The 144,179-nt window shown below is 40.1% G+C and overlaps 5 protein-coding genes and 2 long non-coding RNA genes across 21 annotated transcripts; 2 read left to right on the top strand and 5 right to left on the bottom strand.

Moving 5' to 3' along the window:
* Positions 1-197: 197 nt before the first annotated feature.
* Positions 198-60,332, top strand: LOC101746875 (neurabin-1). Of its 9 annotated transcripts, XM_038014214.2 has the most exons (23): positions 198-983; positions 24,178-24,272; positions 31,659-33,201; positions 38,388-38,614; positions 38,875-39,074; positions 39,684-39,704; positions 40,535-40,645; positions 41,505-41,751; positions 42,221-42,306; positions 42,705-42,883; positions 43,639-43,775; positions 44,375-44,526; positions 45,055-45,178; positions 46,781-46,933; positions 47,184-47,339; positions 49,057-49,168; positions 50,735-51,107; positions 51,983-52,115; positions 52,881-52,967; positions 53,488-53,581; positions 55,350-55,499; positions 56,551-56,678; positions 58,436-60,332. In XM_038014214.2, the coding sequence occupies exons 3-23, from the start codon at positions 31,689-31,691 to the stop codon at positions 58,670-58,672; spliced, it is 4,620 nt and encodes a 1,539-aa protein (XP_037870142.1). In that variant the 5' UTR covers positions 198-983; positions 24,178-24,272; positions 31,659-31,688; the 3' UTR covers positions 58,673-60,332. The 9 variants fall into 9 exon arrangements, with proteins under 9 accessions (XP_037870142.1, XP_021208074.1, XP_021208073.1 ...); XM_021352399.3 differs by lacking the exons at positions 198-983; positions 24,178-24,272 and adding an exon at positions 28,044-28,204 and having other exon boundaries at positions 56,575-56,678; XM_021352398.3 differs by lacking the exons at positions 198-983; positions 24,178-24,272 and adding an exon at positions 28,044-28,204.
* LOC134199723 (thyroglobulin-like) lies at positions 24,751-31,466 on the bottom strand. Its single transcript, XM_062671236.1, has 7 exons — positions 30,642-31,466; positions 28,718-28,817; positions 28,288-28,364; positions 27,710-27,895; positions 26,765-26,936; positions 26,368-26,447; positions 24,751-24,997 (listed from the first exon to the last, which is right to left on the bottom strand). Exons 1-7 carry the CDS (start codon positions 30,892-30,894, stop codon positions 24,810-24,812), a joined length of 1,056 nt encoding a protein of 351 aa, XP_062527220.1. The 5' UTR covers positions 30,895-31,466; the 3' UTR covers positions 24,751-24,809.
* On the bottom strand, positions 56,028-56,603 carry LOC134199728 (uncharacterized). The gene is made up of 2 exons (XR_009974342.1): positions 56,463-56,603; positions 56,028-56,306 (listed from the first exon to the last, which is right to left on the bottom strand). It is a non-coding gene; the product is annotated as an uncharacterized LOC134199728 (long non-coding RNA).
* Positions 60,333-64,073: 3,741 nt separating the features above from the next.
* LOC101746497 (p21-activated protein kinase-interacting protein 1-like) lies at positions 64,074-65,825 on the bottom strand. Its single transcript, XM_004932897.4, has 3 exons — positions 65,547-65,825; positions 65,176-65,467; positions 64,074-64,883 (listed from the first exon to the last, which is right to left on the bottom strand). The coding sequence occupies exons 1-3, from the start codon at positions 65,613-65,615 to the stop codon at positions 64,093-64,095; spliced, it is 1,152 nt and encodes a 383-aa protein (XP_004932954.2). The 5' UTR covers positions 65,616-65,825; the 3' UTR covers positions 64,074-64,092.
* Positions 65,826-66,790: 965 nt separating this feature from the next.
* LOC110386381 (uncharacterized) lies at positions 66,791-77,130 on the top strand. Of its 4 annotated transcripts, XR_009974334.1 has the most exons (10): positions 66,791-66,960; positions 67,066-67,343; positions 68,031-68,193; positions 69,099-69,270; positions 69,702-69,812; positions 70,382-70,601; positions 71,032-71,261; positions 72,166-72,262; positions 72,640-74,283; positions 74,316-77,130. XR_009974334.1 is itself a non-coding variant. In XM_038013957.2 (9 exons), the coding sequence occupies exons 2-9, from the start codon at positions 67,102-67,104 to the stop codon at positions 72,689-72,691; spliced, it is 1,287 nt and encodes a 428-aa protein (XP_037869885.1). In that variant the 5' UTR covers positions 66,791-66,960; positions 67,066-67,101; the 3' UTR covers positions 72,692-77,130. The 4 variants fall into 4 exon arrangements, 3 of the variants coding, with proteins under 3 accessions (XP_037869885.1, XP_021208076.1, XP_037869886.1); XM_038013957.2 differs by having other exon boundaries at positions 72,640-77,130; XM_021352401.3 differs by having other exon boundaries at positions 67,039-67,343; positions 72,640-77,130.
* On the bottom strand, positions 69,389-71,112 carry LOC134199727 (uncharacterized). The gene is made up of 2 exons (XR_009974341.1): positions 70,855-71,112; positions 69,389-69,822 (listed from the first exon to the last, which is right to left on the bottom strand). It is a non-coding gene; the product is annotated as an uncharacterized LOC134199727 (long non-coding RNA).
* A 2,185-nt stretch (positions 77,131-79,315) lies between the features above and the next one.
* Positions 79,316-142,409, bottom strand: LOC101741599 (protein-L-histidine N-pros-methyltransferase). 4 transcript variants are annotated; one of them, XM_062671234.1, is made up of 6 exons: positions 142,237-142,333; positions 139,043-139,237; positions 119,806-119,996; positions 85,592-85,798; positions 84,605-84,780; positions 79,316-83,485 (listed from the first exon to the last, which is right to left on the bottom strand). In XM_062671234.1, the coding sequence occupies exons 1-6, from the start codon at positions 142,276-142,278 to the stop codon at positions 83,262-83,264; spliced, it is 1,035 nt and encodes a 344-aa protein (XP_062527218.1). In that variant the 5' UTR covers positions 142,279-142,333; the 3' UTR covers positions 79,316-83,261. The 4 variants fall into 4 exon arrangements, with proteins under 4 accessions (XP_062527218.1, XP_062527217.1, XP_062527219.1 ...); XM_062671233.1 differs by lacking the exon at positions 142,237-142,333 and adding an exon at positions 140,322-140,471; XM_062671235.1 differs by lacking the exon at positions 139,043-139,237 and having other exon boundaries at positions 142,237-142,409.
* Positions 142,410-144,179: the final 1,770 nt, after the last annotated feature.

Here is a 144,179-nt window from a genome sequence, read left to right as displayed (position 1 = left end):
GGTAACCGTTTTAGAATTATGACCTAATGTGGAAGGTGGTTGCGGCATTTACGTTGTATTTTGCATTTGGTTACCCTTTATGATCCACCGTGAACTTGTCTATACACCTAGTGCAGTAACATAAAATAGTACTACACCAAAGAATACATGTATCTCTCAGATTAAACCAAGAGCGTGTCCGAAAAAAAAGTCTTTGTTTGTAAGAAACGACGTTAGATTCTTTTATTACTTCTTTAACATAAAGAGAGTATGTCGAACAGCTAGCTGCAATTGGGCATGAGTATCGTATAAAATTTTATTCAAACAGAAGATTATTATTCTAATTAAACTACTAACTCGATTTTGAAATTTTAGCTAAGTCATAGCTAAGAACGTATTATTAAAAATAAATCAAATTTCTGCACGAAATGATTGTTATTCGTTCCTTCTTTTAATAAAATTATATTATTTTAATAGCAGGTTTATTAATGTGAGGAAAAGTTGACATTTCCTTTCGGGGAAAACAATCGAATTTCATAGGCTAGATCTAAACAGCAACCCTGCTTGCTCACTTCATTTGTATTTTGTGATTTTGTGACTTGGTCAATGAGTTAGAGACGTGACGGTAGCGTTTGTAGTGATATTCTAACAATATTAATGAATTTGCATACACAATTACAAAAAAAAATGAAAATATAAAATCTAGGATTATAATTCATAAACAAGCCTTGCAGCTTTTGTAAAAGTTAACTAAAAATTTTCACCATCACAGCCGCTTGTCCCGGGTTATTGACGTTTAGGTCTTTGATAGAAATTTACCTTCCGAAAGCTGTTTGTGTATGCTGATTGTGGGCGTGCGTGCAAGTAGGTGGTGAAAAGTAAGATAACACCATACACCGTGAAAAGTGAAATTGTGGCAAATTAGTTTGATATGTATTACAAATTGGTATTGATGTGGCAAACCGGATTGCGCCCAGTAAGAGAAAACGTGACGCTCGGTTAAGGTAAGATTAGTTATTTATTTAGATAACTTTTCACAAATAGCTTAGGAATAGAAACGTATTTTGTATTTTTTTTTCTGAATTAAAACAGCTATGTAAAATATAAATCACAAATGCATCTAAGTTACGAAACGGCCTTCGATTTTGTCTTGGTTTATAATTTTATATTTGTTTGTAAAATTAAATCTAATCAGAAACAGTGTTTCTAAATCAAATAAGATTAACATTTTATATAAGAATCGACTAGGTGTACATACGCCCAGTTTGTAGTTGACCTCGTTAATATTCCTATTATTTAAGATTGAAACCATGGGAAAAACAATCCAGTAATGAAAAAGCAGTACAGTTAAAAATATTTGAATTCTGAACATACATGTTTTGTTTACTCTAAAACACAATTGTTGTGCTTGAGTAAATGTTCAAAGTGTGTATAGTTAGACTGTTAAAAAGTTTTATATTCATAAAAGGGAACAACAAATATATTCCGGACGGCCACCGCTCAGGTTTCGGCCACCACGTGTGATTTTTAGACTTCTTACTCGTTGAAACGTGGTGGCTCGAGTATTGCCGCAGTGGCTGTCGCGGAACGGGTGCTGGGATTGGTTCGAGGAAAATAACGAAGGCTTCAGTATGGCGTTCACACGGTCCTCGTGGCTTGACCGGCGCAGGGCGTAGGAGCGAGTCTTTTCTTGTCGTCGATTGGCTCTCTCCTCTTCTTCTGGAGAGGTCTTGACTCGTCGGCTCGCTGTCTCGAACTGAATTTGCAGCGAGGTAGGCCCCCTATTTATGGTCGCCCACACGCACTCGGCCAGCGCTATTATGAGTCCGAGCACGGTGGGCGTCTATTGTTCTCTCGGCCGCCTCGCTCGCCTATTGTTTGCCTAGTCGCTCTATTAGTCGCCCGTATAGTGACTCGCTCCTGCGTTCCCACGCCAAATTAAAGACCACGAGGACCAATCTTTATTTACAAACAAATATTTACAAATTACTTATTTCTGTTCTCTATTTATGTTAACCTATTTTTAACATATTATCTATTTACGGACATTTATAACTATTTATTCTCTATTTTAACTATTTTCTAACACAACTATTTATTACGGACATTTTCTATAACTATTTTTAACACTATCTATGTCCGTCGCGAACAATATCTATTCTAATCTTATATTTATTCATGTCCGTCGCGAACATCCTCCCGCCGTGCAGCGTCGTTCACGTCGCTGCATCCTCCCTGGTGAGCGGCGGTCATCGTGGGCAGCACGATAATCTTCTTTGCCGGGCGTCGCAATATACCGCCGGCGGTGCGCACGTCGACCACTCGAGTGATGCCGTCGGCCCCCGGGTAAACCTCCTGGATGATCCCACGTGGCCAGGTGTTCCGTGGGAGCGTTCCGTCTGCTATTATCACGACGTCGCCTATCTTCAGGGCGGGCCCGCGGCTGTGGGGCTCCCGCCGGTTCTGCAGGTCGGGCAGGTACTCCCGGAGCCAGCGACTCCAGAACACATCTGCCAGACGTTGAGCTGCGCGCCAGTGTGCGCGCCCTATGAGGTCGGCGTCGTCAAACTTGCCCGGCACGGGGACTCGCGCCGGGCCTCCCAGCAGGAAGTGGTTCGGTGTCAGAGGGTCGGGATCGTCGGCGCTCACCGATACGTGGGTGAGAGGTCGGCTGTTCACTGTGAACTCTGCCTCCGCTAGCAGAGTGTGAAATATTTCGGGCGTCGGGTGCCTCGGCTGCTCCGTGGCCGAGAGCGCGGCCTTTACTGCCCGTACCATTCTTTCCCAGGCGCCGCCCATGAAAGGCGCGCCCGGTGGGATGAAGCGCCATTGGATAATTCTTAAGCTCGCTTCATGCTCAGTCGCCTTGTCCAAAGCTTGGCGCAGCTCCTTGTCGGCACCCCGTAAATTGGTGCCGTTGTCGCTCCATATCTCCGTCGGGGCTCCCCGGCGCGCGATCATGCGCCGGAGTGCCATCACCGCTGAGTCTGTGCTGAGGCTCGCTGCCGGTTCTAAATGTACCGCACGCGTAGTGAGACATGTGAAGATGGCCACGTAGTGCTTCTGGGTGCTTCTGCCGGTGGTAACTTGATAGGGCCCGAAGTAATCGAGGCCCACGTATGTAAATGGTCGCCGATGGTGTGCCAGTCTGCTCGGTGGGTGATCGCCCGTGGCTGGACGCGGTGGTGTGTCCTTGCGGATACGACACGGAAGACAGTTGTGGATTACGCTCCGTGTCACTGGGCGTAGGCGTAAAACCCAGTACGACTGTCGGCACTCGGCGATCGTAGCTTCGGTTCCGGCGTGGTGCATCTTTCTATGGATGAAGTCTATCATCAGTCTCGTTTCGCGTCGGGATCCGTCTAGCACGAGAGGCGAGGTGATGACGTCAGCTCCCTTAATGTTGCCGATGCGTCCGTTTATTCTTAATATCCCGTCCGCGTAGGTTACGGACAAGTTTCGCAGTCGGCTCGCTGGGGATATTTGTTTCCCTCGCTGGAGCGTCAAAATCTCTTCCTCGAAGGCCGCCCGCTGGCTCTGTCGCCAAATGAGCGTCTCGGCGCGTCGAAGCGTGTCGGCGTCTAAAGTCTTCCATTGAATGACTGCTTGCTCTGGCGTCCGCGGTGTGTTCAGCGGGGTCTTCGAAGTCGTCTTCTTTCTATTCTTCTCCCACGTCGGGTCCGAACGCGGGTTCCGTCTGGTCCTCTTGTAATGAGTGCGCTCGCGACTCCTGCGGCATAGGCTGACGAATTGTAGTATTCGCCCCGTTGCACGCAGGTACTTCTCCCACTTGGAGAAGCGTCTTGGGTCCGGGATCGCTTCGCCGAGGCTCTCTCTGCTCACGGCGAGCATTGCGCACTTCTCTTCACCCGTCTCTTCTGCCCTTCTTGCAGTCCGTTGTACGGGCCAATCATCCGGATGCCGTCTTAGGTATTCCGGGCCTATGAACCAGCGGTGGTTTCTTTCAAAGCCGACGGGTAGCTCTCTAGTGGCGTCGTCGGCGACATTTTCCTTCGTGGGGACCCAGCGCCATTCCTCCACAGTGCTGTTCTCTTCTATCGCTGCAATGCGGTGAGCGACGAACGGTCGATACGACCTCGACCCCGTTCGCAGCCAGGTCAATACGGTGGCGCTGTCTGTCCAGAACACTCTTGCGTCTGGTTTTCTGTCGTGTTCCTCTGTGACAGCCGCGGCCATGCGGCTGCCCATCACGGCAGCTTGTAGCTCGAGGCGCGGTATCGAGGTGAGTTTCAAGGGCGCGACTCGGGCTTTGGCGAGTACGAGGGAGGTCCTGATCTCCCCGTCGGGCATTTCGGCGCGCCAGTATAACGCGGCGGCGTAGGCGGACTCACTGGCGTCTACGTATGTGTGGAGCTGGAGGTTGGCGGCGTCTGAGTAGCCGGGATAGCAGCGCGGCACTGAGACGCCGCGCAGGCGTCTTAAGTGGTCGATCCACTCTCTCCACATCGCGCAGAGGTCTTCATCGAGGGGGGAGTCCCACGCCGTCCCTCGGCGCCACGTCTCTTGCAGGATCTTCTTCGCTCCGATAGTGACTGGTGATGCGATGCCTTGGGGATCGTAGACGGACATCATTATTCGCAGAGCCTGTCTCTTCGTAGGCGCGCTGCTCTCCAAGACTTCTTTTGGGATTCGCGCCATGTCCAGATTGAAGGCGAGGACGTCTTCAGCAGGTCTCCACACCAGGCCAAGTACTCGTTCTATTTCCGTTCCATCGGACAGCGTCACACTTGTAGGTGGGGCTTCGTCGGTCATGTGGCACCGTACCTCCTCGTTGTTCGAGGTCCATTTTCGTAACTCGAAATGGCCTTGCCGGTGTACTGCCCTCACCTCATTTGCGATTCTGATCGCGTCTTCGCTTGTCCGGTAACTTCCCAGGTAATCGTCCATATAGTGGTTGCGTACGATTGCGTCGGCGGCGTCCGGGTACTGCAGTCGGTACTTCTCCGCGTTGGCGTTCTTCACGTAGATGGCGGTCGCGGGTGAGCTTGTCGCGCCAAAGATTATAGATTTCATCCGGTACTCTGTAGGCTCCTGTGAAGGGTCCTCCCTCCATAAGTACCGGAGCGCGTCGCGGTCCTCGCTTCGGACGCCTATTTGCATGAACATCTCCGTGATGTCCGCTGAGACGGCGACGGCGTGCTGCCTGAAGCGCATCATCACTCCAGGCAGAGACTGCAGCAGGTCCGGGCCGGTGAGCAGGAAGTCGTTGAGGCTCTTCCCCCTGGTCTTCGCAGCGGCATCGTGCACGATGCGAATCTTGTCCGGCTTCATCGGATGTGTTACGCCGAAGTGCGGCAGGTACCAGGTTCGGTCCTTCGTCCCCGTTGACGGAGCTACTTCGGCGTACCCTTTCGCTACCAGTGCGTCCATTTGTTGCTTGTAGCGCTCTTTCAAATTTGGATCCTTCTCCAGTTTCTTCTCTACGGACGTCAGGCGATTTAGCGCGGCTTCGAAATTGTTGGGCATCTTCAGGCCCTCCTCACGCCACAGCAGTGCGGTCTCGTAGCGGCCGTCGGGTTGCTGATGAGTGGTCTCTCTCAGGATCTTCAGCGCGCGCTCGTCTGGGTCATTCTTTGGCGTCTTGGCGGCGACGGTGAGTCCCTCGATCGCGAAGTAGTGCCTGAGGGCTTCGTCCATGTTCGCGTCGGCCGTCGTCGCGTGTGCCACGAAGTTGACGCGCTGTCTCTTGCCTCCCGGGTGTGCTCCGTGCACGACCCACCCGAGCGGAGTACGAGACGCCACTGGTTGATCGCGTCGTCCCGTCCGCATCTCCTCCGTCACCAGCAGGTGCCAGTTGTCTTGGCCGATCAGGATCTTCGGCGAGGCGTAGCTCGTTTTGAAGTGATGGCGGAGGTCGGTGAGGTGATGGCACGACGCGAGGACTTCGATGTTCAGTCGCTGTGGTGTTAATTTTAAGCCGTTGACTGTCCGTAGATTCAGTTCTTGCGGTTCCCCCGTGCGTCCGCATAGCTTCAGCGGGACGCGTCGTGAGCGTGTTGCGTCTATCTTGTTATTTCCGATGGCAGTGATGAAGAGGGGTTCGATCGGTCCTTTGGCGCCCACTCGTCTCGCGAAGTCTTCGTCAATCAGCGAGATCGTTGACCCGTCGTCCAGCAGGGCCCATGTATCTGCTTCTCCCGCCGGTCCGATAACAGTAATTGGCGCCATCTTTAGGTAGGCTGTCGCACTTCTTGCGGCCCACGTCGAGGTGACCGCCTCTTCTTTTTCCTTCGGCTTCTGCCATGCTGGCTTCTTATGCAACAGCTCGTGGTGCGTGCGTTCACAGCTGTCGACGCCGCACTTCTTCTTTTTACACACGTGTCCCCGGGACCGGAACCGTAGGCACCGGAAACACAAATTTTCGCGCTTCGCCGTATCCCAGCGCTCGCTGACGGCTGCTCTCTTGAATTCGGGACAATCTTGTGGGATGTGCCCCGGCTTCTGACATGCTGCGCATTTCCTCTCTTCCTTCGCTTGCGTGGTGTGCGTCCTCTGAGGCGTATTCACCATCTTCCGCCGACCGCTGGTGTTCTCCACTCTCGTCTCTGGCTCCGGCTGTGCGTATGGGCTGCACAGGTCCGCCTCGCGTTGCAGGAAGCGCGACAGCTTGACGAGGTCCGGTTCTCCCGCCGGTTGAGTCGCTGAGAATTCGAACCAGCGGTGGCGTAGAGTGGACGGCAGCTTCTCTGATGTGATGTTGGTGAGCTCCGGGTTGTACATGTAATGTACGCGGTCGAGGGCCCTCAGAGCGGCGACGACGTTGTTCACCTTATTCGCGAATACGCAGATGTCCCTCGGTGTGTCCGTGCAGCGTGGCAGCGCGCGCAGTCGTTCCAGCTCCGTTGCGGCGATTGCTTCTGGACGTCCGAAGCGCGATTCTAGAGTCCGCATGATCTCGGCGGGCTCGGTGTAATGCAGCAACAAGTTTTCGACCGCTTCTCTTGCTCTTCCTCTCAACGTACGCCGAAGTCTCGCAGTGTTCTCTGCGGCGCTGAAGCTGTCCGCTGATTCGGCGTAGGAGACCTTGAAGGAGAGCCATTCTTGATGCGATCCACTGTACACTGGAAGCTCCCCGTAGTACCGATGCGATGGTCCGGGCCTGGCTTGGCGGGCGGCCGTCGCGATGGCAGCTGCTAGTTCGGCGATGTCGCTCTTCGGTGCGACAGGTGCGGCAATCGGTGCCGCTGCAGGGGCCGGTAGCTTCAGCTGTTCTATTGGTGCGGGAAGTTCCAGTTGCGGTTGCTCGATGGTGGCTGGTGATCCGTGTGTTGGCTGCATTACTCTTTCTTCGACTCCGTGTAGCGCGATCGATCGTTGCTGACTGAGCCATGTGTCGATGCGCTGTGATTGCTCGTTCTCGTCCTCCGTGAGTGTTGTGCGCGCATCTTCCTCCTCTTCAACGAGCGCTTCGGCTTCTAATGTTGAGATGCGGGCGGCGGCGAGCTCTGCTTGGAGTCGGGCTTGTTCTTCCTTGGCGCGAAGATGCTCTTCCTTGAGGCGCGCCATAAGCAACAGCCGTTGTGACTGTTGACTCGACTTTCTTGAAGATCCTCGTACTGGTGGCGCCATCCCGTCGCGGAGTGTGGAGCCTTCTTCTGTCGTCGAGATTTTGGCAGCGGCGTCCGTGATGTGGGACCCGTGTACTATTTGATTGGCCGCGAGCGCTGACTCCTTCTTGTTCTGGCTCGCGGATACGACGCTCTCCGTTGCTGCGTCGCCTGAAGTTGTTGCCGGTGTCGCGGTGCTGGGAGGTCTGACCACTCGACGACAGACCCCGCTGTTCGGTCCCGTTGGCGACGCCGGCGAGTATTGCGTAGGCAATATTTGGCGGGAGGGGGGCATCGCTTGTGAGCCCCGCGGCACTCCCGGACACTTTTCCACTTGGGAGGAGGGTGCCGCCATCGGTGGCGGTCCCTGCGTCACTCCCGAACGCGGCGCGGTTGACTGGGAGGAGGTTGCCGCCATCGGTGGCGGTCCCTGCGTCACTCCCGAACGCGGCGCGGCCGACACAGCTCGTTGCTGTGCGTCTTGCAAAGTTGAGCCCGAGACAGCTTCGTTGCCGGGCCGGTCAAGGCGTGACGACCTCATCTTCTCGGACCGTGTGAGCACCATTTCTTCAATCTTCAATCTTCAATTTTCTTCGATCTTCCTCAAATGAATCCGGCTCTCGAAGGACCAATATTCCGGACGGCCACCGCTCAGGTTTCGGCCACCACGTGTGATTTTTAGACTTCTTACTCGTTGAAACGTGGTGGCTCGAGTATTGCCGCAGTGGCTGTCGCGGAACGGGTGCTGGGATTGGTTCGAGGAAAATAACGAAGGCTTCAGTATGGCGTTCACACGGTCCTCGTGGCTTGACCGGCGCAGGGCGTAGGAGCGAGTCTTTTCTTCTTCGGTTGGCGCTCTCCTCTTCTTTGGAGAGGTCTGGACTCGTCGGCTCGCTGTCTCGAACTGAATTTGCAGCGAGGTAGGCCCCCTATTTATGGTCGCCCACACGCACTCGGCCAGCGCTATTATGAGTCCGAGCACGGTGGGCGTCTATTGTTCTCTCGGCCGCCTCGCTCGCCTATTGTTTGCCTAGTCGCTCTATTAGTCGCCCGTATAGTGACTCGCTCCTGCGTTCCCACGCCAAATTAAAGACCACGAGGACCAATCTTTATTTACAAACAAATATTTACAAATTACTTATTTCTGTTCTCTATTTATGTTAACCTATTTTTAACATATTATCTATTTACGGACATTTATAACTATTTATTCTCTATTTTAACTATTTTCTAACACAACTATTTATTACGGACATTTTCTATAACTATTTTTAACACTATCTATGTCCGTCGCGAACAATATCTATTCTAATCTTATATTTATTCATGTCCGTCGCGAACAAAATAGAAAAAATGATAATGATTCCCTCTTAGTTAATTCATTTGCATAAATAAATTCCAAGTGGACTAATTCATTTCTTATATTTAATAGATATGTATATAGTCGGATTTTTAATTAGACGAAGCCAGCTGACAGTAGCTAATGTCACTTTGTGAAATAATGTTGCTATATTTAAAGTAATAGTGATGCGTTCAGTTCTCATTCAATCACATAAATGAACAATGAGTGTGAAGAGTTAATCATTAGTTTCAAACTATAAAAGAATATTATTTATATTTTACAATAAAATTGTATTAAAGTGATCCAATATAATAATATGTTACTAGTAGTATGTAACTACAATCAGTTTTTTTTATTTTCATTACCTATGTACCTATAATTGTTATATTTTATACATCTATAGTTTCAACTATATGATGCATTGGAAATAGGACAGTCTTACAAGCTTCCTCGCAATGTTTTTCTTAATGTTTAAAACACTCGGTATTCAGTACAGGTAGATACCATAGGAACATAATGTTTCATCGAAAACTCGTTGGTATGTACAAAGCACGGCTAAAATTCGAACCCCGTGCCCGATATCGGCAGTTCGGCACACTAACTATTCACTAGACAATCGAGGCAATTTCATTAATTCAGGAGTTTTTTCAATCGTTCACTTTGTCACAACACTATTTTTATTTCATCAAAAACTGACAACACAGTAAACGTCAGTTTACTTCGTCTAATAAAAAATCCGACTATAGTAAATACTTTGCAGCTTTTATTTGGTTTTGTTTTACGAACATCTTTATGAGCAAAATATATTTATAATTTAAAACACTAACAATATGCAAGAGATACATACATTCAAAAAGTTTTATGTTGTAGGCAGAGGCAACTGTGGCCCTCGAAATGCTGATGTCTTTAAACATTGCTATATACTCACATATGTGATATAGTTGTAGTATATTAAGGTAGTAAAAATAGACCTTCATAAACTTGCCTTAGTGCTTTACACTAAAGTAGATATTCAAATCTTTTTCAAACTAAATACCTAATCTACTGACATTTATTACAAAATGATCCAGAATATAAAAAGTTCTTCAAGAGGCTTTTAATGTGGCCCCGTTTATCACAAAACCAAGGCCTGCCTTAAAAGGGAAATTTTCAACAGTGTAAGGAATTGAATATTTCTTATGTGTCCTTAGCTACAGCTATGGTTTATTTTGAATCAAACCAGTACTGTACATTTTGAAAGGTGTGGTAGACATTATACAGTACAACTGAGACTTGAACCTCATGTTTCAGGGTGGATAGAGGCACTCAAAATGTGAAACCAATGAGCACTGGAAACAACTGACCATTTGACAGACTATAACAAAGATTCTCTCCTAGTATTTCCTCACCCATCCATGTAGACCGGAAAAACAAAATTTAGCGAGAATCACCTGTCAAAAGGTGTTTGAAATATCATTACTTTCCACATTATGAAGCAAAATTGCATGCTTATTTAATAAAGTGTGCTGGTCTGTAGACTACTAAATGTTATTGTGCATTAACAAAATGCAAAAAACACATTGCAAAAGAAAAATACAAAGCTGTGTAGTAAAAAGTAAAAAGTAACAGCACATTAAAAGACGTTTTATGTGTTTGTTAAGATAAAATGCACACTAGATGAGTTTTATAATAGTTAACAGCTCTATTGTCTACAGTTCATCATCTGACTATTGCCTGCGGATTGACAAAGATCGATCAGTATTTTTTGTTAAAAATTAACTAGATTCTAATTTAATCCTTTTTCTAAATTAATTTCTATATTTTTTTATTCTTATGTAATATTGAGGTGTAAGCACACACACAACTTATATGGTAAGGGTGATCTTTCGTTTATATTTATTGTCTTCAGAAGTAACCAAGTGGAACATGTAATTCAATTTATAGATTACAGTAAATTCAAGCAAACTCATAACCAAAATCGATGTTTAAAATAAATATTTGATAGGGTGTATACATACATACATATTTGTGTAAATATTCAACTGAGATTGTTACTCTAAATGGACAAAAAACCTCACTGTTCATGAGAGTAGTTACATATATGTATGCTCACAGTCATAGACATCCCAACTTGAAACTCTGTTTGAGATAAGGGGTCTAAGTCTCAATCATATTGTATAAGGACAATCCTCTTCATAGCTGAACATGTGACTGGTTCGTGACATGCACTAGATGGTAGATCTTTCCTTCTCATTACATGTTAACTTAATAAAAAATTTGAAAAAATTCAAAAACAATTCCAACATAAATTATATTCTAACAATGAGTCGAAACTGCATTATATCAGCGATATTGACTCGCTGTATCAGCGAATTTACGCGTCGCTTGTTTAAGTGCTGTGACGTGTTCAAGTGGCGAAGTCGATTTGAATTTACTCTCATCCAGTCCCCTTTCGGGTTCTTACTACTTCTTATATATAAAAAGAAATATAACAATTTGCATATATACATTTGTGTTAAAAAAACATCGTGGTCGTCACCCATGGATATGAGCAATGTCAAGGGCATAGCCAAGCTGTTGTCTATCACTGGAGACTCATTTCAAACGTCATTTAAAAGATGAAAGCAACCATATATGAGAGTATATTCCAAAACGCAGTCGTCCGAAATAGACGGACTTTACTGTGGTGAAGAATAGTAAGATGGAAGGAACTGGAGGCGTAAAGTCATCTTGAAAAAAAAAAAAACCAGAGTCCCAGTCACATCACAGTCCCAGAAGCTTTAAATGATCCGGGAGATCGGCATAGTTGGCGACCCGACGACCCTATTTTGTATGGAATTCCACGACTCCCTTAGATTTCTTCACGTCTGTCATAAGTTTTGTTCATCACTGCTAAATCACGCTCTGTAAGAAATTGAAAAAATTTTCACCGGAATTTCACGTTTCCCAGATACTATGGGCCGCATAGCATTCCATGCTATTAATGCATATATATCTGTCATTGATATGTGAGTTGAAAAGTGCGGTGGAAAGCTCCGGACCTTGTGAACGACAGCGTAAAAGTAAGGCATCTAAGTAGGACCCAAAAGGGTATTTGTAATGTTCTATACAATACTACTAAAACTCAATCACGCACTGCTGTGACTTTCACAAATTCATGAAAAACATCGAATTCTTACGTCGATGGTAATGTGAGAGAATCATCCTTGAAGTACCAACGACAACTGTATCAAGTTTCATCACAATCGGATGAATGGCTTATGAACGCATAGAGGACAAATATACCAACATTTATTTATATAGATCAGTAAAACCCGATCATACTTCACTGTGACTACTGACTACGCTTATTGTGAAAAAAACATGGAGTCTCCAGTGTGCTTAGTGCTACTTTTTAACGTTCTCGATAGCGTAAAATTTAACTCAAATTTGTATGCAGTTGTAACAGCCCCCTTTGCGGCAAACGTAGGCAAACGTTCCACCTCCATACAAACTTGAGTTAACTTTTACGCTATCGAGAACGTTAAAAAACTCGCACTAAGCAAACTGAACTTACTTGCGCACGACCTATCGTACGTTTATGGTTCTATTACCTTCTCTAGAGTGATAACAACAATTGTACCAAGTATCATCTTATGCGGATGAATAGTTTATAAACGCATAGACGACAAACATACAGAGATGCTAACATCGGTAAATACAAGATTAATAGATGATTTTCTTATATGTTTATGACAAGCGTCGTATTTATAAAATCGTCAAATAGTACACGTAAAATTTAGCTATATGGTCTCTATATCTTTTGTAGTTTCACTGCAGGATGTCGAGTAGGTACATCATGAGTGGTGGTATTCTGAAATATAACCCACATGTGAGAAAATTTATCAATTAATATTAATATTTCAATCTCAAATGGGCGGTGAACGTCGTAACTTAAAAATTCCTATCCATAAGTATTTTTATACTAAACCTATAACTAAATTCTCAAAAGATAATAAAACTTGTGAAGAAAGAAACCGAAATTACTTGGTTATATGCAATATAAGTAGAGTAGAAAAATACCAATATTTTTTTAACTATACAAATAATTATATTGCCATTGTCGAATAGTGTATGGTGCTCGTTATAAAGAAAACTTTAACAATCAATAAAGTGATCGTCAGTTTATTAGTATTTGACTCTAGTCACGTGGGGTGGAAAACAGCTTGTGTGGCAAAAACTAGGACAAAGATCTAATTCTGGACGGGTACTATTGTACTAAATTGTAATTGTACTAAAACTTTATAAATAATCGCGCAACCACGTCAGTTAGTGCATTACCAACAAACTGAAAGTAATTATTACACTGAACTACGTAAACTTTGATGTGGAATCAATATGAGTCCTAAATTTTTTTGCAAATGGAAAATCAAAGTGTGTTTTGTTATGCCTGTGTACTAAAAATAATATAATCACTAATTATTGGTCAATAAATACGTGTCATGAATTCGTACAATTGATCAGATCGAATTATGTAGGTATTTGATATCTTTGTGACAGCAATAACAACGCGCCCGGCCTGACCTTGCCCGAAGGCAGTTTTTTTTTTTTTTTTTTTTTATAAACCTATGCTGATAGCCTTGAGAGGCTATTTCAGCTTCACCCTAACGTTAGTAGGTGAGCTCGCGGGGCTCAACCGGAGAGTTGCTAACACTGACCCTAGCAAGAGCAGTGCTTCGCAGAATCTACCACCGGATCGGAAACGCGACCCACTGAGAAGATCCGGCGAGAAACTCAGTGGGCTGTGTCTATGGGTTAGTTCGCTCGTCGAGCCCTTCGTCGCAAGCGACGGGTTCGACGAGGACGGTGACCGGTGCTTGTGGTGCCTAAAAGCACCGTTAATGGATCAGGAGGATCCGTAATGACGTGCTTTGGGCGACGTCGACGGTTTACCATTCGGTCTACTGGGTCGGGTATGTAATTTCCAGCGGCTACGATGAGAGGGTTCTCATGTCGTGCCGCCTTCTCAAAATGGCGCAGCGATGCCGACTGTAGATACTTACTAAAAGAGTCGAGCTCCAGGTCGTCGTGGAGATCCACATTCCTAAGGAACCAAGGCGCTCCGACGGCTATCCTGCAGAATCGTGATTGAATAACCTGAAGGGATTTCAAGTGGGTGCGGGCTGCGTGAGCGAACACTACGCTTGCATACGTCATGACGGGGCGTATACAAGTTTTGTAGAGAGTTACCTTATTACGGAGGGACAGTTTGCTTCGACTACAAAGCATTGGATAGAGTCGTCCTAGAATAAACGCGGCGCGGTCGCGTACCATTTTTATATGGGGACGGAATGTCATCCCTCTGTCGAGGGTGACGCCTAGATATTTGACCTTCGAGACCCACGGTATGGGCTGGCCAAAGAGAGTGATGGGACTAACGGCGGAGGTGTTTGCGCGCCTACTACGGAGTGGGATGCTCGAAGTGATGTTCGGAGGGCGACCCCTTTTGAAGAGCACCGCTGCGCTTTTCGTGGGGTTAATGTCTATTCGCCACTTCCGGAACCACTGTCCCATGGTGGCTACTGCGATCTGGAGTCGCCGATGAAGCAGCGACATCTTCCTACACGAGTAGTAGATAGCCGTGTCATCGGCGAAGAGCGCTAGATGGGTCTCCGGAGACCGGGGTATATCATTGATATACAAACTAAATAATAACGGGGAGAGCGCGGAGCCTTGCGGGACTCCGGCAGTCAGTTGACGGGGACGAGAACGAGTTCCCTCTACTCGATATCGAAACGAACGGTTCGACAAGAAGTCTCGTATGATGAGCACGAGTCTGTCTGGCACTCCCATGTTGTACAGTTTGTAAATTAAACCGTTGTGCCAGACTTTGTCGAACGCCTTCGCGATGTCGAAGAAGAGGGCGCCGGTCGGGATTTGTTTACGCCTATTTAGCCCTATCAGAATGTGCTCCGTGAGGCGGTGCACTTGTTGTACGCACGAGTGTTTTGAGCGGAATCCGAACTGTTCGTCTATGAGAATTTTGTTCGCGGTAACAAAATCCCAGAGGCGTTTTCTAAGGAGACGTTCGTAAATTTTTCCTATCGTCGAGAGGAGACTAATCGGACGGTAACTAGAAGTTTCGTTTCTCGGTTTGCCCGGCTTATGTATACCGATAACGTCCGCTTCTTTCCACACCGCGGGAAAGATGCAGTGCGTTATAGCGGCATTTAAAATTGTAGCCAACATTGCTATCAGTTGGACTGGCAAAAATTTTAGCGCGCGGTTGTGGATGCCGTCGGAGCCTGGTGCCTTCCTAGGTTGGAGGTTGTGGATCGCGTCTCTAACTTCGTCAGCGGTAATGGGGGGTAACGCGTCCGAGGGCGGCAGGGAAGCTCTGCGCTCGACCTCCCTGTCGACTAACTCGGTGTGTTCGGGGTCCGCGTGTTGAGTGCTGGTGGTGCACTGCTCTTGCAGTGCATCGGCCAGCAGCTCAGCCTTGTCATCGTCATCGAATGCCGGTGGTTGGCCTGAAGGGCGTAAGAGGGGAGGCATAGTAGCGGTAGTTTCGGATTTGAGAGTCCTAGCTAGTCGCCAGTATGCTTGGTGGGAGGGCGCGAGTTGTTCTAAATAACTATGCCAATTATCGTTACGCGCGTCGCTTAAGCGGGAGTGGACTTCGCGTTGTAGACGACGCATCTGAATCCGGTTTGAATGCGTGGGAAGACGATCGTAGGCCCGGATTGCCGCGTTCCTAACTCTTAAGAGATTCCTAAGATCGGGGGACAGTCTGATGCGGTGGAAGCTGTCCTCCACATCGACTTCTTTAGAAGATCTAATGATCGCGGAAGAGATGTGATCGGTAATGATGTTTATGGATTCGACGGTGTCCTCGGGGGATGGATTCGAATCCGGGCCGTAAGGGAGGATTGGCGGAGCGGCGTCGGCTAGGCACGTGCCCAGCTTATTCCAATCCACCATGGTCCTCGTAACAGTGACTGGGTTGTGAGGGCGACCGAGCTGCATAACGACAGGTCGGTGGTCTGAGTCGAGCTCTGACATTGCTTCGATGGAACGCAAGCGCAGAGTTACGTTCCTAAGCAATGCCAGGTCTATAGTGCTTGGACGGAGCGCGATGTTATACGGATAACATGTTGGAGTTGGGGGACCGACTATTTCAAAGGTGAGGTCGTCTATAAACGCGTCGAGACGCCTACCGTTAACGTTTGTTCGATGGCAGTTCCACCTAGTATGGTGGCAATTTAAATCGCCTGCCAGGATGACAGAGTCTCCCATGCCGAACAGTGACTCGATGTCACTGCTCAGAAGGGGCTTGTCCGGGGGGAGATAAACGGATGCGATGACGATCGGCTGGTGTCCCGTCAGCGAGATACGGCACACTGACGCCTCGATATGTGAGAGCGAGGGAGTATCGAGAGGGACAACGTGCAGGGCCCGCCTATAGTAAATGGCAGTCCCGCCTTTGGAGGCGGTGAGTCTGTCATTCCTAACCATGACGTAATTCGCGACTTTCGGGTCGCGACGCGAGGGCTTCAGACAGGTTTCCTGCACTAATAGAATATCTACAAGATTGTCGCGGAGGAATTCAAAAATTTGATCGCGTTGCCGCGCGAGTCCGTTAGCATTGTAGAATGCTAACGTAAGGGAATACGGTTTTTCTCTACCTTTTTGCGCCATTGGTTACCGGTAAAGATTTTATAACGTACGCGACACGGACTCGTAGACGTCCATGTGATCGAATGCGGCCGCGAGCCGCTGTTCGGGGGTTACCGACCTACGTATCGCGTCTGCGAACGATCGCAGACGGTCGAAGTTGACCGCGGTGACGAAGTCACGCACGAGCGCGAAGTCGTTGACGGCAGAGGGTTGCGGGGGACGGAACGCGGGCGCGGGGCGATGTGCGAGCAGGGGCTGGGGCGCGGGGCGTGTCACGAGCGGGGGCGGGGGTGCGGTTTCCGTTCCTGCCTTCGTATACGGCAGCGGCTTTTTCCACGCCGAGACCGTGGGAACTGCAGCCGGCACGAAGGCGGGTTTCGGCACTGAAGGTGCCGAAGTCTTTGGGCCGACGGTTCGCGGAGCCGGGTGGGTTGGACGTTTTCGCGGAGCCCTAGGGCATCCACGGTAGTTCGCGGGGTGCCCTTGCTTAAGGCATAGGACACAGCTGGGAGGTTCGGTCGCGGTTTCCCTATCTCTAACGCAATCTAACGTAGCGTGATCGCCGAGGCATTTCACGCAGCGGGGGCGCGCGTGGCAATTACGCGCCGAGTGGCCATAGAGTTGGCATCTGTAGCACTGCCCGGGAGTGCCACGTTTATGGGGGGCTTCGATCGAGATCCCGGATAGGCCGCAAATTGTCGTGAGACATGCGATCTTCTTTTTGGCCTCCGGGGTGGGTTCTAACGCCACGAGTATCATATTATAGGGCTGTTTGCCCCGCCCGCTGTGCATCCGGTGCACACTAACTATCGGGAGGGCCTGAGCGGTCAGATCCTCCTTAATGTAGTCTATTTCTAGCTCCTTAGGGACTCCGCGTATTACTACGCGGAGCTCGCGGTCCTCCTGAAGAGCATAGGTGTGGAAACCTATGTTCTCCTTTCGGAGGTATGCTGAGAGGGCCCTATGGTCGCCCGGCGTTGCGACCTTGATCTGAATCCCATGCGCGACGTTACGCGCATGGGTGTAGTTAATTTTATTTGCCTGAAGGGCCTGGGACACGCGATTCCACGCTGTCTTCTCTTGAAGTATCAGCGGGGGCGGGGCAACTACTTTGGGAGCGGGCGCGGGCTTGGGACGCGGCGGTGGGGTTACGCGGCGCGCGGAGTCCGACTCCGGTGTAATTACTACTTTCGGTCGAGAGGCGGACGCGGATTTTGTCTGCTTCGTCGTGGAGCTCCGGGACTCCACGGCGCGAGTACGCTTTTTACCGCGCGTTACGGTTTGAAACCCATCCGAAGTTCCAGGCTGAGGGCTTGACGCGGATTCGAAATCCATCTCCGATTCGGTATCGGAGCCTGAACTTGAAACGATCGAGGTCGCGGCGGACGTAGCGCGTGATGACGTAACCGACGCGGGCGCGGGGGTGGGGGTAGCGCTAGGCGCTTCGTGAGTCGCATCGTCGGAACGTGCGCTCGAACTTATCGCGGCGGCGGGGGGCGCGCGGCGTGCCTCCGAGGCACGGTTGAAATACGCGGCGACGGACGCGGGGGGGGAGGGATTGCCACGAGAGGCCCTATAACTGAGATATTCGGCCCTAATTGACGGGTACCTATCCCGGAGGAACCCGACAATGTCACTGACACTTTCACTTTCTTCCATATCTTCTTGCTTCTTGCCCGGGGGGGGCGGCCCCGGGACTTTTGTTGAACTCGCCGAAAGGCGAGGCCCCGGATAGGATTTGTAACCCCCCTGTGCTGCAGGACAGCAAGGAGCAGGGGGGGGGAATGCCTATGCCGTGAAAACGGCAATCGGCGGGGAAAAGGAAAGGAACCCGCTCGGGCTGTATAGTGCTACAGCAGGCAGAATCGCGAGCGGGGGTCTAGTCTTGAAAAAGACTGTTGTTTTGGGAAGGGTTAGGAAATCGCTAGCCTGTGAGTGCCACAGGAAGCCTGATCGTAGCGATTGGTTGCCTTGAAAAAGACAGTTGGTATGAGGTGGGTATTCACGGTCACAACACTATCACGCACAAATGTGTATTCCGATGCGTAGGTCGCAAGCGACCAACGGATTGGAAGGCACGTTCACACACAACCGAGTCGTAAACGAGAATGTATTCACGGTCACTAAACTGTCGAGCACAGCTGTGAGTTCAGAGACGCAGCTCGCAAGCGGGCCACGGATCGGAAAGCACGTCCGCGCACGACCGAGTCGTGAGCGAGAATGAGTCGTGAGCGAGAATGCGACCGAGTCGTGAGTGCTTCAACCGCATCTCGTCTGCTGCCCGAAGGCAGCAGACGAGATGTTTTTTTTTTTTTTTTTCCCTACCTATGCTGATAGCCTTGAGAGGCTATTTCAGCTTCATCCTAACGTTAGTAGGTGAGCTCGCGGGGCTCAACCGGAGAGTTGCTAACACTGACCCTAGCAAGAGCAGTGCTTCGCTGAATCTACCACCGGATCGGAAACGCGACCCACTGAGAAGATCCGGCGAGAAACTCAGTGGGCTGTGTCTATGGGTTAGTTCGCTCGTCGAGCCCTTCGTCGCAAGCGACGGGTTCGACGAGGACGGTGACCGGTGCTTGTGGTGCCTAAAAGCACCGTTAATGGATCAGGAGGATCCGTAATGACGTGCTTTGGGCGACGTCGACGGTTTACCATTCGGTCTACTGGGTCGGGTATGTAATTTCCAGCGGCTACGATGAGAGGGTTCTCATGTCGTGCCGCCTTCTCAAAATGGCGCAGCGATGCCGACTGTAGATACTTACTAAGAGAGTCGAGCTCCAGGTCGTCGTGGAGATCCACATTCCTAAGGAACCAAGGCGCTCCGACGGCTATCCTGCAGAATCGTGATTGAATAACCTGAAGGGATTTCAAGTTGGTGCGGGCTGCGTGAGCGAACACTACGCTTGCATACGTCATGACGGGGCGTATGCAAGTTTTGTAGAGAGTTACCTTATTGCGGAGGGACAGTTTGCTTCGACTACAAAGCATTGGATAGAGTCGTCCTAGAATAAACGCGGCGCGGTCGCGTACCGTTTTTATATGGGGACGGAATGTCATCCCTCTGTCGAGGGTGACGCCTAGATATTTGACCTTCGAGACCCACGGAATGGGCTGGCCAAAGAGAGTGATGGGACTAACGGCGGAGGTGTTTGCGCGCCTACTACGGAGTGGGATGCTCGAAGTGATGTTCGGAGGGCGACCCCTTTTGAAGAGCACCGCTGCGCTTTTCGTGGGGTTGATGTCTATTCGCCACTTCCGGAACCACTGTCCCAGGGTGGCTACTGCGATCTGGAGTCGCCGATGAAGCAGCGACATCTTCCTACACGAGTAGTAGATAGCCGTGTCATCGGCGAAGAGCGCTAGATGGGTCTCCGGAGACCGGGGTATATCATTGATATACAAACTAAATAATAACGGGGAGAGCGCGGAGCCTTGCGGGACTCCGGCGGTCAGTTGACGGGGACGAGAACGAGTTCCCTCTACTCGATATCGAAACGAACGGTTCGACAAGAAGTCTCGTATGATGAGCACGAGTCTGTCTGGCACTCCCATGTTGTATAGTTTATAAATTAAACCGTTGTGCCAGACTTTGTCGAACGCCTTCGCGATGTCGAAGAAGAGGGCGCCGGTCGGGATTTGTTTACGCCTATTTAGTCCTATCAGAATGTGCTCCGTGAGGCGGTGCACTTGTTGTACGCACGAGTGTTTTGAGCGGAATCCGAACTGTTCGTCTATGAGAATTTTGTTCGCGGTAACAAAATTCCAGAGGCGTTTCCTAAGGAGCCGTTCGTAAATTTTTCCTATCGTCGAGAGGAGACTAATCGGACGGTAACTAGAAGTTTCGTTTGTCGGTTTGCCCGGCTTATGTATACCGATAACGTCCGCTTCTTTCCACACCGCGGGAAAGATGCAGTGCGTCATAGCGGCATTTAAAATTGTAGCCAACATTGCTATCAGTTGGACTGGCAAGAGTTTAAGCGCGCGGTTGTGGATGCCGTCGGAGCCGGGTGCCTTCCTAGGTTGTAGGTTGTGGATCGCGTCTCTAACTTCGTCGGTGGTAATGGGGGGTAACGCGTCCGAGGGCGGCAGGGAAGCTCTGCGCTCGACCTCCCTGTCGACTAACTCGGTGTGTTCGGGGTCCGCGTGTTGAGTGCTGGTGGTGCACTGCTCTTGCAGTGCGTCGGCCAGCAGCTCAGCCTTGTCATCGTCATCGAATGCCGGTGGTTGGCCTGAAGGGCGTACGAGTGGAGGCATAGTGGCTATAGTTTCGGATTTGAGAGTCCTAGCTAGTCGCCAGTATGCTTGGTGGGAGGGCGCGAGTTGTTCTAAATAACTATGCCAATTATCGTTACGCGCGTCGCTTAAGCGGGAGTGGACTTCGCGTTGTAGACGACGCATCCGAATCCGGTTTGAATGCGTGGGAAGACGATCGTAGGCCCGGATTGCCGCGTTCCTAACTCTTAAGAGATTCCTAAGATCGGGGGACAGTCTGATGCGGTGGAAGCTGTCCTCCACATCGACTTCTTTAGAAGATCTAATGATCGCGGAAGATATGTGATCGGTAATGATGTTTATGGATTCGACGGTGTCCTCGGGGGATAGATTCGAATCCGGGCCGTAAGGGAGGATTGGCGGAGCGGTGTCGGCTAGGCACGTGCCCAGCTTATTCCAATCCACCATGGTCCTCGTAACAGTGACTGGGTTGTGGGGGCGACCGAGCTGCATAACGACAGGTCGGTGGTCCGAGTCGAGCTCTGACATTGCTTCGATGGAACGCAAGCGCAGAGTTACGTTCCTCAGCAGTGCCAGGTCTATAGTGCTCGGACGGAGCGCGATGTTATACGGATAACATGTTGGAGTTGGGGGACCGACTACTTCAAAGGTAAGGTCGTCTATAAACGCGTCGAGACGCCTACCATTTATGTTTGAACTGTGGCAGTTCCACCTAGTGTGGTGGCAATTTAAATCGCCTGCCAGGATGACGGAGTCTCCCATGCCGAACAGTGACTCGATGTCACTGCTCAGAAGGGGCTTGTCCGGGGGGAGATAAACGGATGCGATGACGATCGGCTGGTGTCCCGTCAGCGAGATACGGCACACTGACGCCTCGATATGTGAGAGCGAGGGAGTATCGAGAGGGACAACGTGCAGGGCCCGCCTATAGTAAATGGCAGTCCCGCCTTTGGAGGCGGTGAGTCTGTCATTCCTAACCATGACGTAATTCGCGACTTTCGGGTCGCGACGCGAGGGCTTCAGACAGGTTTCCTGCACTAATAGAATATCTACAAGATTATCGCGGAGGAATTCGAAAATTTGATCGCGTTGCCGCGCGAGTCCGTTAGCATTGTAGAATGCTAACGTAAGGGAATACGGTTTTTCTCTACCTTTTTGCGCCATTGATTACCGGTAAAGATTTTATAACGTACGCGACACGGACTCATAAACGTCCATGTGATCGAACGCGGCCGCGAGCCGCTGTTCGGGGGTTGTCGACCTACGGATAGCGTCAGCGAACGATCGCAGACGGTCGAAGTTCACCGCGGTGACGAAGTCGCGCACGAGCGCGAAGTCGTTGGCGGCAGAGGGTTGCGGGGGACGGAACGCGGGCGCGGGGCGAGGTGCGAGCAGGGGCTGAGGCGCGGGGCGTGTCGCGAGCGGGGGCGGGGGTGCGGTTTGTGTTCCCGCCTTCGTATACGGCAGCGGCTTTTTCCACGCTGAAACCGTGGGAACTGCAGCCGGCACGAAGGCAGGTTTCGGCACTGAGGGTGCCGAAGTCTTTGGGCCGACGGTTCGCGGAGCTGGGAGGGTTGAACGCTTGCGCGGAGCCCTAGGACATCCACGGTAGTTCGCGGGGTGCCCTTGCTTAAGGCATAGGACACAGCTTGGGGGTTCGGTCGCGGTTTCCCTAACACGCGAGCAATCTAGTGTGGCGTGGTCGCCGAGGCACTTTACGCAGCGGGGGCGCGCGTGGCAATTACGAGCCGAGTGGCCGTAAAGCTGACATCTGTAGCACTGCCCGGGAGTGCCACGCTTGTGGGGGGCTTCGATTGAGATCCCGGATAGGCCGCAAATTGTCGTGAGACATGCGATCTTCTTTTTGGCCTCCGGGGTGGGTTCTAACGCCACGAGTATCATATTATAGGGCTGTTTGCCCCGCCCGCTGTGCATCCGGTGCACACTAACTATCGGGAGGGCCTGAGCGGTCAGATCCTCCTTTATGTAGTCGATGTCGAGTTCTTTAGGGACTCCGCGTATCACTACGCGGAGCTCGCGGTCCTCCTGAAGAGCATAGGTGTGGAAACCTATGTTCTCCTTTCGGAGGTATGCTGAGAGGGCCCTATGGTCGCCCGGCGTTGCGACCTTTATCTGAATCCCATGCGCGACGTTACGCGCATGGGTATAATTAATTTTATTTGCCTGAAGGGCCTGGGAAACGCGGTTCCACGCAGTTTTTTCCTGGAGAATCAGCGGGGGCGGGGCAGCTGCTTTAGGAGCGGGCGCGGGCTTGGGACGCGGCGGCGGGGTTACGCGGCGAGCGGAGTCCGACTCCGGTGTCACGACTACCTGCGGGCGGGAGGCGGTCGCGGATTTTGTCTGCTTCGTCGTGGAGCTCCGGGACTCCACGGCGCGAGTACGCTTTTTACCGCGCGTTACGGTTTGGAACCCATCCGAAGTTCCAGGCTGAGGGCTTGACGCGGATTCGAAATCCATCTCCGATTCGGTATCGGAGCCTGAACTTGAAACGATCGAGGTCGCGGCGGACGTAGCGCGTGATGACGTAACCGACGCGGGCGCGGGGGTGGGGGTAGCGCTAGGCGCTTCGTGAGTCGCATCGTGGGAACGTGCGCTCGAACTTGACGCGGCGGCGGGGGGTGCGCGGCGTGCCTCCGAGGCACGTTTGAAATACGCGGCGACGGACGCGGGGGGGGAGGGATTGCCACGAGAGGCCCTATATGCCAGATATTCGGCCCTAATTGTCGGGTACCTTTCCCGGAGGAACCCGACAAAATCACTATCACTGACACTGTCACGATCTTCAATCATCTTGCTGTCTTCTTGCCCGGGGGGGGCGGCCCCGGGACTTTTGTTGAACTCGCCGAAAGGCGAGGCCCCGGATAGGATAGGATTTGTAACCCCCCTGTGCTGCAGGACAGCAAGGAGCAGGGGGGGGGAATGCCTATGCCGTGAAAACGGCAATCGGCGGGGAAAAGGAAAGGAACCCGCTCGGGCTGTATAGTGCTACAGCAGGCAGAATCGCGAGCGGGGGTCTAGTCTTGAAAAAGACTGTTGTTTTTGGGAAGGGTTAGGAAATCGCTAGCCTGTGAGTGCCACAGGAAGCTGAACGTAGCGATTGGTTTTGCCTTGAAAAAGGCAGTTGGTAAAGGGTGGGTTCGCGGTTACAACACTTTAGTGCACAAAAATGGACTCCGAGACGCAAATCGCAAGCGACCAACGGATCGGCACGTCCGCACTACTGAATTGTAAGCACGATGTATTCACGGTCACTACACTGTCGAGCACAACTGTGAGTTCAGAGACGCGGCTCGCAAGCGGGCCACGGATCGGAAAGCACGTCCGCGCACGACCGAGTCGTGAGCGAGAATGCAGACGAGATGCGGTTGAAGCACTAGTAATATAAGTCGCATGTTCCAGATGGAAGAACGCGGGCAGAGAACGGACGACCCAATCACGGCCTTCGCTGAGTTGAACGCGACGCTTGGTAAATCAAATGACCATCCACTTATCGGGTAAGAAGCTTAATACAAATCAATTTAGAGGTATTTTACCCGTTATCAGTTATTTATTTATCACGATTCATCAAGACGATTTCAATATTTCACGATTCATGTACGTATGTCAATCGTTTCTTTATTTCACTATAACATTTAAATTCCTGAAGAGATTTGAATGTATGGTGTATCGTTAGAACCATTACATCAATCCGGGTGCATCTGATTTGTTTTTTTCTTTAAACGTAATTAAGAAAAATGTCCTTAATAATAATAATGTTTTGTAATGATGCGTGTTACTAGGAGGTGTATGGTAATGGTAGTGCAAGGTAGAGGGGGAAGAGGTCGATCGAAGAAGACATGGGTGTAGTGTGTGAATGACGATATGAGAGAGAGAGGAGTGAGTGTTGAGCTGACAGCTGATAAAAGAGAATGGAAGAGAAAAATTAGCTGTACCGACCCCACCTGGCGGGTTAAGGTGATGAAAAAGAAGAAGAATGTTTTTATTGTTTATTTACATGTAATAAATTGTGAATGTGTATAAAGTATAATTTCTCAGGCGTAACTGGCACATCTATCCGAAGGCCATTCATCTAGAAACTCTATCGGGTAACCGTCAGTATCAACACAATAGTATACGTCTCCAACGTTCTGATGCGGTTGGTAGTTGCCATTAGCCAAACATATTTCCGTCACAGTCATGCCCCGTTCTGGGAAATATATCATGGTGTCGCGAGCACAATCTGAAAGAAAGAAAAAAAAACAATTAATGTATCGGAAAACCGATATTCAACCACTAAAAGTGGTTAAAAATTTGGGTTTAACAGAAGATAAATGCAGACGGCGTAGTTAAGAACCTTTACAATTGATATGGCAGATACCATAAACGTATACTGCGGGTGTTAAACAGCTTTACCTCCAGATACAATAGTGTTGCCATTGCTACGTATGGTAATAGCAGCATTACAGCGAAATACGCCCACTGAATTTCTCGCTGGACCTTCTCAGTGGGTCGCAATTCCGATCCGGTGGTAGATTCTGCGAAGCACTGCTCTTGCTAGGGTCAGTGTTAGCAACTCTTCGGTTTGAGCCCCGCGAGCTCACCTACACACGCTAGGGTAAGCTGAAATAGCCTCCCAAGGCTATCAGCATGGGTAGGGAAAAAAAGAAGCGAAATACCACTAAAAATGTATGGCCTACATGGGCCTACAGCATCGTCTCCAATCGAACAGAAAATTTTAATTATCCATTTTCGTCCGTAGCTACTCAATGAAAAATAAATAGGATCTTTTCATTTTTGTAACAGAGATCCTTGCAGTTTAATTCTGGTACATTATAACTTCTCAAATGGATTGTAAACATTAGATTATAATATTGTCTTATTGTATTTTCCTGTCTTCCATCGTATTTATTCTAAGTTTTTAAATTTCATGTTATCAAAACCAAATAAACGAAGAACCATTTATTTTGTAAATTTAATTGAAGCTCTAGCTCAGTTGATGAACCTACATCACTTTTATCGTTTCACAAATACTAGAGAAATTGTAAGTCGAAAATGTGACATTAAAAGTTTAAAAGCAAACCTTTATAATAGCAAAGATTTTACTTCGTTTCATCAAGGAATATGATAGTGTACTTTAAATAAAAAAAAACTGTTCGTCCTCTTTGACATTTCATTTTTGTTACTTCACTAATTTTTAATATTGTACGTAGAAATAATGAGGGAATTCGAACTATAATATTTGAAGGTTTAATTAATATTTGTGTTAGTATTAACCGGAAAGAAAACCGGGCGTTCAGACGTCCCGTTCAGTTGTTTCACAATTTGTTTGATGGTATTGAAGTATTCATTACAATATTATTGTTTCCCTTCTTTCGAAATAACAATTTGGTTAGTCGCGTTCAACATTCCAACATTACGAAGAGATGGGCGGAATCGCACGTCGTATTGAGAACAGGGTCACGGCTGTGAACCGGTCTCTGTGGCACAATACAAATCTATCAGTCTTAACGGTATCGCTATGTTTGTAATTCCTTCCTACCCCTTACATTTGTGTTGTGTAATTAAGTCACCATGCTGATTTATTTAATCCTTTTTAATATCAATACTTACTGCAATTCATTCTAGACATTTCACTGCTTATAACTTGCCACGAACCCAGTATCTCACCATCCCTTCCAGTACAGTATGCACTGGAAAAATATGCAGTTATTCTAAATGTTGTCTAAAATTATTATAAAGGTCAATGGGTCAAATGTCAAATAACTTTTTAAACTAACGTTAGACGAGTTGGGCCGACACTGATATTCCTACAGTCACCACAATCTGAATAATGCCGTCCACCGTAAAACATAAGGCAGTCAGACACAAGACGTGACAATTCCTTTAAATAATGGCGATCCTGTGCTTTACCTCTAGCCCTTCCACTAGTAGTTCATTTAAAAGAGGTGCTCAATATATTCTGCATTTTTTTATTTGATAAAACACCAAAAATTTAATAGATACATACACTCCGTTCCGTATTTGAAACGGTCCATAGCTTCCATCATAAGCACAGAATGTCGTGGGGTTACCGAAAAACTTAGTGCCATGTTCTGCTTGCTCTTGATTAATCGTTGCCATTGACTGAACTAAACTTTCACATCTTCGCAAGTATTGCTCGCCTGCCACTCCCGCACTATCTGTGGATATATTAGTTAACGAATTCAATTACAGTTAAGTAACATATAGGTCAGATTAAAAACATATTTTCATTAAATGTTAAAAGAATCATAACACTTGCGAAACAGAGCCTGATCGATATAGGAAGTGAGTCAACCTTCAGAGGTGGTTGCCCTCTTTCTCAACACGTCGCTACCGCCCTAGTTCAGAATCAACCTAATTAATAGATGCGCTGATACTTTGCAAAAGTATATAGGTAACTGTTGTAAACTGTTTTTGGCTATTAGAATCTTAAATTAACAAAAGTTTGGTTATATTATTTTATTTAGGAGGTTAACTATATGTAAGTACGTCTTTTTCTGCAGTTTCCGCGAATCGTAGACAAAAATTATTTTTACGGTTTAAACTCCGGTTTTCGGCATTAGATTATTTTTGACGTTATTTTAAAGAAGGCAGGCGAGTTTGGCTGCCGGTAGGTAGTTATCTTTGCTGATTGACGTCAACACTTCTGGAGACTCTTAAGGACTTTTTCAAACCTAGTTTGAAAAAAGGACGTGTTAGAGCTCTTGGGAAACGTCGTTGGAGGAGAGCTATTTATATGCAGGATATGTTCCAAAAATAATCTCTTAAAAGGCATTGGGGTTGGAACAACGCTTCGAGATAATATAGAAAGTAAGAATAGTACCGAATGAGAAATTTCGATGGTTAAATTATATAATTTGACATTTTTATAAACAGAAGAAAAAATTCTTACACCGTCAGATTCTCTTTAGACGACTGATAAGGTACTTACAGCACGGCAAACGCTTCATATCTTCTTGCGGAACTGGGGTGACCGTTGGCTGTCCCGTTTTAACATTTGCACACCAGCATAGCCCATCATCACATTGTAAGGGCTCATAATCACCGTTACCAGTACAGTGTAGTGTTACAAATTTTCTTCCCGATGCTTCTATTTCGGCTCGTCTTCTGCTACATGCTAAAAAATTAAAGGTCATAAGACAAAGCATAAACTTAGCTACTTTTGTCTAATATGAGCAGAAACAAAAATGTCTTTGGTTAATATAATGTCACGGGACATTGACAGTGCCTCGATAAGGCTGTAAACTATTGACAAATCAATATTCTTCTCACACATATATTTGTTTTTGAAACCGAAATTTAGTTTGTACGAATCAATAATGCAATGTGGATAAAAAGCTGCTAAATTTAAAACGAAAATATTTTTTGAATAGATGTCATTTGAAAATTAATTGTTAAATTAAAAGTATCAACAGTAACAGCTATGGTATGTCATACATTTTATCTGTTTGTTGCTACATATTTAACTCTCGGGCAAACAGCACTAGATAACTAAGAATGCATTCTCACCGCAACTCATGTCACTAGCTTCATTCCGCCACATTTGTCCAAATATTCTGTTTCCATCTTTATCGGAACAGAAACACCTGTGTAAATTGTATTAAAACAAATAAATATGTCTCATTCTTGCGTTTGGATACAGTAATGCATTGGCACGATGGATGTAACTCGAAACTAGTATAATAATTAATGAGTTTAATTTTTTGATTGTAAAATATTATATCAAAATATTTGGGTAACACCTAACATTATATTATGACGCGCATCGATGTGTTGTTGTTGCCGATCTATACATATATACTGTGTGATTAAGATGGACGTTATTTTGAGACTTCCACCTGATCTGATGGGTGGTAACATTTTTGTGGCGATCTCTGAGTTCCGGTGTTCGCTAAATTCAATGAAGTCGTGAGCTCTTCTGTACGTATGTAAAACATACCGTCCTGTGAACATATCGCCTTTGCATTGTACTGGTCCAAAAGAACCATCAGGTAAACAGCTAGAAGGTGGTTTGCACTCCGTACCATCGCCCGGATCAGCTACAGAACAAAAAGAGTACATATTAGAAATTATCTCTGTTAATTTTACTCCCTTTTTTTTATTCTACCGAGCTGAGAGCCTTGATAGGCTATTTCAGCGTAACCTTAACTAGTAGGTGAGCTCACGGGGCTCAAATCTGACGACGTTGCTAACACGAACCCTAGCAAGAGCCGTGTTTCGCAGAATCTACCACCGGATCGGAAACGCGACCCACTGAGAAGATCCGGCGAGAAACTCAGTGGGCTGTGCCTGTGGGTTAATTTACTCGTGGAGCCCTTCGTCGCAAGCGACGGTTTCGACGAGAACGATGACCGGTGCTTGAGGCACCTAAAAGCACCGTTAGTGGATCGGGAGAATCCGAAATGAATGTTTGGGGCAACGTCGACTGCTTTCCATTCTGTCCGCAGGATCGGGAATGTAGTTACCGGCGGCCATGATGAGAGGGTTCTCGTGTCGTGCCGCTTTATCGAAGTGGTTTTACTCACGATAAAATTTTGGTTGTTAAAGTCATTTGGTACCAAATTATAAGTTTATTTTTTGCCCTTGTAGGTAGACGAGCGTACGGACGACCTGATGGTGAGTGGTTACTGTCGCCCATGGACAACAGCAATGCCAGGGGCAGAGCCAAGCCGCTGCCTACCGCTTAATACTCTCCACAAGCCTCGTTTGAAGAAAGACATGTCATAGCGCTCGGGAAACACCGTGGAGGGGAGCTCATTCCATAGCCGGATGGTACGTGTCAAAAAGAACTCTGGAAACGCACTGTAGATGACCGCAGGGGCTCCAGCTAGTATAGATGAACTCTACTCCGGTGGCGGGCGGTGCGATGGTAAAAACGAGATGAAGGTATCTCGAACAATTCTTCAAAAGTGTACGATTATACAAATGTAAAGCTCCACAGTGGGTCCAATGTGTTATTTTGTTATAAAAGGATGTTTGTTATTATTAATTATATGTAACATTATTATAATTAGTAAAGCAGAGCCAGTAGCTTTAGGAATGACCTTTATGATTTGCTCACATAATATCTAAAATATCGCGTTCCACTTAATTTATATCGCACGTAAAACAAAGTTGTTTTTTTACTGCATTAACGAGCTCATAAGCTACCTGATATTAAGTGGTTATCGCAGCTTACAGACGTCTCAACTTGAATAACGCTGCTTGACTTGGGACGGGAGGTCGCAGTCACAATTCTATTGTAGTCCGTGTCTCAAACACCCCTTCAAACCGGAACGCATGACTGTTAGCGACAAATCTAGCTACTATATAGGTTGGTGATTCCCGCGCGGGCCGACAATACGCCAAGTTACCACTTCAAAACAATTGCGCAATAGTTGAATAAAATTATTTAAAGAAACAATTTATTCGAGTTAATAATAAGTCCTTTCTCGGAATCTGCGGTGGTCGTTCCTAACGACTAGATCGTATAACAGGTAACTTCCGACACGTCAAAATAAGTTAAATTTATAAATATTGCATCCACTTACTAGTGGTAGGACCTCTTGTGAGTCAGCACGGACAGGTACCACCACCCTGCCTATTTCGGCCGTGAAGCAGTAATGCGTTTCGGTTTGAAAGGTGGGGCAGCCGTTGTAACTATACTTGAGACCTTAAAACTTTATATCTCAAGGTGGGTGGCGCATTTACGTTGTAGATGTCTATGGGCTCCAGTAACCACTTAACACCAGGTGGGCTGTGAGCTCGTCCACCCATCTAAGCAATAAAAAAAAAAGAAACACAGAGACTGCATCATTTTAAAATTATCAAGTACAAGCTCTATAAATTAGAGTATCAATAAAGTAAGCCTGAATAATGCTTACTCGGGCCAGGTAGTCGACACGCAGGACAACAATTGAAAATGTGTACATTTGGTGCCAAAACTTCGCCAGCAAGACAATCAGAAACTGTGGCGTCGTGGACACAGGTTTGCGCGACTTGACACTGCGAATTCACCACACAAAACCAATAGAAACACAATGCTAACACTATCCAGGTCCTCGATAAATGAGTATTTATAAAATACATTTTAAACAACAAAAAAAATATACACTTATTTGTCCCACCGTTTATCATCGAATATAATTTGTTAATTATTGTTCGAAAACGTTATCAACGATAGCGGTATCATTGAAATCTTATCTACTTGTGTTTATTTTAATCAACTGTCGATTTGATTCATGTCATCCGTGTGTATTTGAAGCAGCACTTTCATAAAATATGGAGCTAATCATATTTCACTGTGATTCATTTTATATCGGGATGTAATTTAGCAAAATGTTTTAATTCTTGAAAATTGTTTAATACATGTATTCTACATTCAAAGTACTGTAACTTGACACTAGTTCATGTGCTCAAATTCCATTTCATTATTTTAAAAGATTTGTAGAGTTTTATATATTTGTATTGAATAATATCATCAAAATTATAATTTGCAACTTCAGGTGTACTATCAAATATCTAAGGCCATTTTGGACCATGACGACCGGGTGCAAAACTCATTTAGATCCGATCCGCGATTATCCGAAATAATGAAAATAATATTTTTAAATTAATCTTAAAAAAAATTTCAATGCCTACTCGTATAATTAAGAATTTGAATAAAAATAAAGCGTGTTATCAGCGCTATCGCTATCTCAAGTAAAATTACTCAGAGAACGATCAAACAGGGCTAACGTCGCGAGTCGTGCGCCAGACCCCGTTCTTAGCGCATAACACCTGCGCTCGCACGCACTTCGCATGGCTCTTATCTTATTTTATCTGTTACGTGCAAACGCGTTCTATTTATTACTCTTAGTTCATACAGCTATGTTATTGAGTTTGTGAAATTGTCTTTTCAGATCGGATTGAAACGGGCGTACCCGGCTAGCATGGAGGAGAGCAAGAAGAAACATTCGGGCACGAAAGTTTCTAAAATTGCGAATATTTTCCAAGGAATGCCGTCAAGAGAAGACGACGATATGCGCGGTAGCGATGTGACAGTCGTGAGGACGGAGAGCCATTTGGCGCGTTTCAATAACGCTCGAGCGCTATTCGAAAAATTGGGAGAAGAGAATCGTGGATTTCGTATTGAGAAATCTCCTTCAGCTGCAGCTAGCTTTGCTGGTACGCGTGGTGGTCCGCCTGTGGCACCATCTCGATCGCGATCCAGTTCCGCTGGTTCGGTGAGTCCACCGCGCCGAATAGTAACACCAACGCCTACTGCTGCGAATGCAGTTAATGGTGATAGACTTGCCAATGGTGCATCACAAGCTCCTCCGAAACCTGCAAAACCCAGTGTTTTACCCAAACCAGAGAAGCCAGATAGAAAATTCAATAAGGAATTGATTGAAAAACAAAGAAATTGGACTGCACATTTCAACAAATCAAAGCAGAATCGGAATGAAATTGAAACTAAATTAGACTACAAATATACAAGTGGTATTCAAGAAAGAAAGTCACCGGAAGCGTCTGAACGATGTGCGATTCCGTCGCGTGTGTATTCACCCCCACTTTCGCCTTGTGCTGGCAACTCACAACTCGAACGTCCAACGACCCTTCCTTCATCACTCATCAATCGCGCCGTTCCTGTTACAAAGTCTCCGAGCCCTGTCAAAAATATTATAGCTTCACCATCGCCCAGATCGAATAACATTTTGGTATCGCCTGTTTTAAGAACCGATAATATCATTTCACCGCCTGTGCGAAGTGACAATATTTTCCATAAACACAAAACAAACATAAACGCACAGCAGATGGACTTGACAGAAAATATTTATCCTAAAAGAAACTCTTCAGTATCACCACAAAGAGAAGCTGGTTTTGTAGCACCGCCAGGAGCAGAACGATTGCAGTCCCCGAAAGCGGTTGACCGGACATCTCCTGTATTGGATGCGGTGGTGGCAACACAAAGCAATCAAAAATCTCCATCACCATCGGCTAGAACATTAAAGAACCCTGTTTGTTCTCACGAACAAATTAACGTAAATACTTCCGAACCTGATCGATCTTTGTCACCATTATCTGATCGTGCAATACAACCACCAGAATATCCTATGGACGTAGTACCACCAGATTCTTGTACGAAGTCTAATGATTCTTCACCGCAGCTACCTCATGACAAATTGGAAGAAAACAATTCTCTGCCCGTAAAAAAGGGTATTGAAACTGATTTGACAGCTTCTCAGCTGTCATTGGATAGTGAGTACAGATTGGAGAAAGATTTATGTTCCGAACAATATGAAGATGATGATGATGAGAAAGCAAAACGGCGTTCTTCAACTCCTGAATCTCCAGCGTGCGAGAAGAAGGAAGATGTGCTAAATTTTCCTGTGGCATCACCACTTGCGTCTCCTGTTCATCACAATCTGAACCTATCGCCGCCGTCCTCGCTACATCCATCAGGTGAGTTTTTAATGTATTTATGTTATGATGACGTGCGTATAATGTTTATATTGAATGAAATAGCTAATCTTATCATCCTCCGTCTCTTTCTAGACACTAAAACTTTTGTTTTATCTTAGTGTTATCATTACAAAGAAACGGCAATGACGTATAAGTCTAGTGGTTAGCGTTAAAAAGTGTTGGACGCCATCTATTTGGCTTGAGATAATATTATCGCACCTTTGTAATGGGTGTTTTGTGAAATTATAAGATATAATTTATAAGGGCTTCATTAATATATTGTAATAACGGACATCTATCTATCTTAGCCTTCAAATCTGATCTCAGGATCGCTTCGTAGCAGACATAGGCAAAATAGTGGCTTCGCTGCCAATCCGTGTGGTTTTGTGTTATTTGTTATGCCATTCTTTTATCATTGTAGTTATAGTCCGATGATATACATAGTTAAACTATTAATAAGTAGAAAAGTATCTAATTGCGCTAGGACTGATGTACGGTATAGCCACACCAAGCACGGACACTTTAATGTTATCGATAATTTAAAATGGAGCTTTTTAAGAAATTATGCTTATCGAGTTATCTTTATTGTGGGAAGTAAATGTTATCCATAGAAAAGTTTAAGTGGGCGTCGATTGACGTACGTTTAGCGGTCTCGTTCTCATTGGGTTCAATGTAATATTGAGGAAGTCAAGGTATTTGAGTCGTTGCGAGACTAGCCAGCCGATCCCGATTTAGATGCGCCAGCGGCGTCGCCTCCGCCGTCGCGACGCAGTAACCCGAGCGACTTCGCCCCGTGCGCTTCCCTACGATTCTTACTTATACCGATTCGTTTCATTTACAAGTTCAGAAATAAACCCGTTAATACTATTAAAACTGTGTTCGTGAAGTGAAACGTGTCGCTCCGTACATCACAAGATCAATTTCGTGTTTACGTTTTTACGTACGTACGTTCGTGAGTTGTAATCGAATCGAATTCTTTCCGAGCATTCTGAATTTGATATCATGCAGTTAAAGTTATAGAATATGAACGTTAAATTTTTTACTTCATGTAATATCGTAAAATAAGTTCAGATTTACGAAGTATCAGTATCAAGATAGGAAGGAGTAACAGTTGTCTTCCATGTTCTTGTGTTTGTCATTCGGTTCGCGAAATAAACGACAAACTGTCATTTCTGTTTACAATATACTGTCGTGAACTGTATATAAGATAAATAACTCGAAGGTTTTAAGTTCCGAATCATATTTATTATCGTCAGTCAATGAATACAATTGTTGTTTTTTTTTTTAAATGAGCAATGACGTGTGTGAAATGAACCGTAATTTTCACTGTGTTTGTGTAAGGTTATAAATTGTTTCGGTTGCCTTTGTTGGCGACTTGTTTATCTGCGGTTGTGTTTGTTTTCAAATTGCACAGGCACCGGTGTCCGACGACGTTCCGCTCGTAAATTTTTACCGTACACATTATGTGTATATATGCTCTGTTCTTGTAGTAGTTATTTTTTCTTGAGCCAGTCGAATGTTTTGTTGTTAATTTTTATCGTGAAGATAGGGTGACGAAATATTAATTTTTGTATTTGAGTGAAGAGGACAAAATACGTCGTTTAGAAATAAACGTTCGCGTGAGTGTAAGCGGTGTAAAGTGCAGAAAACATCAAGAATGGTGCTGTGATGAAGTGGGTGCAGAGTGCACTAGCTGCACGCACACGCAAAAAATGCGCCTGTGCGGCTGCTGTGTTGGTTAGTTACATATTATTCTAAAATATTAACAAATCGTATTCATAACCATATAGATGTCATCAGATAATAAAGTCGTAAAGGTGTGTACTCATATTCGATAACTCATTTAATTGGCACCTTTACGTTATTCAACTTTATCTACACCAGCACTTTTCATGAGTGAATAATGTCAGAACTTACTTGAATGAAATGATGTGCTGTTAAATAGAATTTTATAAATCTAAACTGAATCGCTTATTTAATCAAAATATCCTACTAGGTTTAATTTATGACACTAAAACTACAAAGTTTTTTTATCTTTTTAAGTGGCAAGGCTTGGCCTCCGGCCCAATCCTAATCCTAACATCCCAAAAAAAAAAACAAGTTTTATGTATTTTTATTGCGTGGGGGAACTTCTTCATAACTTGGCGTAATGACTAAAGATTACCCGATTAGGAAAGCTATCTAAAATTTATTTATGTGTTTATGTATATATAATGATTACCAAAACTATGATATTTCGAATATTAAAAATTCAATGGAATTATTTCATACGCACATCAATGAATATTTCGTTATTACAAAAGCGCTCAAAGATTATGACTCCAATCAAAGAAATTTGTTCAGTAGCTATGTATGTATTCATATGTCTGCGCGCCACATGCTCGAGCCAATTTAAAATAACGTTTCAAATATTAAGTTCGGTATTAATTAATAAAGTGGATATGACTCGTCTCGGGTTCGGGATCGCGTGACCGATCCAACGGCAATACCGATTCCTTTATGTTTCTTAACAGTCGTGTATGCATGCGGTGTCCGTTCTTGCGCTAAACGTAAACGGTTTACGGTACGAATTGATCTGGCGGCCTTGACGTTACTCGACCTTGAACACGTCATTCGATAGGTACTTAAATATAGGTAATAAAAAAAATACGCTTATGTTTAATAGTACGATTTTTCTTTTCATTTTGTTAATCACTAATAATTTGAGCAATAATCAAATGATGATCGACAATTTATCGATAGCCTTATGACATTAAAATAATGATTTTTTTTTTGTTTATCTATCTAATATATAAAATTCTCGTGTCACAATGTTCGTTCCCATACTCCTCCGAAACCGCTTGACCGATTCTCATGAAATTTTTATGCATATTCAGTAAGCCTGAGAATCGGCTACTATCTATTTTTCATACCCCTAAGTGATTAGGGTTGTCCACCCCTAACATATTTTTTTTATTTGGACATATTTTTTTTGTTATAATGAGGTATTATGTGGTTGAATGAGGTTTTGTTATTTTAATTATATATTCCCTCATCGTTCACAGCACTACATACCTCTTTCACTCATTTACCACATCCTTACACACTTACAATAAGTTAGTTTTTTTTTCTACACTAGAAATTCCCTAGAAATCTTATATATGGCAAAACAATGTTTGCCGGGTCAGCTAGTTTTTATATATATTTATGATATTGACATATAGACGCTACTAGTGTTATGTTATTCGCTGTTAGTTGTCCGTGATTATATTCGAACTAACAAAAACAATAAGAGAGAAGCTGTTTTAAATGGCAAAAAAATCGCAGCTAAACTTAGTACGTATTTTTATGTATTAAAACACGAAAGTAGTCCTGTGTTTATTTGAAAACTAACTAGATTAACAATTAGGTGGTTGATTAATATCGTGTTTCAATATGTATATAGGCCTAGAGAAGAGCTTAACAAATAAAATTCGCTAATTGATTAAACAATCGGAATCTGCTACACATTTTGTGTAAATAAGGGCTTAAATTTGTTAATAGTATTTGATATTTTGTCCTTTTTCTGCAGCGCGATTTGTATAATTTGTATCGCAGTTAAACGTTGACGTTATTGTACAAAATAATACGCATAAAATTATAACTCTAATAACATTATCTACGTACATGTTTTAACCAACTCCTCATGTCTCATTGTTCAACCGTTCTCGAAGTCGTCGTGGCCTAAAGGATAAGACGTCCGGTGCATTCGTATGTAGCGATGCGTCGGTGTTCGAATCCCACCGGCATGCGCGGCAGGTATCAATTTTTTCGATGAAATACGTACTTAACAAATGTTCACGATTGACTTCCACTGTGAAGGAATAATATCGTGTTGTAAAAATCAAATCCGCAAAATTATAGTTTGCGTAAATACTGGTGGTAGAACGTTTGGGAGTTCGCACGGGTAGGTTCCACCATTCTGCCTATTTCTGCCGTGATGTCAGTAATGCGTTTCGGCGCTTCGGTTTGAAGGGCGGGGCAGCCGTTGTATTGTTCAAAGTGAGAACTTACAACTCATGTTTTGTACATGGGCTCCGGTAACCACTTAACACCAGGTTGGCTGTGAGCTCGTCCACCCATCTAAGCAATAAAAAAATGAGGTTAATTTATTAACGAGAATAAATAAATATTTTTCATCACGTGGGTTCATTTATTAAATATTATATTCTATTTTTTATTATTGTGCATGTGTCTGTGTACTCAGTTCATTTGGTGTTAACTCCATCTGCTAACCACTTCTGGTAGCCTATAAACATCACAATGACATGAGCTCTAAGACTCAACCATATTGTGTAACGTAATTGCTGTTTCACTCTTCGAACAGAAATGTATGAAAGCTTCGTGACAATTGGGTGGGATTATAGTTTTATTTATTTATTTTTTGCGTACCTATTTGCTGGTAAAGGGCTATTCCAGCTACGCCCGGACGGGATTTTAGTATCTAAGTACCTATGCAAGGCGTGTAGGTAGACACTCCAGATCATTATCGATTTTAGCCAGTTTAAAGCTGATTATATTAGATTAATATAAATGTATCGATTTTACTTCCGAAATTTTTACGATTTGCGCTTTTAGTCTATGAAAGGAACGCACGCGTTGATCACAGTCGCGTCATTCAGTTAAAGATCGACGTAGCCATTTTGATAGTATCCTAGAATCTGTAAGTAGTTTCCAATAAAATTAAAGATTGTTCTCAAACGTTATACGTTATAAATAATTTGATCTAATTTGAATGTTTATTGTTTTGTGGTGGGCACCTGTACTCTTGCTTCGTTATTACGGAAATGAGAGTATGCGCTAAATATAGATATAACCTCATTAACCTAAATACTATGTTGGTGTTTTCATCTCGGCTTCAAACGGTACTACTAAAAGAAATAGATGTAGAGTGTATTTGTCATATTTTTTTTGAATCATTTGTCACATTACAATATTTGATTGAAATATCCTTGATGATCAATTAAGGGACAAAAAATTCTGAGATGTTCCTCTTCAATTATGACACTGAATGGAATCTACACGAGACAAGAATGTAAATCTGAAAATAATGGCAAATGAATTGCGTATTTTTTTATAGACGATTTATCAACGACAAATAATTTTAGTGTAAATAACTTTTATCGTCTTCACAAACTTCTAATAATAAACATAATGTTGTCTTAAAGTGGGCGGTGGACGTAAGTCGTCGGAAACTGAAGAGACTCCACCGAGACGCGGCGGCTCGCGCGCTTCGAGCGTCTCTGACGAGGGCGGGTTCAACGAGCCCTCGCCGGAGGTGGTGGCGCGATTGAAGCCAGCCGACTACCGCGATACTGCCGCCTCGCTCACCGCCGACCAACGGGATGACGAGCGTGCGCGCTCTGATGCAGATACGCTTTCAGTGTTGCAACAGGTACATTTTGTGCTCGTAATAGTGCTGTTTTTAGAAAATGTACTTTCAGACAGTAACGTTTCGCTTCGTAGTCTATTGGAAAGGTTTTCCTGAGAAATAGCACTCACAATCAAGAAACAATACAGTCACGTTTTAGTTACATCCAGCTTCAAGATCGTGTTCTCATTTACTAGAATGTTAGGTTTTATGTGATATAGAAATGTTTCCATCGTATCTGTCTACATCTGTAAGGACACGTTTGCCCGATTGTGGAATTTCAGGACTCCGGTGTGGTTGTGAGCGAGGCGAGCCAAGGCTCTATAGAGGTGCTCGACAAGTCGACCACCAGCCAATGGAGCGTGTCCGAGGCCGAGAACGGCGAGGCGTCGCGCGACGTGCAAGACGCGCGCTGGGACGACGCCGACACCAAGCAACCCGACAGCATGACGCCCGACGAAGCCGAAATACTGCTCAGCAGCAGGTGATTTGGTCGTATTACTTCCTCACACACATCGTACACGCGTAGTTACACGCACGATAACGATTTATCGTGTCGGTGGATCTAAAAAGTTCTTACCATTTTTTTTCTATTCAAAACCTGATGAATTATAGTGCATCCAGTTTTGTAATTCTGTGCTAATTGTCTTGTGTGGATAACTCACTATTTCTTCGATATTGTTTATATTTATGTAGAAGTATGTAGTTTTTGATGTCATGTAATAAATAAATGCTGATAAATGCAAAAAATTAGACGACCTCTTTGTTTGCAAATATGTTTCTTCATGTATATTATTAAGACAGCGAAGCCTAGTGAGTTGTAAGAAAAATAACATGGCTTAGTAAATTTTGAAATACAAATCTTAACATAAAATATTTTAGTATATTAGTTGTTATTTCTTTTTATTATGCATGGATATTATTATTTTTGTAGTATATCTCTTTAGTGTTTTTGCTATACGATTCGCTACTTATGCAATTATCTATTCCTTCGTATAATTTGTTTGGCTTTTATTATTTAAATGTTGTATTTTATCATTTGCATGCGACCTGTCCGCACAACGCTTCATTTTTGCCCTGATCACATTTGCAGTATTCTGGAGAAAAAACTTAGGTAAGCTCTGTCCTGTGTAGTGTTTGTTTTCTTTTATTTTCTTATATTTCACGGTCTGAGGTTGTATGGGCAATTGTTAGATAGTAAATTAAAAATATCATCTCATCAATACAGTTTATTTACGCTCCAAAATAAGTATTTACCTAATTAACTTTTTCATATTACTGTTTTGTGTGTAGTTTTGTTTTTGTAATTATTAATACCACGAATGAATCAACCACCATCTTAAACAATAGCAAGTATACTTATTTTGGATCTCAAACGGTATGTATTGTATTATTAATAAAAAAAGTAGTTATTTAGTAAGTAGTAAATAATATGAATTTGACAACAGTATTTGCCTTTATAATAGTATAATAGAATGGGGCGGTTTTGCTGTGCTCTAGGCATGGGCATTGTCTATATCCATTTATCGTCAAGGAATGGTTGAACTGGTTCGATGTTGTTCATTGTATGAACGGTTAAGTTATAGATACAGTTTTCTTGATAATTTCTGTTCCAGCAGTAAGTTGTTGTGTTACTATAAGTTGTAAATATAAGTAAATTATAATTTCTTGTTATTTTATAATTCATATGATATTTTTCTTGTATGATATTATTAGACGAAAAAACTAGTTAAAATTTTATATATAGCCCCATAAAAAACCTTTTTTAATTTAATTTTTTTTTTTTATTTTTTACTCCCCAAAATTTCATTTTACCCCATTTCAATTTACCCCGGTTCCCCGATCGCTGTTCTAAACCGATGTTTCTATGACCGTATTATCTAAAAGAACTCTCACGTGGACTAAGCAAACGAGAGTCCTTCATAAACTGGTTATGTGTTTTAGACAAGAAGCTCTACTGTCGGATGAACAGGCGCAAGAGATAGTGGCGATGCTGTCGCACGACAACGGCGTCTCGCTCAACGACAGCTACCAGTCCGTGCTCTCTTACGAGAGGTAATTACATTTAGGGCTTTACTAAAATGCCTTCAACTTCTGACGGGACATACGACCTACAATGACTAGACATAGACTAAGACAGAGACCTGATAGGTGTGATTTTCATAACTGTTAAAATTTATTATTCTTGGAAAATAACAAATCATAGGTGTTGATTCAAATATGTTGATTAAATAATATATTTCAAAATAATATTTTATAGTGAATTATGAACTAAAATGCAAACCATTTTGAAGTCGCCGTGGCCTAATGGATAAGACGTCCGGTGCATTCGTATGTAGTGATGCAACGGTGTTCGAATTCGGCAGGCGGGTACCAATTTTTGTAATGAAATAAATATTTAACAAAATATGTTTACGATTGACTTCCACGGTAACTACTGGTGGTAGGACCTCTTGTGAGTCCGCCCGGGTAAGTACCACCACCCTGCCTATTTCTGCCGTGAAGCAGTAATGCGTTTCGGTTTAAAGGGTGAGGCAGCCGTTATAACTATACTGTGACCTTAGAACTCATATTTCTAGGTGGGTGGCGCCATTTACGTTATACATGTTTATGGGCTCCGGTAACCGCTTAACACCAGGTGGGCTGTGAGCACGTCCACCCATCAATGCAATAAAAAGTAAATAAAAAAAAACCTTTTGATAGGCGGCGTCTCCAAAATATATTTTCGCGTGCCATCCCTACACTAACGTCCAAGACAAATGAGTGCAACCAACCAACAACTAACTTTTAATTAACTTGTATCAAAGTAACAATTACATAGGAAAATATTCTGAAAAACGACGTTTGATTAACGTTGATACGTTTTGTATACTTTTATTTTGGTTTGATCATTAAGTGTTTCGGTTTTACGCAGTATGCAGTCCGTGGATGAGAGCTACGAATTCGTTTCACTAGAAGCGGACAATGGAATGGCCGGTGGCGACAGGAAGCTGCCCTCCGAGCATGTTAGCGAGCATGTCATCGAACATGTCGCCGAATCTGTCGCGGAGCCTGTTGGCGAACCGGATTCAGTGTTTGATTGCTACCCGCCGCAGCACCTGCGTGAGCTCGGCGAAGAGAACGGAATACATTATTTCGAAGATGGTCATTTTTATACAGAAGTATGTTGTTTTATTTTTTCTTTATTTTCTTTATATAGGAGTAGAGTCAATATAAAATCTGCCAGTATTAATACTAGTCTAAAATTAATTATAATGCCATATGAAAAAGTTCAGGTTATAAATAAGAACACTGCAGTATACAACTCCCCTTAACATCATTAATTTTGCTAAGCTCAGAATAACTTGCCATTTATTGCCATATAAGTTCTTGGTTTCTGGAACTGCTCAAATCTGCCGTACGGACTGTGCCGATTTTAATTTAGTCTAATGAATGCAGTTTAAATTGTATGAGTTAAATAATTTTTTTCAATGGTTTTTTCATAACAAATCATAAAGTCCACAAAACCCTAGATCTGTTTTCGGGAACGGTTTTCACACACTGTATGAGTTGTGAAAAAGACAAGAAGCGATAGTAATTATTTCATGTACTATAATTGATCACTCATACAATGGTATGTTTGTACAACAGGTTGCCGGCTTACCTCCAGAGGAGGAAGAAGAGGACGATTATTACCCACCAGTATTTGTTAAAAAAAGTTCTAAAGTTAAATTCAGGTTAGTCATTTTCCATATTCAGTAGTATTAAATTAAATATTGAGTAATATTATTTAATTTAGTAACCATTATGTGGGTAGCTAGCTCCAGTTAAGTAACAAATAACAGAGAGCTGCTTCCGTAGTGTTGTATTAAAACGAATGAAGATTACAGTGAATAAGTGTATAGATGCCTGGATGAAACAATTTTAGTGGAAACCTCGGATTATTATACACATGCATATTTGTTTAGTGCGTGTGTATGTTACTGAACTTCTACTAAACGACTGAGCTGATTTTGATGAAATTTTTGAAATGTTTTCGAGTGGATTAGAGAATGGTTTAGATACGCAATTAAATCACGAATTACTGTAATTTAAATCGTAAAGATCTAATGCAAATATTGTGATGTTGTAACAGCACGAATCCGATGCGCGTGTTCTCGACCCACTCCGTGAGGGAGTACGACCGCCGCAACGAGGACGTGGACCCGGTGGCCGCCTCCGCCGAGTACGAGCTCGAGAAGCGCGTCGAGAAGATGCACGTGTTCCCCGTCGACCTCGTCAAGGGCGCCGACGGACTCGGCCTCTCCATCATAGGTGACGCACACACGTGTATAGAAGACAGACGATAGTACTAATGACACCTTTGATGATGGAACGGAAAAAAATCATATTTTTAAAACGTTTTATTAGCTTTATTTACACGCCATCATGTTAGTACAGCTAAATGAAACGATAGATTAAAAAAAAAAGACATTATTTCCTAATTTAAAAAAAAACAGTTATGAAACACAAAATAAAAAACAGCTGATGCTCGGATCAACGAACGCCCGGGCGCGGCGTTTCTTTTACACGCACACCAGCGCGGCTCTGATACCGCGCTCCCCAAATTGTATAACTTTGTAGATACAACATTTCCGTTTTCGGAAGCGGTTTTTTAACACCCAATATACCGACCGATACGACACCGTAGCGATATAAGAAAAACGTTCGTATGGTGGCCGAACCAAAAGACATAAACGCCTTCTATTCGCTTTTGTAAGTCCCATTTGTCTGTGAGACTGCTGATCTATTTGATGGGAATTCATTGGCGGATAACAATGTTTGCGAAATTAATATATGTAGATAGATAAAGCAATACTTAGCTCGTGTTTCTGTTGATTCGTTTCTGTTTCAAAATGACTGTCAATCAAAACACGATGTATAAATTCCAGAATAACACAATATTTATCAATAAAGCAACATGAAAATCGTATACAAACAAATAAACGGTGCAGTATCAAAATAATATACAATTCACTTTTGTTTTATATTGGGGTCACTCAGAGAGTAAATAACTTCTTTGTGTACAGGTATGGGTGTAGGAGCGGACGCCGGCTTAGAGAAATTAGGTATATTCGTGAAGACGATCACCGACAGCGGAGCCGCGGCCAGAGACGGCCGGATACAAGTCAACGATCAAATTATAGAAGTGGACGGCAAAAGCTTGGTAATACAGATTATATATTAGACCATTATTTTTGTATAAGTCGTCGTGGCCCAAAGGATAGGACGTCCGGTGATTTCGTGTGTAGCGATGCACCGGTATTCAAATCCAGCTGGCAAGTACCAATTTTTTTAATGAAATACGTTCTTAACAAATATTCACGATTGAGTTCCACGGTGAAGGAATAACGTCGTGTAGTAAAAACTCGCAAAATTATAATTTGTGTAATTACTAGTGGTAGGACCTCTTGTGAGTCCACACGGGTAGGTACCACAACTTTCCTATTTCTGTTGTGAAGCAGTAATGCGTTTCGGTTTGAAGGGTGGGGCAGCCGTTGTAACTATACTGAGAACTTAGAACTTATATCTCAAGGCACGGCAGAATTTACGTTGTAGATGTCTGGGCTCCGGTAACAACTTAACACCAGGTGGGCTGTGAGCTCGTCCACCCACCTAAGCAATAAAAAAAATACCAAATATGAACCTAATTATTTCGTATTATATTCGTATATTTATATATATGTATTATAAAAACAATGTTTTCTTGGAATTCGCGGGATTAAAATAACAGAATAGTCTTTATTCGTTTTATTTTGTATTCAGGTTGGGGTGACGCAAGCCTACGCGGCATCGGTGCTAAGGAATACGTCGGGACCTGTGAAGTTCCTTATAGGAAGAGAAAAAGATCCAGAAAATAGTGAAGTAGCACATCTGATACGACAGTCGCTGGCCGCCGATAAAGAAAGGGAGGAAAGGTAAAAGAAAATTCGTTTATTTTAATTATTAAATAAATAAATAAATGGCTGTACTGAATATTGAAGTCTAAATTATTAAATAAAGCCAGTAAGATGTAGGGCAATATTAAAGGCATAAGGTCAGATATTATGCGTGATTTGAAGTTAGTGATCTTAATTGATCCATATAAATTAAATTGAAAGATAGTGCGTTTGTCTTTTATGCGTTCCTAAATCAATTCATTCAATTGTGATGTGATGAAGATGCGACATCATTTTTTTTTTATTGTTTATATGGGTGGACTAGCTCAAAGCCTACCTGTTGATAAGTGGTTACTAGAGCCCATAGGCGTCTACAACGTAAATGCGCCATCCACCTTGAGATGAGTTCTAAGGTGTCAGTATAGTTCAAACCGTAAACGCACTACTTACTGCTTCACGGCAGAAGGCGGGGTGGTGGTACTTACTTACCCGTGCGGACTCAGGAGAGGTCCTACCACCAGTTAAAGGCACATTCTATTTTAATACAAAAAAAATTTTAAATTACAGAGCGACTCGTGAACGTCAACGACGGCAGCAAGCTGAAGAGGAAGAGCCCAGTCAGCCTCCCGGCGCTGACGCCGCGCATTCAAGACATCCAGATATCAATGAGCTCAAGTCGTTTTTGCAAGAAGTAAGTGAAACAAGTATACCGTTGATAAATGCTCAATGTTACGACAAATTTTATTTATTTATTTTTTATTGCTAAATTAATAATATAGGTCCAATGTATTATAAAATAATGCATGGAAATAAAAGGATTTGCAGATTCCCATCAATGATCTTTGATCTATTGAGACTAGTGGCCCCCCGTAGTCGAATTTCGACTATAATTAATTGAAATTATAAGTTTGTACACTATTATGATTCTATTGTCAAAGATTATTATACTTCTTTAATCACAGACTTCACCAAGACTACACTTTAGACGAATATTAATAAAGACGAACAATATTTAATCTATTATTTTTTAAAGGTATTTTATGACCTGGTAACTAAGACCTTTAAGACATGTCTTATTTTAATTTATATTGTTATTTTTATGAAATATGATAATATGGAGTGAAATGAAATTATGAAGATGATTAATTTGAGACATAAATCAACGGGGATAAAATGAAATGTAATGAGATGATATGGGATGAAATATAATCTCAGTAAAATGGTGGTCATTTACTGAGACTTTTTCAGTGGACTTTTTGGAGGATCCAGAGAAGTTACGTCCAGCGATTTTCCCACATTTGTGCACTTTTACAGATATTAAATAGTTAATAAACCACCGTTATTACACATTTAAACCTGAAGAAACACTAAATAGACAAAAAAAAACAAATCGCACAACTTCACTCGCGTTCCCGCCAAAAAGTCACCATATTTAATCTATTCTTAATTTGACCACAGACTATAAGCCATAAGAAACATTTGACAATAAACAAATAATATGCATGCGTATGTGTGTCAAATACATGGTAGCGTGTGTAATAATTTTTTTTTATTGATTTAATGTATTTTTTATGCATAATTTAAAAAAATATTATTAATCTGCACTACTTCTTTATATTCTCTATAAGCGTGGGAAATTTCATACTCCTCCGGACGCGCAATTTTCGTAAAAAGGGGTACAAAGTTTTTGCTTCACATATTAATTTATAGATATTCAAAAACTAAAGCCGCTTTCAAACTACGCTATAATATAATAGCATATAGTTCATAGCACAACAATATCGCACACTATACATTGTTATGGACACGTTCACACTGTATTGTACTACATGTATCGTCTTCTCGCATTAAAACTGTATAATCTCAAAACTTACTAATTTTACTGGAGAGTGTTTTAAAGGTTTAACATGTGATTGTTTAACATGGGTTTTTAATAATTATCGTCTTTGCAATATTTATTATTTATTTTTTACCAGTTACATTATCTGTCTTATATAGTAAGATAAAATTATGTATTAATTTTGTTAAAAGTATTCAAAACATAGGTAAACTAAAAAAAAAACTAAAACTATGCTCTTTTGACAGTATAAATTTATGAAAAAAAATACTGGTGATACCAAATGTTTCCGCATATTAACTCAATTTCGAATATTTTAGGAAATTGTACACTTTTAATGCGAAAAGACGATATATTATTGGCTAAGTCTAGGCCGCTATACTATATGGCACTATATTATAGCGTAGTCTGAAAGCAGCTTAACGATTAAATATATGACGTATGTGTTGTGTTCAGTTGATGGGCATGGAGGCCGGAGGCGGTGCGAGCGAGGAGATCAGCTCGCGGGTGCGCGAGTGGTGCTCCCAGCGCGCGCCCGACGACCACCTGCGGAGGGCGCTGGCCGCCGCCGCCGACACCGCGCGCCGGGCGCACACCAAGTACGACAAGGTACAACTGCACTGTGTCCAGTTTTTTTACAATAAAATCATATTTTCTTACACTATTTTTAATTCAAATTTATTAAAATTTATTTTTAAACCGCATAAATATCTACAATACAGTTATACAAACTATACTGGATGAAACCTTTGAACTCATATCTCAAGACGGGTGGCGCATTTACGTTGTTGTTGTCCATGGACAACTCCGTTAACCACTTAACATCTCATTACATCATACAACTAATTTGTGTGGGCAGGCGCGGCGGGCACTGCGCGAGTGGCGGCGCACGCGCGCGCTGGTCCGCGCCCGCGAGGAGTGGTGGAGCGCGGCGCTGCGGGAAGCGCACCGGGAGTACGCCGCCGCGCTCTCCGCGCTGCACGACCGCGTCGCCAGGCTCGAGGTGCTGCTGCTCGTACGTACCCTCGTGCTACTTGCTACTTAACTATGTGCTAACAATTAAAGAAATATAAAAAAAAAAACACTTATAAACAAGAACAGACAAAACACACATTTTCCATCAAACATATGTTTAATGAATGAAAGACTTAATGACATGTACTATGATCATTTTTCGAAAATGATTGATGATTATTATAAATAAAGAAAAAAAAACTATTGATGCATGATGCATTAATCACATAAAATCAATATAATTTAATGTCTAATTTTTGCATTAAAATTTTTATTTACATTCATGTTATGCCTCTTTCTGTTTAGTTATGGTTTGTTTTGTGTCTTTTGATTTACTACGAGATACACTTGTCTGCTGAATATTTTAACTCAGATTGACTTTTATGAATGATAATCCCAGATAAATTATTAATTGATCTATTAATATTTATAGAAGAGCTATTAAAAAGTCATCATTGATTTATTATGACTTTTTAATAGCATTTCTATAATAATTATAAGTGTGTTCATTCATGTTTTTGTAATTCAGACTGGTAAATTCAATTTAATTATTATACATGAAACTAGGAGTGGGTAATATCGGTTTTGCCGCGTATCGAATCGTATCTATATATCGAGTATCAATATCGGATACTGAATCTATATATTTTCTGAATCTATATATTGATGGATGCTAGTAGATTTTGTCGACTTATGATATTTGAGATTTGAAACGATACGCTGATATAATATCGTAGTAGATATAGATTTAAGTCAACGTTATACGCTTGGTTTTCTGATATCAATTTATAATATGATCTTAAAGTAATAAAAAGAACATGAAAATAAAAATATCAAAAAAACTTTCCTTCATGCTTTTACCAGGCTTAGGACTGGCTACATTATTTTCAGTTTTTAGTATTTTGTGTCTTAATTTAAAATTACAAAATATACCAAAAGAGTGTAGATTTCAACAGTTTAATACAAACACAAGAAATAAACTCAATTATTTGGATTCAACTAAAAATAGAAAAATGTGTACTTTAAAAATCAAACACAAAATACTTTTAAGTATTTATAAACACTTGTCCAAAAATTCTAGTTCAAGGTCAAAGCGCGTGAAATTAAATTCAACGGTGCAAATAGGCTATACTGCATTCAAGTTAGGGTCGAAAGTTGAAACTTCTTTCCTAAATTGTATCCTGCTGATACGCTAAGAATAATCTACAGACATATGGACTTAAATATAAGGTTTACAATTGTATGGATAATGCCTCTTTCTGTTTCATTCATCACATGATATCCCTATCGTACGCTCACTCTGGCCGATTCGATACGAACCAAACGAATATTGCTGATATTCACGAATCGGTACGTTATGCCGATGCGCATCACATCGAGCAATATCGTGTATCGGCTGATATCGATATATAGATTTCGATTCACGAATCGGTACGATATGCCGATGCCATCACATCGAGCAATATCGTGTATCGGCTGATATCGATATATAGATTTCGTGCGCGGCGATATCGGATTCAACGATATTTCTGCGATATATAGATATTGAATCTATATACGATTTATATCACCCACTCCTACATGAAACTAAAACGGTACTCAGCATCATTATATTTGTATTAAAAAAAAATTGAAGATTAATGTAATTGATGGAAGTTGTGTTTGTGTGTTAATTTAAAAAAGAATAAATTTCAAAAACATGATATATCATTTGTAAGGAAACCCAAAAGAAGGCTGGTCTTCCGGTTATGTTGCCGCACGAGCCGTCGGCGCGACGAGAGACGCCGCCTCTCCCACGCAGACCTGATCCGGATCCTTTACTCATCAATAGTTAGTAAATGTTTTAATTACATTAGAAATCAGCGAAGTCGGTATTGTCGATACAATCTTGTGACATTTATCATATATCTTTATATATATATATTTTTTTTCCATATATCAAACGATTTACAGTACGACCGACGTAACTTGGCGAGTCTGAATATAGCCGCAGGTCAACTTTCGCGCATGTACACTCGTAAAAAAAAGTGTTATTAGCATTAATTTTTTTAAATCAAAATACGAATTAAAATTTCCATATACAGGGACCAAGTACAAATAAAATTAATATCAAAACACTATGAGAGAGAAAGCTATAAAAATAACGTAATAAATTAAAGAGAGGTAATAAAAGAATAATAAATTAAGACAGAAAGCGGTAAAAATAACGTAATTAAATTAATTCGAAAGTAAGCCCGAACACTGCCTTCAGTTGCGATCCGCTGTACTGTGCGTTGCCAGATCGTTAGCAACTCTAAATAAAACTGTCAACATCTTTTACGCCTTCTTCTTTTTCTTTTTAAAAAAAAATCAAAAATTATGTTTGTCGGCCGTCGATTTAAAACACTATTATGCTTTGGTGGAATCTTTGTTAACGAATAGTATAAATGCCAAGGGACACTCAATACTAAAACAAATTTAAACACAAATAATCTTAAAACTAAACAAAAAACTGAGCACTAAACAAAAACAGTATAATAATAACAAATCAATGAAAACTTTTGTAGCCGCCCGTACTCAAGACAGAGATAGCGACACGAACACGACACTAATGCTAGCGTGTGAGTGAGACACATTACCGCATACCGAGAATTACCGAATTTATACGATGTCAAGAAAAGGGATGTCCAATATGCGTGTTTGAGGATGTTGTTTAATCGATTTTTTTTCAAATTTATTAAAATTTATATAAAAATATATATTTATATTCCATTTTATAGGAGGTTTAAAATATTCACGAACAGTCCCTATTGTAGTAGTTGTTGATAAATAACTGATATTCAACTAAATCATGTCTTTCAACCAAGAAAATAAAGTGTTATTAGTTTTTTTTTTTATTAAAGATGAAGTCTCGTTTACTAACGACAACATTCAATATGTTTGTAAATCTATTTCATTCATTATCTCATATAAACAAAAATCAATAAATTCCAAACCGATAAAAATCGATTGCGATATTTGATTGAATAAAGGGACGATTGTGTTTACATAGAGTCAATCCCTAGCCTAGACCTCCGCCCCGCGCACGTTGCTCATACCACCATTTGGTTCCTAAAAACGTTTGTGCGCAGCCTTCTGCGCGAAGTTCGGACTCGCCAAGTTACATCGGTCGTATTGTACACGAGGCCTTATTTTGGAATATTACATCGAATGTAAACCTACTAATATAATTTGATTTTAAAATGTCTCTAAAGTTAACTACTATTCCTAGAGTACAATGTGGATAAAAAGCGTCATTGGAAAATAAAAGTAGTTTACGACTATAGTATGTATTAATTTAGATGAAAAATAGTATATTAATCAATTAATAATAATTTCGTCTAAAATTATTATTAAAAGACAATTACGCCTTCACAGATCCTTGGAGTTCGGATAGTGACTTGTCGGATCTGTCTCCTGTCGAAGACGAATACGCTAAAGTGGATAAGTCCGACCGGCGTCGTGAGCCGCCTGACCTCGGTGACGTCACAGCGACATCATGTGATGAACTACCAGCGAACACGGCCACCGCCGAACCTGTCGTTGTTTCGTCACCTCCGATGCCGGTCGCGTCGTCACCGCCAGCCGTGACGTCATCCAGTGCCGTGACCTCATCCAGTGTTACAACGTCCTCGCCAGGGAACGCAGTGACGGTGATTCCTCCACTGCCAGTTACAGTCACGTCTTCCTCTGTTCCTACGCCAATTCCAACGGCAACAGTAGCAGCAACGGGCGGCAGTACAGATTCTATGTGAGTATTGACACACTAATGACCGAGGTCAGAGGCTCTAATTTAATGACGAGGGTGATTATTCAGTAGAGAAAGAGTGAATGACTATTGCCAATGTTATTGTTATTATTTTGAAGTTGTCATCAGTGTTCATCTAACTGGACTGACTAGGAGATGTATGGAAATGGTAGTGCAAGGTAGAGGGGGAAGAGGTCGACCTAAGAAGACATAGATGGAGTGCATGAATGACGATATGAGAGAGAGAGGAGTGAGTGTTGAGATGACGGCTGATAGAAGAGAATGAAAGAGAAAAATTAGCTGTGCCGACCCCGCCTAATGGGTTAAGGTGGAGAAAAAGGCATCTGACTCCAAATACAAAAATAAGTAGTGTGGAGATATATACGACAAAGAGAAGATCTTCCACCAAGCGGGTGATATTGCTCGGTAGACCGACGGTCCTAATGTGGTTGTTTGAAACTTGTATATATGCAAGTCTATCTTGAAAATGTCGTAAGCGAGATGCAGGCATTTGTCAAATATCTTGTGTTTGTATGATGGCTACAGTAGTAATCATTTATGAAGTAAAATTTAATACCTAAAAACACACTTGCATATAATTGAATTAATCTATACTGATATATAAATCTACAGTGGTTTTTACGGATGTTCCGTTATAACTACTGAACCATACATCCGATTGACTTGAAACTTGGTCTCCATGTAGAAAATATGAGTGTTGGACTCCCGAATAATAATAACAATAAATATGTAATAAAGTTAATTTTAAATGGCCAGCGAATCGGGCGAGTACGGCTAGTAATGTTATATCTTTGTATCGTGATTGTTATGGTATTGAGTTAGATACAAGTGAAGTGTAACGTGGTGTGTGCGAGCAGGGCGCTGGACGCGGCGGTGCCCCGCGGCGCGCTGCTGGACACGTCGTGGCACCGCGCGCGCACCGACCTGGCGCGGCACCGCCACCACGCGCACTCGCCGCACTCGCAGCACTCGCTCAGCAACGCCAGCTCGGTACTGCACACCACGTCACTAACGATTGCCGTACAAACTAATGAGATTTTAGTTAAAATGTTTCTTTTTTTTTTTGCCTTTACTTGAAGTGGTCGTAGCCTAAATGATAAGACGTCCGGTGCATTCGTATATAGCGATGCACCGGTGTTCGAATCCCACAGGCGGCTACAAATTTTTCTAATGAAATACGTACTTAACAAATGTTCACGATTGACTTCCACGGTGAAGGAATAACATCGTGTAATAAAAGTGAAACCCGTAAAATTATAATTTGCTTTATATACTGGTGGTAGGACCTCTTGTGAGTCCGCACGGGTAAGTACCACCACCCTGCCTCTTTCTGCCGTGAAGCAGTAATGCGTTTCGGCTTGAAGGATGGGGCAGCCGTTGTAACTATACTGAGATTAGAACTTGTATTTCAAGGTAGGTGGCGCATTTACGTTGTAAATGTCTATGGACTCCCGTGACCACTTAACATTAGGAGGGCCGTGACCTTGTCCACCCACCTAAACAATAAATAAAAAACTTTGGTGAGAAAAATATTAATAATAATAATAAATATTATTAAATTTATCTATCGCTCTACTAGCTTTCAACCGGTAAGACATTTACTAATTATGTGGTCTGGTAATCACGATCCGATTAAGGTAATGAATGACTTATAACAATCTGATTGTTGTCAATTATTTTTATTTAAATCGTTAGTTAAGAAATAATTATGTAATGAACGGTAGTAATATTAAATTGTTGATTGTTCGTTGACAGTACGACGGTCTAGACGATTCCTACAATGATTCTGCGGACGAGTCCCTGAGTGAGTCTACTTCGGGTGCACCGACGCACACTGGCGCTGTAAGTGACAATTCATTAGTACGCGGTGGGACTGGTGGTAGGACCTCTTGTGAGTCCGCACGAGTAAATACCACCACCCCGCCTTATTTCTGCCGTGAAGCAGTAATGTGTTTCGATTTGAAGGGTGGGGCAGCCGTTGTAATTATACTGAGACCTTAGAACTTATATGTCAAGGTGGGTGACGGCATTTACGTCGTAGATGTCTATGGGCTCTGGTGACCACTTAACACCAGGTGGGCTGTGAGCTCGTCCATCTATCTAAGCAATTAAAAAAAAGCTGGTGAATCCACTTAAAATTAAACCAATAAAACCAATAAAAATAGTTAAAATGTCGTAAAACCGTATAATAAAGGTTGTTTGTCTTTTGTCATTGATTGATACGACTGCTTACAAATATTTTGTGCCTGAAGAATTGGGACGTGTGTCGTAATTTTGGAATCCAAAATACAACGCGAATGAGACGTAGCGTCATTGTTTTGATGAATTTTGTTAATTTGATCGTTGATAATTGTGTTCGCAGACAAGAGAAACCCGACAGAGTTGCGGCAGCTCTATAGGGAGCGCCACGGACGACGGCGTGTACTCACGCGAACACCGGCACCACGCCTTATCAGGTACCTAATTCTTCTACTACCTAACTAATTAACATGTTTTTACACGTATCCAACGATATAGACGTGTGTTGTAATTCTACAAAGACATAATATTATAATAGTAGTAGTTAAGACCGAGAACTAAGTTAACACGAGACAGACAATTGAAGACATGAGCGGATGAAGGGCATTTATGATACAATTTGTTAATTTTGAGAAAACAGGCAACAAGCTTTTGTTGCTTGTACTTTTTCTTCGAACATAACTACTTCAACACATGCAATTTCTAAAAATAGCCTTTAAATGCGGAGTTTTAAAGTCTAATATGGTTTATAGGCACATAACACCCGCATTCAATGTAAAAATTCAAAAATCTTAAAAATGGTACTTAACCCCTTCATCCATTCATGTCTTCGATTGTCAAACAAATTGTGTTAACGATAAGGCAAGTAAATAAAAAAAAAACATGATTTTTTCATTTTCAAATGTTTCAAATAAATACAGCACACGTTTATAGTGTTGAAAAGGCTTTATCATTGTTGTGTTTAACTACGCGTCTGTTTCCTCACATTGGCTAGCTTAAGTAACCGCACAGTGCCTCAGTGTAGTGCAGGAGTTCACCAGACAATGTATTTGTATTTTATGTTTGTGGTAACAATCGAGAAGCAATCTTCACTACCTTCAGTGTACGTTTTTAAAATTCACTTAGGCCCTTTTGTATTCTTTAGATTCATTATACTATATATTATGAATTTATTATTATATATAATAATATATATTCATCCTACGGTATATAGGTGTCAGTTTGCTAATACTATTGGTGTATCCACCAGATGTTTACCGATGACCTTTATGTAGCAAATAGCAATTATTTCAAACAAAAAAAAATTACAATGAACGAGGGTAGTTGACCGGTATTGTATGTTATACGATTCATTTAATTGTGAAAATTAATATAATGAAAATTAAATATGACATGATGTGACGTATAACAGAAATGCTTGTATTTGAAAAAATATTTAAAAAAATAGTGTTATATGGTAAAATTTTTTTTTGTAAGGATTAGGAATTGACGTAGCAATTTTCATTTTCCGTAAATTAATTATTATATAGAGTTTATTTTTTTAGACAGATTAAAAATTAAAATTCTTTGATCGACTCCATGAACTATTTAACTTTTTATAATAAAACTACAAAAGTCTGTCAGTTATTAACGCTATTCTTAACAAGTTCTTACACGATTTTAATTTAATAATGAGTTCACGTTATTGCGGTGCTATTGCAAGCGTCTTGATTACGGACAGACTGCGGGTAGGTTGTTAAGGGCCGATTATCTGTATATCCTCTTTCTAGTCCAATTTTGGATTGGAACTTGATAACTATGTATGTAAGTTACGGTAAGGCACATGTAACCAGTCATATATTAGTTACTAGCGACCCGCCCTCGCTTCGCTTCGAAAACTGTATTTTATTATTGATTTCTCCACTGTTTAATGGATGTTATTATACATATAAACATTGCTCTTCAATCACTCTAAAACCGCATAAAAATCCGTTGCGTAGTTTTAAAGATTTAAGCATAGATAGGGATATAGGGACAGAGAAAGCGACTTTGTTTTATACTATGTAGTGATAAGGGCAAGACAGCTGTGAATACAAACCAACCAAGACTTTGGGGCCTTGTGTATATTGCTACCGATAATTGTTCGACGCCATGTGAGGTATTGTGAGGGATGAGTTCGTCCGGCGATCTCCGTAAACAATACCCGTGTACGTACGGGCGGCGCAGGACCGGCGGCGTCCCTGGCGGAGCAGCTGAAGCAAGTGCTGGCGGAGCGGGAGCGGCGCCTCGCCGTGTCCTCGCCGCCCGACCCCGTGCGACTCACCAACGAGCTCGTCGACGAGATCCGCCAGGCCGTCAGCGAGGCCAACGCCAGAGGTGCCCACAGACGCACACACACACCGCCATACACACGCATACTTACCAGACCACACACGTCTCTTTTTTTTCTTTTTTTTTTGATTGCTTAGATGCGTGTACGAGCTCACAGCCCACCCCGTGTTAAGTGGTTACTGGAGCCCATAGACATCTACAACGTAAATGTGCCACACACCTTGAGATTTAAGTTCTAAGGTCTCAGTATTGTTACACGAGGTCCTACCACCAGTACTGTCTCGACGCGCCGCCGTCATATTACTCACCAATATAATTCCTTTACCGGTGGTAGGACCTCTTGTGAGTCCTCACGGGTAGGTATCACCACCCCGCCTATTTCTGCCGTGAAGCAGTGATGCGTTTCGGTTTGAGGGGTAGGGCAGCCGTTGTAACTACTGAGACCTTAGAGCTCATATCTCAAAGTGGGTTGCGTTATTTTCGTTGTAGATTTTTATGGGCTCCGGTAATCACTTAACACCAGGTGGGCTGTGAGCTCGTCCATCTATGCAATAAAAAAAAAAAATATATACGGTCGGTAATTACGCTTTGTATCTATTTACTTCAAAATTTATAAACATCACACTTAGAACAAAAGCATAGATTAGTCGAATTTAATTAAACACTATATTCAGCCTAAAGGTATCGTTTTTGAGATATTTGCCGATCTTAATATTATTCATTGAAACGTCACACATCCTCCAAAACATTTCTCTTCCATGCAGAGTAGTTTTGTTGCGTACTAACTGTATCTATTTATTGTGGGTGCTTAATAATATTGGGTGTTGCTTGCTATATGTTTCGGGAGTGGTTCTGTCAATTAATATAAAATTATCAATTAAAATTAAAATAATTCTCTTTTAAATTTTTTAAATCTCCACCAACAAACGAGCTAAGTACAGCTAAATAAAGAAATTGCTTTACTAAATATCTTTTATAAAATAAATATAATAAGCTCGATATACTCACTTGTGAAGGATTTAAATTAGACGAGTCAATGAAATTAGTCAAATATAAAAGAAAGTGAGAGTTGAGCATCATTGGGTTGTGGTTGTAGTGAAGAAAGCTCCGGCTTGTGTAGTCGGCGGCGAGGTGCCGTGGCAGCCGCTGTCCAGCGCCGTCTCCGAGTCCAGCCTCGTGCCGCCGCCGCAACAACACGCCGTCAACCTGTGGACCAAACAACAGGTACTGCACTCACGCAAACACATACGCACACACGCACACGCGCACAAACTTTAGATGACTTAATATTAGGATTTTTATAGTACATATATGAATAATTAAATACTTTTACTGTACGACAGAGATTTCCTTAATTATTATAAAACTTTATCTTCAAATTCTTTCATCAATTTTTATCTTATTGATACTTGATTTCTAAACACGATCAAGTATATTTAATGAAAGTTTTAAGAAGGACTAATGCCCGTATCTTTAGACGTTTCGTAAAATAGTCCTCCACTCTTAACTCATCCGATGATGCTCGAGAATTCCCTCCAAACTTACTCGAGTTTGGTATTTTTAGTCGACCATTACAATATTCCTCAACTGAGGTAATAATGATGAAAATTTGATCAAGCTAGCATCAAACCCATAGAGTTCTGTAGTCTGTGGTCATTGTTTAATGTCAAAGTCAAGCTGCCGCTGTCTGTTTGACACTAGATGAACTCGTAAATATGTGTGCGTGCGGTAAATCTGAAAGTGTATTATTTATTTTCTAACCTATTATTATTTTAGATTTCGGATCCGGCTTTGTATTTTTATTCGCCGCTTTTGTGCGATTTTGGTTGCATCGTGTTGTTGAAGTGCTTTTCCACAACCACCAGTTTATTATTATATAAATAAAACTTATAATCGCATTGACTTTATTTATCAGGTAGTAAGCAAAATATGTCTGTTATGTAGGTAAATAAAATAAAGAGTTTCAAATGTCTAACCTCGAACTATTTACTTTATTATTAAATATTATCAAACTTAAATTATCAAAATACGCGGGAATCATGCACAGATCCAGGCCATTGCACAACAATATCATATATTTCCATTTGCGGTCCACATACTATTTGGACATTGATAGAAAACTAGCCTTGAGGAACGTTCAAGGTACGTCACGACGTGCCTTCACTTGACAGTTCGCTTACTTCACTCCAGTTGGAAATTTTTCCAAGGACGTTTGAGTGGAGTTTATTTTTACGACTAATCATACCAAAACGCGCGTTGGAGGTTGAGTCGAGTCGAGTTAAGCACGTGTAAACGACTAAAGATACGGGTGTTAGAATTTTTCTTTGTACGACGAATCCATGTCACTGTACAAGCTGTTATAGTACATTGTGCACCAAGGGAGGAATGTCCAAATTTTCTCCCGCGGTGCGCATACTATTTTTTCTCCTACCAAGCCGAAAGTTCGTGGAGTACCGAGCCGGGGCCCAGGGGCGAAGCCCTGCCCGGGGGCAGGGGGGGCGGTGCTCCCCCTGTACTCATGAAAAAAACAATTTAACTGTTTTTAATTTTTTTTATAAACTACTACTAATTGAATAGGAACTCTCTGATGATCTCATCTTTGTTTAATACTTCACTATTAAATTTTATTGCCTTTTGTTTATTTCACTTTTACACTAAATACAATGTTGCAAATTACCCGAGCACAACAATGGTGGAGAATTTTAGGTGCGTGTGAGCAGACGTAGACACTAACGCGCATGCGCACTTGTACCCAGGCAGAAAAGGTTATACTTTCTTCCCTGTACAGCGGGACGAAAACCGAACCTTCGGCGTAAGTAGGAGAAAAAATTAATTTTCAATACTAAAAAGGCTCGTTAAAATTTTATCGACGGATCCATATCACTGTAGAAACTGTAACATTCATTGTTAATATTAAAAAGACTTGAAAAGAATTTGAAATAATTGTGAGTAATTTCAGAATGGTTCTTAAAACATTTTAGGTGTGGCACTGGGTGTCAGGGCTGGGGGAGGGGTTGGAGCGTCACGCTGGCGCGTTCGCCGCCCGCGGCGTGGACGGCGCCTTACTACTGGCGCTCAGCTCCGCCGACCTCAAGCTGCTGGGCCTGCCCGGGGACGAGCGGCGCCGCATGAAACGACGACTCAAAGAACTACGAGCCGCGCACGAGAAGCACCTCAAGGCGCTCAAGAAGGCCGAGAAAAAGGCCAAGAAGAAGTAGCTTCACCGCTCGTCTGCCAAAGAAACGCCCGGTTCGCGCCACTCTTGCGGGACGATGTACCTTTTGTTAAGTTCCTCGCCCCGATTTCTATTTCCTTGTCTGTTGGTAATGCACAAATTGTTTTGCCTAGTTTCTTATTACTTTGTTTGTCGCAATCGGGCACAATACGAACTGTACCTGTTTGTAAATTTAACGTTATTTTTACAGTAAACTATAAAAATGTACGCGCTACTACCATTTCGGAATACTCTGTTTTGACTTCGGGACTCAATACTATTTTCTTATTATGTAACGCTGTTTCTTGCCTTGTTCTAAATTTCTTCATATACATTGAATTGAGTACCGAAAGTAGGTATATTGAGTTCAAAAGTATTTAGAAAATAAATACACCTGTAAAGTGTTCACCTGCGAACCTCGACCGCGACGACGCCCGACGGTAGGCTTGAGCTGTGTCTGATAGCGTACGAGTGCCATCTGACCCATAGCTTAGAGTTTAGTGACTTTAGTCCAGCTTCAAACGAAACAAAACGAAACGTATTTATCGAAAACTTAGACCTAAGATAATAATGAAACTTAAACGATTCACTGATTGAATTATTTTTCAGAACTTTATTGGATTTAACCGAGTAATAAAATTATCTCCATTGTTCCTAAAATTTTTGTATCAATTGCGTCAGTTTTTCGTGAAGTTCTTAGTGAATTAAAGGACTATTTAAAAATACTGGCTCAATCTAGTCATAAGTATGAATTAGCTCTTTGAAGTCAAATATTATAAAAATAATAATGTCTTAGTAATTTCAAATATAGGAATTAGGATAAATTTACTCGTGCGAAAATATCGATCGCGACTACGTATTAATTAACGAGATTGTATTAGATATCGTTTATATACATTTATTTGAATCAAGGACCGCAACTCAATTCTGGTGACTTCGCATTTATTTATATTATTACTGCACAAATTGTACTTAGAAAATGGTGACTGATGTGATTTCCTGTGTTGCTAATGATCTAGAATATCTAAATGTGTAGTGAAAACGAAAATAATAATTCGTCGAACGTGATCTCATTTCATGCAAGAACACCCGACTTATTCTTTCATGTTCTTTTAAGCAGTATTTATTTACCAGAAATCGAAGTGATCGAGATTCTTATGAGATGCCATCAATATTATATTACATTCCATAATTATTTCTGTGTGAGATTTGTATGGTTTAGACTTGCTTTATAGTTTAATTAGGCGACAAGATTATGATTTGTCTAAATCCAAATCTGTATATCCAAGTGTGTGTTTGGTTCCGTAGTTTACATATAATTTTAATGTAAATAATAGTGTTGAATTCGAATTGGAGACTGTGGTGAGCTTGGAGAGTTTTGTGCGACTGAATGTGCCCTGTACATTTAGAATATTTATTTCAGTTAAGATTTAACAATAAATGTAAGTAGTCCATTAACGATTGCCAAAATTGATCAGTACTTTTTTTTGTTTAAATGTTGTTGTTTTTTATACTTTACATTTTCCTTAAATTATTTTTATATTTATTTCGGGACCAAATTAATTTATTACAAACTTTATTAATTTATGTATTTGGATGTGTGTTCAGAAGAAAGATTTTTATTTACGATTTAATTAATTTAATAAACAAACCAAAGTCTTCGATTTACGTTTATTTTATTTTACCCTCTCTAATATTGTTAAGGAGTGAAAAAAATTTGGTTATATTTATTTCTAAGATAACATGGTTTTGAGTAGCTGTCCTTTTATTTTTGTAAATGTGGTTGTGACTATCCAACCTGCAGATTTAATGGTAGTGCTGCACCGTGTAGCCATAGTCCAATACATAATACTGTATAGTAACATTGGAAAATCTATCAATTACAACGAAAATTATATTTAAAACAAACATAAAAAAACCGCTTTCGTGGCAAAAACGCAGGATGAGATGTCCTATGGAGGCGGCCGCTGTTGCTGCGTGGGCGCCAAAACCCGCGCGGCTCGCGGACGTGGATGCGGAGGTCGACTGGTTCCGGGGCACCATGGCAAACATTTGCGATGCCGCCATGCCCCGGGTCGGCCCCCGAGCACCACGTGGGGGTGCGTTCTGATGGTCGCCCGAGATCGCAAGACTCCGAGAGGAGTGCGTGAGGGCGCGCCGCCGGAGCGCACGCCACCGCCGCCGCCGTCGTCGCGACGCTGCGTTCGCGGAGACGGCGGCCCAGCTGCACGCTGACTGTCGTCAAAAGCAGACGGCGCTGCAGCTGGCCATCAGCGAGGCCAAGAAGCAGAGCATGAAGACTCTCCTGGAGTCGCTCGACGAAGATCCCTGGGGGCGCCCATACAAGATGGTTCGCAGGAAACTGCAACCGTGGGCGCTCCCGGTGACCGAGCGGCTCCAGCCTCGGCAGCTGCGGGAAATTGTTGCGACACTCTTCCCGCCGGCAGCGGGGGGGGACTTTGAGCCCCCCCAGATGGACGCCACGTGGGGCACGCCTCCACGTCGCCCCAGCGTTCCCGCTGCCGAGGAGCCCCCTCCCCCTATCACGGGGGCGGAGATCCATGCGGCCGTGTCCAAAATGAGGGCGAAGGACACGGCCCCCGGCCCTGACGGCGTTCACGGCCGGGTCTGGAGCTTGGCCTTCGAGGCCCTAGGGGACCGGCTCGGGGGGCTTTTCGAAGCGTGCCTCGAGTCGGGACGGTTCCCGTCGAAATGGAAGACGGGCAGACTGGTCCTTCTGCGGAAGGACGGGCGCCCCGCGGACTCACCCGCGGGCTATCGCCCCATCGTGTTGCTGGACGAAGCGGGCAAGATGCTCGAGAGGATCGTCGCGGCCCGCATCGTCCGGCACCTGACCGAGACGGGTCCCGATCTTTCGGCGGAGCAATACGGCTTCAGAGAGGGCCGCTCGACTATCGACGCAATTCTGCGCGTGCGAGCCCTCTCCGATGAAGCCGTATCCCGGGGCGGGGTGGCGATGGCGTTATCCTTAGATGTAAGGAACGCCTTCAACACCCTGCCCTGGTCGGTGATCGCGGGGGCGCTGGAGTATCACGGCGTCCCCGCATACCTCCGCCGACTGATCGGCTCCTACCTCGAGGGCAGGTCGATCCAGTGCATCGGACACGGTGGGGCGATGTACCGCTTCCCCGTCGAGCGCGGTGTTCCGCAGGGGTCTGTCCTGGGCCCCCTGCTGTGGAACATCGGCTACGACTGGGTCCTGCGGGGCGTCATTCGGGGTCCCCTCCCCGGGCTGAGCGTAATTTGTTACGCCGACGACACGTTGGTCGTGGCTCCGGGGAGGGACTACCGGGAGTCTGCCCGTCTGGCGTGCGCAGGCGTGGCACACGTCGTCACAAGGATCCGACGGCTGGGACTCGAGGTGGCGCTCGACAAAACCCAGGCCCTGTTGTTTCACGGGCCGGGACGAGCGCCGCCTCTGGGTGCCCACCTCGTGATCGGAGGCGTCCGCGTCGGGGTCGGGGTGACCGGTCTTCGGTACCTCGGCCTTGAACTGGATGGTCGGTGGAACTTCCGCGCTCACTTTGCGAAGTTGGGCCCTCGACTGATGGCGACGGCCGGCTCTTTGAGCCGGCTGCTTCCAAACGTCGGGGGTCCCGATCAGGTGGCGCGCCGCCTCTACATGGGGGTGGTGCGGTCGATGGCACTATACGGCGCGCCCGTATGGTGCCACGCCCTGACCCGCCAGAACGTCGCCGCGCTGCGACGTCCGCAGCGCGCGATCGCGGTCAGGGCAATCCGAGGATACCGCACCGTCTCCTTCGAGGCGGCGTGCTTGCTCGCCGGGGCGCCACCCTGGGACCTGGAGGCGGAGGCGCTCGCTGCCGATTACCGGTGGCGTAGCGACCTCCGCTCTAGGGGGGAAGGGCGCCCCAGCGAAGGTGTAGTTCGAGCGCGGAGGCTCCACTCTCGGCGGTCCGTGCTGGAGGCGTGGTCTCGCCGCTTGGCGGACCCGTCGGCCGGCCTCCGAACCGTCGAGGCGGTCCGCCCGGTTCTCGGGGACTGGGTGGGCCGCGACCGCGGATGCCTCACCTTCCGGCTAACGCAGATGCTTACCGGCCATGGTTGTTTCGGCCGGTACCTGCACAAGATAGCCGGAAGGGAACCGACGGCGCAGTGCCACCACTGCGCGGACCGCGACGAGGAAGACACAGCGGAACACACATTGGCGCGTTGCTCTGGATTTGACGAGCAACGCGCCGCCCTCGTCGCGGTCATAGGAGAGGACCTCTCGCTGCCGCGCGTCGTGGCTACGATGCTCGGCAGAGACGCGTCCTGGAAGGCGATGCTCGACTTCTGCGAGTCCACCATCTCGCAGAAGGAGGCGACGGAGCGAGAGAGGGAGAGCTCTTCCCTTTCCGCACCGATTCGTCGCCGTCGAGCCGGGGGCCGGAGGCGGGAATACGCCCGTACGTCCCGGCCCCTGTAGGTGGCGGCCTCCCCCCGGTGAAGGTCAAGGGGCGACCTGAGGGGGTGAGGCCGCGCGGCGCGCTACCAGCACTCTAGCGCGCTGCCGTGGAGTGAATAGAGCGACCGGTCGACGGTGTATCGCGTCCCGACCCGGCAGGCTGGTTCTGGTCCAGCGGGGTATTCCGGGACACCAGCGGCACCGTCTGGGCGGCCCGACGGGCTGCCGTACCGAGACGGCCGACGTTTCAGAGCCTTCGATTCGCCTCGAAGGCTCCGTCGGCTGGGCGTCCTTGGGGTGAGCCGCGCCGTCTGGTTGTAGTGTTGACCGCGGTAGCCCCCCTACCTCATCCGGGTTCTGACCTCGGAGGGGATCGGACGTCGGGTGTAAGAGTGCAGAGGAGTCGTTTAGTGGGTGGGCTCTAAAATCCTTGGGCCCGCGGTCTGCTCACAACACCATGCAGATCGTCGAGTCTCACATACCCCGCGCGCCCCTTTTGCGCGGGGACCTCGTAGGAGGTTCGGACCTCTACCCGAAAAAAAAAAAAAAAAAAAAAAAAAAAAAGGATGAGATGTCCTAATTTTTTCCCGCAGTGCACATATTATTTTTTCTCCTACCAGGCCGAAGGTTCGTGGAGTACTGAGCCGGGGACCAGGGGCGAAGCCCGGGGGGGGGGGGGGGGGGGGGGGGGAGAAAGGGTAGAGGGGGCGAAGCCCGGGGGGGGGGGAGAAAGGGTAGAGGGGGCGGAGCCCCTCGTACTCATAAAAAAAACAATTGACCTTTTTTTGAAGTGAAACTTCTTTAAACGCATGAGGGTAAAATTTTTACAGATGTAACGTTACGCAGGTATGCAACGGAAGAGTCGAAAATTTTTAATACAGCGCCATCTATGAGAATTTTTAATACTAACATGCGTATGAAACCTCTTGTAGTCTTGTCTTGAAATGTATGGGAACTTGAGTAACTAAAATATTCATTTTTATCATATTTCTTTATTATGTGTTTGTTTTTTTAGGTTTTTTATTTCTTTTGCGTTTTTTGACCTTTTTTGGTGGTTGTGGGTTTAATTCTTTATTATTTTCATTATCATCATAGCTAATTGTTACATAAGCTCCAGGCATTCTTTTTCTTTTTTGTTCTGGCGGCCTGATTTCATCATCATCATTTGAGTTTTCAGAGAGCTGCTCTTCATTAGCTTCTGTATTTTCTTGTTCATTATCAGATGCCTCTTCTTTTTTAATGAGATGGTTTTGTCTGTTCAATGCCATGCAAGTAACTCTGCAGGCAGCATTGACAGAGCAAATTTCACTTAGCTTTGAATCACTCACAAACCAAACTTTTATTTCACCAGAACTTGAAGCAGAGTACATCATGCTGTTTTCATAATATATGCACTTAACCCTTTGCTTATGACCTTGATAAGTTACTGCTTTATCTGCATTGGATATAGTCAAGCTTACTATATTGCCATTGTCTAAACCTACTAATATTCTTTTATCATCTATCCACTGTACTGTGGCAGGTCTTGATTTAAATGAAATGCGTTTTTCTAAGCCCGCCTTTTCTAAGGTCCAGATATCAACTGCTTGTTGTGAAACTAAGGAGAATCTTGTACCGTCTGGTGAAAATTTTATTTCTGTTGGCAGCAATACACCTTTACTAGCCAAGTTCACTGTAAAGGCTGGACGTCCTTTGACTAAATTCCATGTTCTTAATGTTTTGTCACCACCAATAGTTAGAGCTAGTTTATCAGATGGATGAATTGTTATATCTACAACAGGCTGACCTGGAATATAGAAATTGGCATATAATTATTTTATTATTATTTAGTCAATTTAAAACTCAAAGAATATTACAATTATATTTTTTTATTCAACGTTTTTATTCAACTTCAACGTTTTCAAGCTATAATAAAATTTTATTCAACTTCAACGTTTTTATTCAACTTCAACGTTTTCAAGCCATAATAAAATTAAAAAAACTATAGCAAACCATATTATATTTAATAAAATCGTTTTTAGATACGATGAGCCAGTACTATTGTTTAAAAATACTTAAATACCGATTTTTATAAATACCTCCATGTGCTTTTTTCCATATTTTTTCTATTTGCCAGTTGCCAGTTCTTGTAACTATAATAGATCCATCATCACTGCCGCTGAGTAAATGAGTACCATTATTTGTAAAGGCCACTGCATTTACAGTGCCATCGTGATTCATTAAAACAGTGTGTTCTTTTCGAGTCTTCATGTCTAAGATAACTACTTTATCATCTGTCCCACCTGATGCAAGAAATTTACCCGCTATGGAGATGCATCTAACTGATGCAGTGTGTGAATGGGTCGCAAATGTTTGTTTAATTTTTTTTTCCTGTAAAAGAGAATATGAAAAATTTCATTAATAAAAATCCAACTTTTCAGATATGTATTTTACACTAGTAATCACTTACTGTTTCCACTGAAAAGATTGAATAGCCAGATAAAAACCCTTCATAAGTACCAACAACTACCTCGTCCATGGTTAAAATTACTATAGAAATTCCAAATATTTTTATTTTCTAAGTTTTTCGTCATGTGCGAACTGCATGTGCATATCTAATTTTTTTAAGATATTTTATGACCTGGTAACTAAGACCTTTAGTCAATTCTTATTTTAATTTACTATTCTTAGTTTTAAGAAAAATGATAATATGAAGTGAAATGAAATGAGATGAGACAATACGGTGTGAAATGTAATCTCAGTAAAATGGTGGTCATTTACTGAGATTTTTTCAGTGGACTTTTTGGAGGATTTCGAGAAGCTACGTTCACCGGTTTTGTTTGATTTTCCCACATTTGTGCACTTTCGCAGATACTAAACAGTTAATAAACCACCATTATAACACATTTAAACCGGAAGAAACACTAAATAGACAAAATAAAACAAATCACACAACTTAAGCGTTTCGTATATTTTACTGTTTTCGTGGTCACGGAAATATACATTAAGTCTAATATAAAGCTTAATTATATGAATTATGTGAATAGCTATGTAGATCACCATTTTCTCTATTGACTTTTTTATTGCTTTCAATGATCTTGCAAACTGTACGCAGAATCAAATTGTTAGTAGCACTATCTGGATTGGATTATCTTGCCTTTTTCAGACTAGTGTAATCAGGATTCAAAATAGGAATACTTTCGAGTAATAAACATGAAACCCAAAAATAACATAATTGCTGGCGATAGGGCCTCTGCCGAGCCGGCATGGTAGGTACCGCACCTTTGCCGATTTCTACCGTGAAGCAGTCGTTCGATCTGACTAGAAGGTCCAGGATAGCCGTCATACAATTTAATTAAAACTTAGATCCTATGTAACATAGATTTCAAGGGGATGGCGTTATACGCTTTATGTTAACTAAGGATTCCAAGTAGGTACCATTTAAAATCAGTTGAGCCATAAGCTCGTTTTTCTGTCAAAGTGTAAAAAAGCAACACTTGTTTTGACATGTAAACTGAATAAATATAATTGGTTCTCTACGACTAAATGAAACGAAGATCAATTATAATGTATAATTGTACTTTAATCACTGAAGTATGAAATCTAGCTTTAATGCACTATGTAGTTTATGTGTAGTTTGTATCGCGAAGTAACTGGATGAAACCATATGAAACTGACAGATTTTCATCTGTCAGCCACTTTACTGTCAAGCTGCCTTACCGTGACAGCCCGACTACAGACAGCGTCAAGAAAGGAAAGAATTAAAGCTATACAACTAAAATCTTATTAGAATTGGGAAATTTAATGGATAAATCAAAGTTCTGTTATTAGTTGTGGTTTCTATTATTATTGTAAATTTGAGCAAAGTTACAATTATCATTCTGGTAAATAAATAAATCGTTTTAAATCTTTTGTGATGGCTTCGTAGCAATGCTTGATTCTATCGATCTCCCCATGCGAAGTTATTTGTTTGCTTATTTTCTTCTAAGGATTCCCAAAAGAGGACATACTTAGACATCTACAAGATGGATTTAGCGGAAACGATGAAGAGTGTATTAGCGAAGAGTTCGGGTGGATCCAGTGGGGCGCCAAGTACATCATCGACAACGGCGACAACGCACGGTGCTGAGGGCTATGTTACTGAAAAATTATACATGTTGTTGCAACTCTACCTACAGAACAAAGGTTGGAGTCCTAGCATCGAATTACTGCAATGTTTCAGTGACCTTAAGGAGTCATCCATGTTACCAAGTGCAGCTTATTTACAGTAAGTGTATAAAATAACTGAAACATTTTTTTATTTAGTTAATATATTGTAACTGGCCCAACTGTCTCACTGGCTACTGACCTTGCCAATCAAGGCCAGCTATAAGTAGCCAGTTGAGTGATTGAGCGATTTGACTGTGATAGTGTTTGAAACTCACAAACAGGTATCAATTTTTGTAATAAAATATGTAACCAATAATGAAAGACTAAACAGTGTGTAATAAAATTTAAACCTGATGTAAATTCTAATTTGAGCAATTACTGGTTGGCAGGAGGTTTTATGATCTGCATGGGTAGGTACCTCAATCACTATTTCAGCCATTAAGCAGTAATACATTTTGGTTTAAAGGATGGGGTGGTTGTTGCACTATATAACTGGGACTTGGAACTCATGTCTTAAGGTGGGTGGCAGCTTATATTTTGTTGATTTAGGCTCTGGTAACTGCTTGAAATTAGAAGGGGTTGTGAACCTGTACACCCATTTAAGCAATAAAAAATACTTCAACCCTTGCAACACACCTCCCAATGTCAACAATACTGGGTATTTATATGATGATAGTATTATTTATTTTTATGTCTATTTAATTGAAGTTTTTATTATTTTGTTAGGAAATAGAAAATAAATATAAACTCATAAAAAACATTTGTGCTTATTTAGATTTTTTTAACTAAAATTATTTGTTTTAAGAATGATGGCATCAAGGGTTGGCTTAGACACGCAGGGTAGACTGATTCTTCGTGAGAACGGAAAGATAATTCTCCCATATGAGCATTTTGCTAATGCTGTAATGCTAAAGCACATGAACGGTCCACATGGGTTGCATTTAGGTCTTGAAGCAACAGTCAGAGCAGTGAGTATTTTTCAAAATTAACAGTATATCTTTTACTTTAATCACGTCTGTTTATTTTATTATCATCTTAGTAACTGACTGGTACTAACTGTTTGGCCACACGGGTAGGTACCACCACTCTGCTTGTTTCACTATGCATTTTGGTTTGAAGGATGGGTCAGCCATGTTAAAATGGGACCTTAGAAATTATGTCTCAAGGTAGGCGGGGGTGGGCTCTGGTAACCACTTAAAATCAGGTGGGCCATGAGCTCGTCGACCCTAGATAGGTGGGTAGCAATAATAATAAATTATTATATCAGAAGTAAAGGCAATGTGAGCCTAGACTTCTTGAGTAGCCACTAATATTTAGTTATTCTCTCTATAGTATATTTTTAAAATTTCTTTAGTTTGTGTTATCTGTAATCATAACTATAAGCAAATATGCTTTCAGAAAATAAAAAAAAAAGAAAGAAATTACTTGGTGTTAAGTGTTTATTGGAGCCCATAATGATTAGAACATAAATGCTGCCATCCATCTTGAGTAATGATGTGAAAGTCTCACTTATTTGTATAATTGCTGTGCCACCCTTTAAACCCACATACATTGCGTGACTATTTTGTGGCAGAAATGGGCAAGATGATGTTAGATTTTAAATTAATTGAATGGTCCAATCTTTTGTATGTCATTTTCATTTCTTTGAATATTTCACAGATATCATGGTCACTAATGATTAAGGTGCTAAATCCAACACTATATTGTCATGTTCTAGATCATAAGAATAACAAACAAAAAAATGTTTATTAAGATATTCTTTTGTGTACACCAAAAAATAACTAAAAGAACCTTGAGATCTGGCAGTTTGACTTAGGTTTTTATCTCCTCAAAAATCTGCATCTTTGACGTTTTATCCATACTCCAATTTCAGGTTGTAGAGTCATATACTATAGGAAGAGAGCAATTTGGTATGGAGAAGGAATTCATTGTTGAAGTTGTGCAGAACTGCCCTAACCCAGCATGTAGATATTACAAGAACCAATTAGAAATGACGCAGAAGTCTATACAGCAACATTTATCACAGCAGCCCACTTATATTCCTGGTAAGTAATTCTTAAAAAATGTGCTTCATTTAATGCTAACACAATGTAAGGATTCATGTTAATATAACTTTTTCATAAATATCTAATTCAAATGAATAAATTAGTAAAACACTGGGAATTTCTCATACAAGTAGGTTTAATTATTGTAGATCTAATCAAGCTAGTACCTCAAGCAGTATTGAGAATTAAATAAATGAGTGCTGTTCAGCTTTCGTAACATTCATGAAAATTAAATAACAGAAATTCGTATGTAGGTATCTGATGAAAGGAAGATGTTCCAGCGAGCAGGTGATATTGCTCGGTAGACCGACAGTCCAAATGTTGTTGTTCGGAACTTGTCTCTGTGCAAGCTTATCTTGAAAATTTCAATACACGTCTAGACTAAGACTAGTATTCAAGGTTTGGATATGATAAAGAGATCTTTTTGCCAGATTCAGGATCATCTAACTTATCAGAGAGTCAGGCAGTAGAGCGGTTGTTGCGTGGAAGCGCACTCGCGCAGGACTACCAACTACCGCTCGCGCCGCATCTCGCCGCTCTCAGTGAGTTGCTCTGTAAAAATCGTATTCGATTCATGTAGACTTTGAGTAGAATGTTTGAATTAGTTCTGAAATTAGTGTTAATAATAATTATAGCATTATATATTATTATATAGCGGCGAAATAGGTAAGATTAATACCAGTGCTATAAGGTCTATACATAAATTCCTGTCCAAATACCGGAGGCAGAGCTAATTTTTAAAGTCATTAACAATAACATACATGATCCATGCTATAAATAAAAAATCATAAAAAAAATTGCATGTGTAATTAACGTTTCACATTCTGCTTATATATGACATTAAGCATTCATGCATAGTAGGGGCTCAATAAAAAATTATAAGAATGAATTGTAGTAGCAAGTAGTTTGGATGCTCATTAACTATTATCATAAATTAGCTGCTTAGACATAAATGTTATAATAAATCAAAGATATTTTGTAAATTTTAAATTTTGATACCATTTGAACCTATTTATTTCTTATTTACAACTATTGGAATTTTTTTTTGCATTTCAGTATGTGATAAACTGATAAAGTGTTCACTTCTTTAAATAAGGAATTCCTTTTGTAGCCAACCTAACAGCTGAAAAAAGTGATCGTCGTGCTCAGGAGAAGTTATCACAGCATCAGCAAATGTTACTCCAGCATCAGAATAGAAACCTTGGCCATCAGTCATCCATCGACAAATACACTCATTCACAGCAGCGTTCTTCAAGCTCCTCGCAATCGGGTCTCGACTCCAAGTCTAAGCATCATTATACTGATGAACACAAACTCACTGATTTCTTGAGGTACATGCAATGTAATATTTTTTTAGAAGTATTTTTTTATAGCACAGTATTAAAGTAGTAGTGGGACAAACAGCACAATATGCCTAAATTAAAAAGTTATTAAGTATAACAAGAATGAAACATTTTTTACCGTTGACGAAATTGATATAATAATTGATTCATCTAACATTAATTTAAATTTTAAAATCACAACCAGCAGGATAATAATAACAAAAAAATCGAAAGAAAATACATAATTAATAAACGAACCAACCTTAGGTGTTTAGGTCTAAAATCCTATCACTATTTACTCCCCCGGGACGACTTCGGATATTTTGATTCCTCGACTTTAACCAATTTCACCTTGCGTTATATTATAACTTCATGGGGAATCCCCGAAATTTATATTTAGCGATTTTGTTTTGCCGTCATAGTCTTTGTTGAATTTCAGAGCAAATTTAGAGACGTTAGAGTCTCTGTCTGGCGGCAGCGGAGCGGGCGCGAGTGTCGGTGCGGCGGTGGGTGCGGGGGCGGGGTCTGGGGCGGGGGCCGGTGCGGGGGGCCAGGAGCGGGTGGTGCGCGCCTTCGCCGAGCTCGCACGCAACCTGCAGCGCATGCGGCCCTGTGTAAGACCCGCCATGTGCAAGCCCTACGGGAAACAGAGTGAGCAGCTACAGAAAAGTACGTACAGGTTGCTTCAATATTTACTCGGCTAGTACCCCAGTAGTCGAAATTCGACTATAATTAAAAAAAATTATAAGTTTGAACATCATTATGGTTCTATTGTCAAAAACTATTTATTATACTACTATAATCACATATTTCGCCAAGGCTACACTACAGACAAATAATATTAAAGACAAACAACAATAATATATTCCCAATTTGACCACAGACTTTAACAACAAACAAAAGAGTATAATATATCAGTGTGTGTGTGTCAAATACATAGTAGTGTGTATCATGTTTTTTTTTATTGATTTAATGTATTTTATATCCATAATTTAAAAAAAAATAGCATTCTGCACTCCTTCTCTATATAAACTATGTGTGAAAAATTTCATATTCCTTCATCCGCGCAGTTTTCGTAAAAAGCGGTACAAAGTTTTTGCTTCACGTATTAATATAAAGCTGCTAACATATGCTGCGGTTTGAAGCGCCTTCCAATTAAAGTGGATTATAATCAAACGACCAAAATTGGAAAGGAAAGTTTGAGCGTAGCAGTGTTGATGAGTTCTTCTAAGCATTTAACAAAAGATAGGACGTGATCTTGTCCACCGTTTGTAGTCGATTGCAGATTTCTTTGAATTTAGTAAGATTTATGTATTTAAAATAATAATAAATTAGTTGAGGATCGGCATTAAAGGTCTCCTGGAACATGTGAGTGTTCTGCAATTTTTGATATACATTGCGGGTTTCGGACAGGCTCTTAATAAAATGAAATAATGAAAACCAAAAATATCGAAATATATTTAATTTCATTAAAAAATTAATTTATTAATTTTTTTTTATATATATATTTTCATATTTGTATTTATTTATTTTATATATATATATTTTTTTAATTAAATATATTTTTTTACAGTACTGTTAGACACTATTCAGTTGGTGCAGTCGCTGCGTAGTTATTTGCCGCCGCCACACATTCAAGTTACATCGTGGAAGAATGACGACAAATTGCGGTGAGTATAAGTATAACATATAATAAGTATGTATTCCGAAACGTCGGAAATAATATAATGACAATAAAAAACACGTGATTAAATCGGCGCAGTTTTTTTTAAAAATTGTTTATATGGGTGGACGAGCACACAGCCCACCTAGTGTTAAGTGGTTGTTGGAGCCCATAGATATCTACAACGTAAATGCGCCACCCACTTTGAGATATAAGTTCTAAGGTGTCAGTATAGTTACAACGGCTGCCTCACCCTTCAAACTGAAACGCATTACTGCTTCACGGCAGAAATAGGCGGGGTGGTAGTACCTACCCGTGCGGTCTTACAAGAGGTCCTTACCACCAGTACAAAAGTTTTAATAATCGATTTTCTATTTGTATCAGCTCTAACAATATGGACGAACTGGAGAGCCGTAAGATAGTTAGCGGCAACTAGCGTACGGACGCGACCGTCGCCGACGGTTGAATGCTACGGTGACGTCACAACTCACGCACACGTTAAATACTCTCATAATAGTACGACATTAGAGGCATAAGGTCGGATATCCTTGGGTATTTTTAAACTGAACATTTCAAGTGTAAATTTTTAATGTATCACAGATTTGTGACCATTTTCAAGTACATTATGATTTTCGTAATTTTTTAATTTAGGTGATCGACAAATGAAGTCAAGAGTCTTGGAAAAATGTACAAACATATTATATAAAAATGTTTTTTTCCAATAAATATGACCTTATGTCTCTTAAGTCACGCATACGCACATTCTTCAATATCGTATGTAATTATTTTTAAATTATCACATGACACGTAAGGATGGTTCAATAAAAAAAAAACACAGTATCATACTACTTTAGGAATCGGTTTCATACTACCGTCAGTGGAACATGCAAATGGTAATATTAAATTTTGGTCATTTAAAACTTTTTTACAGTTCTATAGAAGTTTATAGTGTGAATGAAACCAATAGTAATGTTCTATAATGATTTAACTTTTAAATACTGCATTCAACTACGTCATTTACCTAATTTCAGTTAAAAAAAACATAATGTAAAAAAATGACTAATAAAACACAGCAAACATATTTTCTTTAGATGTATTTTCACTTTTCGTATGCACTATTCGTTAGGGGGGGGGGGGGTAGCAATCGAAATCATTTCAATCTGGCACATAATTTTAGAATTTATAATTAATCACTTTGTTCAACGCGTTTATTCATCGTTTATATTGCGAATATGTCCTGCTTTATATGTTTATAAATGATTATTATGTGTTACGGTTTCGTGTTAGTTATTTTCGGTACATAGTGTAAGGGAACAAGTGCCTTTTCACTACCTCAACATAAACGGGGAGGTTGATTTATTAATCCGAGCATCGTTTTGGCTTCTGTCATTTGTTGAGATAATTGTGTCGCTGTTAATGCGGTCGTTGACCCCGTCTTTTGTACGATTTACATTGCGGCCTCGCAAGGCTTGTAGCTAAAGCGATACTCGGTTATTAAATGATTAATTTTCTCTGCTACGTAATGTATATTTTTTCCTTACTTAATCAATGGTAGCCTCAGGGGGCTATTCCAGATTCTCCGGATTGGTTGGCGAACTCACGGGGTTCTATCTGAGATTATTTCCGAAAGCCTGCTCTAGCAAGAGCAGTGCTTCGCTGAATCTACCACCGGATCGGAATCGCGACCCACTGAGAAGATCCGACGAGAACCTCAGTGGGTGGTGTCTGTGGTTTATGTAATGTATAGGTAAATAGGTTCCCGTACACCTTGTATTGTTTTTGTCGACGTTTATTTCGAGTAAGTTTATTTTTTTCAAGTATGTAGCTATATTTTTACATTTGTTCGTAGTTACGTTTCTTCGGATTACTATTGTAAGTGCATTATTTACACTGTGATAAAGTGTAATAATTGTAGGTCTGAGCGAAGTCTTGACATGAATGTATTGTAGTGCAACTGCGTTATATACGTAAGCTACGGTCGTACGGTCATTGGACGAGGCGTGGATGTGAATGCGGGAACATTTAGGAGTTTTCATTGAGGGCGCGTAGTGTAATAAGAGTTGGTCGTCCAATGATTCGACAGTGAAATGAATATATCTTTATTATATTGCCGTGTCTTGTCCTGTGAAAGATATGAGGTTTTTAGGTATCTTGAAGACTGCTATATTTCGGGTTTGTCATAGCTAATGTTGCCTGTCGGCGTTGTGAATTGGGGATCGGTGGAACGTAACGGTTTCCGGAGAGTGAACACTTGAGATGTGTTTGTGCTTCGGTATGTCAGTTATGTCGTCGTGTCTCGATGTGCGTGGGTGTAAATAGTTCGAAGTAATGAATTCGATGCGACAGGTGCTTCTTTGCTGATAAACTTACTACGCTTAAATTAATTTTCATGATTTACATTCAAAATAATTGAATGAGCATTTCATTGAATGTAGGGTAAATCGTACAATTTTTGGCAATGTCTTCATGATTTATTCCTATTTATTTATAAAATTTGATCTGAACGAAATCATTGAGATCTAATATTTTAATCTCTTAAAAAAATAATTGGTTTTTATTCCTAGTGCATTCTTCAATGTCATTAATTTTTTTATTAAATCTAACCAATGTAAAGTTTACCCTATTTTACAAGTACATTTATTATATTTTAATTAAAATAAAAACCTCACAGATTTTATTTATAAATTGCGAGTAAGAAGAAGCACTCTTACTGTGTATCGGTCTAAGAGTTGTGTATTATCATTGTTATAATCAATATTTACTTCCAAGATATCACCAACGTGAAATAATGGACTACGTAAGTATGTTAGTGCAATAATAAGGCAAAGCCTACATTAAAGTAAAAATTTTTGTAACTTAGTACAGTAATTCTAAATTATAAAACGTATAATTGTATTGGCGGTAAGCGATGGCTCGTAGTCGGGGCGTGTGAGTGTTTCTCGGCCGATATATCGCACCTTTAGGATAGAAAGTGGCTTAATAAAAAAATATTGTTTTTTGGTCATCGTCAAAATAGTAATTTTTCAATTTAGTTTTTAATACTTTTACCCTTAAAGCTTAAGGTATGCGCTTGATTTAAAAGAGACAGAAAGTGTATTTTCTTCTTTTCTAACTAAAATTTAAATTACATTTAAAATTTTAAAAACGTAATTATATAAACTGTTGGAATACATATTTATATGTAGTTCAAAGTATAAAAAATCATTTTCTTAAAATATTTTTATAAGCTGATGGAATATATATTTATAAGTATTTCAAAGTATAAAATCATTTTCTTAAAATATTTTTATAAGTGATGGAATACATATTTATAAGTATTTCAAAGTATAAAATCATTCTCTTAATTTTTTTAGTTAAGTCACTTTAATTCTAAAGATGCTATATCTTATTTGTAAGTTTGCTTTATCATTATATTTTGTTAATCACATCGCACATCACATTCGGTTATTCGTTAGCTTATCTTGCTACGGCTTTTATATTATATGTTTATGTTACAAGTAAATATTTAGAGACGTTTACTGTTTTTTATACATAATAGTATCTGTGGTCTGGTGCTAATAGGGTCAAAATGTCAATATTAATAATCATTACTTTTATAAGCATTAGAACAATGAGCCATCAATAATGAAACGTTATGAAAAATCGCGAACACATTGGCCTTTTTTATATATAGGTATGTAGTAACTTTTTTTAAAGATCGACTAATAACCTTTTAGCACATTATTATATTTATAAAATACGTTTTGAAATAAATTGGCACTACAATCGCATTTTATACAAAAATACGTACATTTTTTTTTCTTTTTTTTTTATTGCTTACGTACTTTGGTCGTTTTAGCTTCAGCCCACAGATATGTCTGAAACGAGATTCATTTATACGTTTGTTATTTTCAAGTTAGTTTCCAAATATAACGAGGCTAGTGTTATATCGATTTACAAACAGCGCCTAGTATTAAGTTTATGTACCGGCGGAAAACTGTCCTTTGTCAAGTATTATTTAAAACAAAAGAATCTCTCTCTGTATTAGAGTGTAAGCTTTCTAGTCAAAAAATTGAATTCTTCTTATAAATTTGGTCTCGAATAATATAAATAAAATAATACTGGCGGCTAGTTTAGTATGAGTTTGTGTATCGTCGGATTGTGTTGGTGTTTCGGAAATTAAAATAAATTGCATTTAATAAAAATATGTTTTAGAACTATTCATATTGCTTGATGAACTCTACACAGATTTGTTTAATTGATACTTTTGAGAGACTGTTGAATAAATGTTTACTATAATTGTACCGTAAATATAATATTAAAAACCTCGTCCAACTTCCGTACCTGACCACAACGGTAGTTCTATTAAATGATCTCATTCCATAATTCATTAATATCGTGGAAGTTCGCTATTTTGATTACCCAGTTTATCAAAAGTATCAAATTATTACGTCGTAAATGATTTAAGTATTTCATGAAATTTATATTACATTTTTTGATGTTTTCTCATATTATTTTATAAAAACGGTATCATTGTTCTGTGATAAATAAAATTTATACACCAATCGAATGGGTTGCAATGTTGGTAAAAAGATATGTAAGTACATTTATTTCGCAATACATATTATAATACGTACGTATAATTTTCACTCTATGTAATCTTTATTTTTCATATTGATGAAGAATTTTGATCATACACTTTTTTTTAATATTTTTGTGATCGAGTTGCATTAGAGACTTTGTTCAATATTATGTTATTTCTGATCTGACGGACTTGCCTCGGCACTGGTGGCCTTGCCATGTTTAATTTATTCAGTTGGTTTTAATAACTGTAATATGTAAACGTGTAATTTAGTGATGATAAACAGTGCTTAGAAATAAATAATATGAAGAGTATACATTTTTTATTTACTTACTATCCTAGCTTCTTATAAAGCCATCTTCAGTTAACAGGTAGGTATTTGTAATTCATTAAAAAGGTATAATGACAAAAGCTTTCGTTTTTTTCCGTTTATTAACCGATTTTGATTATTTGTGGTAGCTTTTGATAATGTTTAAAAATATGTATGTAACTAGTCAGGTCATAAGTATTGTCACACAGTAAAAACTTTTCTTTTAGAATGCTGGCCACAAAAAAGTTTATTGAATTCGAATTTTGAATTGTTCATGAAAATAAAAATGTATACTTTTTAGAATTTTACTTATTTTTACATATGGAGTGGACGCTTAAAGAAGACCGTGTTGCAGTTATTGCGTTGCATCGTTGCGGTTACGCGCCAATTCAAATTTTTAACATACTGAAAAATTTGAATATAACCAAAAGATTCGTTTATCGTACCATCAAACGATACAATGAAGACTCTAGTGTAGATGACAGGTCAAGAAGTGGTCGCCCTCGGTCTGTTAGGACTCCAGCAGTAATAAAAGCTGTGAAGGCGCGAATTCAAAGAAATCCCAAACGTAAGCAGAAACTGTTGGCCCTTCAGATGGGGTTAAGTAGAACCACGGTGAAAAGGGAGTTAAATGAAGACTTAGGCCTTCGGGCATATCGAAGAAAAACAGGACATCGTTTGAATGCTCGTCTAATGGACCTGAGACTGAAGAGATGCCGCACTTTGTTGAAGCTGTACGCGGGAAAAAAATATCGGGAAATTCTTTTTTCGGATGAAAAATTTTTTACCGTAGAAGAGAGCTACAACAAACAAAATGATAAGGTGTACGCACACAGTAGTGAAGAAGCGAGCAACCGTATTCCGCGTGTCCAACGAGGTCATTTTCCATCCTCCCTCATGGTATGGCTGGGAGTTTCTTATTGGGGCTTAACAGAGGTACATTTTTGTTAGAAAGGTGTAAAAACGAATGCAGTTGTGTATCAAAATACAGTCCTGACGAACCTTGTGGAACCTGTTTCTCATACCATGTTCAACAACAGGCACTGGGTATTCCAACAAGATTCGGCGCCAGCTCATAGAGCGAAGAACACACAAGACTGGCTGGCGGCGCGTGAAATCGACTTCATTCGGCACGAAGACTGGCCCTCCTCCAGTCCAGATTTGAATCCGTTAGATTACAAGATATGGCAACACTTGGAGGAAAAGGCGTGCTCAAAGCCTCATCCCAATTTGGGGTCACTCAAGACATCCTTGATTAAGGCAGCCGCCGATATTGACATGGACCTCGTTCGTGCTGCGATAGACGACTGGCCGCGCAGATGAAGGCCTGTATTCAAAATCACGGAGGTCATTTTGTCATAAGAATCTATGTTTTGTTAAGTTCATTTTGGTATATGAATGGTTACATAATGAATAAACTTGTTTCAATTATTTTACATTAAACATGTGACAGAATTTATAACCTGACTAGGTATATAGTTTTCTTAGTTATAAATATACATAGTTTTTTACACGTTTTCAAGTGCCCTATTTTAGGATTGATCATAACAGCATATAATTTCGAAGTGTACTGTTCCACAAGCACAAATATGTAAATGTGTGATATCAAAAATTTTAGTGGAGTGAGCAGGATGTTGGTATTGTCTGGATATTGTTCGATGGACTACACACGCTGCCCACTGTCCAGTAAAGATAGGAATGGGGAGAATTATTATTATTGTTGTGCAAGAGAAACTTCCATTTTTTTTTTGCCTCCGTACTGTCTCGTAGTTGTCTCAAAGGGTTATTCTGGCTTCACCAGGTGTTTAGGCGATTTCACGGAGCTCAGCATGAGAAACTGTTAATATCTGTCCTAGCAAGAGCAGTGCTTCGCCGAATTTACTACCTAATCGGAGTCTCTACTTACTGAGAAGATTCGGCGAGAAACTCAGTCGAGCCTTTCAGTGAAGAGAAATGTCGCTGGCGCTTGGAATGCCTAAAAGCACTGACAGTTTTTTTTTTGGAGGATCGGGAGGATCAGAAATGACGCGTTTAGGGTGACGGCGGCCGCGTGTTGCTCATGAGGTCTACTGTTTTGCTGCATTTTTAACATTTGGAGATCCTGTTTTATGGCTTACACAATTTGCTATAATAATAGGAATTGAAATAAATAAATTAGTCTGTAGGTACGTGATAGAAACAATCAACAATATTTTCGATTAATTTTATTTTCTACAACATGTAATAAAAAAATCGAGTTAGTACATAGGTACATATATGTAAATATACCTACTTAAATGTACAGATAGGAAGTCCTTAAGATAAAAACGTGTAAATCGGAACGTATATATTTATTTATTTATTAGATGAACATTTATTTGGCACAGAACATAATCTTACATTAACAGCAGAAACATGCATTGATGTTTCAAATATCAAAAATAACTGAAAAAAATATATATAATTTTGTACTTTTTTCGATGTCCTGTGTATTTCGTAGGTACTTTATTAAATGATTATATTGACATTATTATTACGATAATACTAATATAAATTGTTTTATATGAATAAAAGTACTTTTACTGCCTATTAAGGCAAACGAGTAATCGAACCGCTGTTTTAGTAGCTTAGACGACCAGACGAGCTCATTAGTCTCTATCTGATCTTTAACGTACCCATCGCTCAAACATCAGTATGGCGTGCAACCTTCACATTTAAGCTCTTTCAAAATACTTTACAAATATTACATGGAAAATGCGTAGAAAGAATTACATATAATAAAATCGTTAACAGACATTTTGTCTGTGCGTTCGTGCACCATTCTCCGGAATGGCTGAACCAATTTCGATAAGGTATCCAATTTTTTATATTCCTGTATTACAGTGTGTACAATATTACAAAAGTGTACGATATTCGGCTAAGATTTGAAGATGCTAACTATACTGGTGTCACTAAAAGAGGAAACGCGGGTGGCGTTTTGCCCATAAAAATTGGAGATACATTTCACTAATGTTTATATCTACAGCTGCTACGTCTTTACATTGCTATATTATTGTACTTTTTTTTAATTTTTTTTTATTGCTAGACGTGTGGACGAACGAGCTCACAGCCCACCCGGTGTTAAGTGGTTACTGGAGCCCATAGACATCTAGAACGTAAATGCGCCACACACCTTGAGATATAAGTTCTAAGGTCTCAAGTAAGTTTATACAGTTATAGTCTATTTTAAGTGTCACTCTTTGTGTATTATTGTGACTTTTGCAGCAAAACAGTGTCGAAGAAGTTTTCACTTAAAAAACGGTCTAATTTTGGTCCAGGAAACGGGAATACGAAACTTAGACTTTTCATTTGCCTATTTTCAATATGTTCTGTTCTGTTATTCATCTATATTCGGATGAGGAGACAAATATATTTTAGATAACTTTCTCAGCACCCGCATTTCCTCTTTATAACCGCGTTGTACCATATAAAGAGTGACATTGTGATCTGTATTTTACATTGTCATTCGGCTAAATACACGATTTAAAGAAAAACACGCTTGGACAGCCAACGATGACGTAAACAACAAATTTTCATAAAAAAAGAAAAATATAATATATATCGCTAAATTACGCATGAAACCGCGGTCATAAGCTCGCTGTACCTTATACACAATTAATTTGATTGATTTCTTTCTAATACTCAAATCATTTATTATACTTAATTAATGGTTTAAATATTGATTTGACATAAATTTCTTTGTTAGAAAAAAAAAAGAATATAATCACTCGATCAACATACAGGGTGTAACAGAAGAGTTCACGATGCAGAATCGGTAATAATACTAGAAACGAAAAACGGTATTCTTTGTGAAGCTGACTTACGTTATTTTTAGCTATTTTATTATTATTGAAAAAATCGCTCTCTCATTCTACTAATAGTTATTGCATATGGAAAATCTTATTGATTTGCTAAGTGACGCATGCTTCACTTTTATTTTTTATTGCTTAGATGGGTAGCCGAGCTCACAGCCTACCTGGTTGTTAAGTGGTAGCTGGAGCCCATAGACATCTACAACGTAAATGCGCCACCCACCTTGAGATATAAGTTCTAAGGTCTCAGTATAGTTACAACGGCTGCCCCACCTTTTAAACCGAAACGCATTACTGCTTCACGGCAGAAATAGGCAGGGTGGTGGTACCTACCCGCGCGGACATACAAGAGGTCCTACCACCAGTAAAAAAAAACCTTTTAACACATATCGCATTCCATATTTCATTAATCGGCAATGTACTCGTCGTAGCTTGTATGGTCCTTACGTGTGATTCCCACCACCCTGCCTATTACTGTTGTTATACAATATAACAAAGGCTTAGACTGAATCTCAAGGCAACGTTAAGGACATGACGATGTTTACGCGCTTTAGCGAGTAATAAATCCGGTCATCGTTCTCGCCGGATCCGTCGCTTGCGACCAAGGGCTCGAAGAGTAAATTAATCCACAGACAAAACCCACCGAGTTTCTCGCCGGATCTTCTCAGTGGGTCGCGTTTTCGATCCGGTGGTAGATTATGCGAAGCACGGCTCTTGCTAGGGTCAGTATTAGCAGCTTCGTCAGGTTTGAGGCCCGCGAGCTCACCTACTTGATAGGGCTACGCTGAAATAGCCTCTCAAGGACTTCAGCTTAGATAGAAAAAAAAAACAATAAATAAAATCTCAAACGTATATAAAACATTCACTAACTCGCTCAACTTTCCTCGCGCGCGTGCGAGACCATTGACCCTGCGTCTCAGCTGATTCATAACTGAAATTACGTCACGATGATAAATATAAATGTACATAAATGGTTTTTCAATCATTATTTATTCACGTCAAGAATAAAAAAAACTTCAGAGGTGTCAAGGGACACCCGGATGGAACGAAGTTCCTTTCGATTAATTAGTGAAGGAATTGTAAATTTTTTTTAAGTTATAATAATAAATTACGGCATTATGAAGAAGAAAAAAACAATACTATGAACTAAATTACTATTGTTGAAACGCTATCTCGAGAAACTGTACTCATTACGCGGGCTAATCGGATACGAGCAATGTCACGCGATAAGCGCCTACACGTTGATTGGTCAGAATGATGGATCTAAAAAGTGTCGTGACAACTTTTCGTAAGAATTTTTTCCGTCTAGCCCCCTTTCACAACGCGCGATAAGGAACTTCGTTCCAAAACAATACAATTCAATGTAATAATAACTGTTATCACTAAAACCAATGACCGTTTACGAGAGCGCTTCTCTTACACCCTGAGTGAATCATATTATACACTTTGGTAGCGTTTCCTTAAGTTAGTAAATAACTAATATACACATACATATTTTATATAATTAACCAGTATAATACCATATAATAACCATACGGAATATATGAAAATTGGAACCAAAGTTCATTTTGTTTTTGTAATCTCAACAATGAGTAGGTACATTAAAAAAGTCACTTAATCTGTATTAAATATTTAATATCAAAAATGTTTAATTTAATATAACGAGTTATACCTGATTCATTAGGCACCGGTAAAGTATATACAATTCACTTCTATTTAAGGCATTATTACTTTGTTATTCTTAACATTATTTTTAAAATGTTTTACTGGCTGAAAATAAAAGAATGAACGGAATGTATTGTTATTTTAATATTGTATGTCAGGAATGACGAGTTATGCACGCAAGTGTAATTCGTGTCAAGTGTAATTCGATTTGTTGATACATCAACAGTCTTAATACTCTTGCAAATAAATCACGGCAGTTATATCGTGTTCAAAGCAAATACAAATTTATCAATTTTGTGTCTTTGAAAATATTTGCCCAATGGAAGGTGGACAATGTATGTCCAAAATGGTAACGAGATGTCTGTGATATAAACCTGTCAAAAATTCTAATAAGCGAGTGGCCATTATATCATAGTATATTACAGATAAAAAAAGAATTTATAGACTTCATTCATCACTGAACAACGTGTTTAATTATAATCTAATAACGATTATAAATAACGCGATTTTTTTGCGATTACAAATAAGATATCTTAGTTACATAAGTATATATTTGAAATTGACGAAACGCCTAAACTATTAGTTTAAATAAATGCAGATAAAATTCGTTAAGAGTTAATTATAAGTAATGGCTTAGCTTTCATTCGGATGGGATGGCTTTAGGCTTGAACACGTATACGGAGTCGTCGAGCCAGTAGTAGGCCTGAGCGAAGTCTCCCTCGCAGAGGTACGGCGTCCGCGTCCAGGAGACCAGCTCGTAGCCGGCTTCCTTCTCCATGAACGACACGAAGGCCGTCACCTGGTCTTCGAACTCGCAGCAGTCGTAGATCGGAAGACGCTCCTCAGGCTTATGGTCTGAGGTCGCTGAAAATTGATTTTATTCTTAATGGAACAGGTGATAGGACCTCTTGTGAATCCGCGCGGGTAGGTACCACCACCCTGCCTATTTCTGCGGTGAAGCAGTAATACGTTTCGGTTTGAAGGGTGGGGCAGCCGTTGTAACTATACTGAGACCTTAGAACTTGTATCTCAAGATGGGTGGCGCATTTACGTTGTAGATGTCTATGAGCTCCAGTTACCGCTTAACAACCAGGTGGGCTGTGAGCTCGTCCACACATCTAAGCAATTAAAAAAAAAGATGACTATATAATTACACAGCAGATGTATTAATTACCGCTCTAGCAATATCTAGCCTCATATAATGTAATGTTTAATACGTTTATATCATTTATTCTTGCCTAGCAAGTCCCGATTATGGATTCTGAAGAATGTATGAAAAGCTCATTGGTCTGAATGATTCGAGCGTCACTTATCGTAGATTTATGGGACTAAAAACGGACACTTTCCTTAATGTGTCAAGTTCAATACAAACTTCAACTCATGACACACAAACATACAATTTTCAAGCTTTAATTATCTTAGTGTGGTGTAATTTTTGTATTTAATGGAATCTGGGAATGTAAATTTCCCGACTTCGAGACGTCTGATTAACTATATAATTTGCATACGGATTAAAGATCGATGACAATACATAGTAGTAATCTTATAAATTCGATCTGACATCCTGATAGGATCAAATTAATTGTTAGATCGGATTGCTATTTATACGTGTGTTTATATGAACAAATAATTTGGTTCATAATTTTTTCTCCATAAAATAACAAATTTTATTTAAAAACTATAGAATATATGTAAAACCATCGAAAAATATTATACAAAGGTGAATTGTTATTTTGGGATATTAGTGAATTTACAATTATAGTGATTGTAAATTATTTATGTAAATATAATTTTGATAGTTAAAATGAGAATTTTTTCAATCTCTACATATTAAGGGGAAAATTTAACCCGAATCGTTAGATACCCAATTTTTTTCGGACAAGGGTGCGACCTTATTGGTACCAGGTGTCCGCGCTTAGGGGGCACTCGAGCACTGGATACATCTAGTTATTAATATTAGAAATAACAGAATGGTCTTCATACCCTCAACGTAAGGCTTGTAAGGTAAGACGAGCGCCACGAGTAAAACGCCCCCAGGAGCGATCGCGGCTCGAGCTTGTTTCAACATCGTCTTCGGTTTGGAGCATCGATCCAACAAGTTCATCGTGCACACACAGTCGAACTGCTGGTCGCGCCACCATTCATCCACGTCTAATAACCTGGAAATAAAAAAAATTACCATTTTATATGTAAAACTTTACTGGTGGTAGGAACTCTTGTGAGTCGCACGGATAGGTATGCTTAGGTAGGATGCCTATTTCTGCCGTGATGCAGTAATGCGTTTCGGTTTGAAGGGTGGGGCAACCATTGTAACTATACTGAGACCTCAGTACTCATATCTTAAGGTGAGTGGCGGTATTTACGTGGATCTTCTCAGTGGTTCGCGTTTCCGATCTGGTGGTAGATTCTGCGAAGCACTGCTCTTGCTAGGGCCAGTGTTAGCAAAACTCCGGTTTGAGTCCCGTGAGCTCACCTACACGTCAAGGAGAAGCTGAAATAGCCTCTCAAGGCTATCAGCATAGGTAGGATTTTTTTAAATGAAAAATACGTATACCTATACGTATAAGTTTACTTTAATAAATCAATAAATAAATAAAAATAAATCCGAGATGAAACCATAAAGTACTATTATGTGTGCAACTCGCGCCAACCAAGAAGTTACTACAATCGTTCTATTTATTTGCGTTTGTCTCACTGAGCATGACTACAACTTGGACTTTCTGGAAGCTGACGATATCCAATCTCTATTGTGTTTGATTAGTAAAAAATAATCATAAGGCATCCCGTGAGAGCGGTAGGCACCGGTTTGGGACTGCCCTTAGCATTGCTGAAGTCCATGGGCGACGGTAATCACTCACCATTAGGTGGGCCGTATACTCGTTTGCCTACAAGGGCAATAAAAAAAAGAGATCCGCTAAAGTTAAAGTCCCACAAACGCGAGTTTTAGTCGTCAGATAACTAGGTACGTACGTGTATCCCTTCTTGGCCAGTGTCTTCCTCATGCTCCATGATATCTCAGTAGCATATTTATCCGAGTATATGTGAGCGAATCTTCGGCTTACTTCGCCATCGCCTGCCCCGAGATCCACAAGCCGTCCCGCTTGCTTTCGAGTCCATTTCAGCAAATTCCGTGCTTGTGCCTCTGACAGAACAAACATTGAACCACGACCCAACCACCTAGAATTCAAAAATAAAGTATTCCTTATTTACAACACTGACCTTCGAGAATTCATTTTCAGGGTCTGATCTATTTGGTTGAAGATAGAGAAATAGTAAAATGAATAACAGAACCCTAAGTTCATGTAAGATCCTATGGGTTCAATTTTTGCAACTTCTCTGAACATGAAAACGGCGAAATTTAGTTCGTTCGTAGCGAAAATTGTGATATGAATCAAATATTCTGAGCAGACATAATAGCTCAAAACAATAGACTGTCGTTCATCGCCCGGAGTGAACATGCGATGTTTTATTACCAGCCTTGTTACAATGCACCTATTAATTTCGTTTTCCAAGTTAATTATCAAAATAATAAAGTTCGTTCATCGTTTGAACCATTAATTTAAAACCAGGAAGGTTTCTCGAAAGCGATTTGTGAGTCGTTCGCGGTGGATCTAAGCTACAATAGGGCAATTATCCCCTACCATCGTTCCGGTGGTGGTGGACGTTCGAAGGTAGATCGCGTCGGAGCTGCAATTACTGAGGATAAAGTATAAAGCGCGCTGCGGGCTAAGGCGCTCGGCGTCTAGTGCGCGGGCAAATTGTGTGCCCGCGGCCCAGCGCTGCGCCCGCGACGTCTTCATCGAGCCGCGGGCCAACTACCAAAGTGGATAATAACTAGTAAACCCGGTTCTCATTAGCCGAGAGTGCACGTTGTGGTGCTCGGTACGAATTCGTCTTCGTTGCATGATTGGCGCCAACCTTCATAGTTATTATTACCCGTTGTATCATATATCACACGAAGCGTTGTTCACGGCCTTTGGGGTTTGCGTTGCAATTGCGAATACGCCAACGTATGCTTTTAAATTATTTGTAGGTTTTTATTTTTTTTATTGCTTAGATGTGTAGACGAGCTCACAGCCCACCTGGTGTTAAGTGGTTACTGGAGCCTATAGACATCTACGACGTAAATGCGCCATCCACCTTGAGATATAAGTTCTAAGGTCTCAGTATAATTACAACGGCTACTCCACCCTTCAAACCGAAACGCATTACTGCGTCACGGCAGAAATAGACGGGGTGGTGGTACCTACCCGTGCTGACTCACAAGAGGTCCTACCACCAGTAATTACGCAAATTAAAATTTTGCGGGTTTGATTTTTATTACACGATGTTATTCCTTCACCGTGGAAGTCAATCGTGAACACTTGTTAAGTACGTATTTCATTAGAAAAATTAGTATCCGCCTGCGGGATTCGAACACCGTTGCATCGCTCGATACGAATGCACCCGACGTCTTATCCTTTAGGCCACGACGACTATGAAGTCTTAGAGTATGAACTCTAAGAACACTTGAAGTTTGTTTTTGTAAATGTACGTGTGCGTTAAAGTTACAAAAGGCCGTTCGTCAGTTGCAGCAGCTCGTTTGCGGAGTATGGCGGTGCGGATTGATTGCTTTATTGTCCCATCGTTGGCCGGCTCCGGCGACGTGTAATACATGATACATGAAGCGTCCTTTCGTCAGAAACTAATGAGCGCCAACACCACGACGTAATTGTCACATATAGCGTCTTAAAGTCGTGACATTTTCGAGAAAATCCATGCCACATTCTGCAGAGTCAACACGAAAAAATATGGTGACACCAAAATATGATACCCTTAAATACTGAGATGCCGAAAGCCGAATGTTGGATTGATTTATTATGAACGAGTCAGTATTATTGCGATGATTGTGTACAATGTCCATAATATCTTTAAAATATTTCATGTTCAAGTGATATTAGGATTAAATTATAGCTTGAGATCTTTGAACGAAAAGCGTTTGTTTGTTTAGCATGGAGTGTCCAGTCCAGCGTCGTTTGTTCATACTAATTTTCTTGTATCGTTTCGCGCTTGATTAGGTTTTCGCACGAGTTGATTATTGTTTATGGGCATCCGTAGTGCCAAGAGCACAGACAAACAGCTACTTTCGTTGTCAATAATTAAACAATGTTAACAGCTCATATTTCAGTAGTAATTTCAGAAACTACGATCTCAAAATGGTCCTTTATATCTTACTATCTTCATTTATAGTTAGAAAACAAACAGAACTCAAATACATTTTATATTGAGAGTCGTCAGAACGATGCGGCGAGGGGCGATGTGTAAATCGAGCTCAGGGCCGCGAAGTATCTATTTCAATAGAATGCGACGGACTGCAACAAGGAATCCGATGCGGTTATCGAAGACGGAGGTGAGAGATGTGTCGCCGGGCGAGGGCCTCGTATCGCGATTGCATCGGAGAGCAAACAAGCGGGCGGGGTGTCGCGGTGCCCGGGGACGCTCAAATCATATTACCCCAGCCTCACACCCGCGCAACACCGCACACGTCATTTGAGTGTGCGTCGCTATGGCGACGGCCCGGGCCTTGCATGATATTAGTACGTGTGCGACTCATCTCCGGCCGTTTAAACTTAACGCGCCGCCGCATCGCGCGGGAAATTAAAACCGGCTACGGACCGGAAGGCGCAATCGACCCTGTCGCTTTTCCGTGCCGCGCTCCTCCTTCTATCTGCATCGATTCCACCCCACTGGATAACTTTCCAATTGCTTTACAACTTTGCTCGAATGTGTTATTAGAAGTACTTCGTATTTCAATTTTACGACGAATTCGACGTTCTCATTTGTGCGATTAACAAATAGAAGCTGCCTTCACTTTAGGTATATATCAGTAAATAATATGTTATTCAATATATTTCAGTTTTATAAATATGATTTTGTAAAAGTACGATATCATTAAATTAGTTGCTAAGGTAATTGGATTTGTTGAATCTATTCGGTTTATCTATGGCTGGTTTATGGTTTATCTATATTATTATCTATGGCATATATATTGAGGTTGAAAAAAAAACAGTAATGTTTCACTCATATAAATAACTAGGTAACATAAATACACAATAGTGTCGCATTACATAGCACGTAACGTTGATGTAGAAAAGGGACTCCACCCCTCGTATGTAGATACATACACATTTGCTTTAGTCAAAGACATTGTCGCTTTCAGGCACCTCATTAGAGCGCGTCCCATGTGAGCCTACCACCCCTCCCCCCGACCCCCCGCCGCCGCCTCACTCCACACAAACACAGCAGCACTCCCAGCCGAGAGCAATTCTTTCTCGGAGCTCGCAAACTTTCTTGGATAATTACACTTAGATAAGAACCCGTCCGTTCTTATATATGTTTTACGGTGGACGATTTTTAAGAATGAAAATGCTGCGGGCTTTATTTATTTAGGGTCAGACGTCTCATACTAAAGGGATTTGAGCGAGTGAACTAGTCCATCTCAAATTAATATAATTATATATAGGAACAAACTAAAACTGCGAAAGTGTTTTTTGGAACGAAGTTCCTTATGGGACGATGCGGAGGGGTACCCTAAACGGGAAAAAACGTCCGTAACGTAAGATTTTTATTAGTAATGCACACAGTGTATGACTTCACTTTGTAATAAAGTACAAAAAATAGCATATTTTTTTGTGTTTTTCTTAAGATAGCAACGGACTGGCCTGATTTAAACCGATGATAATTTATCAGCTAGACGGTTTTCCGTCTCGAATACATCACACTTTTTTTTCTCATCAGACAAATCCAAGTCTAACGCTCTAATCAATAAGAATGATTGAAATCTTTAAATCAGTGAATCACTAATTAACACATATCCATGTACGTACCTACGTACAGCAATGTATCGCGGGGGTATTGTCATTTGCGTATAAAATTGTAAGGCGATTGCGGTCCCTCAAGTTCGTTTACTATAAACTTCGAATAATTCACGAAGGGCACGTGACAGTGACTGCTGGAAATATACACATGATAATTCCGAAGTTTCCGTCCGACATTAGGGAGCAATGAAAATCTACTTGTATAGCGCACAATCGAACGTAACACAGACTATACGCGCGGTGTCATAACCCCGAACAGCACTCAAACTGCAATAAACTATAAAAAGTCGATAGTAAAACGTATAAACAATGAGAGCACTGCTAAAACGTTTTAGTGTTAAGAGTGGGCCCATAAACCGTTGACACGCACCCGTAAAATATTAACGATACGTACAAGAAAAATGACGACTATCAATGTACGTACCGATTTTCGGTCGCGAGGACGCGCTACAAATAATGGCGGTACAGAATTTATACGCGGACCCGAATTGGCCCGATTGAATATTTTACCAGGACACGAATGCGTCCGACGATATTTTTCTATTTCGCCGCCCATTTTTACAATCAATTGGTTAGTTTTCCCTTTAACGTTATTCGTATTACGTTTTCTGTTTCCGTCGCTTACATGTGCTTCGTTTCTTTTAGTATTTAATGCGCTCAAACAAAGCGTGGGAATGTATTCTCGCGAACATGTTGCCTTTAGGTTCAAATGTCCCGAGTGAACAAAGACTGGTCGTAAGAGCCCGTGGTGACGCTTTTCTGCCGCCTTATGCCGCGAAGTCATTATGCATTAATTCGTTTGATGTACTACAGGATTCAGTTTTTTCGATGCGATTGAGATTTCCAACTCATGAAAAGAAAGATTGTCTTCGGAATTCATGCTGCGATTTCTATTGGATCCGGAAATCGTTTGAATCTGGTTGGCCACGATTTCTAACTCTTTTTTGATAGAATTGAGTTTATTAAATGAATAGGGTAAAACCTGGATAGATGCCGCAGCGGGATAGATGCCTCATGTTCTAAAAACCTAACTTCCCGCACTCATGAAAAAAAATTTATTGAATAAATAGGAACCACAATCACCCTATACCTTATGTACCATTTGACAATTGCGTGGTGACGAAGTGTTTTCCTCGTGCATGTAATTTTCTCCGCGCGGAATTTCACGAACACGTCAAAGATTTAAAGGTTAATATTTAGCGTGGTATAACTTTATAATTAGTGTAAAATTCCATTATATTTTTTACTACGTGAATATATTGGTTCATTGAGTCTGCATCTAGGTGTAAATAAATGCTATTATGTTTATAATTTATTTACAAAAAATTTGGGTATCTATCCTTATCATAAAGGATAGTTGCCCTGATTTTTTGGGGTATAGGTGCCTTTAGGGGCATCTGTCCCTCTATACTCTGCCATTTCAGAATATAGCTGAAATATGCCGCGAAAACATAAAATACAAATAAATGATTTACAGTTCAAGCAGCGAATATGAAGACAATCCACATAAAATGAAAGGAAATAAAACTATAGATTTGCCCCTAAAGAAATCTAAGGGATAAACCTAAAACGCATGTAAATATATCTGAATTGAATGTTTTGAAAACTATAAAAATACGAAGTTGCAATCCGACTGGATTCAATGTTTAATGTTTCAGAACTAGCTACATGAAACGTGTTTTTCAGAAATGATGTAGAAGATGTGGAAAATTGAAAGCACTATCCAGTTAAACTTCAATTTGACAAAATAATATAGATATCTTTATTGTGTTAATTTAATATAAAAAAATATGATTTTGCAATGTACACATTGACACTTAATGTGAATATTTTATAAACAATTAAGAATTTATATTTTTGTTGAATAAACATTTGTAAAATTTAATTTAATAAAAAAAATAGGATAATGCATGTTGAAACTAAAAAAATGTAGTTTAGCTTACGCTTACTTAACGCTTTAAAAATTTAATTATGATCATTTGTGTGATATGAGAATTATCTTTTAATTATAAACATTCAAAGACTTAAAAAATACAAAATATTTTTTATTATTATGACCCATGTTTCTTGGAGACAATTGCTCTGTTAGGAATAGAACTTCTTAATATTTGGATTGGTTTTTTCGTTTACACGGTATAAAGGGCATCTATCCTGCACTCAGGCATCTATCCTACTCAGTATTTTCTTGGTGGGGCAACTATCCATACAGGTAGGCATCTATCCTCCAAGAAAAGGTTCTACGAAAAACGAATTTCTGCAAAATCTGTATTTGATAGGTTTAAAAAAATTAATACTAATGAAACATAAAGGATTGAGCAAACTACTTTAATAGAAATTATTCGTATAAAATTAATATTTTCAAAATTACATGACTATCTCAAAAAGTGGGGCATCTATCTCGGCTTTATCCTATAGCTTTTTTCAAAAAGGCTTCCAACCGACTAGATAGATTGCCTATTATGGATAATAATTTCAAAAGATCTCAAAATAAAGTGACAAGAATTTCTAATTAATTCACATTTATTTAGGTACCTATATAAGTTTTGAATTATTTCTTTTTTTAATATTCGATATTTTACTATTTATATTGCATACATAAGCACTATCACTAAAAATCTGTTTCAGGAATACAATAAACAATTTAATACACATAAAAGCGTGGGTTAGGTCTCAGTTTGAGTTTAAAAATAACTTCTTGGACTCGAATGGTTTATAGCTTATTGAGTAGCTCTCACGAAACGCGCCTTCGACGATAAAACATGCTCAGAGTGGAATCTCACTCAATATCACACAATAATATACGCGAAGACATTGAAATTATCGCTCAGTGGGAGGCGGGCTTCGCGTTAAGGCCGCGACCGAGCCAGACCTCACTACAATAAAATAATAATAGTATTAAACAATGACCGTTGTCGTCGAGAGAGTCCACGGGAATCGCACAGGAGTGGAGTTAGCGGCGAGAGCGGGAGCGGAAGCGTGCGCGGGCGCGCCTTGTCTTGGCCCGACCGCGATTGGCCACGGCTCGGTGGGCGGAGCGCGCGACAAACTGCGCGCACGCAAATAGCGCACCCGCACTCAAATTAAAACAATAAAATGAAAGTAATAAAACAAAGAGATCGTCGAAGAATATCCACTATTGAAAGGCTTAATGGCCGAGCTGAGACGGCGGCGCGGCGTCTAGATTTATTGAGCGAAGAGATTCGCTCCCTCATTGACTGATCGCCTTGCCAAATTTGACGTCTTGCGACTCGTTTACTTTAACAATATTTTATAATATTCATTAATATAGTACCTACTAGCGGTCCCGCAGTAGTCGAAATTCGAATATAATTGATTGAAATTATAAGTTTGAACATTATTAAGGTTCTATTGTCAGACTATTTAGGTACACTTTTTTAATCACAGATTTCGCCAAGAACCACACTGTAGACAAATAATACTAAAGATAAAACAATATTAACCTATTCTCAATTTAACCACAGATTTTAAGTAATAACAAAAGTTTGTGTGTTGTGTCAAAGACATGGTAGTGTGTGTAATGTTTTTTTTAATTGATTTAATGTATTTTTATGCATACTTAAAAAAAAAAAAGCATTCTGCACTCCTTCTCTATATTCTCTATAAGTTTGGAAAATTTCATAATCCTCCGTCCGCGCAATTTTCGTAAAAAGTGGTACAAAGTTTTTGCTTCACGTATTAATTAATACTAGTGGTCCCCCGGTAGTCGAAATTCGACTTTAATTAATTGAAATTATAACTTTGTACCCTATTATGATTCTGTTGTCAAGTACAATACTTCTATAATCAGAGATTACGCCAAGACTACACTTTAGACAAATAATAAATTAAAGACAAACAATATTTAATCTATTCTCAATTTGACCACAGACTATGAGCATTAAGAAAAGTTTGATAATAAACACACAGTATGCATGCGTGTGTGTGTCGAATACATGGTAGTGTGCGTAATGTTTTTTTTATTGATTTAATGTCTTATTAATGCATAATTTAAAAAAATAGTATTCCGCAATCCTTCAATATACATATTTTCTATAAGTGTGGGAAATTTCATACTCCTCTTTCCGCGTAATTTTCGTAAAAAGGGGTACAAAGTTATTGCTTCACGTATTAATTAATACAATAATATTTGAGTGTTATGCTATTTAGTTAAACGAGCTTAACATGTTATTGATATTATTCCGCATGACGGTAATTAAATAACACAAGGATTTAGTTAGCAGTGAGTAGGGCGGGCCGAGGTCGTCGTCTCATTTACTAATGTGTCACATGCAGGCGGCGTTGTTTCGCAGGCTCCGGCGAGCGCGGGGGTGAGGACGGAGGCTGCGACGGGAGGGGGGAGGGGGCACAGACCGGGTGCACAGATGACCAATGGAATCGCACACCCACCGACAACCACTCTGATGCACACCTTAATTATTACTAACTAGCTGACCCGGCAGACTTCGTAGTGCCTCAATCGATAAATAAAAGACCTAAACTTTTCGAGGACATATCAAAGGAAAAACAAAATTGTTATTTTTATTTCATTCTGAGCATTTTCATATTTATCTACCTTTTAAACCTTTTTTATTATTATTGCCCTTGTAGGCAGACGAGCATACGGCCCACCTGATGGTGATTGGTTACCGTCGCCCATGGACTTCAGCAATGCCAGGGGCAGAGCCAAGCTGCTGCCTACCGCACTCTCTGGACTTCCACAAATAATTCAAAACCAAAATTAGCCAAATCGGTTCAGCCGTTCTCGAGTTTCGAGTTTTAGCGAGACTAACGAACAGCAATTCATTTTTATATATATTATTACTAACAACATACGTACAGAAAAAATTGTAAATTATATTCATTTCACTCATATTATGTATAATAACGGTTAAATTAACACATTAAGATACTTCAGAACTGAATGGCTTGGCTCTTATAATGATACATTAATTCCTTGCAATATTTTTCATTTATAAGCGGTAACATAATTCCTATTCGAAACACTATGACTTATAATCTCAAAACTTCGAATCATAAAGCGATATCGTTTACAAATGAATACGTAAAACGCGATGACGATACTGAGTGGTCGTGAAAAGGCTCGTGATTAGAGTCGAAGGCAGTTAGTGAAGGAGGTTCATTAGAATCGGGCGCGGGTAGGTGCGGGAGGACGAGACCTCATCTCGGCGGGTGCATCGTCATCTGCGCGCGCAAACAAATTAAAAACGTAAGACGCGCCCTAATCAATAGCCGACTCCGCCGCGAAGCTGAATTAACTCGCCCGAATGAAAAAAAAATGAACAAAATTATATTCGCGCGAGACCTCAACCCCGGCCGCCGCCCGCCGCCCGAAGGAAATTGCTTTTCTTTCAGTGGGCGCACACACGCGCCCGCCGCGACGTGAGCGCGAGAGGGTTACAACCGACACACACAATATTATAATTTACGTTTCCTCGTATATCGAGGTGTAAGTAGGTACTTTACCTGGGCGTTTGGCGCCTGTTCAGCCCTCGGCTCACGCTAAATCTGAGCTTTATACGTTCACTTGACGCGACGAGAGCGATATTAGTTTCGAGCCAACTCCTTTCCTACTACAATATTTATTAACTTTCTTCCACCTTAAGGCTCATATACACTTATTATGTTTCGCTGCGACTAAAAGTCTGAGCAGCGTGTATTTTAGAGCTCACAGTTGCAGATATGAGAGCGCAGAAATAAACTCTATTAGTGTCCTATTAGTGATACGATTGACAGAAGCCGCTAATTGGCACAGTTGTAAGTATAAGTTGTAAGTAAATTTTTTTTGCTTAGAAGGGTGGACGAGCTCACGGCCCACCTGATGTTAAGTGGTTATAGGAGTCCATAGACATCTACAACGTAAATGCCTCCACCCACCTTGAGATATAAATTCTAAGGTCTCAGTACGGTTTCAATGTCTCATATAGTTACAACGGCTGCCCCACTCTTCAAACCGAAACGCATTACTGCCTCATGGCAGAAACAGGCAGGGTGGTGGCACCTACCCGTGCGGACTCACAAGAGGTCCTACCACCAGTAAAAAAATGAGAAAAAGTATGAGAGATTTGTTATATAAATGCATCTCGTTTTGTAGGTACTACGAGTAAAAGAATAGCATTTCATTAACGCCGTCTGTAATCTGGACTCTCGTCCGGGCGCCCAATTAACGCGTGGGCGATGAGATAGCCGCCCGCCCGGCTTCCTTACCGGCCAATGGCGTCCGCGCGGGGATTAATTAAGTAACTTCCCGTCTACACCAGCTTCCCCCTTCGCCCCTCACAGCACTACCCCTTGCACCTCACACCCTTGTACATCCGCGGAGTCTGCGGACACGCCCGGAAAACTAACCACCTAATGAGGGGAGATGACCTCACGTGCTTGTGTGCTTTGTCTATTCAACATATGTGCAAACTATGTTTTGTTCATTTGTGTGCCTTTTGTGTGTCCGCTATATGACGTCGCTTGTATACTCATATTACATAACCTGGGTTTGTGGTCGAGTTTTCCTGTTCCCAGATTAAAAATCATTAGGTAACTAAGGATTTTTACGTCAATGCCACGATGTCCTTTTAGAATACAATAGAGAGCAAAATTTTTATAACGTCTTTTGAAGTCCGAGAAAAAATATGTATATCGAAAAATCTCAATTTAATTGAAAAATTAATAGTTGAACCGAATCAAAGGCTCTTGTATTCTTACATGTAGGAGTACATAAAAAGATGAGATCGTGTCCTCTCGACGTAAATACAACATTTAAATACGCAGTCAACTTCATAAATAAGTTAACAGCAATGAAACTTTTACGAGCCATATTCTTTATCTTGTTTTGAATTTCATCATTCTGCGTGCGCTGTTGGGTTTTGGGCATTAATTGAGATTCTAAAGTTACCTAGGCACTGGATTATCAATTCACTGAAAAATAATGATTAGAATGTATCGAAGTATAGTTGTTCCATTTTAGATTCTAATTCTTAAAGTACAATCGCAAACATAATTGCTTTGCGATACGTGTGTCGTGTTACAGGTTTCGCCGTTTAGATCAGTTAAGTATTCTTGCGTATTTCTATCAATGTCGGTTAGAATATACTATAATGGAACTTTTTGATTAGATGACTGCTGAAAAATTACATTTAATTTCAACAAATCATATGAAATAGTAAAATCCGCTAACTACCTGCATCTAGTCTCGATGGTTTGTGTAGCGGTCCATAATCCGTTGGAAGCAAAGGCCTGTGGGGGAGCCAAAATAACTAATAGTTTTCGCGGGGGCGTGTTAGCATTTTTCTTCTGTCGGTGACGGCCGGGCGGCTGCGGGTGGCGGGGAGGTGGGGGCAACGTTATAACTCACCTCCAGGAATGGATACGATCATTTATACTTCATCGAATTTGTTAATATGCGTCTTGTACATTGAGCGGTTATGTCAGTTTTTCCGACAATCAAATGAAACAATTGAAGTTATTTGCGATAAAACAACTTCAAAGACAACTTACTCGATATTATAATAGTATCAAGATTAAAAATAATATAACCAATGATCATTGCACTTGCAACAGCGGCGCAGTATCGTTAACTCCCTAAAAGGTAAAAATCGTAGTGAGAAACCATTACACAGTAGCAACATTTGACTTGAGACAGCGGCTTGGCTCTCCCCCTGGCGTTGCAGATGTCCATGAGCTACGTTGAATACTTACAATCAGATGGGGTATATTCTCGTATGACTATAAAAGCCATTTTTTTATATTTTTCATAGCCCACCTATTACTAAGAAAAGGATTTATAGGCAGAGAGTAATTCAACATTTAAAATTATTTGTGAAATTAATAACATTATGATAACTGCATGCTAAATAACAGTTACGCAAACCGCAAATAAGCCTACCTACCTATGAATAAAAAGCTGTGCGATCTTACGACGCGAATGACGATTTAATATAAGGCTTTCGCAAGTGAGGTGAGATGAAAACATCACGTATATGGTAAATAGTGAGGCATTTAAGGTTGTAGTGAGGTGCGTAGAAACGCGAAAGCCATTTACAAGGACGGGGGTGCGTGAGTATGAAGTCAATTTCTTTCAACCTACGTCTGTTTTACGTTTCGATGGATGGCTTCATACGAATGTACGCGTTGTTCTAACTACAGAATTTAAAGAGTTAGTTACGATGGTTCGTCGCGAAGCAATAACTTCTCGTACGAAATGGTTTTTGACGGGACAACGTCTTATAATTCGATGGAGCCGGCTGCACGCACGAAAAAACATGACTCATACGGCGTTACCTCGCTCTGAGGCGTTCCACGATCACGTGGTTAAACTGGCAATAAATTTCTCCAATTATTTGACGACAACAAAGACCTGATCATGGAACGCCGTAGTCAATTCGAGTCCAATTTGAACACTGAAAATGTCATGAGAGAAATTGAAGCGTCACGATCAATTCAATAGTGATTTCCATTTACCTCCTTCCCTATATCCATACAAAATATCTAACAAACAAATAAAATTAAAATTTTCTTTTGAAAAATGAAACTATTCCATCAGTATTTTCTTATGACGTTGTCACGTTCAACTATCGTCAGTAATCCGACTTTACAGACAACCGATTTTTTTTCTTTGTCAGATTGTACAGTGTTACCGGAGAGAGCTCGCTTATAACGTTTCTGACAGAATCATTTGGTTTCGTTTATTACGGAATTTGGAAACGTTATTTTTTTTGTAACATTACACGGAAAATCGGTAACCCAAATAGAAGAGTCAATGCTGAAACAAAGCGAAGGGAGTGCCCGCGTCGCCACTCCTTCACGTCGGGCGGTGATTAATAGCACGCCCCTGCAGAGAAAGCCCGGAAAATCACAACCCTTTCGTCTGTTCTTAATTACCACGCCTCGCTTCAGTGCCGCTTTCCCATTGGCTAGCTGCCTTGACGCTCTATCGCCTCGGGTTTTAATTGGTCGTGCGTAATTAACGCTTCGTAATCACCAACAGCGTCGCGCCGGGGGAAACTTCCTAATTTGAATTTTTAATTATCCAGCCTCGGTCCCGGATTGGTCGGATGATTTTTCACGTACAAAACAATGCCTATTGTCTTTGTTCTTTATGTAGAAGTTGACCTTAATATATGCACATAAATTAAAAGTAATGGCTACGGGTAGAATATTATTTACGTTAACAAATTAATGACCTGTGACTGACTAGTACGTACTAGATCGGTGCTTATGATAACTTATACTGATATAATAAAAATATTTTACGTTTGGATGTTTTTCATTCACACAAAATTCGTCTTTAGATGAGACAACCGGCGATTTGCGACTGTTGCAAGTTTTTAAAACCCACACACAGCTGCTGATTCTTGTAATGAAATACGTATTTAACTAATTTATATCACAACGACTTCCACGACGAAGAAATAAGAAACATCGTGTAATAAAAATTAAATTGGAAACAATTATAACTGGCGTAATTGATGCTTGATCGCTGATGGTAGGGCGTTCTGGACGTAAGTCCACACGGACCTACCAGTGTGGACTTACAGAACGCCCTAATTCTACTGCAAAGCAGTAATGCATTCTAGTTTGAAGGTTGGTGCAGCCGTTGTACTATGGAACTGAGACTTAGAACTCATGTCCATAGATAATACACATCAATTATTTATAGATAAGCAATTCAAGCACTTAACAAAAATGTTTACGGGTGTCGGCTACTAGATGGCTACGCTTCGATTAGTTTCTTGTATCTCCTGTAGATGGCAGTAACATATTACCTATTCTATATTTTATTTTTAATGAAGTATTTTGTAAATTTTCAGAAACCACAGATTGATAAAATTTGATCAATTTGCCTATAACAATAAAGACTTGTATGGTTATTATTTATTAGTTTCTGTTTAGTTAAACAATAATGAAATGCCTTAACTTTAATAACATATAAGTTTAGGGGCATCCGCTACAAGATGTCCCTAGTTTCCATACAATATTTTATTTGTCGTAAAGTATCGCAGTTTCAGGGCCCTGCTCATGTCTCAAGATGGCTAACGTCAATTACGTTGTTGATGTCTATGGGCTCCAGTACCAGGCGGAAGGTGAACTCTTTCCCCTCTCTAAGCTGTAAAAAAAAGCATGGATTTGGATGATTTTTTTGTGGTTAATGACACAAAACTGGCAACACAGGATATATCTATAGTAATAAATATGCCAGTATGTTCGCTGGTAAAGAATTTTACGTAACAATTGATCAATAAATAGACTAGGAATTTATAGACCAAAGGGTAATACGAAGTACTGTTTATTCCGGAAAATGTTAACACGCCATTTATTGCATTGCTACTTGTTGAACTATACGTATGAAAAAGTTCACGGTTCTTCTGGTGTTGACACGAGGTCCGAGTCTCAACTGTATTTGTGCAATTGTCTCATCCCTCTAACCAGACGCATAAGTGCTTCGTGGCAGTATTAGGCAGGATGGTGGTAGTCAAGTAAAAATAAACACACTGTTCTGCATTTTAGTGGTATTATTGAAATTCTACCTTATTAGGAACGTGGTGCCTATGGGCTTCGGTAGCCAGTTAACATTAGATTGACTGAAGATTTGGCTTGACGTATTGTGGTATTGTGCTCCGAGATCAATAACCTTTTCGTTAAAAATACTCTTAGGATCTCCTCTCTCTCTCTCTCACGCGACTGTCTCCTGGTGCGACATTCAAAACCCAGTTCTTTCGTTCGGTACGAGAGGCAACTGTGTCCGCGTTTCTATGGTTACGGGTATATTCAAGAACGGACTTTTGTGAAGCCTATCAGGTCTCATAGGCGCTGTCAAGAAGTCCAGTCGTGCATCGAAAAGACCACCCATTGGCTGTTCCTTAAAAAACGTCCCTCAAAAATGGCCAACCCTGCCAATCCCTCAAAAAGTTAACGTGCTAGAGATCTATAGGAATAGTTATTTGAAGAATAAATAAATTGATGGACCTTCTTTTCAATTTTGATTTTATATTATTACGTAACGTCGTTTGGGTGCAGCCGATCTCAGCGTAGGAAAGCGCATGCCGAATTAGCTTATTACTGGGAGGCAGAGCCTTCGCGGGTTTCTAAAGATTTATTCTTCCAATTGCCATTTTACAAATTTTTGAATAGTACATTAGCCTTTCCGATTTTATTTTATATTTTTGTCTGTTAAATTCACGAATTGTTCTTTGTTCACAAAACTGACTTGCAAATTAACCCTTACAGCGCGAACCGTCGATAGATCGAGACTCTCTTTTAATGCGTATAAAGTGCGGAGCGTTCGAATACCGATTATTGCGCAGTTTGATTATGGGTATGTATTAGGTATCGACCTGTACGGTCGTGTCTTAGCGCGCGCATGAATAATGTTATTAAAAAGCTTAATAATATTTATGAATAACCATTTAATATTATTTTTCTGTGTAAATTTAGCACTGAATTTTGTATTTTTTTTGCAATTAAAGTTATTTATAAGGATCCTTTTTTCAAAAATCCTTTAGCAATTTCTGCAAAATATGTGAAAATAAGCTTCGCACTAAAAGGGTTTAAAATATCTGCTGCGAAATGTTCACGTCTTCCGATGTGAAGCATAGAACAGCTGTTAGTACAGAGCGATACGAGAAAATAATAACTTAACGATAACTTTTGTACTTTTCGTTGCTAAGATGAAGGTTTTAGCGTATTTGCTGCTAAGTTTTCCACAGTTTACATTATTGTTCTGTATTTGTAGTTATTACCGAAATCCGAGTGAAAGCTCGTGTTTTTTTTTATTACCCTTGGTAGGCAAACGAGTTTACGGCCCACCTGATAGTGAGTGGTTACTGTCGCCCATGGACGTTAGCAATTCCAGGGGCAGAGCCAAGCTGCTGCCAACCATTAAGTACTGTCCGGAAGCCTCGTTTGAAGAAGACCATGTCATAGCGCTCGGGAAACATCGTGGAGGGGAGCTCATTCCAAAGCCAGATGGTACATGGCAAAAAAGATCTCTGGAAACGCACTGTGGCTGAACGCAGTCGCTCTAGATAGTACGGTTGAATTCTACTTCGGTGGAGGGCGGTGCGATGGTAAAAACGATTTTGTGGATAGTTGGTATACAAATATCGGATGGCATAAGTAAGTAAGTTTCCGTAAGAGAAAGAGTGAAGCGGCCGGTAGTACGTTCTTTTAATAAAATATAAAATGTTAATAAGGTAGATGAGACGCGGTCACTACCAACTCACAGAAACCCTTACGTTGTCGAATTACCACTGACCACGGCGCTTAGTAATAAGCAATACTTACCCAAACCTGAATAAGTAATTAATATCTGGTGAGTAGTAACTTACGATCGTCGTGAGCAATACGAGAGAACGAGGCCTCTGCATATTAAGAACGGCTGTAGGTGTTGTAGCTCATGGTAGATTCTAATGGTCCATGGCAATAATTTACCATACAAAGTAGATCGAAAGGATTAATTGTGCTCGGAAGACGTGTGATTCGGTGATAAGTAAGAAATGACATGATCAAAAATCCGCACGGCACTTTTACTGTGTAGCTTTTATTTATTTATTTGCTTTTTATTTATTGTTTAGATGGGTGGACGATCTCACAGCCCACCTGGTGTTAAGTGGTTACTGAAGCCCATAGACACCTACAACGTAAATGCGCCACCCACTTTGAGATATAAGTTCTAAAGTCTCAGTATAGTTACAACGGCTGCCCCACCCTTCAAACCGAAACGCATTACTGCTTCACGGCAGAAATAGGTGGGGTGGTGGTACCTACCCGTGTGGGCTCACACGAGGTCCTTCCTACCAGCAGCTGTTTGAGGCAATCAAAATTCATATTAAAATTGCTTGAAACATTATTAACGTTTTCCTTACATACATTTTCAGTTACATTAGCATCAGTTAATGCGGTTACCTCTCATCGAGAAACGGAGTGAGAGCTCGTCGATGTTATTTTAATTCACAAAAAACATCCATGGTTAGTTTTTACCCAATTAATAGCAGATCGATGTTTTTTGTTGGTTTTTGGCTGTTTTTACCCGGGGCACGGGTCAAGCGAGCTGAGACAAAGCGCGGCGTGGATGCGCCCGTCGTGCAGCCCGTTTGGTTCCGCGTGCCGTCCGACCATTCAGCGCTAATCGCTTCATTCAAAGACGAACGAGCGCTTTTTCCTTCGTGGCCGATCGGTCATGCATTCCGAATAAGGCCCGTTGCTCGGACTCTGCCGAGTGTCACTGTTAGCGAATGCTATCTATTACCTCGGTCCGGCAAATTAACGGCTTTTTGTCGTTTTGATATTGTAATGCGTGGGTACGTATACATTATAGTGTGTTTTATATTTAACAAAAAGAAAAAGATGTGTGGTGTCGTGGGACACCGGGTAGGAACGAAGTTCCTTATTATAAAAATATTAATTTTAAGTTCTATTCGAGGTATAAAGAAAATAAAACTGGAGGTTTCGCAACAACCCACGGTCATTCGGTAACGTGCGAACTTATTGTGGTACACTTCATTCACGGTTGTTTGCTTAAGATATAGTGTATTGCGCAAACGAACGCTCTGAGATCGTGGTTAATGAATGATAAAAAAATCTGTTATTTTTTGTACGTTATTACAAAGTTAAGTCGTACACTGTGTGCATTACTAATAAAAATCTTACGTTACGGACGTTTTTCCCGGTTAGGGTACCCCTCCGCATCGTCCCATAAGGAACTTCGTTGTAAAACATTTGTAAACGCGCGAATTTTGAACTGAAAATTACATATCTTTTGGCACTCTACCAAAGCGTAGAGTGCCGAAAAACTGCTTGGCCGTGCCCTTGGATTTGTTGACGTTCATGAGCGACAGTGACCACTTACTAATAGATGAATAATAGATGCATATCTAAATGATCTTATAGGACACATCTAAAGCCACCGATTTTTTTGGAATATTCGGATATGTTGTACTGCTAACGTAGTAGAATAGCACAGCATCAGGACAGTGCCAATAATGCTCTCATAGTTAAGGGTGCGTTCACGCTGTATGCGCGGCGGCCGAAGCGTTTTGCGGAACGCGTGTGTGGCTAAAGCACGCAGCGAGCTGTTTTAGCTTTTCAATGTATTGCAAACTATAAACGAGGCTTTGATCTATACTAATATTATAAAGAGGAAAGATTTGTTTGTTTGTTTGTTTCGAATAGGCTCCGAAACTACTGGACCGATTTGAAAAATTCTTTTTCCATTAGAAGCCGACATTGTCCCTGATGAACATAGGCTACTTTTAAAAAAATTTTTTTTTTTTTTTTCATGTGTGTTTTAATGTTTCCGAAGCGAAGCGAGGGCGGGTCGCTAGTATAGGATGTGTTGACCCTAATGAATGGTTTGCGAGAAATGCTAAAGATTTTTCGAAAGCTAGATCCTGTATTGATATATAGCTAAATATTCAGTAGTTTTATGTTGAGAACCTTTGTAAAATTCTGTTGTAATGTATAACAGTTACTTTATATTAAATTACGTTATTATGCAACAAAATATTTGAAAACGCTCATAAATTCAGAGGCAAAACCCAACTAACAGCCCCTGGTAATCGCGCATTAAGCCGCATCTTGTTTAGCTTTGTAGATATTGCAGCCATAATGCGCTTTTTGGAACATTTGAAAACAAAGCGCGTCAGCTGAGTCACCACTCACACGCGTACTGTACTGTAGACACGAACCAAAGTTTTATTTGTTTGATATAAGCCCCCTTATCTCCTTGCTTTCGTCGTAACCGCGGTACGCTCCTACTGTGGACGTATCCTTAAAGTAGCCATTATTGAGACTAACCTCGCGTCTCAACGAGAAAGGCAGCACTCACAAAATGGTGGTAATTTAACATCAAATAGCTCACGACGTGGTGCAACTTCACATCAATTCAGTCATTAAATTACTGTCCCATATCTATTATTCATAAAAAATACTTCTCTTTCTCTCTCTGAAACAATGTTTAGTGAAACCAAACCCACACAACCTAGTGATTTTCACGACGGCTCTTCACTGTTAGTTATGATTCCGATCAGGTGGTAGATTCAGCGAAGCACTGCTCTTCCTAGAGCCAGTGTTAGAAAATTATCCCAAGCTGAACCACAAGGGCTCGCCCACCAAACCGGAGAACCTGGAACTAGCGCATGGAGGCTACCAGAGACCTAACCTCCTCCTTAAGGGAAAAAAATAGTGATAAGAGCGTTGTCAAATAAGATCCTTTGGCGTTCATCGAGTTAAATAAATAAATATTAGTAATTGAAATATTGTTTTTGTTGGTGGTATTAGAAAACTGTACCGCTTTTTAAATGTAAAACATTAAATCAACATTCAGTTAGTCATTGACATTAATCGTTTTCGTCGCCTTCAAAATAGATTAAAGGCGACGTTAAAATCGCAAGTCATGAGGTGTTTTTTTTTTACTACAGCTTCTAGACAGCCTCTCTTTCCTTTACATTCAGTAATTGTAGTAATACCAGTAGTATGAGTGTAAGTTAGCAGAGACCATCTTATGCATATGTACTGTTTATAGCTAGAATATCCTTCGACATATCCCATACGGCTGTGGAAACATCTTTGTGAATTCCACGATGTCTCCTACGCTATGACAGGTCCTACTTCATACGTGACTTGAAAAGAGCCTTGAGTGGTTTATATTGGTTCAGCTTTGCCCACTATCTTAAGCTGTGTCTTACGCTCGCTTACCATTGAAACGAAATTAATAAATCATATAACCTAATATATAAAACGTATTGTTTTTGATTCTCAGAAATATATATCCTTTACCTATTCTACTATTACTAGTATTTGGTATTTTCAGGAGCGATTCCCATAATTTAATGTCCGAAATTATATACACGTTATATTATACGACTATGGACCACAAGATTTTGGCATCAATTAATAATCTTTTTTACAACATCTCGATTTTTATGGATACCTTATGTCAAACTGTGACATTTTTCATACACATTCACAATATTTGTAACCGTTAGATAAATAATGTTTTTAAAGTAAATCCATGCACTTACATATGTATCGTGAACTGAGCTCCCTAGCATTACACTAGTCACTAAGCCACCGTGAAATAAGAATCGGTCCGCAATGACTCACTCCTGTTACGAACGCCTTTTAATTTACTATAGCTTGTTTTTAGACTACAATTTATTTTATAAATATGCAATGATTTATAAAGTTAATAGTGCGAGTAATAAAAATCTGTATTCGCGAAATAAATTAAATTTAGTCGGTAGGCGATTTGTTTCATAATGATATTTTTGGTTGTTTGCAATTAGTATATTCTTATTGTCACTATAGTTTTGAATGAGATAAAGAGTAAGTAATAGTTAGTAACACTACTCTCAGAGGTCGTTCGTTTGCCGAGGTAGCGAGTGAGGTGAGTGGACAGTGACATGTAGTTGTACGGAGCGGGACGTGATTAGTATGTAATGCTCACGCGCATGCGTGTGCACGGCAGCCGCTGCCCGTGTAACCTAAGCCGGGCGCAGTAACCACGCCGCCATAACATAATTAAAAATGATTTAAGGCATTCGCTCCGGCTGCTTTGTTTCGCGCATTATGTTTCACTTGTTCGCGTCGCGGTCGCGCTCGCACCACCATTTTTAACGCGCCCGCTCTTAATTCTGTCACAGTTTTTATAACCCTTTTGTATTTATTAATTCCTTTTCGGCTCCGGTAGCGCTATGGTTCTCGGAAAAACGATTTTGACGTGACATTTCTTTGGGCCTTTGTCCCTGTATTAATTAATACGGCGTCTCGCTATACCGCCGCCAATTAAAACGAACAAATATTTTTCGTAATCAAAGGAAGGTCAAATCCCATTCCGGGAAACGCGGCTTATTAAAGGCTTTTGTTTGAAGCCCTGTCACCTAGAGTGGGACCGTTAGGCAGTAATTTATTTTAATTTACATACCAATGGAATAAACGCCCGCTTTGGCCTTTTGTTAAAAACGAGTTTAATTTGGAAATATTGCCGAAAAGGTAATAAAACGGTGGCGAAACTGGTAAACAATAGCAATTCGCGTCGCTGTACGGTGCAACGCGGTTACTGAGGTACTTAAGCTGATTAACTTCGGCTTGTTGACGGCTCGTGGTACGATATCGAATTTCGAGAATCTGGTACAGCTGTGTACCTTTATTGTTTTTGTTTTAAAAGAAATACTTAATTCGCGACGAAATTTTTCGTTGACAGTAAATCAAGATAAATACTCGTATATACTTTGTTTTATTGCTCAAAACAAAAAGATTAATTGTCCTGACAAGGTATCAATACTTTGTAACCCACTGAGTTTCTCGCCGAATTCTCTCAGTGGGTCGCGTTTCCTATCCGGTGGTAGTACTTCTGCGTAGTACTGCTCTTGCTAGGGCTAATGTTATCATCGTCCTCAGGTTAGAGCCCCGTCAGTTCTACCCCGTAAGGCTACCATCTTAGTTAGAAAAAAAAGTACTTAATAAAGGTAACACAGCTGATGTTATATTTTCTTATATTATACATAGCAATGTTTTTCTAACATAATAATTACAACAATCAGAAATTATTACAGAATGAACGAAATTAAATAAATAATTTAATTAATTGGATATGTAATCCTCTGGTAACATCAGCGAAAGAAAATCCCTCTCTTCTCGCATCGGAGTAAAATACAACTACCTTAACTTAAGCTGGAAAAAATGTTCATATGCATAATATAATGTTACCAACTTGTTTGGTTGATATGATTGGCAAGCGTATTTTTCATAAACGCATAAGCTATCTATCAGCTGTCCCCCCGTGTCGCGTGCGTGCGTTGACCTTGCACTTCAGCTGATTTTAAATAAATTTCATTGCGGGTCACGTAAAAAGTCGCGAATTTTTTTTGCTTTTAGTTTGTGTACCTCACGTGATCCTATACGCGCCGGAGGAACGCAGACCATCAGGAAAGTATTGTAATTTTTAATGGTTTCTAAAGATGAGTGACAAAATCTAAGCCACTTAAAACACTCCCATGAAACATAAAATGATCAAGCACGGGTCATTTTGGTTGTTCAGTCCGTTTGTTATAAATATTTATTTAATATGTCGCATATAAATCGTCTTTTCCGGTTTGCATTAATCTAATCCATTTACGGGTACCATTTCATATCTAAAGGTAAGCGATTTAATTCACGTTGTAATGTCATGGGCTAAGTTAACCGTTCAACAACAAATTTGTCGTGAGCTCATCAATCTACCAACGCCAATAAAAAGTAAAAATTTTAATGAGCTATGTTCGTTATCTTCCTGGTCTTCAAGATTCAATCCATATCTCTATTGTTTCGTAAACGCTGATGTTGATATACGTAATAAACCTGGTCCAGACGTAACAATAACTAATGCAAACCCGTAAATCACTGGGGCGATTTAGTATTTAAAAAAAAGTCGGTGGTCATTGGCGAAGGCTGTGCGACTGTGTTTGCATGTGATATGTGTGAAAACGTTTTGTCACTTACCGCCACGCTGTGTACCACATTCGACTTTTTTAAATTACTTTTTATAGCTTTTACAGTTCTATTTCAAATTCATAATCATTTACTTCAAATTGGATGTTAACACTGAATGCCAAAAATGAATTTTCGTCATCTTAAGCTTGCACGAACAAAACGATATTTATTTTTCGGATGTATAATATTCGTATCGTTTTCAGCAACTTTGAATCAAACGTATCTGCAAAATTGGTATCATAAATAAATACTATGAATCTATAGGTAAATAGTTCATGCGAAAGTGATGTGGATTATATTTCCCAACATGTTCTTATGTCGTATTAGTTTTCAAGACGTAATATGAGCTTATCGAATTGAGATAGTGGCTCGACTTCCCACAGCATCTGATACCATGTTAGACTACAAGCAGGTTACGTGCCTGGAGTCATTAAGGATATCTTAGTCTAAAATTAATCAACGCCCACGTCCGATCGTCATCGCGGTCGCAGTGTTTTATTTTGTTCTCGCAAATACAACATAGTACGTATCACGGTTCATCTCTGTTAATTAGTTTTTTGTGGATAGCGACGGGCGGGACCGCCGACGCCATCAAATTACGATGAGTCGGCCTTTTGGCTACCGGCGCCGCGGCCAACAATAATTATACACTCGTTACTACCGTGCTGCGCTCGCGCTCTCCGAGTGCCGGTCGAGACGTGACGAATGCTCTCAATAAATGAAATCGGAGAAATTGTTTTGACACAAAATTAATCGATGAAATTTGTTTCAATTTATACGAGGCGTTTCTCGATTTAAAAAAAATCTGAATCGACATTTCGATATCGATTATTACGAATATAAGCGAACCGCAAACGGGGTGGCTGTTTGCTCTCTAGCTAGAGTTTTCGTCAAAACTCGTAAAGCCCGTTGTCGGCCAGACCGGCGTTGTAAACGTTCACATGTCTGGGGCTTGTTAATAGAGCGGGGCACACGTGACTAAAGTCGAACCGAGCGTCGACAATAAATTCCATCGATAAAATCGGCGGCGTCGCCCAGTAATTTCTTAACGACAGCGTAACCCGGTGGCGACGCGTGCGCATACGCATTTTATTTCTCCGGCACCAAAAGGCCGACTCCGAAATAATCGGCCTCCACTCAGCATAGATGGTAATCAAGCGAACTATTAAAGACGATCTTAATGTAACTTTTGTGTAGAAAGGCTTGAAATTAGAAAGGTACTCATTGCTTGAAAGAGAATGTACAATGTACATTATGATGCTTATATGTAGATGAGTGATAATAAGATTAAAAGGAAATCTAATTAACGTTTGTGACCTTGTCTAGGCATTGATTGTACTAATTCCTATGAGAAGCCGATCTAATAAAAGTAAGGCCTTAGTTTTTTGCTATTCATATTATTATTATGACACGCGTCCGATGATCGTCGACATGTTTTCTTGGAGCAAGATGCAAGTGGTCAGCTATTGTGTTTTAAATTAAATACAGACAGAGGAGCCGAGGCGGCTACCGGCTACTTTGTCGAAGCTATTCACACTCTACGAATGAGCTTCTTACTAGAGTAGGGCTGTCAGATTAAAGTTAATCTGAAATAGTTGATTTCTTTTCATTTTAGAGGTATAGCTAGAACAACAGCTATCTACAACATTTCAAAATTATATGGGAAGGTACAGTCCCTAGGATCGGTTAAGAAAAAAAAAAAAACTATTGCTGAATCTTTAAATCCAGAGCATATTAAAGTTGTGTTTAATTTTATATAGAGAACTGTTCAATTTTGATTTTCGGTTTTATTTAAAACGACACTTGTTAAATGATTTCAATTTGGGATATAGTTTTAGAAGCTTTTTTTAAATCTCTAAATTGTTTTGTATTATTTTGTATCAACCCTGGTATTCATAGATGTGCTGTACCGAGTAGCCAACGATTACGTGCAGCTATGTTATATCATCTTTAATTAAAAGCCTTGGACGGCCGACTCTAGTTTAGACAGAACAGCCACAAAAAGGGTTACAAGGAATCAGGCGAAACACCTTCGTGATTCGTCACGAATCAAAGATTTATTTTTATTTCGAAAGAACCCTTTGTTGAAGTTAACCGAATTTGCTGTTCAATAAAAACTGGCTAATTAAGAAATGTTCGGGTCGCTGTTAAAGTCGACTTGTTTTGTTTTATACGACTTGTTTGGGTCTACCGTTTGTATTTATTGCCTACGCCTTCGAGTTATACAAACTTGGGGGCTCACTTTATGAGCGGCTGCCTCTCGATAATCAAATTATTGGATTCGCTACGATCAAATAATATATTTTTATGAGGAGAATCAGATGGATCTAAATTAGCTTCTTTTTTTTGTGTTAAAATAATTCATGTTGTCTTATTTTTGTTGGAATATGATAAATGATTCATGGTTACGAGTGTAATTTTTTAATTTCTCTGCCATTACCTCTTAGTAATTTCCCGAATTAGTATTTAATTTTGATCTACATATGCATAGTTCGGTAGTCGTGCGGTTTTTGGTTGTTCGAAAAATAACAAGGCATTACTGATAATCGAATTTAGGAAATCGAGTGAGTGGTGACCTTTCCGAAATCTCCGAGTAATATCCTTATAGCGTTGGTTCTAAGTAGACGACTTTAAGTGGATTTTATATAAAGGCTTATTAAAGTTTTAGTTTAAAGGTCATATTAGTGATGATGTTATCCAATAGTTGAGGCGTGGGCGTGCTTTGAAACTACGCGGCATCGCACCTTAATGTGATCCGGGTGTTTAATGAGCGAAAAAAAAAACGGTCACTAAACAGCTTATATGTGTCAGTAGATCATTCTGGTACTGTACATGGATGGGCGGCGGTGCCTCGACTCATGATGACGTCACAGCGTCGTGGTGAACTTTAAATACAAATCACTAATGTTTCAAACACACGAAGCTATAATTTAGTGGTGGTACATGTGTCTCTACTGTAAATTTAACAGCGAAAATTTACAACCCGCGATGATTGTCATTATACTGTCGTAATTAGCTCCTTACAACGTAAATCGTTGGCTAAAAATTGATAGGAAACATTTGAATGTATGTTTTTCTTACACACTAGATTAATGGTAACATAATAAAAAAAACTAAGTCGCTTACTACATGTCTCATAAAAAGACTCAAATCGCGCATTGTGTTATAAAAATAAGTGTGGTTCGTTACAGTTAAAACTACTTAAAACTATAGTTTGGCTTTGTTAGGTATATATAATTCCAAAGACGAACAAAAACCTTGACGAACGATGAAATAGCTGAAATTCGTAGCGGCGGAGATCACAGGGTTACAGTCAGGCATCAGGTGGACAGTGAGACTCGTGGGTACGCGGCGGAAGTAGGACTTCAATGATTTTAATTAGGAGATATTCTATGCTCAGCGCTGGGCATCCTGCGGCTGATATAATGACAAATCTGTACAAGCTTGTGCCATTACTTGACACGTTGATTTTTTGTAGCAATTGTGTTGGCGAATTTCTCATTAAAAAAAATCCCAAGTTCGACTGCCAGGCATGTGAAACAAAATATGTCAATGACTTAAAATTTGTACTACTACAAAAACGGCGCTTATGTTTTTACAGTTTTTTTGTTATTGCTTAGGTGGGTTGACGAGCTCACGGCCCACCTCGTGTTAAGTGGTTACCGGAGCCCATATACATCTACAACGTAAATGCCGCTACCTACCTTGAGACATAAGTTCTAAAGTCTCAAATATAGTTACAACGGCTACCCCACCCTTCAAATCGAAACGCATTACTGCTTCACGGCAGTAATACGCAGGGTGGTGGTACCTACCCGTGCGGACTTACAAGAGGTCCTGATATGAATGATAGAGTGATACGATAAGGACGAATTGTGATTCAAGACCCACTGAGTCTCTAGTCGGGTGTTCTCAGTGAGTCACGTTTCCGATCGGGTGGTAGATTCAGCGGAGCACTGCTCTTCCTAGAGCAGATGTTAGCAAGTTTTTTCAAGTTGAGCGGCACTCGCACGCCCATCAGTCAAGGTCAAGTCAGAATAGCCCCTCGAGGCTACGGGCAGATATGTAGCAAAAAAAGTGATTCAAGAATAACATTAATCATTACTGACGTATTGGTATTGATATTGGCTTCTTCGCAGTGAAACTGCATTTTTGAATGGGCGTTAAAGCTATGACGAATAAAAAGCTCTACGCTGCTGTGTGCTGTCATTTTGAGAAGGCGGTACGTCACGAAAACCCTCTTGTCGTGGTCGCCGGTAACTACAATCCTGATCCTGTGGACCGAGTGGTAAACAGTCGATGTCGCCCTAAACAGGTCATTTCGGACCCTCTCGATCCACTAACGGTGATTTTAGGTATCTCAAGCACCGGTCACCGTTCTCGTCGAACCCGTCGCTTGCGAGTAAATTAACCCACAGACACGGCCCACTGAGTTTCTCTGATCTTCTCAGTGGGCCGCGTTTTCGATTCGGTGGTAGATTCTGCGAAGTACTGCTCTTGCTAGAGATAGTGTTAGCAAGGTTTTCACATCCAACGTCCCAACGTCAGTACACATATTCGCTCGGTTACGCTGGCATAGCCTCTAAAGGCTACCGGCTAAGGTAAGAAAAAAAAGCTGCTGTGTGAGCCCCGTTTCAAATAGAAACTTGCCTTTTTAGGACAATAACGTGTGTTTAGATTATGTGAGACACACATTTGTTTATTATTATTGTATGGAATCGGTAGGCAAATGAAATAAAAATAATTGAATGCAATTCGTAAGCAGCGGCTTGGCTCTGCCCCTGGCATTGCTGAAGTCCATGGGCGACGGTAACCACTCACCATCAGGTGGGCCATATGTTCGTTTGCCTACAAGGGCAATAAAAAAATAAAAAAAATAATGCAAATTGATTTGTAAAAACACGCAAAGTTACCATATATTGGCATTTACGTACATATTATGAGTTTCGCATGTGATAGTTTATTTTCATGACAATCGTTTGCAACAATGGTGGGTCGGGTAGTTAAGTCGCGTTTACAGCAAACTGATTGACCGGTTGCGGTAGTGTCGACCGAAGCGAACAAGGTAAAAAACCTTCGAGGGCTCCCTGAATAGATGTGTGCGCATAATTATACGGCCGCAGCCTAATGTGCGGTGTCTTGGAATGTAGCACTTTTCGCGTTAACGAGACCCTGGTGCCGCGCCGTCATCCATCCCGGGCACCACGGGCCACTAGCCACAAAGCCCGCTGTTTTATTTTTCGAACAACTAACACCTATTTGCGGTGACGGTCAGGATGTTTTATTGCGCAAACGACTGGCTTCGTAATAAGTTGTCAATAACGAACCACCACCTGTCTCGGGCAAAAGCAATTTAACCGTAATGAATACAGCACTGGATTTCTGGTACATCAACCCGGGACGTACGCTTTCATTACGCGCGGAAATAAATCAAAATAATACTAAGGTAAAAGATAGCGAATGGAAAATCATCCTCGCCCCGCGCCCGAATCGGTGTGATTTATGCTTGTAATTTTCCGGCTGGTTACGTAGCTTACTCAAGGTTTTTCTCTGCGCGTATACATAATTAGATATTTTTAGTCCACTGAGTTTCTCGTCGGGTCTTCTCAGTGGATCGCGTTTCCGATCCGGTGGTAGATTCTGCGAAGCACTGCTCTTGCTAGGTTTAGTGTTACCAACGTTGTCAGGTTTGAGCCCCGTGAGCTGACCTACACGCTGGGGTAACGGTGATATAGCCTCTCAAAGCTATCAGCATAGGTGGGGAAAAAATAGTACATTGTGCACCAAGGGAGAAAAGTTTGACATTTCCTCCCGCGTGTAAAATTGCGGCAAACAGGCGGGATGAGATGTCCTACTTTTTCCCGCGGTGCACACACTATTTTTTCTCCCACCAGGCCCAAAAGTTCGTGGAGTAACGAGCCGGGCTCCAGGGGCGAAGTCCTGGCGGGGGGTAGGGGGGTGGAGCCCCCCCATGCTCATAAAAAACAATTTAACTGTTTTTTAATTTTTAAATAAACAACTACTAATTGAATAAGAACTGTCTGAGGAACTCATCTTTGTTTAATACTTCACTATTAAATTTTATTGCCTTTTGTTTATTTCACTTTGACACTAAACACAATATTGCAAATTACCCGAGCACAACAATGGCGGAGAATTAGGTGCGTGAGAGCAGACGTAGACACTAACGCGCATGCGCACTTGTCAGGAAAAGTTACACTTTCTTCCCTGTACAGCGGGAGGAAAACCGAACTTTCGGCGTAGGTAGGAAAAAAAAAATATTTTGAGATCTAACCGAAAAAGTTAACCACAAAAAACTTTGAATCGCATTCGTTGAATCCTTTGAGGTGGATTGCATAAACTACGATTCACGAACAACTTCGCGGGGCATACATCACCATGAGGTAGTTTTATAATTTAATATTTATGATTTAAGCTACCGAGGCGAGGTCTTCATTTAAGAGGATTAATAAAGCGTACAAGCTGTGAATTAATAACAGGGCAAGGACCGGTCACCGCCACTTCTCGGCTTGTTCCCGTATTAATTTCTGTCACAGGTTTAATTGCTCACCTCTGGCTTAAGATTTTTAATAAATTCGAGGACAGGTAACGAAACGTAACATGATAAAAAAAGGAAATGCCCGGGGCGCGCTACAAAAAAAATAAAGAGGATTTTAATTTATAAAAGACAGGACAAACGATTAATAATTTATTTGTATCTCCGGTTCTTTGCGCGAGAGGTTCGGGTTTTTTAAACAGCCGTTAAAACCGGCGACTTAGTCCGAAATGCCAATTGAGGGTAGACACAAGTATACAGCAAGCCGGAATGTCGTTTTAAAAAAGGGCAGCAAATAAATAAATCGCGTCGCACGCAGCCCTGCAATAAAAAAACAATAGCTATATTCGATTCTTTGATGTGATTTTGAAAAAATAGAACTAAACGGAGGTTCGCTGCGATTGAAAATGAATGAGGGCGAGCGCGATAGTGGAAATTAGCATTGAGGTAGGATCCAGGAGCGGCTTTTGTGCGATCATATCGAGGTGTATTCTTTGCGCTTTTACGGCGGCGACGAGCCGGGCGCTTCTTTTCAGTCCCCATTACGATCCTCTCGCGTTTTTGTTGCAAATAATTAATGTCACCTTTCAAAATCAAAAATAAATATTCTTACGCTTCGAATTTCAAATATGTTCGCTGTTAGAGTTGTCTTTATATATGTATACTAGCGACCCGCCCTCGCTTCGCTTCGGAAACATTAAAACACACATGAAACGAAAAAAAAAAATTAAAAAAAGTAGCCTATGTTCATCAGGGACAATGTCGGCTTCTAATGGAAAAAGAATTTTTCAAATCGGTCCAGTAGTTTCGGAGCCTATTCGAAACAAACAAACAAACAAATCTTTCCTCTTTATAATATTATAAGTATAAGTATAAGTATAGATATAGATAGTATAGATCTAGACTTGTTCAGTGTTAGTACTGCCGCACCTGATAAAACAATTCAGTGGAATAAAGTCTCCAGTACATTGCAGTGTTTATAGTACATGTAGGAAATGCACTATTACAATGGCTTTATCAATACAATATTCAGAGAGTGGTAGTGTAACTGGTCGTTTAATTCATGGTATTGTTAAGCAGAGATGAGATCGGGTGTGACGTTAGCGCGGTCAGTTCGACCCATAAATTAGCGATTACGTATACATTCAATAATGGTAACAATGGGATTGAATGCAGATGAGCACACCGAGCGAGGTCCGGTACGCACTGAACCAATCGACATTTGTATGCGATATCTAAGCACACAATTGGATGCCGGCGCGACTCTTCGCGCTAATGGTACACTATCGAACGATCGCGCTCCAAGCTTTGAGAAGTGGGGACCGCCGCAAAATACGGAGCACTCTTATTCACTGGACGAAATAAATAAACTTAAGCTTAATAAGCCTTTAATAAAACAAAACCAAACAGGACGGCACGTAGCCCGAGAGCGGGATTAAATTTTTACTTCAGTCAAAAACGATTATCGCTAAATGCGCAGATTTCAATAAAATATCAGGTTACTCACAAAAAACAGTAATTAAGGTAGTATTCAAACAAACTTTAATGTCTGTCCGAAATGTAATCATGCGATTTTTACTCTGTTTTAAATGCTAATAAAACTGCGGTAATTAACGTAGGTATGTATAAAATCTTAAAATGTACAAATTTGCACGTAAAGGCGACCATATCTTTTTATTATGTCGTTTGTAAGATTCTGACTGCGAAATTGATCGTGTCATAATTTTATAATATTGATATGTTGTGTACGTGCCTTAAAATATATATTATCTTTTATTGGAATATTAATTTAATTGGAACTGATGTAAAAATGTAGAAGCATAAAATGGTTGTAGTAGACTGCCGGCCCATAAGTGTCGAATATTCCAAATTCCGACTTAATTTGATATTAGTTGTATTGGCTTTCAAAGTTTGAGTGCATATTATGTTTCCAATGTCTAGGTGGAAAAGCAGTTGAGCCTCATATAATAAGATGTGGCAATGCTTTCTTCAATGTTTACCACAAAAATGCATTCATTAAAGTTTTTTCTTGAGGTTTTAAGAAACGCATATACGAGCTTCGAACCGCACTTTCATAATGTCAGGCTTTAAATTTGGCAATAAATTGATTCGGGTCTCTATTAACCAGTGTCAATGAATTTGACAGCAAACGATCGAGTTAATCGAAATGCGTTTGAGTGAAACAAATGGTAAATGTTGTCTAAACGTCTGTGATAATATACTAAGTTGGTCCTGATTATGCCAAATAAGCAGCAATAATAATAACGAGAGCACAGAGATAGAACACATTTATAACATCATAGAACAAAACAAGGAAAATGTGTAGTCAACAAACTATATAGTAAAAACTATAAAAAATAATGTGATATTCCAAACAGAGACCTACTTTTTATAGAATACTAGCTGACCTGGCAGACTTCGTAGTACCTCAATCGACAAATAAAAGACTCAAACTTTTGTATAAAAAAGCTTAAAACAAACAAAAGGAATCCGTCCGACGGGGGACACATCAAAGGAAAAACAAAATTGTTATTTTTAATTATTAATTCCGAGCATTTTCATATTTATCTACCTTTTAAACCTTCTTTGGACTTCCACAAATAATTCAAGACCAAAATTAGCCAAACCGGTTCAGCCGTTCTCGAGTTTTAGCGAGATTAACGAACAGCAATTGATTTTTATATATAGAGATAATAGAAAAAACATTTTCGAAGAAAGGACAATAATATACCTAAACATAAATGGAAATCTAAGATTTCAATTTACTTAGTTCAATAAATCCGGCAGTTTTATGCGAAGTCATTTTATGAAGTTAGTGTCACATGAGATAGTAGCAGCAAGTATTTGGGATAATTTTAAATTAATGTGTGGAGTTTAAATAAATGGAAAAAGCTGAAAAAAAAATCAAAATAATGCATCGCTATGTTTTAGATGTATCGTGCCACGAATTTCCAGTCGCTCACGAATTTCTTACTCGTATGTCTACAAAGACCAAACTATACGAACCATAACAATTTGGGAATGTTTTAAGAATCATGGTGAGTCATCATCGTGGCTGTGGCGACAGCCAAGCCGCTGCCTAATGCTGAAGACTCTCAAGAAGTACACGTAATTAACGCTCAGAAAGCACCAGTGATGTTAATTCCAAAGCGGGATAGTATGTGACAAAAATATGTCTGGAAAAGCGCTGTGGTAATTCACAGTGATTCCAGATCCATCCATCCCGAATAAACTTCGCTCCGATGGGAAAATCTATATTAAATCCATGTATTATCCAAAATTAATTCCAGTATCAATGAAATATGGATAGCATTTCATGAATATTAATGAAATCAAAATAATAGGCAAACATAGTTGATTCAGATTAATTGAATATAGATAAAAGTACCGGAAAAGTCAATGGAAGCCGGAACAAGCATTTATTGAGTAATTTATCCTAACTGTTAACGGAATGATTAATATCCCGGATATTTTGCGCAAGGGGGAGAATGATATGACTGTATCACGAAAGTTTGTAGGGAAATAAGTGCTTACCAAATGTTTATTAAAATTGTTTAATTTGTGTATGTATATAAAGAGCATCATAAATTATATTTAAGTTTGATGTATTTTAATAATAAAAATGAATCTCTCTTGCAGTCATGATCTTCTAAATTCGTTATTACCCAGGATCCTCCTATATGTTGAAAATTGTAGTAAAGATCTTTAATGAGAGCCTTCTCAGCAGGTTTTGTAAGAAGAACTAGTCGCGTATGAGTATATTCCAAGTAGCTCGACGCAAGAGTCTTTGGTGGCAGTACGGAGTGGTCGCAAGTGATAAATAAAGCGTAATTGAGAGACGGAAACATCCAATGAGTAAATCTCGTCCGTCAATTTATTTAAATTATTTATTAGTACCCGGCTATAGACACTCGGCCGTGATCGCTTTCAAAGACCGTTCACAGAGATCAGTCCGGACGTGAATAGTGAGAGCACTACAAGCGCTTGCATCGTTATATCGATCGTACCGAATTCGTCTATGATGTTTGGACTTTCTACCTTTTTTCTGTATTTTACTAATGCTACATATCTCTACCACTCTTGCTTTTTTAAAATCATTAAATAACTACCAGCTTAGAAAACGAATAGTACATTCAACAAGTAAGAGGGGATCTATTCAATGAACAATGGTTTGTGGAAAAGCGAGTACCGCTTTTCCACGGAGAGGTTAGGCTATTTTTCAATAAGTTCGTTCAGATATGTCTATGGCTTGTGTTAAAAAATACAAACAAAATACCGAAAACTGGATGGAAGTTAAGTACTATGATTGCTTCTATGGTGATTAGGCAAAAAAAATTAATGCTTTACTTCTAAAGGGCCCATTTACCTTCGTTTGAGTTGATGGGAGCTATTGTTGGTAAATTGGTATATTTTTATTGACTTCATTGGGGCGCTTAAAGAGATCAATCATCACTATCAAAAACATTTTTAACTTTCATAAACATCGTTTTTATTATTATTTTATTTAATGTCATCTATGTAAAAATTTTTTTTTATGATTTAAAGATTACTTACTGGTGGCCCGGAGGCCTTTCCAGTTTCACCATGTCATATTTCTATTACAATAGATTGTTTTTATCGATATTTTGAAACATCGATAAACTCCCAGCCACGCGTGAACGACACGAATTAGTTAATTTGTGCAGATACAACACAATGGATGAGGAAATAATACATGCGTTAGTATCTAAGTACATACAGCTACCGGGAGATTGTAATTGGCGTAATTGGACGAATCTGGACGCACTTAATAATGGACCATTGTCGTCATTCAAATGGCAATTCATCGTTTGTGAAAGATATGATTCATTACTTTTAAATTAAAAAGTATGGATCTGCTGCTTGTATTTGATGCGACGTACGTAATAGAGAACTTGCATTATATGGAACCTCCGAGTCTACGGAAAGAGGTCTCTTCTTCTACGAGGAATGCTTTGAGCTCATGTCCTGGCCTTTTTCAATATTTTACCAAACTTTAACAAAACAGTTTATGCGTAGATTATATTTATCGCGTTTTTTGAAGCTCGGTTTTTGACAGCGTTTATACTAGTCAGCATGATATAGTTATATATTTTGATCAAACGATCACTGGACATTGTTTGAAACATGAGGCAGACGCATGCATGCATTTGTCATTGCTGATGCCCACGAGCGACTATAACCGATTAGGACATCGATATTCAATAAGAATTCCGATTAAATTAAACTGTGTAGTTTTAAGATTAGGAAAAAATTAAGTTCCAAAAAATTACCCATTGATGTCGGTTATCGACCAGAAACGTTTCAAAACAGCTTTGGCTAGAAGATACCAGATCTGCGTCCAGACCCAAGACGACTTCTCGATGGAGGCAGAGAGAAATTGTTTCGTCTCTTCATCAGGGTGAAGCTGGACGAATTTTTGCTGCAGCTCTGGACTTAGCCGATCTCGATTCACTCGGTACCACTGTAATAAATAATTTAACTTTATTCCTGAACAATGAGAATTTAATTGTTTTAAAAATCGAATCGAGAACTGGCTTCAATTATATTCTAAATAATGTTTCATGATGATAGGTAAGACAAATTACAAATGAGAATGGTCATTACGGCTAAGGTGCATTAAGCAAATTGATGTTTAACAAATCTCAGGGCCAATCTTAACGAAAGACAGAAAAATGTAATCGAGTGCAAATAAGATAGCACGAGAGGAGCTTGTAGATCGTCATCCGTTGTGTGTTTAACTCGGCCGCCGCGGCCCTAACAAAGGGCATTGCGGCCGCTGTTAATTTCACGCTGCCTCGAATTAACATTTCTTTACGCCACAGAATAATGACGAATTAAAAAAAATCCTCGCCTTTACATGTAATGACGGCGCGGCGAGAGACCGGGAGCGCGGCGAGTCATCAGGCCAACTTAATTAATGCCAGATCTGTCTTTGTATTACCTTAGGACGTACAAAAACTTTGGGATGTTTCGGAGTGTGAGTTGAACCAATCCATAGCTCGTATTCCTCAACAATAAAAAAACATTAATTTTTTATTTAGGAACGTGTTTTATTCCTTTCTTTGACTTTGCCGTATAATAAAACAAATAATTGTAATAAATATGTAGCGATAATGCATTTATTATTTTAGAACATACATTCGTTACGTAAATACTTTTATTATACATTCTTCTTGGTCCAGAAGTATTTAAAGATAAATTGATGATGTCAAAGTTTGTAAATGTTATAAAGAGTAGTGTATAAACAACCATACGATTTGGACCCAACCCCATTGTATAATAAAATATAAAACCATCAATATCTAGAACATTTTACGACGTACCGCAAAAAAGTATCGTAAAAAATGAAGGAAAATAAATATTTAGTACCGAATACTGATAGCGAATCACGTTGGTGATTATGCAATGCGCCTTCTTTACATTTAAAATAGCCTGCATCGGAACCACGGGATTCGTCGAAGCGAATTCTCCAGACGGAATACAAATTGTGGAAAATTTTGAATTCTGAAACCATTCATGATTAAAGAATCGTCTCTGACGTCTATTTACTGTCCGTTCGTTGCTCAATATTTACGGTTCTACATAATTAAATAAAGAAAAAAAGGGCTAATGATCGTCTCATTGTGTACTATATTGTAAGAGTATATGTGTATGTAGTTTAGTTCTTTCGCAAATTTTATATTATTTATCTTATGTTTCGATTAGGGATTACGGCCGGGAAGCAGTCAAGCGTTCTAGTTTGAAGGATAGACATTATTTCAATGAAATTGACACCGAAATATCATGCCTAAATTTAAGCGGTGTCATTCAAGTTGCGATGTTTTTGGGACACGTTAACATCTTAAACATCACGACCCGCGAGCTTGTCACACCATTTACGTGAACTAATCATTAATATCGTATCTAAAATATAAATTAAACATTTTTAAAACCGCATTAACTATTGAGACATAACTGTGTAGTGTTAGTCGTGATAATATAGTCTATAGACTACACATCACTTGTTGTTTTGCTATTATGTAGATAAGAAGCACTCGGCCCGATTATTTATGAGACTCATGTTTAAGATTCATTTTCTGCTCGTGTAAGTTATATTTGCATGAATAACTATGTCCCCGCTTAAAAAAATCTACCTGTTAGGGAAAGACAAATCGACAATGATTTATTCAATCGGCGACTTATCGAGGTCACGTCAATTTTTATTTATTTTACAGACTATGTAGGTTACCGTTCTTCCGTAGTTGAAATGACGCATTAGAATCGGAATTAGGATACAATTTTGTTGTGTTTCGATAAATCTTTGCCCTTTTTCAGTTCGTTCAGTTCTTCAATACGTTCATTATGTTCTGTTATCTCGTTAACGCGGGTCAGTCGGGGTGCATCCATCGAAGGAGCGAAAGGACGAAGGTTCTTTATCCTCGGGTCGTTTGCCTCGAGCTAATGAATCAAACGCCTCTGTGTAAGCATATTGTCAATATGAAGCGAAATACTTAAGTTGAATACATTCAAGCTGCACAATGCCAGATTAATTCCCATTTAAATGTGCAAGATAAATGGTGCAATACCAAACGTCTTAAGACATTCACATTTACTCTGCCCTGCGGCTAGCCGTCCGCTCGGTCAATACCATCAAAAGATTGTACTATTTATATGTGTATTTTAATTTTAGTTTAATTTAATGTGGCTCAAAAAAAAGATAAAAAAATTGTAATTTTGTAATGTACTAGCTGTAGGTACACGTCCGCTTCGCTGGGCATTTTAAATTAACATTATTATTTCTCACCCCCACAAAGATTCTCATCATTAACACCCCCGCAACTGGAGTAGGGAGTCCAACACCCATATAAATATTTTAGCCTATACATTAAGTACATGTATTTTCTACATGGATACCGAGTTTCAAGTCAATCGGATGCATGGTTCAGTAGTTATAACGGTACATCCGTAAAAACCACTGTAGATTTATATATTAGTATAGATATAGATTATGTGAAACCAAGCACGGTATAGTAGGCGAGCTAAGTGGCGCATAGAATCCCAATGGATTTTCCAGTAAGCGGCTCGGAGGTTGTTTGCCGGGCGCTCCATTAAAATAGGATCAGCCGGGATGCAGATCGCTTGGACGTATGTACGTACCTTCTGCAGACCGAAATGCTGTACTCAGAAAAATGGATGAAACAGGAACATGAAAGTCTGAAGATTTATTTCATTGCACGATTCTATCGCATTAAGGTTTCAAAGAAATTTAATTTAAGGCATTGTTTTTAATAGACTTGATTTACAATTGCGTATATAACACGTATGACTAAAGAGCAGTGATGCAGTATGCAGGACCTCTTGTGAGTCCGCACGGGTAGGTACCACCACTCCGCCTATTTCTGCCGTGAAGCAGTAATGCGTTTCGGTTTGAAGGGTGGGGCAGCCGTTGTAACTATACTGAGACCTTAGAACTTATATCTCAAGGTGGGTTCAACATCTCAAGGGCTCAACATCTCAAGGCATTTACGTTTACTTAACACCAGGTGTGAGTTGGTCCGCCCATCTGAGAAATAAAAGCATTCCTGAAGCAAGACTACAAGTTTTATTAAAATAATATAATCTCAATTTTGTACAAAAGTTATTTTATGGTATCAAATAACTTTGATTAACATTTGACATTTGAATAAAACAAATAATGTATTCATCATTAATACATATGTTTCGCTTTGATTGTGCCCGTGTAAGATTTATTTCTTGGCTGATTTTGAATGAATGAAGTAGGACATATTAAAGTTAAAATTGGGAGTATAAAAAAAGTCATTGTGGCCTAAATGATAAGACGTCCATTCGTATGCATGCATTCGTATCTAGCGATGCACCGGCGTTCGAATCCTACAGGCAAAGACCAATTTTTCGAATGAAATACGTACTTAACAAGTGTTAATGATTTATACCATCATACAACATACATACATAGGTACCACCACCCTGCCTATTTCTGCCATGTAGCAGTAATGTGTTTCAGTTTGGAGGTTGGGGCAGCCGCTAAATTGTAAAAACTGAGACCTTAGAACTTATGTCTCAAGGTGGGTGGCGGCATTTACGTTGTAGATGTCTATGAGTACCGGTAACCACTTAATACCAAGTGGGCCACGAGCTTGTACACCCATCTAGGCCATAAAAAAGAGTAATCTATCATGGGAGTAATCAGTTTTGTGTGTATCATTTAATGTGTTTCAAAATGACGTTAATATCATATAATCTGGCTTGGATTATGAACTTAAGCAATTTCTGTGAGATCAGGCTCTCAAGGATACGAAGGGAGAGTGACGTTTTAATTTAAAAATCACATGTATTCATTGTAAATTGAACTATAATTCACACAAAGCCCAGTCTAGCAAATATTATTCTGAAGGTAGCAGCAATTCATGATAAAGTACGGTTGAGCTCTTTGTTCTATACCATCACGAACAGCCTGGGGGCCACCGTTGCGTAATTGTTTTAAACGCGTCTTTTAATTGTTCTATCGGGACTTAAAATTTATTGGCCGACGTGACTCCAGCCGTAATGCCATTCAGATTCATTTGCACTATTATTTCCGCGTCGCCAATCCACGGGAATGTAACGTCTGCGAATTTAATCAAGGGCCATTTCGCTTCAACTATTTCCCAGGGTGCGTAATTTGCATTTAAATGTTCAGATTCGATTTTTAAAAACGTTATGTTTTCCTTTTCCATTTTGTTTACGTATTTTCTTAAGCTTAAGCAGTTCGAATCTTCAAAATAACTTTTTGTTACCACTTACACCTGCAAGATGAAACCAGTATTAAGATGTGTTTTTTTTCTATTTCAAAATTTAGAACTTTGTCAAATTTGTTATATGAAGCTTTTTTTTTTTTAGGCAGAGGAGCATACGGCCCACCTGATGGTGAGTGGTTACCGTCGCCCATGGACTTCAGCAATGCCAGGGACAGAGCCAAGCCGCTGCCTACCATAATGAAGTTTGAATGGGTTACGTAAATAGCTGTCTGTATACAGTTTATGCCCTCTGAATTGCTACATTTCAATCAAAATGGTGCAAAGGCAACGAAAACAATTAAGAGGACGGACGACAAGGCAACCGATTGTATAAACGCGACCGGTGATCGGTCGACCCATTGTCCGCAAAAATTAAATGCCGGCAAAAAGCAGCCACGTGTAAATGAGCGAGAATATCTTATAAGCTGATGCCTCGCGGGTGAAGACTGGAGTTCACTGTGTTATATATGTGTTTGTGTCTGTGTGTATTGTTTTTATTTTTTTTATTGCCTAAATGGGTGGACGAGCTTACAGCCCACCTGATGTTAAGTGGTTACTGGAGCCCATAGAAATCTACAACGTAAATGCGCCAACCACCTTAAGATATAAGTTTTAAGGTCTCAGTATAGTTACAACGGCTGCCCCACCCTTCAAACCGAAACGCATTACTGCTTCACGGCAGAAATAGGCAGGGTGTTGGTACCTACCCGTGCGGACTCACAAGAGATCCTATCACCAGTAAGCTTGTTGAAAAGTTTAGATAAATCAATAAGAGAAACCGAATCAATTGTATCCACAGTTGTTTAATTGCTATCATGTCCATTATTTGCTGTTATCTAAACCACTTATTTATTTAAAACGCACTTTATGAAAACATAATGTAAAACTGAGAAATCATCAACTTACAGCCTTGACCACGGGAACATTAAACACCTGGGCCTCTATTTATATTCAGTGATTTCCAGAAATTTCAATGATTTGTTTGTGCGACAGGAAATGTATTATGTATGTATGTATGTATTTACCTGGCATGTGTTACGACAAATTCTGAACTTAATATACGTTGATTTCCTTCTTCTTTGTTAAAGGCATTAGTTAAGGAAGACTTACATCGATAGTAAATTTCCAAGGCGTATCACAAATTTTTATTTCAAACTAGCTGACCCGGCAGACTTCGTAGTTCCTCAATCGATAAATAAAAGACACATCAAGGGGACACATCAAAGGAAAAACAAAATTGTTTGTTTTTATATAATTCCGAGCTTTTTTATATTTTCTCACCTTTTAAACCTTCCCTGGACTTCCACGAATAATTCAAGACCAAAATTAGCCAAATCGGTCCAGTTGTTCTCGAGTTTTAGCGAGACTAACGAACAGCAATTCATTTTTATATATAGAGATGACACGAAATTTGGCCGTCAAAAGCCAATCGAACGACAGCCGTTGATTGAATTGATTGAAAAAGAAATAGAGTGTGGGGTAGACCGCGAGCCTGGTGCCACATCCACCGGTATTTTTATAGCCTGTACACGTCCCAGAACGCGAGGGCGACACATTCTCGTCGAGGCGACGTTTTTGCAACGCCAACTTTCATTAGACACCGTACGCCGCGCCGCGCCGCCACTACCGGCCCGTTTCGTTTTAATAAATGAATTATGCCTTTATAACCAAAATGGCCGTCACTTTTTTTTCCTACCTATGCTAATAGCCTTGAGAGGCTATTTTAGTTTCACCCTAACGTGTGTAGTTGAGCTCACGGGGCTCGAACCGGAGTGTTGCTAACACTGAACCTAGCAAGAGCAGTGCTTCGCAGAATCTACCACCGGATCGGAAACGCGACCCACTGAGAAGATCCGGCGAGAAACTCAGTGGGTTAACACTTTTGTACTACTGTTCAAGCGTTAAGAATGTTCCGATGACCAAGTTTTTTAATTTTTCGTCATCCAAATTAATATACATTATTTGTAAAATTCACTTGCCAAAAGAAGGTTTTTTTTTTAATTTATGTGTTTTTATTTAAGTAGTTAATTGAACCTATAGACCATGTCATCACCTTCCTTGAGTGCCAATTGTAAGAGGGCTGTACAAATCTTTTAAGCCGGAACGTGGTGGTACCAGCCAGTGAGGGTTTACCACCAGTAATTATGCAAATCACAATTTTTGCGGGTTTTATTTTTATTACATGTTGCTGCTCTTTCATCGAGGAAGTTATTATATTAAGTACGTATGTATATCATTGGAACTCGATACCTGTTAGCGGGATTAGAACAATGGCATAGTTGTAATGCGATAATAGTACACCAGGAGTTCTTATCTATTAGGCCACGATGACTTAACTCCACACAGATTGTCGTACAGCCATAGCCTACAGGATATTTCAAGTTTGGAGGAAGAGGACTCTATTTGGAGTGTATTTATTTAATCTCTAGTGCATATAATGTTAGAAACTTAATGTCATAAGGCATTTTACTAAATTATTGGGTCGTAAATAGTAGCAAAAAATGTGTGCGTGTACTAGTGTACACACGTAAGAAGTGAAACATTAATGCTATCCCTACTCCGTTGGAGAAAGTGAAAGTACTCTTCGTCTGAACCAACCGTGGTAGGGGCAAGAAAAAGATGGCGCGTAATGGAAAAATGTGACGCGTAACCGAAAAACGTGACGGTAAATTTTTTTCCAACGCCGATAAGGAAGTTTCACTTCAATATATTTTTTGGGAGGACGCACGTATTAATGTAAACGTGAATCGAGGTGAAAACAGAAAGGATTGAAAATTATATTATCATAAAATTAAAAACATATAGTATTGATCTGTGTAATAACAACAACTAAAACATATAAGAGCTCATATTCTACACACAAATCTCAATAGATATGGCTATTAAAAAATGTGTGCGTGTACTAGTGTACACACGTAAGAAGTGAAACATTAATGCTATCCCTACTCCGTTGGAGAAAGTGAAAGTACTCTTCGTCTGAACCAACCGTGGTAGGGGCAAGAAAAAGATGGCGCGTAACGGAAAAATGTGACGCGTAACCGAAAAATGTGACGGTAATTTTTTTTCCAACGCCGATAAGGAAGTTTCACTTCAATAAATAAAATTAATTAAATAAATACTCAATTTAAAATAATTAAATTGATCTTTACTAGGGATTGATTCAAAAGTTATTGTTTTTAATGATTCGATTTCATATTTATTTTACGAATGCGCAACGAGTTAAATGAAACATTTCTTAAGAATGTTTTATGATGTTAATATCCGTCAGATCTAGTTGTTCGGTTAAACAAATAGTAACCTTTGGCTGACTTTCACATAATGTAGCTTGTATTTACTTTATTTATTATGAACGAAACAACGCCAGTTAATTTAAAATTCTTGTTCGACTTTCAGACCGGATTATTTTTAATCGAAATTTATATTCGGTGGTTCTTAGGAAATAAAATAATCACGGCCGCGTTGATTTGCATACAATGGTTAAATAATTTTACGCACGTATCAGGGCATTTTATTTCGTTTTGTGTGGGCCTTCTCGAGCCTATCTACGAATCAAACGGCCTGCCCAACACGACCACTTTTAAAGTGTAAAACATTAAAGTTGTTTTATAAAACTAAGTGAATTTTTCGACGCTCCACGCAATTCAGTTTGTTTGTAATTTATTTTGATAATAGTAAAAATTCTGATGATGTAGTTATAGAGTTATATAGATATAGGTTCGTTAAGAAATACATACAAAAGGGCGCGACGCTTGCGAGGAACGTTTACGGCAGACTGCGTGGCGAGGTCTCGCTATTCGCGGTCACTAACAGTCGTCTCGGCGCCGTCTACAGCACACATGTGCGTAGACTTGTTTTTGTATCATTACGTGTGACCAACGTAAAAAAAAAAACGATAAAAAAAAAACAAACAAACGCAATCTTCTATCACGATTTACATTCAGAGTAAAACATCGGCCGTCATAAATTCAACGGAAAAGTGAGCGCCGGTCGACTAGCAACAAAAGGGCATGACTTTTCCCGCAAAAAAGATGATCCTTAATCTGATTAAATCTCCATCTGAGCGGACGTCGGACCGTGAAAGATTAATGAATATTTGTGCGAGGATTCCCGGAGTTGGGTTGGCACGTAGCGTTGTCATAATCATATTAGCCGCGACCGGAGGCCGGCTAGGCACGCACGCACGCACCACCAAACTGTTTCGGTACTTGCTTCAAACCAGAATAAGTATGGTTACAGCCGGGAACGCGAATTTCAATTTCAGATTGAAAACTTGTGTCTAAACAGAATTTTAAATCTAGCGGGTTCGATAGTTGTAATTATCAAGTGAAAATTTAATGACTGAAAATCGGACATAGACAATCATAATAATATCATGATACCATTGCAACGAAGATGTACCGTGGGTCTATATATAATAAATAGTTCTTAGATTTTATTATTAAGCAAGAGTTTATAATAAACTCTACCTGCGATTGATAATTAAAAGTTAATTTGGTAATTAAGTAAAAACGCAAATTAATCAATAAAGTATTTCATATCATTATTTATTATCTTTAAATGAATACTTTTTACAAACAATTATTACGTTTTCATTTTACAATTACATAACAAAATTATACTGGAGATTATTTCATCTAAACCATTAAACTGGTTTTGATGAAATTGTTCTTTTTGGAACTCCAAATAAGGTTTATGTTGTTAACCATCAACGTATCATAGGTGGCCCGCGGATACTTTCACACAATCGATTATTTTCATTCAATTAAAAACAGTCACAGCGGAGCGCGGCCGGAATTCACTAGTAGTATTTAGTATATTATAGATGACGGATTTATTACAAACCTTAAAAATGACTGAGCGAAAGTTTTTTATAATGAACAAGGTTATGTTCAGACGTAAGTCTGAAAAAAATACATACGAGAGTAGCATTTACTCGATACGAACGTACATAAAATGGGATTTCGCAAAAATAAACATTTTTTCTTTTTTATTACAACTTCATTTTAAATTTTACCGCATTAACACGAAGCGGGTAGACACGATACTTTCGCGTGAATGTCTCTTCGTTGAATTAAACATTGAATTGCTTAGACGAGTGGTTTATCCCGAATAAGTTAAGTGCATCGCACACATTATCATCACACGAACTCGCAAAGTTTGTATACTTTATACGTACGTTTGTGCTATTTCTGTATGGTAAATCTCAAGTGAAGTTATTGCGTCGCCTTGGAGCTCAATAAACACAGTCGTAAAGGAATAAATTGTTAAAACTCGAAAGAAATTAAACGTGAGAATGTATTGTTTCATATGAGCGTGAACAAAACGCAAAATCGTTTGCCTTTAAGGAGCTCTCAGATCGTTTTCGACCTGGTTTCGTGAACATAAATCGCATTAAATAAAAGCATTATTTATGACCCAAGTTTCGAATTGAAAAGTTAAAATTAACTTTGTGTATACGTGTGTGTCTTTTAATCCGTCACTGTGCACGTATATCGGTCCGTTTTCCTACAGTAGATAAGAAAAACGTCTAATAAGCGACGGGATCGTTATGTGTCGAATGTGTAAATTGATCGGAAATTTATGAAAAAACTTAATAAGACGAGCACCATAAAGCAATAAGACTTATGGAGCTGTCCGCATTGCAATATATAACGGTGTACGCTGCATCTCACACGAAATGTCATATCGAAAAAATTGCAAATGGTCCAATAATTCACAAGATAACGACAAAAATGTTGATACCGTCGAGCGCCCGGGGACTTAATTACGACTACCAGTCTTATTTGGTATTTGATCGTTCGAAAATGTAAACGCGGCGTTGGATTGGTAATTAATTATTCGGTACGGCCTGTGGCAGCAATAAAGGGAAACTCATCAATGATGCAGACGAACAAACAAAGAGCGCGTGCAGCGTTGGCCATTATTCGCCATAAGACATCATAAACGGAGCACCATCATCTGGGCTTATAAAAAATTCATGCTCATCTCACATTTCGGCGCCCCTCTTAATTTCGCGTGGGCCTCTTCTTGGGTCGTGTAAAAACTTCGGGTGTCTTTTTATGACTTTTACTGCGGTATAATTGGGGTGGGGCGAGCTTTCGCGTCCCCGAGGTGACATAAATACACCCCCCCTCTCCTCTGTATCAACTACCCGACTTAATCGCATGTAAGGCTAAGCGACGTTAGTTTACGCTAAGCCAACTACTCATCTCAATTTCTATACATATTATCTCTAATTTACTTTTCAGTATAAACAAATACTATATGTACAGTAAGCAGTCTACAGTTCGTCATAATGATCTATATATTAATATGTGAAGCAAAAACTGTGTACCCCTTTTTACAAAAATTACGCGGACGGAGGAGTATGAAATTTCTCACATTTATAGAGAATATAGAGGAGTGCAGAATACTTTTTTTAATGATGCTAAAAAATCATTAAATTAACAAAGAAAACATTACACACACACTACCATGTATTTGACACACACACGAATATATATTTATAGTTAAAATCTGTGGTGAAATTGAGAATAGATTTATATGATTAAATGTAAAAGTAGTCTTTGACAATAGAACCATAATAATGTCCAAATCTATAATTTCAATTAATTATACTTGAATTTCGACTACAGAGGGACCACTAGTTTATGGAAAATCACAAAATACGTGTGATACAAGGTTTTATAAAATATAGACAGCATGTTAAAACAAAAAGTAATGTGATTTCAATATTGGAGTGCTGTCTGTGATGCGAATTGCGCAAGGTGGCGGGACTTTAGGCGGGCGGGCCCTACTCGAGTTCATATGTATATTTATTTGCAAATTCCAAATAGCTTTCAATATGTAGAGACGCGGTGACTCCCGCCTGTCGATCCACTCCAATATCACACTCGTTGTGAGACGTCACGGAGGCGACGCCATTATTCGATGCGACGATTGACTCACGGGAACACCCGCCTTCTCAGCGTCGCATGATAGATGAGACCCAAAAAACATATCCGTAATTGAGATTTCTATTACATAAATTGAAGGCGATCAGTTTTTTCCATGTTTGTTTACATAATGTGAGTGGTGTGAGCGACGACGCGCTATCGCGTTTCGGAAGTGTTCGCGGACGTCAATTTGTATATTGTCATTATTAGACTTCGGAAAGTTCGGGAGCGTTCATCCATCATGAAGTGACGCGCGACGGTCCGATATTGCTCCTAATACGTATTGATTTCCCACTTAGCGTTTTTCTTGGGAATCGCGGTGCTCCACCCTTCCGCCGACCGTAGTCTTAACGAGCTGTTTGTCCTCCACTCGCGACAGTTGTCACAGTTTCTTCAATTGTCATTCTACTATGACTAGAATTTATTTGTCGTTAAATAGATTTAAATACCCGTATTTAGGTTTGAACGAATAGTGTTTACGAACAACGTTCTAATATGCGTAATTATTGACAATAATCTCAAAAGCCTTGTGATAAAAGAAAAAAATGTTTGTAAGCTCAATAGTGTTTAAGTCATATGTAACCATATATTCTAGGTATAGTTAAAACTTAAGGTTGTACAAAAAGATTTGTCACCGAGGTCCTTAGAGGGGTGTAGGGAGAAAAGCGAGAACAATGGTTTCGGTTCTCACACGTGTGGAGGATTATTTGCATTCGGAAATAAAGAGAGGAATGATAAAAGAAAGGCGCGAGTGAAGTCCCACCGCCTCAGGGGCGGGTGTGGGAAACAGGAGGCGCGAGGTGTGAGTGCGTGGTGGCGCCTTCAGGGGTGGTGGCTCGTTACGCGAACAATGGAGAAATAATGTACAGATTGCAGTGAGCGATGCGCCCAGCGCAACTCAGGTGTCTAACTTCGGTGTGTGGACATTGCGCTTCAGATATCGATTCCGAAATGTTACTCCAAATCTTTTCATACAGTTCTTACTGTGCGGAAATTGGAACAGTATCTTAAACTTTGTCTACAGACTTTTGTTTAAGAGCTGCAGTGACAAAAATAATAATAATTTACACACCAATTGTATCTGCTAACATATATTGTTCTTAGATAAGCGTGAATGTAGTCAGTTGGTGGTTATTCTCTTTATTTGAAATGAAATATGCTAAACTATAAATTATTTCAGAAACTAGTTAGTTAAGAACCATTCAAATATGAAGGTGGAATTGAAAATTATCAATTAGGTACTGTAAAATACAAAAAAAACGCTGCTGCTTATGTAATTTTGTCGCCACTATAGTGCGTGCGAGAAATCTAGAGATATTCTTACTATGCATCCATAATTTTTATATCACTCTTTAAAGCTTACGGCTCACCTAGTTTAAGTGGTTATCGAATCTCGTACATATCATAACCAGAATCTTGCCACCCGCCTTAAGACATGAGGTGGAAGTATCAATTGTCGTTGCGTTTTGATCAAACGTCGTGAACTTCAGAAACAACCATATTGAATTGAACAATTGAATTATTGTTCTTTCTTTGCATAGACGGGTAGGCCGGAAAACATCGCTATCTTAACGTGGCAACGTACATATCTAGATACGAGGTCAAGCAGTCTCCAATTCCGTATTGTATGACCATTTCTTGTAAGACAATTCGCTCTATATTGAATGATGACAGCAACGACTACTATAACGTTCTAAAACAACAATGTTAGCTTACGTTTTAATGACAGCAATAACATAGGCGAGGCGAGGCCGGACCGTTTATACGACGTGTCCAGAGGAAGCGCAAGCAATCACAACACAATCACCCCATCCTTTCGTGACACCGAAATCGTCCCCGTATAAATAAGTATAAATTAATTCATTTAGACCGAGCGACCGGCCCGGTCTGCGACCAACGATTAACGGAAGCTCCTACTTAACTAATTTATCCTCGGGTGATTTTAACAGAATGGATAACAGTGATTATGGCCGATGACGAAGAAGTCGTGTGACGCTCGCTTCGCTGGGTGCGCAGTTCGTATATTTAACGACAAACGGTTTGTGACGTACCTACTTGGAAAAATATGTGTCATTTGAAATTTAAGTATGGAAATCAGTTTAAGAAAATTATATATATAGTTAATCCATAAGAAGGAATACTATAATCCTAGTTCGACCCAAATATGTCATTTTTTGTCCCTGAATTTAACGTAATAACGAGAATATATTTGGGAATTTAATAAAAATATGGTACGCACTATGTATATTGAAGCCGCTAACATAGTCAAATGTTTGTAATCCAGCGAGCCCGCGACATTTTAATAACATTGATCAAATAGAACAAAAGTATGTGGACCGAGCACTCGACAGAGATGAAAGTTAAAAGGGTCGCGGGGGATGGTGGGCGGTGGGGGAGCGGGTTGAATGTCTTATTCCCTCCACAATTCAGAGGTATTTCGTGTTCTTCATACGCAAATATATTCTCGTTACCGAGGCACACGTGAGGCTCCGATTGCGTGTGCGTCTCGTATGAAAAAGTCCCGGCGAGTGAGACAGTAACGCTACACGAATCGTCCCCAGAACGAAAATTGGATCCAACAATCAAACTGCGAACCCAGCAAACATTCCGTAGTTATTGTGCGAACTTTGATTTGACAGAGCACCCATTTCTAGCTTCATCCCAGCCCAGAAGAAAATTTACATTCGAATTCTTTTGCATGCATAGTTTTCTATTACACACAAAAAAACAGCGAGCTGGATCACATCTCCACAAAAAAAATTAACGTTATACAATTATTTTCGAAGAACAACAAAAAACTTCTAGTTTCAGTGTTCCATAATAGATAAGGAAAATATTTAGATTATAAACACTATTTTAACCGTTTCTTCCCACGATCTTTTATCACAGGTAGACTGAAGTCTACTGGTAGCATGTTAGGTGGAGACAAATCTACCTCTTAGTTCTATTTTAGGTTTTACCGATAGAGCTGTAAACCTACCTTAGTAAAAAACAAAGCGTTCTCAAAGTGTCGGCAAAAATTATCTACACCGTAAATGTATATGTCATGGTTCTTCTATGGATCTCCTCATTTCTGATTCGGTCTCGTAGAGAAATACCAAGCATAGCCCTCTCCATAACTCGCTGCGCGACACTGAGCTTCCTAAAAAGATCCCTTGTGAAGCACCACGTCTCGGAACCGTAAGTCATCACTGGTAGCACGCATTGGTTGTATACCTTTCTCTTCAGGCATTGAGGGATTTTGGACGAGAACACATTTTTTAATTTACCGAACGCTGCCCAGCCGAGTTGGATTTGCCTACTGAACTCTCTCTCTCGAAGTTGGACTTACCTAATCGGACTGCCTGTCCCAGGTCTATATATTCGTCTACAACTTCAAGAGTAGAGTTCCCAACAGTTACTGGGGTGGGCTTAACATAGACATTGAACATGATTTTCGTTTTATCCATATTAATTTTAAGCCCACTCGTTGGGAAACTTTATTGAGGTCACCGAGCAACTGCCCCAAATCTTCCAGCGACTCAGCCATGACCACTATATTGTCAGCAAATCGAAGGTGTGTGATGTATTCGCCGTTTATATTTATGCCAAGTCCTTACCATTCCAGGAGCTTGAAGGAATCCTCTAAGGCAGCGGTAAACAGTTTCGGAGATATAACATCTCCCTGTCTTACTCCTCTCTTTAACGTGATTTCCTTCGTGCAATGATGCTCCTGTACTCGGACTGACATGGTGGCGTTATTAAGCAAGTACTTCAACACTTCGACATACCGATAGTCAATACTGCACCGCTGGAGAGATCTAAGGACCGCTCAAGTTTCGATGGAATCAAAAGCCTAGCCATCAACAACACAAGATATTTGATATTTGACAGATGCCTGAATCACGCTTACGACATTTTCAAGATAAGCTTGCATATATACAAGTTTCGAACAACCACATTAGGACCGTCGGTCTATCGAGTAATTTCACCCGCTCGGTGGAAGATCTTCCTTTTGTCGTTTTCCCCACAGTGAGTAATCGAGTTCCAGTGGTAACACACAGACACGGACTGATTAGATAAATTTGTCTGTTCTTAGGAATCTTCCCGCAGTCTTCAGTCTACCTGTGATCATGGCGTCTGCAACCATGTCGATATATCGGGAACTAATCAAGATTAAAAATGGCGGTAAGAACCCGTTTAATGAGTGTTTATAACAAAGATAACAAAAAAAATCGGTTTTAAAATTAATCGGAATTTCCAGAATATCTACAAATGAGCATATTTTATATAACCAATAATCTTAATGGACAAAGCCTGCATTTTAGTTAATACTAGCTAACCCGGCATACTTCGTAGTGCCTCAGTCGATAAATAAAAGACCTAAATTTTTGTATAAAATAAACTTAAACAAAAGGAATCCGTCCGACGGGGGACACATCAAAGGAAAAACAAAATTGCTATTTTTATTCAATTCCGAGCATTTTCATATTTATCTACCTTTTAAACCTTCCCTGGACTTCCACGAATAGTTCGAGACCAAAATTAGCCAAATCAGTCCAGCCGTTCTCGAGTTTTAGCGAGACTAACGAACAGCAATTCATTTTTAACATATGGATTACTGAAAAAAGAAAAAAGTAGAACCTCTAGAAAAAGACTAGTTTTCTGGCACCTTTTTTTGTTTTTAACTACGTTTTACACGTGACACATACTGACTGACTCCGCCTGCGGTAGATGTCTTGACAATTTACATCGCAAGGCAGTCATCGTTTGCAGCTCGAAGCAAGGTGCAACCGTTACTCAATATATTCCAGAATCGGACGCCACGTTTCAAGGTGGATCAATAAAAAGTAATTCTGCCACTGCACCACAAAATAAAAAGGCCTCGATCCAATCGATCTCCAACTCTCGTAATGAAAGCAATCAAAAACCCACTTGTTCACGAGCCTGTATCTGATGTAAAGCAACCGCAAATCCCTTTTTGTAGAGCAACCGAGGCTTCTTTGGGCGCGACAACTAGGAAGAGTTAGATCTTCCACCGAGCACTTGTTTTAGACCAGCGACTCGTTAAATATCATTGATGTAGTATATCAAATAAAAATTTCTAGAAAATGTCGTTGGCGCGATTCAGATTTTTGTCAATTATTTTCTATGCATCTCCCAGTCAAAGGTAGTAAAACTACCGCTACACTTCTATGTATTAGAGTCTTCGATTAGATTGTTTTAAATAGATCTACTTTATATCTTCTTTTGGCACAGTTGAACAACATAGTTGATATAGTCGTCGTGGCCTAAAGGATAAGACGTCCGGTGCATCCGTATCTAGCGATACACCGGTGTTCGTATCACGCTTGCAAGTACAAATTTTTCTAATGAAATACGTACGTAATAAATGTTGACGATTGACTTCCACGGTGAAGGAATAACATCGTGTAGTAAAAATCAAACTAGCAAAATTATAATTTACGTAATTACTGGTCGTAGGACCTCTTATGAGTCCGCACGGGTAGGTACCACCACGCTGCCTATTTACGTAGGTCATTGCAAATACAATGCCTATTTCTCCGTGAAGCAGTAATGCGTTTCGGCTTGAAGGGTGGGGCAGCCGTTGTAACCGTACTGAGCCCTTAGAACCTATATCTCAAGGTAGTTGGCGGCATTTACTTTGAAGATGTCTATGGACTACGGTAACCACATAACTCCAGGTGCTGTTCACCAGGTGAAAAAAAACAAGCGCATCATCGGCCCGTTTGTTTGGTAATGTCTCAAGGGCAGAGATCAAAGACATAGATTAAAGGCATAAAATCTTCCCATGAGTCCTAATGCACCGTCGTGGCTATTTGTGGCAAGAGGATGCCTTCCAATTGAGAATTTGTCCTCAGAGTGGCATAATCACAATGATGTCAATCAATGGGGTTCAGGTAACAACTTAATGGAACTTCCTAAAAAAAGGCAGACAGCCAAGCTCATGGTGAGTAGTCACTGTAGCTCATGAAGATCAGCAGGATTAGGGAAACAGCCAGGTGGCTGAGACCTCTTGTAAAAAGAGATAGTTAAAGAAAGTCAATTAATCTTTGTATTACTGCCTCCTAATGCAGACAAGCATAGGGCCAATTTGATGGTGAGAAATTGTTGTGGCTTATGGATATTAGGAATAGTAAGGCTAAGGCAAACAGCTCTTTGTTGACGTAGAGAATTTTACAGAGCTTGGAAAAAACTGACCAATTGAGTTTATTCAAGAGGTGTAATAGCCGTTGTAATAGGAACTTCACTTAAGATCCTAAGGATCTAAATTTCAGGCATGTGATTGCACAGTCTCACTTTGCTTTTTAATTCAATATTACCAGTAATTCCTATTCTGCTTTAGCCATTTTAGGTTTGTTATTCAAAACAAGGCAGGCAAATCGGTCATGATCTTTTAAGCTAAATTAAGTTATAAGCTTACATGTACTTATTCCATTTAAGACAAGGACTAAATAAATAAAGGCTATAAAAATAATGAAATAAAAATAAGGACTAAGGATTAAATGAATAAGCAATTAAATTTTTTTAAGTCTTCAAACATACAAGTGGACAAGTATATCCAGATACAAATGGCAAATACTGATTTTGAGCAGAAATAGAGAGGAAGATAATGTACTATTTAACTATTTAAATGTTTATTCAATTACTTATTATTATTTAAAGACTTATTATTATTTATGCGTTTCAGAAAGAAGATGCATTGATGAAAAAAAGGCTACTTATTCCCTAAAAACAACATCATTGATAGCAGTAAAAATCTGCTATTAAAAAAAAGAGAAACACTTGCAAACGGAGGGTAGGGAAAATAGTATTTAGATGTTTTATTTTTGCTTATTTTACATATATATGTTATTGTAAAGTAGTTAGGTGCCCTAGCAACTATTGGAACATATAAGTATAAAAATTCTTAAAGATACTAATCATTTACCAACTGACCGGAAAAAATATTGCTTATAATTTTGAAATTTTGAATTTTTAAAGCAGTTTTAGAATGATAGTAAATAAATTTTAAAATATGGTACTTCAATGTAACTTAAAAACTTAAATTGTGATAAATGTGTGATATGATATGTCCTTCTTCAAACACGGCTTGCAGAGAATACTCAATGGTAGGCAGTGGCTTGGCCCTGCCCCTGGCATTGCTGACGTCCATAACCGACAGTAACCACTTACCATTAGGCGGGCCACATAGACGTTTGCCTACAAAGGCAATAAAAAAAATTTCAACATAGTACTTTTACAGGGTTGTTCATAGTGCAGTTGTATCTAAAACATTTTCATTTGGTATTACATATGCACACATGAAGTATAATTCTAGACCTAGTATCATTATTTTAGTTTTACATGAATTCCATTAGTAGAAAATTTCATTGTTTTGAATAAAAGTTTTCCTTTGGAAATTTTATATTTTATTACCTGACCCGGCAGACTTCGTAGTGCCTCAATTGATAACTAAAGGACCTAAACTTTTGTATAAAATAAACTTAACACAAACAAAAGGAATCCGTCCAAGGGAGGACACATCAAATGCAAAACAAAATTGTTATTTTTATTTAATTCTAAGCATTTTCATATTTATCTACCTTTTAAACCTTCTCTGGACTTTCACAAATAATTCAAGACCAAAATTAGTCAAATCGGTCCAGCCGTTCTAGAGTTTTAGCATGACTAAATGAACAGCAATTCATTTTTATCTAAATAGAAGAAGAAGAATATTGATAATTTAATTGCTGTCAAGAAACTTATTTATATTAATGTTTTATTACTTTTCACGTGAATATTATTCATCTTACCTCATTCTGATCGAGTTCCTGGAGATATCTATCATTGTTTTGTTTCTCACACAGTGCTCGGGCTAGTGCACTCCTTGGTCGATAAAAACTACTTTCACTTGACATTTTATCTTCTACTATTAATTCTTCTAATAGAAACCTCTTATAGCCTGTGTGTTCAGATTGGCTACTTCTTAAGATGAATGCTTGGCAGTCCTTTGCATAAAAAAATAAGTCAATTCTTAAGCATACATTTAAATGCTTCTCTGATAACGCACAACACTGCAGCATGAAACTACATAGTAATAGAAGAGTATGGTTCATTTAGTTTACTATGTTGAATTTTCTCAGAACGATCAACAATTTATTTTCTTCTTAGTTAACCTCACTTTAGCGGTTTCTTACAAAAAAGTGTTATCCATACATCTTCAGTAGTTAATTACAATACTGTGTGTAGTATATGCAATAGTTAATATCAGCAAAATTCTATTAACAATCAATTCACTAAAAAAACGAAATTTATGTCTTTGTTTTGGTTTTCGCACAAACGTCACACAAACGTCAGAATCGTTTTTGTGTTGCCATAAATGTTCTAAAAAAATCTTGAAAAGCTTTAAATTGTCATTAAAATTGGACTACATTTAACATTTTGAAATCAATGAAATTGTTTCATTCGTTTTTCATTTATATTTTTTGCATTACAATTTTGAATGTATGGTATGAAAAGCATTCATTATATTTACTATAACGCATAATTTTGCTTTATATCATCAAAGTTATAAATTACATATGTTTAAAAGAAAATCTCATGGTCGTAAATCACATTGTTACTTTATCATGGCCAACTTAATTTTATTCGAAGTGGGTAGATATCCCATGGCATAGTAACTGGACAAGGACTAACAAGGACTGTATGATTAACTGATGATTGATGTGTGGCGTAAGCCTTTTTTAAGTAACTTTTTAAATTAACACATATTTACCACATTAGGTATGTCTTAAAAAAAATCCGAAAATATAATACCTGTGTTAGGTATTTGTGTCACTTTAAGCCTACACTTGCGCACTCTTTATAAAAGTGACCCTTGTGGTTTACTATTTTATGCAAATCGTGAAACTTATATGATTTTAAGTTATCATTAGTAGTAAGTACCATTGCTAATACAGCACTAATACCAACTATGGTGTGTAACTAAGTACATACAAGCTATTTATTTATTCAATCTTCCATAAATAGTCCCTTAAACTTTCCTTATCAATAATTATTATTGATGGGTAAGCATAAAAACATAATACTAACCGATTCTTGTTTAGCTTCAATCGAAGCTTTTGCCACTATCTCTCGCAGCACTAAATTCATTATGATGGTACACCGTTACTTCGTGCTGAATCACTTAATGACACGTAATATAGTGAGAATCACGTTTTGCAGTCGACGCGTTTAAATACACAACACTGAATAGAGAAAGGTCGTTTTTTAATGATCTATTTGATTTAAATTCTTAAGAATATATAATCTTGGTTTGGCCTTGCCCGTGACCGTCCGTTCACTGGCTATGTCCGTCACCGCTACTCTTGACAAACACTTTTTAACCGTTACAAAAAAAGATCTAAAACTAACTTTACGGTAAAGTCGAATTCAGCGAAACGGTTATTATAAAAACAAAAGCATTTCGAAATTAGGTGAACTGTATTTTCGAATAGTAGGTATAATGATATAGTTCCAATAACAAAATCATGAGTACCTACTGGTTTCTTTTTTCCTCAATTAATCGGTGGTAGCCTAAGGGGCTGATCTAACTTCACGCTGACCGGTAGGTGAGCTTACGGGCTCAACCTGAAAGAATTGCTAACAAGAGCAGTGCTTCGCTGAATCTACTACCGGATCAGAATCGCGAACCACTGAAAAAATCCGGCGAGAAATTTTGTGGGTTGTGTTTAAGGGCTAGTTCGCAAGTCGAACTCTTGGTCGAGGGTGACCGAGTGTGCTGCTTTGTCACTTTCAGGTCTATGTTTCTACAAAAATGGCAGGAGGTAAACCCTACAGGATGATATTATGTCGAGCCCAGAAAGTGAGAAAAATGTACAAAAAACGAATCATACAGTTTCTGTTAGGTATATAGCTCCTAACCTAGGGGGAGAAGTTCAAGGTCTACCTGGTTTTGAGCCAATGAAGCCACTGGAGCCGTTTTGAGGCACGGTCTTGTAGAATTTCGATTTATTGTTGGACTAATGGGTCCAGATTTAATTCGCAGTCGAAATCAGTATCTTTGGTCACCTATTTGTTCTTCACAGGTATTTGTTCTTATATCTCAAATACGCTTAATGCGTTGATAATACAAGCGAAATAGAATTGTTGAATGTGAATCGTTTATTTATTAGTTAAATACTCTGTATCTATAATGGATCGTTTTTCGCCATTCAGTTTCTCGCCGGTTTTTCTTGGTAGGCTGCGATTTCGATCTGGTGGTAGATTCAGCGAAGCACTGCTCTTGCTAGGGCAGATGCTAGCAAACTCTTTCAGGCTGAGCTCGTCCACCAGTCACGGTGAAGCCAGAATAGCCCGTCGAGTTCACTGCCAGATACGTAGACCAATAAAAATGAAATCGTTTATAAAACCGTCTAACATTACGTACCAAAGAAGGATTCCGTACATATTTATTTACCATGGTACTTGATAATTAATTTTACCAGAGGATTCGAACGATACGATAAGAACGCAGCATCTTACTCGTTAGATTTCAAGTGATTTTTTTATTACGTAGACGGACAGCCTTACTATAAATGATATCGCTTATAAAAAAACTATAAGAACATTGTAATTTTATTTTTTAAATTTGCGATAAAAAAATGTTAGGTATTTACTTTCAATTTTAACCTTAAAATTTTATTTCAGTCACAATCCTCCTGTTAGTGCCATAGATGCATAACTATTTTTTGACAAGTGCGCTTGTTGCTTCGAATTTCTACGAACAAAAAACACTTTAACAAAAAGCTTAACCAATAGATTGAATGCCACAATAGATTACGTCGAATAGGTATAAATACATTAAAATAAAACGTCCTTGAATGATTAGAAAACCCAAAAGCCTTTCGATGCAATTTCAAGATTGTTGTGACTATGAAAAATTATTTTTAACTGTTAAATGAAATCAATTTTAATAATTATAAATATATAATAGTTATAATAATAATATAACTCAAAAAGTACTTACATATTCTCGAACCGGTTCCACTTTTGCTTTATGGAAAGACATTTTAGGCTACACGTTTAAAAAAACACGTGGAAAAAATAATTTTGATCGTTTTGAAGCGTGTGATAAGTCACTGTTTCGTTTTGATAATTTATAAACGCACTACATACATATGTACATGCTTAGCGTAATCTATCGGAGTTTTTGATAAGCCGCTTTGATGATAATAAACGTTTGAATGTTAAACTATTTGGATATATTTTTGAATTATTTCCTAGTGCTCACTCCTATTATCAATTATTTTACAACTATATATAAGTTATTTTCTTAACACAATAGTTACTTCTCTATGTTGAAATAAACATTTTTTTGGGTGATTATATTTTGGCTCTTATGTATCTTAATTCTGATGGTCATATAAAAAGTAAATACGTAAAATTATCAAACACTAAGAAGCAATTCTCTTACTTAATAAGGATCTGTGTAAAATTTCAATGAACAAATAATTAGGTATGTTACATCCCCGAAGGTTGTAGGTTCAATATGGGTTTTCGTCCGGCTCGCCTCAAGCGGTCAGCTTGCAAGCGGAATTTTTAAAATAATTACAAGCCTTCGGTAAGCAGTCGGTGTTTTGAGACCATTACTTATTTTTAATCCCGAAAAACATCTTAAAACGAACACTTGAGGCATATTAGTGCACAGCGTACAATAAAAGTTAAACTTTAGCGAAACTACTTTGTAACCAGTATTGCTTCAGATTACAAATGAAAATGTATTAACCATTTAAAACTCTCGAATGTATTCAAATAGAAGATAAATAATACCTATTACCAAACTATTTTCGCTGCAGTGAGTGCCTTGTACCTTGGTACGTATTTATATTTAAATAACAACGATAAGTATTCGTTTAGAAACAAGACCAAGTGGTTTAATTTAAATTCGTGCTCATAGTTTTTGCACCCCGCAACCGCATTCTCACAGAGTCTGAGACTTGATGCACTTCAATTCTGATTGGATCATTACCGAGTTCATCATACTCCGTGCGATCCTCTGGCTAAGAATGAAACAAAAATACACATAAATTATTGGAAGGAAAGAGACAGATGCGCTCCAGCAAGGCACATCGCCCAGGAATTATTCCATATCATGATTATTGGAACTTTATTGCACTCCGTAACTAACAATTGACATTAGGAAATGCAATTTCATATTGATTTCGTAATACAAGCCTTCGTTTATTTTTATCAATGCGGCAAATCTTTCTATGATTTGCGGCTAACCGTCTTGGTTCGTGGTGGTTGTTTTCTTGCGGCTTCGCGTTCCAAGAAAATGTCATTAAAAGCTCGATAGGGGATTAAGTCGGTTTAAATTTTCACGTAGCCCGGCAGGAAATCGGTTTAGTCGTAACAAAGGGCTGGGAAGAAACCGAGAAATTATCTTTTTGACTGAATAAAAACCGCTAAACCAGCAATTACACCGTTACAGATGAGGCATTGAGATATCAGAATATAATAATTTTTCACACCGGCCGGAAGGTGTCGTCGGATCACGTCTCTTGGCCGCAATCATTCGGTCAGCATTGATTTCGGTACGATACGATACACTCATCAGTCATCACGTTTCTAATAAAATCGTCAGTCGGACATCTGTTGTCTTGCGTAACCGCATTTATTGCTGTTAATGGTCGCCTTTCTTAATGTTAATTTATGTCGGAGAGGCCGTAACTACTGTAACTCGACTCGTTTATGTATTTACTCGTGCGTGACCAGAATTCGCGTAATATTTCACAGTACTAAGGTTTTTTGTAACAAACATTGGTTAAACTTAATTGACAATTACAGCCGAAACGTAAACTTTCATTGGAAGGGCTACGGACTATTTGTCACTATACCGTACATTCTATTATATTATTATTATAAAACGAATACAAAAAACCATTATAATAAAATAAAATAAAACTGAGG

Source organism: Bombyx mori, chromosome 11 (assembly GCF_030269925.1).
Source record: "Bombyx mori chromosome 11, ASM3026992v2".
NCBI lineage: Eukaryota > Metazoa > Arthropoda > Insecta > Lepidoptera > Bombycidae > Bombyx > Bombyx mori.
Note: the sequence above shows the minus strand (reverse complement) of the source record. Positions and strands in the feature narration are given on the sequence as shown.

Bases quoted from the DNA above. Each gene is read 5' to 3' on its own strand.
- LOC101746875 (XM_021352398.3), top strand. The intron at 39,705-40,534 runs GTAAGCTCTGTC...TATGTGTTTTAG, and splicing joins ATTCTGGAGAAAAAACTTAG to ACAAGAAGCTCTACTGTCGG. The intron at 55,500-56,550 runs GTGCCCACAGAC...TTGTGGTTGTAG, and splicing joins CAGCGAGGCCAACGCCAGAG to TGAAGAAAGCTCCGGCTTGT.
- LOC134199723 (XM_062671236.1), bottom strand. From the start codon at position 30,894: ATGATAAACGGTGGGACAAATAAGTGTATATTTTTTTTGTTGTTTAAA. The intron at 27,896-28,287 runs GTGAGAATGCAT...TTAATTTTTTAG, and splicing joins AGCTAGTGACATGAGTTGCG to CATGTAGCAGAAGACGAGCC. The intron at 26,937-27,709 runs GTAAGTACCTTA...ATATATCCACAG, and splicing joins TATGAAGCGTTTGCCGTGCT to ATAGTGCGGGAGTGGCAGGC.
- LOC101746497 (XM_004932897.4), bottom strand. From the start codon at position 65,615: ATGGACGAGGTAGTTGTTGGTACTTATGAAGGGTTTTTATCTGGCTAT. The intron at 65,468-65,546 runs GTAAGTGATTAC...TCTCTTTTACAG, and splicing joins CAATCTTTTCAGTGGAAACA to GAAAAAAAAATTAAACAAAC. The intron at 64,884-65,175 runs GTATTTATAAAA...TCTATATTCCAG, and splicing joins ATGGAAAAAAGCACATGGAG to GTCAGCCTGTTGTAGATATA.
- LOC110386381 (XM_038013957.2), top strand. From the start codon at position 67,102: ATGGATTTAGCGGAAACGATGAAGAGTGTATTAGCGAAGAGTTCGGGT. The intron at 67,344-68,030 runs GTAAGTGTATAA...ATTTGTTTTAAG, and splicing joins CCAAGTGCAGCTTATTTACA to AATGATGGCATCAAGGGTTG. The intron at 68,194-69,098 runs GTGAGTATTTTT...CTCCAATTTCAG, and splicing joins TTGAAGCAACAGTCAGAGCA to GTTGTAGAGTCATATACTAT.
- LOC101741599 (XM_012696157.4), bottom strand. From the start codon at position 139,345: ATGAACCATACTCTTCTATTACTATGTAGTTTCATGCTGCAGTGTTGT. The intron at 119,997-139,042 runs GTAAGATGAATA...TATTTATTACAG, and splicing joins AGGAACTCGATCAGAATGAG to TGGTACCGAGTGAATCGAGA. The intron at 83,486-84,604 runs GTATGAAGACCA...ATCAATTTTCAG, and splicing joins TTACAAGCCTTACGTTGAGG to CGACCTCAGACCATAAGCCT.